Genomic DNA, 144,179 nt, shown 5'->3' with positions numbered 1-144,179 from the left:
CACTATTTTAAGAACACTGTAATGAAGAGGAGATGCCAGAATTAATGGAAAGTAACCTGCTACATGAATAAAAAGGGGGAAAAACAGTGAACTGTCTATTTAACCTCAAATAGGTTTTCCTTTGAAAAAAGCATATTTAGAACAGAGGTAGTGGTTGGGTTATAAAATAGGCATGATTTTGCATCTGGGATTCATGACATCATGTAACTTAGCATGATGAAATGAAAAGGGGGTAGGAGGTAGGAATTTTTCTGTTTGGAGTCATGTTTAGACCAGTGAAGAGGTAGTTCCTCCAATCTAGATATCAAATCTCACCACTCATCCTGTTGTACTGCTGCACCACATCAACATAAACCAAGTGCAGTCCATGGTCTCTGCATAGCAAGATGTACAAGACATATGCACTAGGATATTCACTTTTGATTGCAGAAGAGTTCTGCTGGCAGGAAATGTAGCAGAACCAGTGTCATAGTCCTGCTTAGCAGGACTGCCTCCTCTCTTCCCTCATAATATAAGCAAACTATTTGTTAAAATAAATAAATAACAAAACCAAAACAACTAAACAAACAAACAAAATCTACTCCCTCTCCACCCCCAGCCCCCAAAAAAATAAAGAAAGAAAAAGAGAAAACACTCCCCACAGCTAGAGTCCTTTTTCCTCTTTTCCTTAAGGGCAAGTTACACAGCTTATATTTCGAATGGAACCCCTTCCAACAGAAGCTGAGATTTGTTTTCACTCTGTTAATCAGGCGTGGCAGGAAACTATTACCAGTTGTGCACAATGCATCTAGTTTCTTCCTTTCTCTATTCTAAATGTGCTTGGATTTATTAAGGTACAGAAGACTTTGAGAAATGTGATGTTGTGGGCTTGCCAAAATAAACCACAAGTGATGATGAAGCAATAATGTATTTAACAATGTGTCATGGAAGAGACAAGCTGCAAAATCTATTTCCTATATAATTTTTGTGGTTATCTGTTCAACAGAAAGAGATTGAACTTCATACAAACATGTACCTCTTCTCAGGCTTCTGAAAGCATCACCTCATCCCTGATCAAAGGACCAAGGAAATAAATACTGAAAATAACACCACCATTGTCTTCAAGATGCTGCTTATGTGCACACCCTCATAATGCACTTGTGAGACGGTGAAGTTCAGCGTTTACTTTGCAGGAGTCTAAAGAGACCATGGAGTGTCTGCATGTGTGCCCATGTCAGAAGGTTGGAGGACTTTTTAGCATGTTGTGCTATGACTGAATGACACTGGTACAACCCAGCCATTTGGCTTTTAATGTCACTATTGTTTGCACACTGATGATATGGCCATTTAGACTGAGAGAAATATTTCTGAAGCTGAAAGAGTTGTGCTGGAAAGAAACCACAGCAAAATTAAAATCTACAAGCCCAGAGAGCTAGGAAGAATCTACTAAGAAAAGGAGCTTCCCTTGTCTGCATGGCACTACAGTATTGCCAGCTGGTTTAAGGAGGTGATCCTTCAGCTCTACACAGCACTGGTGAGGCCACACCTGGAGCACCGTGTCCAGTTCTGGGCCCCCGAGCACAAGAGAGATGTGGACTTACTGAAGAAGTCCAGCAGAGGGCCACCAAGGTGACCAAGGGGCTGGAGCACCTCTCCTGTGAGGAAAGGCTGGAGGAGTTGGGCCTGTTCAGCCCAGGGAAGACTAGGCTCAGGGGGCATCTTACTGATGTCCATAAATACCTGAAGGTAGGGTGCAAAGAGAACAGAGCCAGGCTCTTTTCAGAGGTGCCCAGAGCCAGGACGAAGCAATGGGCACAAACTGGAACACAGGAAGGTCCATCTGAACATCAGAAGTGCTGCTTTACTGTGTGAGTGACAGAGCAGACAGAGAGGTTGTGGAGTATCCTTCCTTGGAGATCTTCAAAAGGTGCCTAGACATGGTCCTGGGCAACCTGCTCCGGGTGGCCCTGCTTGAGCAGAAGGATTGAACCAGATGACTTCCAGAGGTCCCTTCCAAACATAACCATTCTGTGGTTCTGTTACACTGAGAGGGACTGTTTAATGCTGCAGTATGTACTGCTGATCAGTTGACACAGCAGCAAACTCAGCCTCTCCTCTCTGCTTGTTGGTTTGATCCTGTACTTGGCATCTTCCCTTTCAAGACTGGTTTTCTAAAAATCTAACATAGATATATGTATCTAATTCTATTAATGTATTTTTAATTCTCTTTTCTAACTGAGCAATGGAGATTGGCTGACTCTTGCCAGTTCTCACTATGTTTTGCATTTTGGGTGAGAGACATGTACATAACAGGATTTAAATAGTAGAATTCTGTTGCACCGAGTGCCCATCTGTAGCTCATTTTCAGCTTGTTCTAAGGCTTCAACTAACGAGTGTGCTGACGACAGAGCAAAAATAAAACAAAATTCAGAATGTTTGTGAAACACTGTTTCTCTTGGCAAGGAAGAAAGCATGGGCTGCCATGGGGCTGTGCCTGGTAAGCAGGAGGAGCCGCCCTCCACCCTCCCTGATGGGCGTCAAGTGGGCAAGCGGGGCAAGTGCCGTGGTGTGTGCCTGGGAAGGCTAAGAGTGACTTGTGGGAGCATGAGCAGTATATGGGAAAACAGCTTCTTGGCTCTGTGATGTTTAGCACACTGCCACCCACATGTCACACGCCCTGTGGGGAAACGCTGCCCATGGGCTCCATTTCCCACCTTGCTGGGCTGATAATTAAAATGTTTTATAATGCATAATTTCAATTAATGTAAAACTGATACAGACAGCACCGCTGAGTTCTTAAATTTAATAGCTACCAGATAAATATATTTACATAGATGCTGTACTGCAGAAACAATGGCAAATATGAAATAAAATAATTCAATTAGTAATAAAAACTCTGAGCTGTTGTGTGAGGACAGCACAACTGTTAATCATGATTATGATTTGAAGTTCATCTATGAGGTGAAGAAGAGTTAAGTAAATTACCAAAAGTCACACAGCATCAGGAGTCCTTAATCTGATTTACTGCTTACTTCTCACTTAGCCACTTCCTTCAAAGCCCGTTTTAAAATTTCCTCTTTTGCTCTCATTCTCAAAAAGCATCCTACCGAAATCACAGGCTGTCCAGGGTGTGCATATGTTGAAAGTATTGCTTTGAGCTTTTTTTTTTTTTTCCTCTTCTCTGCTCCAGCTAGTCTGTCTCTGCTGTTAGTGCTATTTCTACCCACTGTTCTCAAGATCAACAAGCAATGAAGAACAGAAATAGGAACACAGAGAAAAATCCTGCAGTATATCACAGGAAACTTTGGGCTAAGATTGTGTTTCATTATCAAAAAGAGAAGCTGCTCAAGGGTAATGAGGGAAAGGGAGAGATGACAAGAAAGAAAGTTCTTAAAATTAACTTAAATTAAAGATCCCTGGAAATTAAATTGAGCTGCAATTAACTGTTTTGTTTGTTTTTTTTTGTTTGTTTGTTTGTTTGGCTGGTTTGGTTTGGGTTGGGTTGGGTTGGGTTGGGTTGGTTTTTTTTGGCCTTTTCTACAGAAAAAGGTGATAATTTTTTGCATGCTAAAAATCTTTAAAAACAGAGTTGTGGAGGAAATGGATTATGAAACAATCAATGATAGTTTCAAGGATAAGCAATAGTGATTGCACTTTCCAGCATTGGTCCAGTCAAACTGATAAGGATCAAACACATGTCTGATCAGATGCTGGGGGAGCTGGAAATGAATTGGAGCCACTTAGATTCCCTGTAAATATGTGTGCACAGAAGCAGCTCATGCAGTACCAGGCCTGCATCACTGGAACATCTTCACTTAGGAACAGCCATGTATGGAAGCCACTAGGCTGTGCTGGCTGAGGTCAGGCACCTGAGAGATTGCCAACTCCTACTGTTGTCTGAGGCTAAGCAAGGGCACTCATTGGTGGGCAGTTACATCCAAAGGATTGGTATCAGTGCAATAAATCTGTGTTTGGGTCTGTTGTCTACTGCTGTGAAAGATCACAGGTCAGGCAGTTTTCACTAGCATCCACATATTTAAGAAAAATGAATAACAAAACATAAAATTTATCCTCTATTTGGTTTGTTGGAAATCTTGCAAAGATTTTTAAAAGCATATTTCAAAGCTTTTCTTAATGAAGATGCATGATTCTCTTGCCTTTCTTCACAGCCTTAACTGGATGAAATAAGGATGCTGACACTCTGTAGCCTCTGTTCACGTGACTGAGTTACTTGTGTGTGAAAGAGGAAATGTTAAGTGTTTGGAGCAGGGGCAGACTGGTAACCAAACAGGGTTTAAGTCTTATGAGGCTTTATTTCTCTACTCTCTGAACTAACAAAAATGTTTTTGGGGAAGAATTTTCCTGCACTCCTGAACAAGTGTTGCAAGAGAATATTTAAAATATTTCTGTCAGTGCCTTCTAGCACTAAAACTAATTAAGTTGCTTTCATGTCTTGGAGGACTGCACATGCTTGCTTCCAGCAGGATGGCAAAGCGCCGGCACTGCCAGGAGATCTGTGTCAATGTGTGAGGTACCTCTGCAGTAAAAAGTAAATGACAGTCAGCAATTGGTAGCTGGTGCTTATAATAAAGTCCCAAGAAGCTAAGACTGATGTCTTCTGGCAGCAGATTTGTTTTGGTTAAATATCTTTTTTTCTATAGCCAAGGAAAAATACTCATACAAAAATTACTTGATCCACTGCAGAAGAATAGGATTAGTATCAGGAAAATGCGTCTGGTAGCAGGCTTCTCCGATACAAACCTCTGTCCCTGAATAAGATTCATTCTTTCCCACCTGAGCTGATGGGAATTTCGTGGTCTTAGTGTACAGACTGATGCTGTTGTGTTGTATTTACTCTCGTGTTATGTCCTTTTGCCAGGGTTCAAGAGTTCTTCCATAAAACTCCAGGCTATAGATCCTGATATAAGTAGCCTATGTTGCTAGCTGTCCCAAAAGGGATTTTATAAATGGGGTGCTAGAGCCTTCATGAAATGTTTGTCAACCCAGCACTGCTTGCTTATTCCACGTTCACTGGAAGGAGACCTCACTTCAATCTTCAGCCTGTCGTGGCAATTTCTTTCACACATTTTCTCTATCTTTTTTCCGTAGTCATCTTTCAGTGAGTTCTCTCCAACACTGCCAACCAGCTCCTCCAGGCTGTGAAGTCTGGCGCAGAGAGAGACAAAGAGAGACTGAGTCATTTACAAAAACAAGGCACCTCCCATTATTTTAGCACACTGGAGTGGACTACTGCTGGGAGATCTTGAGTGCCAAACAATAAATGAATCCTCTCCGGTTAATCGTCACCCCTGCCAGTGAGATGGAGGTTGGTTGCTCTTGCAATAAAAGACAAAAGTCTTTTCTTCTGCTCTTTGTTGCCTGTAACAAAGCTGGTTGGATGCAGCTGGGATCAGGCCCACAGCTGATCCTCCTCTCCCCCGCCCCTGGTCCATTCCATTCAGCTCAGCTGGTGTCACCCAGACAATAGGAAAGCTGTGTTTGTTGCATCTCAGGATGTTAGGTCTATAGTTTGGACATTCTGGAATATGCATGTATTCTCTCCATTCATTGATGTTCAGGGGCTTGATACCTCTTTGTTTGGTTTGCTTCATTGTAAGGTAAAATGGAAGAAGAGATAGTGCCTCCACTTAGAAATATAGATGCATGGTGACATAAAAGGGATGAGAAAGAAATATTTCAGACACGAGACCTGAAACCACACTTTTGGTGGGGTAATGGGAGCTAGTTATATGAGCTGTGCTTCACAACTGTAAGATTTTGTCAGGCAGGGTCCTTTTTGCAAAGCAAAGTCCTGGTCCATGTTCAGATAACAGATTGACCTCATGCAAGATATCAAGCTAATTTATCAGTTCTTCCTGGCCTCTGGCAGGTAGCTCTCCATGCAAGAGTGAACAGGCAGGTCTGACTCATCTGTAAATGGACAACCTGTCAGAAACTGATGATCAGAAAATAGTGTTCTGTTTTAGAGTGCTGGAACATTGCTTCCCAAAGTGTTTGATGTAGGTGCATTAAAAGAACAGGATAATTTTTTCCACTCTCCATTTCTGTATTTTTGTAGTTCCTTTTCTCCCAGCTTAGGAGCCAGTAGGCATATCCTAGCAGGTCCACTTTCTCCCCACTTGTGTCTCAGCAAGAGATAGCTGTACAAAGTATGCCTGTCTCATTAACCCTGTTCCCTGCTTCCCCACAGTTTGCCCTACTGGTCCTTACAGCAAATCGGTGCATAGCATCCTCATTTCCTTAAAGCACACTGCTACCAATATCTAGCTATCCTTTGTGCAGTTTATCATAAGTGGTGGCTAAACTTAATTTATTACGCATATCAGTCTAAGAAACCATCCATGTTCACAACTGCACTGAACATCTAAGATACAGTGCCAAATGCTGTGGGTTAAATAAAAATATGCCCTTTTCCAGACTATACCCAAGGAGCTAGAGAAAAGTCAGAACAGCAGTGGTCTCCTTCCTCCTCCTCTCTCCTGCTGAATAGCTGTTCTCATGCCTTCAGCACAGAGGGCAGTGAAGGCTGAAAAGCATCTTTAAAGAATCAGAGCCATAGAATGGTTTGTGTTGGAAGGGACATTTAAGTTCATCTAACTCCAATCCCCCCACCATAGACAGGGATGCCACCCACCAGATCAGGTTGCTCAGGGCCTCATCCGACCTGGTCTTGAACATCTCCAGGGATGGGGCATCCACACATTCTCTGGGCAACCTGTTCCAGTGCCTCACCACCCACTGAGTTAAGAATTTCCACCTAACCTCTAATCTAAATCTCCCCTCTTTTAGTTTAAACCATTCTCCCCTGTCCTGTCATTATCTGACAAAGCAAGATGTTGCTCTCCATCTTTTTTATAAGCCCCCTTAAAGAACTGGAGAGCTGAAATAAGGTCACCCGAGAGCCTTCTCTTCTTTAGGCTGAACAGCCCCAGCTCTTTCAGCCTTTCTTCATAGGAGGGCTGCTCCAGTCCTCTGATCATCTTTGTGGCCCTCTGCTGGACCTGTTCTAACAGATGGAATTCCTTCTTGTGCTGGGAACCCCAGACCTGGACGCAGTACTCCAAGTGGGGCCTCAGAAGGGCAGAGTAGCAGGGGACAATTCCCTCCCTTCACCTGCTGGCCACTCCTCTGTTGATGCAGCCCAGGATGCAGTTGGCCTTCTGGGCTGCAAGCGTGCACTCCTGGCTCATGTCAAGCTTTTCATCCACCAGAACCACTGAGTCCTTCGCTGCAGAGCTTCTCTCAATGAGTTCTTCTCCTAGTCTGTAGTCTTGTCCCAGATTGCCTGGGTGCAGCCCCTTGCAGTAAAGGGCTGATTTGAGTTGTGTTTACCTATGCACACACTAGTAAATCTTGAGACAAATGTTTTTTTACTTTCCCAACATAACCAATCTCAAATTCTCTTGCATATAATGTTAAAGGTATGAATGGCTCTTAGTCCATTTATGATTTTGGACTAACGTGTTTCCTGAGTTTTGGATGTCATTGGATTATTGATAGTTACGGTGTTCTATCTGCATATGAACACTTGTAGTCCCTCTGCAAAAGCACCTAGAAGCCTGTGGAAATCGAATATATATTCAGAACTCAACAATTCTTTCCAGAAATATTCTAACATAGCAGCAGAATTTCATCACCTACCTCAGCACCAAATTCTTTTCAGATCTTATCTTTTCCAGTCATAAGCTGGAAAAGATGCATGATACAATATCTTACCAGTGCTGCAGGGGATGTGACTCCATATGTAATTTGTGAGATAGATGTTGGGAGTGTCCCTAACTAAAATTATTTGAGGATAAAACTACTAAGCACAGTGCTGAAATGGTGGATCACCCCCTGGCCTAGTCTAGGATTTCCAGAGAGCTTCTAGGATCTAAGTCGCAAAATGCTACTGAATATCAATTAAAATAGTGTGTCTAACTCATTTCCCTGAAACTCACTGCTCATCCTTCCCATCACATTCCTTTCAGCTTTTGGGTTGTGATTACATTAAAAATCCTATAGACTTTGATGATACCAGACAACATTGCTAGAGCAACCAAAGTATGAAATACTTTGTATTTGAATAACTTTGTATGAATAACTGGGCTGACAGGGCAAACTGAAAAATTCAGTGTCATCCCTGATGTACAGAAGATAGCTAGACTCAGAGAAAAGTGCCTTTGTGCCTAATCAGCTCACACTGCATATTTGTTCAGGTAGAAAACAGAAAAAGGAACATCTTGGACTGTAGGATTTTTTTTTTTTCCTCAACAGTTTTCTGTTATGGTTCTGCTCTGAGGATTCTGTGAGAGGCAAGGGGTGGAGGGAGGCTTTAAAATGTGTTTTGTGTGTGTAGCCTCAGCTTTCCATGAAGCACTGAGCATATAATTTTTTTTTAAGAACTAGTCTCTTACTAGTGTATGGTCTCTCACTGTCTGAATAATGTTATCCCTTCCCTAGACTTGCACTGAAATAAAACATTAGTAATACTGAAAGCTGACTGAAAACCACGCAGTGTTTCACCAGAATCCAAGGAGGAAAAAGTTAGTCCATGGAGGTATTAGAAGAAAGAAAAATATTTCCTGCACAGGAGTAAAAATTTGTGATGGGTGTCACAGTGAGATCTAATAAGTGCTGCATTTACAATTTTTTTGGTATTGTTTTTGGTTTTGTTTTCCAAGTTCAATTGAACATTATGTGTTTTTGCTTGTTTGTTTTGTCATAATAAAGGTGTTCCTGTTATTCCACTCTTTATCTGTGTGTTGTTTCCTCTTTTTTTACCCACCATATGGCAAGTGTTTTTTGTTCTCTCTATCCTGTTTAGCTTCCATGTGAGATCACATACAAAAGAGTAGGATGCAAATTACACAGCAGTAATGTTCTTTATTAGAAATCCATACATACACAGAAAACTTACTGTGATTGATTATGTAACATAGTGCTTTATAATTTTTTGTTGCAACTTAAGACTATTCAAAAGACACTTTTGAAAGGGAGAAAGATTGCAATTATTCTCTATGGCATTGTTTGCTAATGCTTTATTACTAGTGGATTATATACAATTCTTCATAGCAAATTATTAAAGAATAAATTGGTCTTTAATAGGAAATTATTAAACCACTAGAAATAGAATCTTAGTAGGAGATTTTTGAAAATGAGTATTTCAAACAAATATTTGAACTCCATACTTTATATATACTTCTGTACTCTTTTATTTTGCACTCAAAATTCTTGAAGTTTATATTCTATTAAACCTTTGAGTTACTTGCCTATTATCTTAGTGCTATGTGAAGTATCATGGTCTCTGTCAAATGAAATATATCAGCAGAGATCAAAGCACTCGTATGCTGTCTCAAAAACAAATTTTTGTGTCCATGCCGAAATGGCAGAAGAACATGTCTTCACACTTCCTTCCCAGTTTGTTTAAGCTCCCAGTCTTACACAAAATTTCATCCCTGAGTTGCAGTTATTTGTGGGATTGACCCTGTTAAGCTCTAGCTGAAACATATTTCAGAGTAGGGACCACTGATCTTCCTTTCTCAAGTATCCTCTGCTGCCTGTACCATTTCTCCTGCAGCTTTGTGTGTTTGTGAAGGAGCCACCTGATAACTTCATGAGCTCAGGTGCTGTTGACATCAAAGCCACTACTGGGTGGAATAGGACACAGTCCAGCTACCCATTTAATTCTCAGCTTCATAAAGGGCATTGCAGTCCACATAGAGCTTCCTGCTGCTGTGCTAAGTTCAGTAGCAAAACTGAGCCAGATGCCGCCTAAAGGAGCTGGGCTGGACAAATCCAAAGCTGACATTTTTACAAGAGCCATAGCCACTGCTGACAGGCACATCCACAGGTGACCTAGGCAAGCAAACTGATAATAAATCAAAGAGATGGAATAAAAAACTTTCCTATTTGCAAATGCAAGAATTGGGGGAGAATATTCACACAGCAGTTTAGAAACTAGCCTGATGCTTAAAATTCAAGTATTCTTGCTGTCACAGTAGCACAGTACTGGTAATGTGCAGGACTCAGATTCAAAGCTCCCTGATGGCAACAGAGATGTCATGTGGATGTCTGATGTATTCTTGGAAAGTGAGATATCAGCTTATCTATCTCTCTGGATCAGCCTATTCTGTGTGACTGTAGTGGGTTTATGTGGCAAGGTTTTAGTTGCAGGGGACCATAGGCTCTGGTCAGCTGTGGGTGCTAACATAGGGCAGCTTCTATTCCACATTCCACATATTCTGCCCTATTCCACAAATGCAACCTGTCTCTTCTCAGATTTCAATACACTTTGTCCTATTTTAATGATCGAAAGTATGGAGGAAACAAAAAGTTTCAACTGGCATCTACCATGTTGAAAAATTTGTCCATTTGTTAGTACATGTGAAGAGGTTGGGCAGGTAGTGTGTGTTAAATTTAGTCTCTACACTAGTTTCTTTCTGTACCTGTTTAGAATAAATAAATCTAAATTTTCTAGACTAATTACAGCCGAAAATAGACCATGAAGACTGCAGCACAGCAGAAAATAATAATATGTAGGTGGGAACTTGTACAATGAGTATAGACATTTAGAAATGGACATTCCTCACCCTCCCCAATTTTACTCATAGAAACTGAGTGCACATTGAAATTGTGTACTTTTGTGTGTTGAATTTGTGAGCTGTGAAACTGAAACACTGAAATTCTGCTCATGGCTCTGACTGACTCAGGATGCTCAGAGTGTGTATGATGTGCTTGATATGGTTGAACAACAGCTGTTTTCATCAGAACTGTGTTTATGGAGTCATCACAGGCAGATGTATATTGACTGACTAATAATACAATGGATTCTGGAACCGTGACAATCATCCATCCTATGTGGTACATGCACCTACATTTCTGACCTGCGATACAAAACTAATGCAGTAGTGTATGGGTTGTGTGAAAAATGTAGCACTGATGTGGTCTCATCAGGGGTGGAGTTTTGGAAGCCACTCTTTGACAGAGGGACTCCAGCAAGGCTAATACATGTATAAGCCCAGGGCTTCTTTTTAACTAACAACATTGCAATACTAATATGAACAACTTCATCAGATGTTGCTAAGTGTGTTAAGGGACAGATTAGATTACACAGCAAGTCATAACATTCCTTTTGAGGCATGAATCTGATGTCTCCAAGATGAGTTATCTTGGAGACACACTTATTTTTTTCTGATGTTTGAACAAGAGCCAGGCTTACCTGCATTTGCTTTGGTGTGTTAGAACTTTGATACCCTCACCAACAAGACATCAAATTACAAAATAAAATTTAGATATCTGTATCAGCTTACTGATATTATATATATAAAAAAAAAAAAAAAAAAGAAAGGAAAAAAAGGATAGAAATTAGTTCAGATGTTTATATGCATTCTTAGAAGCACAAGTTGGGGGACAAAAGTCTGTTGCAAAATCCAGGTGTAAATGATTAACATTAAAATAAATAAAATAAAATAAAATAAAATAAAATAAAATAAAATATGAAACAAAAAATATATTTTTATATAAAAAATATAAAAAATATAAACAAAACAAGATAGGAGACTATCTTGATAGATAGCAAGACAGGCACTATCTTATTTGGACATAGGATTAGTAGAAATTAAGAGAGTCAATTAAGGCCAGACCTCAGAAGTGCCATGAGGACAGTGCATAGGGAATAGCCTATTAACTACAGGAAAAAATAGTAAGCAAGCTGGAATTTGGAGCAGACTAGGAAAAGAGCAGGGAAAGATTCAGACCCCAGAATCTGTAATCTGTCAGGAGGAAAAATTGATAAGTAGCACATATGGAACAGTAATGAAATGAATTTTTTGAAGCCTACTACCCTTTGGAAGCAGGACTACACTTCAGAATTCCTGTTCCAGAACAGACTGCTAGTCTGGGAGTTGACTTCACCTGCCACCACAGATAATAATGTGAGTCTTTTAAACAAAGAGGCCAGAAGGATCAGTTATTTTACTGCCAGAGTATTACCAGCATTGATTGTGGACTTGGGACCTGTTTGGTTATGGCTGTTGATTCCTTAGAAAAGGACAAGGTCTCTGGTGCACACACACACACACACACACACACACACAGAGCGTATCCAAGCACAAACTCTTTGCTTCCTTTATGAAAGAAGAGTCAAGAGTTACTGTCTGAAATTGCCTGCAAGAAGCATTTACCTGAATTAAGAGTTTTCCAGCATTAATCAGGGTGACAGAGCTGTTAGATCAATAAGCTACTGAACTGCATGCTGTAAGTGGTGAGAAGAGCTGGTCAGTAATACCTTTCTCCCAGGAGACATATCAAAGGAAAGCCAAAAAACCAGTGTGAGAAAGAAAGGGAAATAGCCACTGAGGATGGCCACTAAATAAAATAGCCACTAAAAGATATTTGCTAAAGTTTTTTTTTTTATTTTATTATTATTATTTTTTATTTTTTTCCCATGCTGAAAATAGTAAAAACAAAAGTCATCATATGAAAGTGAGTTAGTTCAGTCTAGCAGTGATTTCTCTAGTACCAGTTTGGCTCTCTAAATTTTGTTCTCTGTGTTGGAAAAAAAAAACTTCCCTGTGAATTCATCTATTGATGCTCCTCCTTTGGGTACTTCAGTGAGTCTTGACTGGAGAGACCATGCTTACCTGAGATGGATCCTGTCTGTTGATACAAATATTCTTTCTTATTCCTGCACCAGAAAATAAAGGACTTGCCCTGAACTCTTCCAAGCTAATTTTCTGGAGAATGAACTCACACAAAAACCAAACCTTACAAGAGCAGCAATGTATCAACGTACCAATGATTTTTGCTCTGCAGGGCTGAAGTGCTGGAGAGGAGGTTGCCCTGTGGAACATAACTCTATATTCCATCAGCACTCTTAGAAATGGACCAAGGGTTTGATGAAGATGTAACTGGAGAGCAAGCTTTTCCTTCTACAGGCCACAGCATTGTACAAGAAAGACCTGCATTTCTAATTGGGAAGAAAAAAAATATTTATACCTCATATATTGGAAAAATTGTTCAAGAATAGTTAATCCTTGAGAAAATCTTGCACTGAAATGCAAACAAGAGCCACGGCTGAGCAGAGTAACCAACTCACCAGAGGCCTACACAGCCATCCAGAGGGACCTCAACAGGCTAGAGTGGTGGGCTGACAAAAAGTTCTCTATGAAATTTAACAAGAAGAAATATAGAGTCCTGTATCTGGAGAAGAGCAACCCCAGGTACCAGAGCACGTTGGGTGAATCCAAATGGAGAGCAGCTTGGCAGAAAATGACCTAGAAGTCCAAGCTGAACACGTGCTCTTGCTACTAAGAAGGCTAATGATATTCTCATCTTCATTGAGCAAATTATCACCAGCAGGTTCAGGGAAATGATCCTTTCGCTCTACACAGCACTGGTGAGGCCACACCTGGAGCACCGTGTCCAGTTCTGGGCCCCCGAGCACAAGAGAGATGTGGACTTACTGAAGAAGTCCAGCAGAGGGCCACCAAGGTGACCAAGGGGCTGGAGCACCTCTCCTGTGAGGAAAGGCTGGAGGAGTTGGGCCTGTTCAGCCCAGGGAAGACTAGGCTCAGGGGGCATCTTACTGATGTCCATAAATACCTGAAGGTAGGGTGCAAAGAGAACAGAGCCAGGCTCTTTTCAGAGGTGCCCAGAGCCAGGACGAAGCAATGGGCACAAACTGGAACACAGGAAGGTCCATCTGAACATCAGAAGTGCTGCTTTACTGTGTGAGTGACAGAGCACTGGAACAGAGAGGTTGTGGAGTATCCTTCCTTGGAGATCTTCAAAAGGTGCCTAGACATGGTCCTGGGCAACCTGCTCTGGGTGGCCCTGCTTGAGCAGAAGGATTGAACCAGATGACTTCCAGAGGTCCCTTCCAAACGTAACCATTCCATGACTCTGTGATCTTCCGTGCCAATGCCAGTCTGTAAGCCACAGCTTCTTGCCATATAGCATGTGACTTTGGCATTTGACAAAAACAGTAGGAAGGTTTTTTCCAGGCAGACATGGCATGTTCTGCTCTTAATGTTTCCTGTTTCCTGAGTATGCTGTCCTTTCCTCCACTACAGGCGTTTTATTATGCATGCTGGATAACTATGGAAATGCTGATTTTGTGATGTCCTACAGGTGGAGCACATGGGGCACTTTTATCAAATACGCCTTACCTGGAAGACTGTTCCACACTCTATACCGATGTGCATAGACTGTGAATGTATTTTATGTCAGGTGGGACAGATCACTTATCTTTTCATTGATCACAGTATGTATCCTAGATTCATAATCAATTGTATTCTGCATCATTCAAAGCCAGGTTCTTCTAAATTTTCTGCTGTCAGACAGGATGTGCTAGTAAACTTTGCACACCTCAGTAACAATGCTAATCAGTTTAACTTGTGTTTTCCTTTGTGTGTTATTTTTCATGCTCTTAGCAATGATAACAAGTCTGGAGGACAAATGATGTGAAGACCTAAGTACAGAGGGGTGGACTATTTGATTTTCATACAAAATTGGGCAGGAAACACCATAAATACCTTTAGATTTTAAAAAATATAAAACATTGATTGTGTCAAAGGCATGCCAGCTACAAAGGATAAAATATGTTCTTTTCTTTTTAAATTGGTCCTTCCATTTCTTTCCCATAGCCACCCTTACAGTCCTTAAATATAAACTTCTTTTCAACAAAAGAATCTTTTTCATTCATTAAACATTTCCCTGCCTCTTCTATCTGATTGGAATAACCAGCTGCACTCTTTGACAGCTTTGCTGAAAATAAATTGTATTCCCTGAAAGGTAGTGCCATTAAATGCCTTTTCTGATGGCAGCACTTCATGTTGTGAACAGAGACTACTTGTCTGAAAGTTACTGCAGAACTTACCTCTTTACAAAATCTTAGGGAGAACATGCTAAAACTTTTTCTCTACTTCTTTCTAAACTTAATATGCAATAGTGTGGTAAATACTTGCATGTAATTCAAGTTTCTTTTATAGCATATTAAGTGGGTTATTCATAGTTCCTATTATTATGGTCTGCTTTAAGGCACTGTCCTGTTCATGTAGGGCTCTGTGACTCTGCTTGTTTTTTGATTCTGAGCTGGCTACAACTCCTGGGAGCAGAAACCGCAGTATGGACGTGGGATGGGCAGTTCCCCATGCTCAGCTCCTATGGGCAACACAGATGTAACTGCCTAAAACTGCCTGGACCTTCACACCTGAGGACAAGGGAAAGCCAGGCTGAGAATTCCACCTGCACATTGTTTCAGGAACTACCACTGCTGTATCAGGATGTCACCAGCAGAGCCAGGATACCCAAATTGATAAGGAAAAGCTGCCTCTCATTATTTAGTTAGAAGCTGTATGTGATCTTCAGACTCCATTCTGCCCCAGATAAGGATCTAGGTCAGACTTTGATATTGCAAAATAAAACTTGGATATATTTATTTAGGAGAAAATAAGGTGTAAGAAATCATCAGGTTGTCAGAGTGAAGCAAGAAAACTGTTTTTTATATGGTTATGAGTAAGGAAGGAGACAGAAAAATCAGGACAGGTTTATGGAAAATATTGTATTTCTGTGAGGATATTTTTGGGAAAAATTGGTCTTATTCAGACCAATGTTCTTGATTTTACCAGAAAAAGTGAAATAATGATTACCTAGAAATGTCTTTTCAGGTAAATGTTTTTTGTTTGTTTGTTTGTTTGTTTTTAAATTTCAAATTATATTAAAATACTCATTTTGGATTGCTTTTTGGAGTACATCAAACACAGAACAGCCAGGTGGTCAAACGAGGTGATTCTCCTGCAATGTCTAATGTTGATACAGCCTTACTTTGAATATTATGTGTAGTTCTGGGCTTCACAATATAAAATAAAATAAAATAAAATAAAATAAAATAAAATAAAATAAAATAAAATAAAATAAAATAAAATAAAATAAAATAAAATAAAATAAAATAAAAATTAATCTACTTGAATGTATCCAGAGAAGGGCAGCAAAGCTGGTAAAATGGCTGGAAGGCATGTCCTGTGAGGAGAGTCCAAGGACACTCAGTTTGTCTCATCTGGAGAAAAAAAGTCTGAGAGGCAACCCCATTGCTCTCTACAACTCCCTGAGGAGGGGAAGTGCAGAGGGAGGTGCCTGTCTCTGCTCCCTGGTAACTGATGCCAGGACATGGGGAAACAGCACAAGGCTGTGCCAGGGGAGGTTCAGACTGGATGTTAGGAAAAAATTCTTTACCCTGAGGGTGGTCAAAGACTGAAACAAGCTTCTTAGAGAGGTGGTTGATGCCTCATTCCTGTCAGTGTTCAAGGCATTTGGACAGTGCCCTCAATAGTATGTTTTAACTTTTGGTTAGCCCTGAAGTGGCCAGGCAGTTGGACTTGGTGGTTTTTGTAGGTCCCATCCAATTGTACAATTGAATTCTAATGTTGCTATTGTACTTTCATTAGTAAAAGCTTTAAACAGTCATTTATGCACTTGCTTCAAAACTAACCATTTTTAGATTTTTTTTCTACCCTTCAGAAAGTTGACTTTTCATTCCTGGTTACTAGATTTTCACTGGAATAAAAAATCCATGTTCTTCTAGTGTTATAATGTAAAGTTTGGCAAAGCAAAATAATGCTGATTTATAAAATATTATACAATTGCTTTGATTAAACTTGTTTATTTTCATCTACTTAGTCTGCAGAGGTTTGTTTTTCTTCCTTTGGTGTAATTATTGCTTTTGGTACTGAAACACAAATATTCCAGACTTGCATATGCCAGCTCAAGCTTTTGGAAACTCGTATCTGACAGATAATCAAAGTAACAGCTTCTCTGGCATTGCTACCAAGAGCAGCACAGTCTTCTTTACCCCCTCAGAATGGTTTCTTTCTGAGTGGGTAGTCTCATTGGTACAAGTAAAATAACAAGGAAAAACAGTTTCCAGTAAAAACAAGGACTGGGGGATCTGGATGGGTTTGTCAAAAGGCATAACAGTTCTAAACTGTTAAATCCTGGACATCTGGAGTTAGGCTTTAATGGCCTAGCTCTTCAGTATGTCCTTTTAATCACCTGAACACTACTGTATCTTTTGAGATTAGAAAAGAAAAAGTACACTGTTCTTTAACAGAAGGTGGAAACTGATGAAACTGATAATGGATTTGGTGTACAAGATTGAATAATAGTTTGAACATGGAAAAATTGAAGCCCAGAAATTTACTGTGATGCCCCTCGGGGGCATGTCTTTGCAGCAGGTCTATGTAGAGGTGAGCCAGGTATCATGAGAATGAATTTGTGTTTTTTGTACCTACAATACTTTGGACTAATTAGAACAGACTCAGCATCACCCTGGTGCAGAACAGAAAGCCATAAAGAAATTCAAAGGAACTAAGCTGTCAGCTTCAGTAAGCTCCTCATCCAAAAGACCTCACTTACAATCATCTATGGAAAAAAGATACTTGCACAGGCAGGCCGTCCTGAAAGCTTCCATATCCATGAAAAATATTTCAGTTGTGAAGAAACTGAGGTGTTTAGAACTTCCTGCCAAAACTTCCTAATAATGCTTGCAGTGTACTTAGGCTGCTGATGAGCCTGGCAGTAGAACTGCTGTGAAGTGGACAGCCAAGTGCCTTGCAAACCCTGGTGATATCCATCCCGTCTCAGTGGAGTCACTGAGCTCACTTCCATCTGTTCTACCCAGCACCCAAACCCAGCAGTGTTTAGCCATGCTTCCAGCAGTACCTGAAAGATTAAAGACTAAAATCTGCCCTTAGTTACGACACTTTCCTCAACCCATCCCAGCACACACATAAGTAATGCCCCCTGGGGCTGCCTGAATCATCACTGCAGTACCAGTATCTGACACTTTGCTTTGCAAAGCATTTGCTGTTTAATGCCTGTCTCTGCTCCAGTTCCCACTTTGTTGAAATGACGAAACCCCGTACAATATCAGCCTGACATGACTCCCTTCTTCTGTAGAGGATTCATTTATTGTATTGACAAAGTTGCCAGGTATGTGGAAGGGGAAGGGCTAGGGCTGTACTCACATGCTCCAAAGGCAGTTGAGAAACCTGAAAACACAGCACAATCTGATGTAAACAAACAAGTTCTGCATATTCTCCTTTCCCGAATATTCAGAAGTCTTAAAAGAATTGGGCGTGTAATTGAAAGTAGCCAAAGGCAGCTTTATCCTGTGCTACCAGCATTTATGCAGCTGATCACCCAAAGTTTCACTTGGCAGGTTGACAGGGGTTATGTATTTTCACATGGGTGAAGATCTTCCACAAAGCATTGCCCGAACAACACACACACACACACACACACACACACACAACCATCCTCTTGTTCCACTGATTTTATTTCAACAGTCTGGAAGAAAAATTTTCATTCTCTCTTTGCCTCAGTCTTATGATCAATCCCCTTGTCCCATATAACAGTTTTCCAGCACCATAGGCCTATTTTATTTTCTGTTGGAAACTCACCTCCATTTTCTTTGAGGGGCAAAAGAAATTGTTATTTATTTATTCATTCTGTGTAAAATCCCTGGTGCTCTTTTCCATGTTCACTGTAAGCACTTTTGAAGACATTGTTCTTGATGTCACAGGATCCCACGATCAGGAAGGTACCTGAAGCAACAGCATTTTGGAGTTTGGAAGACACTTCATCAGAAAATTGGACTCTTGAAGGGGATGCAATGGTTCTGAGAAACAAAGAGCATTTCCCTGTAAATGAAAGCACTCTAAGAGTAAGTGCTCCAGGGAACAGAGCTGGTGTTAATGCCAGAATACCACGTTGGTTTTCTTGCATGCTAAGACCTGCATTTTTTTCTCTTATGGGCCAGAGAAGAAAATAGTTCTATGAAAAGAAAACAGTAGGAAACACATTACTAAACAAACCACTGGAGAAGGTGGAAAGATAAGGCTTTTTCTGTGTTTGTTTTTTGTTGTTGTTGTTTTTTGTTTGTTTGTTTGTTTTTCAGACCTTTTCTGAAAGTTCTGAATTTGAGGGAACAGAGAAACTTGTCATTTGTCCTGTGAAAATTCAACAGCTCTCTTCAAAAACAGTGAATTTTCTAACTTTTCAGAAAAATTGTCCTTTTTAATGTCTTTTTCTAGGCAAAAAGCAACTTTTTTTTTTTTTTTTTTTTAATAAAATGTAACATGATATACAGAAAAGTACACAGTATGGGTAGAAACTTACATAATAATAAAAGTTGCCAATTTTATCCACCGTTATCACAATTTAATGAATGTATATGTTATTTCCATTCTACTCTGCATAACTCAGAAATTAGTGAAAGTAGAAGAGTAAGTCAACATTCTGAGAGTGCTATCATAGCAAAACCATGTGAGGTGCTGAACTAAGACCGAAAGAATAACACTCCTGACTAACTTTATAATGAGCTCTCATTTACCCTCGTCTCTTCTCTCTACCTGCCCCCCCCCCAAAAAAAAAAAAAAAAAAAAGAGAAAGAAAAAAGGAAAAAAAAAAAAAAAAAAGGTGTTTTAAAAGGGTGGTTTTTTTTGTCATCATTCTTGTGAGAAACCAAACAGTCCACCTACAATACATACCATATAATTTACCAAAACCACAAATGAATGCATTTCTGGTTCCTTCTGCAGCAAGCTTTGACTTCGAGTGGCATTCCCAGCATGGAGACAAATTTATTTATTCATTAATTTAATATATTCAATAAACCAACCAGCACACAGACTTATTCTTTACAAGTAATTAGAATGTATTACAAGCAAACAAATGTGCCTAAGATTGAGAGCTTGGGTTATAATCTAATGAAAATATTGTCGCTGAATTAATTTCCTATGTGGTGCCAGAGCCATGGAATAAAAAGTATATTGAAAGTCTTCAGAGACCTACTGTCAACAGCCTGGTACTACCTCTATTTTAAGATGGAGACGATTAGATTTCAAAAGCCTGTTCCTTTTCATGCATGTTCTCTTGTCTTACAGAAATCTTCCATGCTTGAAAGGCCTCTCAAAAGTTTCAGAGATTAAGAAAGTGAAGGAACAGACAATTTCTGCTACAAATGTCATTAAAATGTATTAGTCTCACAGAACCACAGGTCAAATGCAGATTTACCAGGAAGTTGAGACGGTTGATCCTCTCTGTGTAAAGTTGCAGTCTATTATATTCTGCATATTGCAACACTGCAGCAATTGAAGATTATACAGTGTCTGGCTATGCTTGGCTGTAGACGAAGTCTCTTTTTATCAGAACTGCAAAAGCATAATGTACCAGCAGCATAACATGTCACTGCTGCTTCAGTCCTCCTAAAAGTAATCAGATTTTGTACTTGTTTAGCATTTTTCATCTAAGCATTTTGCAAGCTAACCAACTAACTACCAGTTAGGAAAGATTTTTTTTTTTTTTTTTTTTTTTTTAAAGAATTGGATATCTAAATGCATCAACTCAACACAAACAAACAAACAACAAAGTGTGAACTGATACACAGACAAAGGCTATATTTTTCCAGTGTTCTCAGATAAATAATTGCAACGTGAAGGAAGAAGCAATCGTGAAATGCAGCTGTTGAGGTGCATTCCTTTTGCCATTGGAAGTTAGACAGGCAGATAACCTATGACTGGCAGATTAGTTCCAGCTTTCTGTTTCAATACACTGATATAGAGGGTCAAGAGAAGCAAGCAGAAATGTCCCTATTTGTGTATATAGATTTCAGATACAGGCTGTGTCACTGTATGAGATGTTTTTTCTGATGCACCCCTGGAACTGTCAGCCTATTAGTAACTTGTCTTCAAAGATACTCTTGTTTCTATCTGGTGTAGAGATCTTGGGGCATGTCCCTCTTCAGAGAAATGAAAAAAGGAGTTTAGGCTATCCATGTCATTGTGGTAATTTTTTTTTTTTTTTTTGGTCACTTATATTTTGCCTGCTTCGGTAAGCAGCAGACAGGCATTGATGTGTCCTTCAGGAAAGACTGTTGCCACTGGAAGTATAATTACTCAGTTCTAAAGCAAAAGTTTTTCACATAATGGTAAACTGTAAAGAAAGATCAAGGAAATCCACAGGCTTCACTGGGAGCACTTCTGTGCAAGGCTTATTGGTGGCTCCTTATCAATGTTAATCTAACAACACAGGTGTGAGGGATTGCCACAGCTAGTATAAGATCACTGGTCATCTGATTAGTAGTAACTCATTGTGTTTTGCTGGACACCCGTTTACTTGTTACAAGTTGAACAAAGAAACAAATTAAAGAAGCCTGAATAAGTAGTGTTGGTAACATGGGAGGTGTGGTGGAGAGCCTAGGAGAGAACTCCCTGTCTTTGCTGTCTGTAGGTGTGCAGCTAATAACCATTACACAACACCCACAGACAAACTCCCTCTAGCAGGGAGAGGGCATGGTAATTACAGAATGGGTATTTAAAAGGAAAAGGCGTTTCATATCCCATGTTCCTCATTTTAATAATACAGACTGGTGTGTTGTGAAACACCTTCCTTAGAAAAACATTTAATGCAGTGAACCGTGTACACATCTGCAGTTGCAAGCATGATGTCTGAGCCTGTGTAGTACTGCTTGCTTTTATGTGTGTACCTGGGGAAAGCTCCCCACCCCACTGTGTGAGCAGGGCTTGTCCCCAGGACTGGGTTAGGGAAATTCATGCATAGAAGTCTCAGTATCGGACTGGAGGCAGGACAACAAAGAAGAGTGTTCTTCTCCAGACACTCCCACAAATACCTTGCACAGTAGTAGAGAGCAATGTGGTGCAGATTCTGCTTCATTGCAGACCCTGATACCATCACCCTCCTCATGCTCTTCCCAAGTCCCAGAAGGAACCTGCACATAGTCCCCCACTGTGCATCACTGTCACCATTATCCTGGTTACCATCCTCTGCTTTATTACTCTGTCTTTTAGGCACTACCATTACCTAGCTTCTCAACTTTGTTTTGTCCATTCTGTCTCATCACAGTTTTCAAAACAATGTTTTCAACACTGAAATGAAGCAGCAAAAGACCTAGAAGTACTCTTAGAAAGAGCTGTCTCAAGGCTGCCATAGTCCTAATACTCCCAAAATGAAGTTGATTGCTTATTCAGGAAATAATGTTTCAGGTAGAAAACTGTAAGAAAGCCTTCAGCACCTCACACTTCTCTACAATAACTCATGAAACAATGGCTCAACTCTGACAAAACCACTCAAATCATTAGTAAGTCTTTTAAGAAGTTAAATATAACAAACAGCATACAGAACATACAGAAAGGTTTTTTGTTTGTTTGTTTGTTTTTCAAAGAGGAGGGACAGAAAAGCTAGAGAATGAGAAAAATCCGTGTCACTGACCAAAATCATTAGTTGGAGTACTGAAATCAAGCCTTTTGGGCTCTGTCCACAGTTCCATTACGTCAGCCTTAGTGTCATCCTCTAAATGCTTGTTGTAAAAGCATTGCATTTTATGTGCCTGTCATGTGAAGTCCTTTTCCTTTGGACATTATATGACTATGCCAGGGTCTAATCAAACTCTCATTATCTTTCACTGCTAGGAATGGATTTGGTATTCACTATCAGCTAATCAATGACTAGCTGGCAAAAGTGGTGAGCAGGCATGATTCTGAGTGAGCAGGTATCTTGTTAGTCCCCTGCATACTTCTTTGTGGATGTACCATCTCAAAAGCATACAAAAATATCACCCTATTTCCTCTTTTAGGTTAACAAAGAGAGAATATAATGCCCTCGTATTAACTGAAAGTCAAAAGAATGTGAATGAGTGTAAATACAGAGGATAGAGAAGAGGTAGAGAAAAGGGAGGTAAATACTCTATCAAGAGGTAGGAAAAGATGCAATGCTTTGATACACCTTGTGTTTTACGTAGTTCTCCACTTAGTATTATTCTCTTCCTCTCTAGTTCAGGGTGCAGCTCTGGTCAATTACAGTACATGTCTTGCTCATAACATGATCAGATGAAGCTGTGATACTGAAACACTGGGGCTCAGTATAATGCAATGTCAAGCTGGCAAAGGTGTGTCCAAGCCCAGCTACCATCAGTGGGGATTGTCAGACCCAAGTGAGGAGAAGTGGACCAAAGAGAATATAAGAAGGTCTTTTCTTCCACAAGTACAACTAAAGGCGTGCTTTCTCTTCATCCAAGTAATTCATATTTTAGTTCTCAAAAGATGAGAAAAATCAGTTTGGAATGCAAATGTCAGATGTCAATTGGATAAATACTAGAAGCCAAATTCATTAGCATGCTTTTAAAGATAATGTTCTGTTCTCCTGTTATAAATAAACAAAGAAATAATGTTATCACCTCTCTTATTTCAGAATATACATGCTGTTTCTAGTGCTAATAACCATGTTCCAGTGACAGAATATAGCCTCACAGCATCCTAACTGCAAAATACAGTTTGCAGGAAAGAATGGTTTTCTGAGAATATAAAAATGTGTTTCATTCTTAATGAGTAATTTGTTTATATTTGTATACAAATAAATGAGAAACAGGTATACTCTTTATTTAATAGCATTTAATCCATGATCATTTTATACAGTGGGGCCATACTCATAACGTTTCTTTTATGTTATTAAAAATATTGATAAAACACTAAACATTCATTAGTTACACCATTTCTGAGTGCACAGAAGGATGAACAAATGTGTTTTCATTATAAGAGGTAATAATAATTAAGAGTGACAGCACCTTATCCTCAGGATCTGCCTCCCAGCAGCAGTTTGGCTGATAAAAAAACAGAAGTTAAGATAAGGCAGCAATTATTAAGACAAATCTTTTGAAGGGCTGTTTGAACTCCTGTGTCCAGCAGATAATCTGATTTTACAAGGTGCTCCAAGGGGGGTAGACTGCATGGGAAGCAGTACCCAGGTGCAGGCCTTTAGCCCTTTGCACCGGCATTTTTACCTCTAGCCATTTCCCTGGTCTCTTCTTCTTTTGTTTGCTACAGCTGTGGCATATAAATCAGTCTTCATTCTGTCTCACTGACACCAAAGAGAAACACAACACAAACAATGCAGAACAGCAAAGAAAGCTCCAAATGTATTAATTTTTTTTTATTTATTTATTTTTTTTCCGATCCCTTTCACCCATCTTTTTGGGGAGATTCAGAAATGGCTATGGGCAACTCAGTAATTCTTACTTCATAAATATTAGATGCATGCAGAGCATGAATATTTGAGTAGCTAACTCTGACTTAGGTGAAAACAATTGCTAATGGCAATCCATTTTTCCTTAGTGACATTCCACCAATAACAAGCATGAGGGGCACATGATGATGCAATTTGGAGGTGGACAGCAAAAGGGAAAGAAGGTTTTGACTGGGAACAAAGACAATTTATTGATCAGTCCTTAAGGTCAAGTTCTGGAGTGAGAGTTTTAGCAGAGAGAGATCTGTGCTCAGCAGCTTTACAAATATCCTTAGGATCTAAATTAACAAAAACTGAAAAAAAGTTTTGACTACTTATGAACTATTTTTATTATGTTATTGAGCTGCCACCTCTTGATCCACTGTACCCTGCATGACACTGCATGCTTTATGTGCAAACTGCTGTGGGAAAGACGGGACAGTTGTCTTAACATCCTACTCTTGGGGTGTACTACTTCCCCCCTGGTAAAACTGTGGCTTGCTGTGAAAAAGGACAGATTGTTTTCCCTCTGCCCAGTCCCACTTCCCCTGTGCATTCATTTTCTTTCTTAGATTCTTGCACACGTTCTCACTGCTCAGGTCAGATTAAGCAGCTGTTCTGGGGAAGCCACTTTCATTTTGATCCTTCATGGACTGCTTTTCAAGACAGAAAGACAGATAAACGTATCCTTTTCCACAAGGGCTGCAAAGTATGTGCTGAAATGGTATGACTGGCAGTGGCGGTGGGAACAGGGCTGCCCCTTTTGGTGATGACAGGTTAGGTATAAAACCATATCTTTTGATTTTTAATAAAAAATAGAAGTTGTGACTTTATGCGTGAGGCACAAAAAAGAAATTTAATGTCTCTAGAGCAGGGGAATGGCAACTTATAATCAGATGTGACCAAATCAAACCTCAGCTGAAGTTGAAGTTTACGTCCATATTTACATTGTCCCACAGACATCAGCATATATCTATCATTTTATATTGGTCTCAAATTTGTCATTACTAGATGAATACATTATAATCCATTGGTAATACTTATATACACTTGTCTGTTTTAGAATATGGTTCCCCTCACTTGTGTTTTGCTCCAAAAAAATATCTTGTTAGATTTCTCTGACACCACTGCAGCTTCCACACGCTGTATTACCAGGACTTCTGCCCTTTGAGTCAACTCTTGGGCACTTCTGCAGGTGTTGCTGAGCACAGCTGGCTCTCCTAACTCACAACCTGTCCTGAAACAGGTCACAGATGGTGCCTGTGAGCACCTGAACTGGCCTGCCTATCTGCAGCATGTGTGCAGCTCTCACAAGCCTTACCCATCCAAACAAGCAGACAAAACATTTCAGCATTGGTGTAGGACCCGCTTCTCATTCCAGCTAGATCTGCAGTTACACATTCTTTGACAATACCAAGTACTGCTTTAGCAGGAGCCTGTGAAGAGTGTGAATACAATTCTGAGGAGTGCTAATGCAAAATGTACATCTTTGGACAATTGTGTTGAACCTATCCAGGGCTGCTGGTTGTGCTTCTTCCATTCTTCCTGGAGAACCTCCTGGTCCTGACCGCATGGACCCGCTGACTGTACGGGACAACCTGGGATGCTCAGAGACCCACAGATATGTGGTCCTTGGACAGGGCTGTTGCACTAGTGTGGTCCCTATGTGCTGCCTGTACATACCAGAAACAACTGGCAGCTAAGAGGACTTTCTTTCTGAGTCTAAACATTGAGGATATTAGCCCTCTGTTTTCCAATATGAGCACTCCATGGCAGGAACCAACAGAACAGCTCATTTCCTCTGCAAAGGAAGGTCAGGTGAATGCTGTTTGAGTGGGCTTTCTTTCCCCATGTACATCAAGCTTGAAGAGCAGAACCTGCTCAGGAGACAGGCCAAGAATACTGGGCAATAACAAGCTGTCTGCTGAGTTTTCCTCATTCCCCTGCAGCAGCTCTGTGCCTTTCTGCTTGTGCTGCTTCTCCAAGTCAGCAACACTGCTTGTTTTTCACTTAAATGGCATTGGTTAAGATAATTTAAAAAATAACCACATGGCCATTTCTATACCACTAAAATAGAGAAAAGGAGGTTAAAAACCTTGGTCCAGACTATCTAGATGCCTACTTCTAGAGCTGGTTCACTTTCTATACCTGTATTTGTTTTGTTTTCTTCCCTTTAAAGAACATATCTTTCAGAAATTGTCCTTTTCCTATAGTTTCTGTTGAAAATCTAGCAGGTTTTGGTCTTTTTTTTTTTTTTTTAATTTGAAATTTATTTATTTTTACTTCTACCATGATCAAAATTATCTCAAGAAGACTGAGCATATGTTTTCTGTGGGTGAAAAACAGCATTTTGCTGGAAACCGTAATTCTCAGATTAAAATAGTTTAAATGGAAGACTCTGAAGGAAAACTATTAATAATATCTAACTTGTCTTACAACAAAACTGGACAGATAAGACCATACCACATCTCAGTGGGTGAGAATCCCATCTATGTCTGGTGTCAGCAGGAAATGTGTAGGGTCAGGGCACAGGCACAGTGGGTTCCCTGGATAATCCTTCCCTTGATGACCGCCAAGCCCTGGTAAACAGCAGGACAGCTGGAGTTTGCACCCAGGACATTATTAACAGCAGCAAACAGCTCTTACCATCTCCCCCCTCCACCCCCCCCACCGAATTTATCTGACAGTTGGACATCCACTTAGGCTGTAACTCTCCACAGCAGTCAGTGGCAATGACTACTACAGTCTTCCCCTGAAGCAATTCATGTGTCAGAAACACTGATAATCTTCTAGAACTCTGCTATTCAATGAATGAAGCAGACGGCCAGTGTGAGATGCTGTGTTCATGGTGTCAGCTGTTTGCTCTAAGAGGTATTTTCCCACTTTCTTCAACAGCTGTGCCTGTGGCTGGTGGCATCAGGGCAGTGCACCCAAGCTTGTCATGATCCCAGGTATTCCCAGTATGCTTTCTGCTAGGCTTATTGCAGTTGACTGCTCATATTCATATGCTTAAGTGTAAGCCCTGGAGGCAGGCTAGTATGCAGGATGCAGATGTTGTGAGTGGGCAAGAAGTTGCCTCTCTTCCTAGCGCTAGCAGGAACAAGTAGACACCACACACACTTTGGTCCTGACAGAGTTACAGCTGTGTGAGTAGTCTGGTTGCACCATCTTCAATTCCTACAGACTTCACCTGTCTTAAGACAGCCTATGCAAAGAAGGCTGAGAGCCATGATGATATGTATGATGACTATCCCCATCCCTACGGAGGAGCTCTCAAACTATGGAGGCTGAGGAACAGTGTGAAGGAAGACTCTGTCTTTGCCCTTGCTTTATCTCCCCTTGGAACAAAGGAGGGAACTCAATTAATAGTCTGGACTACCATTCCACATTACTGAAAAATAAATATATAACACAATGGCTGGTTATAATGATCCCCTGGTTATCCTGCCTGAGAAAACAGTGGTGCCATCCCCCACTTTGCAGAGAAAACACTTTCAGTCTGCAAAAGCAAAGAAAGAACTGCACACTGAAAGAAAATCCTGCTTTGTTTACAGGTTGTTTATTTACAAATATACTGAAGTGTTATCTTTTTTTCCCTCTTTTTTGTTTTTGTTTACTGTGTTTGTGTATGTGTGCATGTGCACAAAGGAAGAAGCATAATGAGAAATTCATGTATCTTAGCTGCCAGACAATGGTGGCAGGAAAAAAAAATCAGTGAAATGAAATTTAAAAACACTAATAAATAATTTAACAATGACAAGTAATTAAATAATAATAACCAAAAAAAAAAAAAAAAAGACAATGATCTACATACATTATGGTGGTTTGTTACCAATGCAGAGGGAAAGGAGCAGGGAAACTACTGTGAGGAGAGGCAGATGGTTAATTATGAGAGAGCATATTCATATTTTTTTACAAGTTGAACAAACTGTAACAGACAGCTACAAAATACTACATTTTGATAACATAAATACAGAATATATAAATATACAAGTAATACAGCCATACACAGCTAAAAAATAAGGTGTTCACTTAAAAACAGAGTTCCCAATGTTAAATATCTGGCAGTCCCTTCACAGTCACTACTAAACAGAAGAATGGTGTGCAGAACCAAAAGGACCTTGGCTGTATCGTTTAGGAAGGCAAACAGTTTTCAGTTTATTCAGGTGGGCCTCAAATGAGCAAGACTGTGCTTAAATCCCACCAAAGTCTACAGGCTTTACATACCTGCCAAAAGTTAAGCAAGTGTGTAAGTAGTCACCTAGCAAGACAGACCCAAAACCTGAAGCCCTAGCCACATCACCATGGGTGCAGATGTCAGCTGTCCAGTGCCACCAGCATGAGGAGGAATGAAGACATGCTAAAGATGAACCAGCACATGCAGGGAACATCTGCTCTCCGTGAATGCATGGCATGAATGGTTTGGGCATCAGATTGTGTAAAGCACCGCCCTGAGCATTTCAGACTTTGTGTACTGTGGCTCCAGCTTCCATGGCTTTGATGTGCTTTAATATGCTCGCTTTCCTTTTACTTTTATGACCAAAATTGGGGCTTGTGAGAGCCTTTCCCTCCCTCTTTCATTCTGCTGTTCATTTTTAGTGACTTTTTGGGACAGTCAGAATTATTATGACATGTTTTGAAGAAGGTGCTCTTGCAAACCCCAGCTTGCAGCATCCCTAGCACTATCATGGTGAGCTGGGTTCTCTGGGGCACATGGGAAGGTGGCTTGGGAGGTATTTCTGATCCCTAAAGAAACCAGAAGGGAGTCCTGAGCACAGTATGAAGAGGTAAGTGGGCTCACATCATCTCTGGAAGGTTTGCCAGCCTGAAGGCCCTTCCCCATGCAATGATGGCACAGTGAGGTGGCTAAGTTGCTGCTGATAGAGCAGTAGCGACCTCCTTAAAGGACTTGGTAACATTCATCAGGCTTGTGTAGGGTGAGTCTGAAGAATCTACTCAGCAGGCATCGTGAGACTAATGCAAGTCATGTCTTCAGCATGGTTAGCAGCGACTGGGTTAAGTGATCTGGATGTTTTTGATGACAGTGTTTAAAGAAGTCAGTAAGATCAAACTTCCTAGGATGCAGCTTCAATCTTAGTGAGTGCAACCACTATAATTTTACTTACAGCAACATAACTGTCTTTCATGTTGCAACTAAACACATTTACTGCCAGCCCCCTAACTGCTTAGAATATGGGGTTTATCCCATAGTGTTGTGAAAAATAGGGGGGGCTGAAAGGAGCAGTACATGGTAGGAATCGTTCCCTTGACATTCAACCATGCAATGGAAATATGTTGCTGCCCAGCTGAGAGCCAGTTGGTGGGTTCAGTGACCACACTGCTCAGTAACCATTCATGAAGGCAGGAAAAACTGTGTGCTATCATTGCTTTTATGAACAGATCTTGTAATTGCACAATAAAGACCTCTGAGGAAGCTGTTACTTAGCGTATTCATTCTGATCTCACAGTAACCTTTTTTTAAACATTATTGAGCAAACACTGAAACCTAATCAATCATCTTTTACTTAATTGCATCTTGTCACCACTTTAGCTTAACATGTATTCCTTGCTTAGCCAAAACAATGATTGGAACACCATGAAGAGTTCACTTGATGCATTTATATTAGAAAAGGGTTAATTTCCTAGGGAAAATGATCACTGTAAGGTGCATGTAATAAACCGCTGCCATGACCTCTAACCTTCAAGCTCCCATATGTGCAATCATTGTTTGTGGTTTCCGTGGAAGTGCCAGATGCTAAGAATTTTTGGCAAGGGTTTATCAATTTGACTCAGTATAAGATATTACTGTGATATGGACCATTAAACATTTTACTTTCACCTGATTGGTGACATTTCCCTTGACAACAGAAGAGTAAAACAGAAATCAAAAAGGTCAGAGGTTGCTATATAATCTTTTACTGCAGGTCCCAGGTTAAAACCACAATGATCACACTCCAGTAGGATAATTCATTCCACAAAAAAGTGACATTTATTTTGCTTTAATGAACTTTGGCCTTTGCCAGATTTAATGGGTCTGCTGGAAATCACTGACCATGCATTCCTTCCCTTGACCAGCAGCAATCCACAGTGGCAAGGGAAGCATTATGCATGCCAGATGGCTTGACTGTGTAGTGCCTGTGGCACCAGAGGTGGTAGAATATGGGGGAACAAACAGCTAAGGCATCATCATACAACACACCAAGGGAAAAGGAGATGGTATGTACAGGTACATTGCAATGAAAGAAAAAGATAAGGTAGCAAACAACCATCTAAAGAACAGCAAAATATTATGGTTACTTCAGCTATCAAACGGGATATTGGATTCTTTACCTTGGAAATTGATTGTATTTTCAACAACCAGCCCAGAAGCAGAGGTAGAGTTGGGACAAGACAATTATCCAAACTGTAGGACACATTATAGTTATCACTTAAGTCTCTGTATACAATAAATGCCATTTTGGTCCTTCCAGGAATGAGGGACAAAGCAAGATTTTTGTCTAGTCTATAAACCCAGTACATTTGAGATGGTGAACGCACTTTTCCCTGACTCTGAAGGTGCACAGGAGGAGGATGGGCAGGAAAATATCATGAATTAATTGAGATTGGTGGTTATAAATGTTTATAATGAAAAGTGCTTGCCTTCTGCCCTGCAAGCAGTATAGCTCACCTGAGTTCTTTATGTTTGCTAACATGAAGAGAGAAAGGAAATTGTTGTCTTGACACGCAAAGAAAGGGAAGAATGGCTGCAAAAAGAAAATTCTTCCCATTTCAAAACATATGCAGGGGCTCACAACCTTCAACTAAAAAAACACATCCCTACAAGAAAGTGAGAGAATGGTTACTAGCAAAAGTAACAGACCCCCCCTCCCTCCCTGGGCATGGCAGACACATTGGAGAGATGAAATAGGCACCTACAGGAAGGGGAGCATCACCCTGCACAGGGTTGTTGGTTCCTTCACACATTAAGGGCCCTGTATAAGGCAGGTGGTTAGTTGGCCACTGCTCTACAGCAGGAGGGGTTTACCTCCAGGTCTGTGCTTAGCTCTGCTGCAGTGTATGCATGTAGTCTTCTCCCATAGTGCTTACCTCATCACAGTGTGGAGATGCATGGGCTTATCTCAAAGACAGAAATTTGCTTTCTTACTAAACCTCTTACGCTCTCAGTCTGCATCTTCATGTTGGAGAAGAACATGATCTTACCTGTTCCCTTGGACCTACCACCTACCCATGCCATCACTCCCTCCGGGGTGCAGGGTGAGCCCTGCTGCTTGAGCAAAGAGACACATGGCTGCCCAGCAGAACCAAGCTCTGTGGGCAGAGGAGCTCTGGGGCTGGGTGCAGTGGGCACTCCTTCCCTCCCCACATAGGAATTGTGCCCCTTGGCCAGGGTCAGAGTCCCAGGGAGTGTCTGCACTCCTGCAAATGGAATGCTCTGTGCCTTCCCAGGAGGCTGCTGCTCTGAGCTGCTGCCAGTCCTCATCCAAAGGAATCAGATTAACCAACACTTTGGCTTGGTTTTGGATATTATGGTCAATATAGTAAAGGTATTTATTTCAGAAAGGGCCTATCCTGCCAATCTTTCCCCATGAGCTCTATTTTGAACACACCCTATAATTACTGATATTACCCTGGCAAATTTTCCCCATGAAGTTTTCTCCACTAGGAACCATGACTGTACTTGTCTGCCTCTCCACATTATAATTATCACCAGGCAATATTTATAACTATGCTATTATTATTTATAACATTTTATGCCCTATGAAAACCTATATGACATATGCTCAAACTTAGCATCTGAGATGATCAAACTTCATCTGGGACATTTCCTTCAATTTATGCATTTCTTGTTCTTCCATTTGCACCCCTAAAAGGTTAATAGGAGTATTTACTGTAAATACAGTAAATCAGCATGAAACTTGCAGTATTTCTGTTTAGATTTCAGCTCAGTATATCTAAACCTCCCATTGTGACTTCTCTCCTACTTTTTTTTTTCTTCTTCCTAGCTGGTGCACATTTCAGGACTTCTGATGGTTCAGGCTAGAACTGTATAACATAGATTCTTGCTGAAGCAAGATAATTAACTAAAGGAGTGCTTAATTGTTCCAGATGGACAATGGCAAATAGCACATTTATGCCTCATGCAAAACAGAAATAAACAGAACAGAATGAACAACATGTTTGCCAATCATAGCCTAGACTTGGAATTTGGCACTGGAATACTTAAAAACAAAAGTAAATGTTTTATTCTCACACTCCAAAAAAAAAAAAAATAATAATAATAAATAAAACTCTGTCTTGTAAGCACCTTTAGTTTTAATTAATAAAGATCAATACTAATCTAAATGCCTCTGTCCCTAACATGCATCTCCTCTCCAGGGTCATAGACCTTTCTTATTACAAAATCACTGGCTTTCTCCATAAATATAACTGTTAACCAGTTTCCTCAGTATCATATGTATAAGGGCTATAAACTAATCAGCAGATCTAGATTATGTAAAAAAATGTAGAAAGGAAACAAATGTTGAACGTCACATTTACATTAACTTCTCACAGTTCAAATGGCAATTTATCCACAACATAGTATGAATCATGCAGTAAGAAAAGGGAGGAATCTCCAGTTTCTTTGATTTATTTTTCATGTGGTTGACTGATGTCAGTATCAGTGGCTTAAAAAAAAATAATTAAACATCCAAAAGAAAGGGAGAGAGAAAGGAGGAAAAGGTCTAGCTTTCTGCAAAATCCATTTCCTTTATATCGATGAACTCAAAAAAAAAAAAAAAAAAAAAAAAATGCTGGTGAAGAGCAGGGTCTTCTGTTCCTTCCACGCTTCTCTCTTGATCTGGTGCAAGTTGGGAATCAAGGGTATGGGACCAGTGGATGTGTTTTGTTTATATATGTATGTATGTAACTAGGTAGGTATTCATATATATATACATACATACATATATGCACACAGATACAGTCTTCCTAAAAATGCTCTTTGCAGTCCAGAGGCGGCAGGAGTCACTGTGAAGGAAGAGCTGGGCAACATATGGCTGTAGAGTCTGCACTGGAAAAAGTCACTGGCTAAACATACGCCGGCTGTTTGTTTTCTTTTATTTTCATGAGGCGAAATATGAGCTCTGCATAGAGTACAGCCTGTCAATGGGGTTTCCTACTCTAGCCTGCATGGAGTTAACTTCAGAAGAGGCAAGAAAACAGTCGCTCAAGCTAGTTAAAGAGGTATCACTGTCGATATCATGAAAAATTGAGTCGTTTCCTGTAAATGAAATGTATATGTTAAGCGGTATTCTGTGCAGTCAAAGAAGGACATAGTACACATGGATGCTCATATGTTGCACACTGCAGCAAAATGGAATGCTCCTGGTTTTGTTTTGGCATGTTAACATAAGTTGGCTCTAAGCATCTGACCTATAAAGAGAAAGGCTAGCAATCAACTTGCAAAGTTCAACTGTCAGCAATACCACTTAGAAGTGCAGAAAACTGCAGAAAAATACCAGTATCTAGTTTATGCCCCAGTCAACAGTACCAAAGCAAGTCCTGGCTGACAATGTAAGCAAACGGTGTCAGGGGAGAAGGTCCCTGGCGTTCCTTGAGCTGGGATTCAGCACTTGTGGGGGCTCCATGGAGGAAAGGAGGACCAGACGCTGAGAGCCCAACAACAGGAAAAAGCAGCCTGAGGACCATAACCAGTAACGGTCTTCATTTACACACAAGGTAAAAGGCAGGTCGACAAACACGACGGGACCCAGGAGGAGGCCCAACTTCCCTGGCCTCAAATGAGCTACAGTTGTAAACATGCTTTCTTGTCAGAAAATTCCACTCGCTGGGGGCTGGTTTGGAACACAGCACCATTTATTTCCCTTAGCAACTAGAATTTCAGCTTACTTTGTATCTTAAGGTACCAGAAAGAGCTCTAGCTCAAGTAATGTGAGCTTTAGGAAAGTGTTACAATGGTTCTTTTTCCTTATGCCTTCATTTAAAATGGCTTTCTTTTAAATCCTGCATTGGTTTTGAAACACAGAACATGCTTCTAAATGAGTTTTGCTTAGAATTTGCCAAGCACATTGTTAGCAACAAAATCACAAGCCGTCTAATGCTCATTTGCACTTCAAATATCTTCAGCTCCTTACAGTATTTACCAAATTGCCTGGTGTCTACTGTGGACTTGCCTCAGTGGAAAAAAGTAATAACACAGACCCAAGCCAGATTTCTTGTTGGCCTGTGTGCAATTCATGCTCATGAAAGTGATGTGCACGTGTAACTCTGCAAAGAAGTGCTCCTGGTCAATACAAATGAGTCTGATGTAACAGGCCCTTGTGGGCAATAGCAAGGCCAATAATCACAGTCCGAGAAAACCTCTTAAGTTTTGTTTAAATGCCACATTGCAATTGTCCAGGACCAATTATTAGGCATTTAATGCTCATGATGCATTTGGCGTACCTATTCACTTGATGTTGTATGGGCAGGAAATTATCAAACCAAAACATCATCTTGAGTTTGGACAGAGAATGTAAGTATGCAGGAGAAATGTCCTGTGGTGATATACCTCTCAGTAGCTCAAGAATTGCTCTTTAACAAATCCAGGCGTCCAATCTGAGGGATCTGAGAGGGGTGGTCATTTATTCTGGAATAAATAGATTACTTATCCTTAGCAGACAACTTTTCAAAGCATTACTTTCCCAGAGCCTCTAGGAAGGGGAAAAACTTGTGAGAGAGATACAATTTGTCTCTTTTTATTTTTAGATGTCTTGGATAGTGATTTAAAAAAAATGGGGCTGGAGAGGTGCTGATGCTTGTTTTTATCATTTATCAAAACTATACTCTGAAGTAGTTTTGAAGGGTGTCCAGAGCCTGGGATAAGCTCTCTTCTACCCACTTATGTGTACATGAAAACATACACACAAAACTGACTGGTACAAACTCCCTGGTACAAATCCCAGAAAAAAAATATATTATAAAAGCAAGTAACTCTGTTGAACCTTTGGAGTATGAACCTGCATATGAACCCTGCTATTTCTGATGCAGCAGAATGATGCGTGCCTTACCATAAGGATTCATGTGGTCGCCTGGCATTTGTGGAGGGGTAAGACCCTGCTGAAATGGGTCTGTGCCATAACTGCTTTGATCCATTGCTACAATCTGCTGCTGTGGCGGTGCAAGTGGTGTGTAAGATGTCATCATCCCTTCCATTCGATTAGACATTACTTCTGCAGAAGACACAGGAGGGCACAGTCACTGCTTAGCAACAGAGGCTGCAGACAGTAGTATTGGTGGCATTACTGAACATGAGATCAGAAGGAATACAGCTAGGTGCTATTCAGAGGAGCATTCCCAATCTTGTCTGAGAGTACAACCCTCAACAGTAAATTGAAAGACTTGTAATCTCTGACTACATAATTATGGAGCTCCTGGGTGCTTGACCATAACTTCCCAAAGTCTCCTGTGTCTGGCATAGCCCTTATAACATCTAATGCCTGTTGATGCCAGCCTAATACTGCTAATGCAGCAATGGTACAATGATTCCCTAAGCTGGAGTGGATATCATGTTGAGCAATCAGTAAGTGCTTCCTTGACAGCATGCAGAACAGCCCCATGTGCTGCTCACAGACCATGATCCTGAACATCAGGACAGTTTTGATGTTCTGTGTAAAGAAGAGGATATGAGGTTGCAAGGCCTTGAGATGCTGCTCCTTAGCAGCATCCATGAAGCAGCAGGACAAGCCCTAGCACCTCTGTGCAAGTCCTGCCAAATGATCTGGGACACAGCAGGGCATCAGCAATGTTGATGCCCTTGCAGGCAGTCTGCAGATGCCCAGCCATTCATGGTTCCCTTTTTTCATGAGAAAATAAAGCTAACTGTGGGATCTCCCTGGAGTGGGCCTCCTGGAGATTTCCTCCAGTGAAAGCTCCTCTGTACTGCATATTTATTTTAGGAAGGTGGTAACAGCTTCGGTGTAAGCACTTCCAGGGTCTGGCCCCATGAAAGGACTTTGGGATAACCCGTGGCAAGCACTTGGACACAGCTGCTGTGTGTGCTTCCACAGATGATGGCGCACATTACCTACAGAGCTGTGAATGCCATGTATGGCTGTTCCAAGACATTATGCACCCATGTGGGAATGGCACTTTGAGAAATCTTGAAGATTCGTTTCCCCTTGCTTTACCTCCATCTCAAATCCCCTACCTTGCCCTAGTCGCTGGGAGTTTTGTTGCTCCTGCTGCTGCTGATGCCTTCGTGCTAGCTTTTTCATCTGAATAAAAGAGGAAGAACAGAACAATTTCATGGGTCTGAATGAAATATTTTTTTCCTTTCAAAATTCTTTGCAAATATCAAGTCAATAAATACAGAACACTTATATTCATGCATACATCACTGTGGTTTCAGTTTATTTTCTTAGCTTAAACATTTCAGTTTCTACTTCGTATTTTCATGCAAAATTTACTCCCAACCTTGTATTGCTTTGAGGACAAGAACTTAATGTTTGTGTTTGAAAGTGGCCCTTCTCTTATGGATGTAGAAAGCAGAGAATGAAAAACGTATATAGTTTAGTCCCTAGGATCTTTGTGATATGTACAACAACTCAGGGAGGAGAAAGGAATCTCTGTTGCAGGACAATTTGTATTCTACATTTCAAAACATGACAAACAACCTACCTTTGCTCTTTGGTTTTGAAACCAGACCTGGACAACTCGCACACTGAGTCCTGTTTCAGCTGCTAGTGTTTCTCTGACCTAAAGGAAGAAAAGTTTAATGATATAATTTTTTTCAAATTATTATTTTTATTATTATTATTATTATTTTACATCTAGTAAGTTATGTTAAGAGGAAGACGTTTGTATTTACAATAAAAATTTCAGGTACAGAATTAATTTTTAAAAATCCTTCATATTTTTGCAGTTTGTGCAAGTTCTGCCCTTCATACCACTACCAATTTCGTAAGTACTAAACAAATGCTCTGAGCTATGTAAAATTATATTAACTCATTTCATGATTTTTGTCTTACCCATAAATGAGTTCTGTATAAAAATTAGAAATTTAGTATGAACACTTTTCATATTTTTTAAGCAGAACTTGATACTTTAAAATGGCAACGAGGCACATTGCACTGTCCCAAGAGACATACTTTGTACATCTGCAAGAGAAAGTTACTTTTTCCAACAATGACAATTTTGGGGATCCGACTCCATTTTTTCCCAATCAAATTTCGGAGGAAATGTTACCTAGGTGGCTTTTCACCGAGATTTCATTTTCATCAGCTTCATCATACCTTTCCCTAGCTGCTATAACTGAGATTAACACCATGATTAATTTTCATAAAAAAACAGGACTGGAAGGACAAGTAGTGGGACTAGGATTCTGCACCCATCTTGCTGGACAGTGACTCCCTCTGTGGTGGAAAGAAGGGCACAAAGACCCTTGTTTACCCAGGCTCTGGCTGTCCATGACTACTACATGTTTTACAAGAAGCAAACAGCATTGCTCCACAGGAATCGGTCTCAGTTACATTCTGAGTACCCAGAAATAACATTATGCTGATCCCAAGCTACTAACTGCTTAAGGATAAGAAGGAATTTGGGTGAGTACTGCCATATGCTGGCCCAGTTTTCTACATTTACCACAGATACCTGATGCTGGCCCGGGAAGGGGCAGGGGCCTATGTGGACCTGTGGCCTAACCCTGTCACCATCACGGCCTGGTGTCAGAACTTACTGGTGGTCCCTGATGATGCACCTACCTTCCTACAGGGCTTGGAAGACACTTCAAAGGATGCTTTGAATGCTCGTCTCTGTTGTGTAGTAAGTATTGTCCTTGGTCGTTTAGGTCTCCTTGGGTCTTTCCCATCGTCACTTCCTTTTCCTTGGGTTACTTGTCCTTTGGTGGGTTTAACATCTCCATCTTCATCATCACTTTTAACTGGTGAGAAGAAAAAAAAAAAAAAAAAAGAATATAGAACCGTGCTCGTTCCACCAAGATAACAACATGTATGAGAACTACTCTTCAGCTGCAAACTTGTCAGCAGGTTCAACTATTATCCTATGTTTATTTGAAGAATTAAATTTACTTAAATTCTCTTAAATGCGGGTACACTGCCACATCAAATTTCACAAAAGCAGAAGAATGAGCTTAAGTTTAAATTAAGGGCATGGGACTAATCAGGGGGTGGAAACTCAGAATGTGCTTCAGGAACCGGGCACTGATAGACTTGGTGCCCTTCCAGCATCTCCCGGTCTGATCTACGCTCACCTGCTGACACTGTTGCAACCACACCAACTAGCTTTCCAACACTTTCCCTTCACAGAATAGCTGCATCTTCTCCTAGAGCACTAGTTTCAGAGAGGTGCTAGGGAAGCAAAACAGTGTAAACGCAAATATTCCCAAAATATCTTAAGGTCTGTTTCATTAAATATAGCATAGATTCCAGTTATTGTTTTGAATATTTTGAAGCTCTGGAGGTAATATTAAATATATTCTTTGCCCTCTCATTTCTGCATCCCATGGAAAACAACAGTATCCTTTCTCTGGGTATTACAATGTGTCTACATGTACATGCACAAATTTATCTTGCTTGGCAAATACAAATAAATATAGATGTGCTTGTGTAGAATAAATAGATTATTTGTATTTTCTGTAGTTAGATTCTAAATATTCTTATGATCTGGTGATATGATGTGTGTTAGTGTATTGTACTGGGAAATTTCAATCTCAGTGGTAAAGTTTGAAGAGTAAGTATGAATTCTAATATGAAAAACTTTTCAACGTGGTATATTTTATTTTACCAGACTACTGGTTTTTTTTGTGTGTGTTTTTTTTTTTTTTTTTTTTTTTTTTTCTTCCAGAAAACATTATTACACTATTCTAGGGACTTCAGCCTTAAGAAACATGCTGCAATTTTGATATGCTCAAAGATGACGTTTGGGGAATTAACAAATTAGACTTTAATTCATTTTAAGGTCTGATTATTATGTACCTAGCAATCTAATCACCTTTTACTTTAATAAGCATCTTTTTCCTAATGATTAAAGAGAAGTTCAGTCATTTTAATAACCATGACATTATTAACTTTTGAGCATGCCATTTCTAAGGAAAGGTTTGTGAGGATTAATATTGCTCATTGGAGGGTTACTTTTGTGTCCAATGGATAAATATTTGATTGGGGAAGGACACATACTCAGCCAGGGGTATGTGAGATCATTTGCTCTCACACAGGCTTTTGTGAGATCTATGTTTTCAGTGTATTAGACAATGGGAGATGAAACATCCCATTTAATTTGTTAACTTGTTTTTCAGGTCTGGGCTTGGCTAACAGAGAATAATGGTGAAAAAGCATCTCCAGGAGTAAGAAACTAACCCCTTGTGCCAAGGGAAAATGAAGTTGAAACCAAATTTATTTTGTACTGCTTTGGCATCTTACTGCCCATCTAATCATGAAACACAAAATCTAGTAGTAAAGGACTATCTGTGCCAGATGTAGTCCTCAGAGGCAGCTGGCAAACAGCAAACAACAGTCCCAGCATGGCACACTCACACTTGCTGACAAGAACAGCAGAGGAGGAGCAGGATTACCACACTCATCACTGCAGGACTGGGTACAGCCTTGCTCACTGATCTTCTCGAAGGGGTTTGTCTGGATACAGACAGTCTTCAGCAGGTTGCTGAAGCTGGTGATGGTAAAACACACTAAAAGGCAAGTACATTCTCACACACCATACTCACACACCTCAGGCAGATTCACAGAGTACAAACCTTGTGACATGAGATTTAGAAAGGCTCTGATCCTGCACATCCTGCTGAATCAGCAGTGACCTTTGTCTTACAGCATTCATGACACAAAAATATAAATTTGAGCAACGTGGTGAATATGGCTCTCAGATTAGAGACTAAATATAATTACTATTCCTAGTGAATTTGGAATAATGTATTTTCCCAAACTACAGGGAAACATTTGTGTTATTTGTACGCTTAATGGATTGGTAATTGTTGATTTTCTTAGACATTTTCTTGGGAAACAAATGAGCAATTACGATGACTGGCAGCAGTCTGCATACACACTGTCTCTAGTCTTGAACTCAGCCAGAGCACACTGCAATGCAAAGTTTCCAGTCTTCGTGAGTATACACAGCACAGGAAGGAGGAGTCCTGTCTCTCCTGGAAATGCTTGAGCTTCACACCCAGTCCTCACTGTAACAGCAGCCAGATACACTGGATTTTGGACTGGAGAACCCACATCCAGAACGTGAAGTGTTTATCCTGTGCACTACTGTGCTCTCAGCCCCAGATAGACAGCAAGTATCTTTTCTCACCCTTTCAAAACTTCCCCTAGGAAGTGGGTGGAGGACAGGAAGTATTCATTTCTCCCTCGCTGCAGAGAACTTGGGGAAAACACCCATCAGCTGCTGTCAGTTGTGAGGACTCTGCTTCCCTCTTTAGGAAAAGGTGAAAGTTCTTTTTGCACAGTATGGTGCCTCAGTCCCCAGGCCAGGTGGTGCAGGCTTGTTGTAATCATACTGTTCAAACCCTAGGTCCCCATTAAGGGAGAGGTTACTTCACACTGTAGACTAGCAGCAGTGCATTTTAGTGAGGTATTGAACCTGTCATCCCTGGGACCTGGACAGTTTGAACCCCTTTAGTTTGCACTCATCAGGAACAGTGTAGGACCTGTAGGAGACATCCTTGACAATCCGTAACAGGCAAGCTCTGCATGCCTCACTTCTCTACCATGTGTATCACACAAACCACAGAGCAGCTATCCTGTGTCAGTATGTAGACTGCCTCCTAGGTTTACACAAGAATGAAGCTCAAACACAAAATAACATGTACAACACAAATGATCAGAAAGCATGGAAGAGACATACTACCAGAAAGAAGTCTGGGTGGAGATAGGGAGAGTCAAATATTGTACTTGAAATCATTCAGAGATGGTCTCCAAGTTACTGCATTTTTTTTATTTTGTGTGTGTGTGAGTCTTCTTGCCTGCCTTAACAGGAATTGATATGCAGACATCCTCTCCGTGTGCAGCCACAGTGGCTTCGTCTGCACCACTCATGCTATTGCTGGAACAAACCCATTTATCTCTCTCCTCTCTCTCTCTCTTTTTTTTTTTTTCTTCCAGATTCTTTTCAGTATGTGTATGTGGTACTTGTTATTTCCCTTAAAGTTAGTGCCTGTGATTTGAAGAGAGAAATATATTTTGGAATACTCTGAAAAATCATGTTTTCTACTTTTCCCATTTTTGTAGCTTATTGTTGAAAGTATATGTGCAGAAGATTCCCTGAAATCAGAGCAAATTTTAGGTGGAGGAAAGTATGCCTACACTTTAAACAAGGTCTCAGATATTTGAAGTCAGTCTGATTCACATACTACAGTCTCATAGAAAAACACAATCTTGACCAAAAGTAAATAAATAAACAAATAAATTAAATAAACTTTTGTCCTTTACTAAGAGAGCAGCAAATTAAGTTAAGGAGAACAGACTAGGGCTTTACAACTGTGCCTGCTAAGAGATGTCATTTGCATGGGTGGCATCTGCATATAGAGAAAGTAGATGTGTAAATGCATATACTTCTCTGTAAAAATGCTCTACAAACCTTTGTGTTTTTTTCCATCTGGGGCAGAAGTGGGAAAGCTCACCTGAGTCTGAGTCGTCTGGGCTGACAGAGCTCAACAGGTCTTTCTCTTTTTCATAGTCACTTTTGCAGAGCAACTGCCCTTCCTTCAGAACAAATTCATCCCCTTTCCTCAGCTGTCGTTCACAAACGCAGCAGCAGAAGCAGCTTAAGTGGTAAACACACTCCAGGGCTCTCATCACAAATTCTGTTGGGGCAATCTTTTCCATGCAGCCACTGCACTTGGTAGCAAACAGCCTGTAAGAAAGGCAGTAAAGTCAAAGAGAATGTCAGATCATACACTGCATGAATTTAGATACAACAAATTCTTCAACTTAACTACAGATCAGCTTGCCTAATACTTTTGTACACTGGGAAACTTGCATCCTTAGTCTTGGAAACACTGTAAACATGCATTTTATTCAAGTGTCAGTCACTTTGGATTGGAGATTTGTCTCACTGTTTTGTTCCTCTTCAAGATAAGAAACATTAAGGTGCTCTCAGAGTTTGGATAACTTTCTTCAAAACCAAATTTACTTTAATTTACTTTTTGGAAGAAGGCAAACAAAACAAAACAAAAAGCTGATCTCCATTGTTTGTTTGTTTTGTTGTTGTTTTGTTTTGTTTTATATATATATATATATATACACACACAGGAGTTCTGATATCAGCACTTTAACCTATTCTGAATAGATTTCATGACTTGCCCTTTCTGGTATCGTCTGTCTCTGAGGAGGTTAACAGATGAACACAGAAAAAAGCATGGAAGCTTATTGCTAATGCTGAGCAGAAGATGACACACACATGCAATCACACACATGCAATTGATAAAGAGAGGAGTGAAATAACATGGCTTTTCTTTGGATGTTGAGTTATTCCAGACCAACCTGTCTCCAAAGAGAATACTGTGCATTTTAAATGGTGTGAAACATCCTTTGGCAGAGACAGGCAGCGATACAATCTGCTAAATTACCACTATAATCACAGGCTCTGGAATATACGCTATATTCCAGACTAGTTCTTATTAAACCTTTATTAACCCCCTCTTTCATCCATCATTAATTTTCTAAGATAAAGTTTGAATGATTTAGATTAATTTTATTTTGCTTTTCTAATAGCAACTGGGAATCTCCCTAAGTGAGCTTTTCGGAAGAGGGCTGCTTCAAATAAAGATGAATAGCTAAGTTATGTCCCTGTATCACATAGTGGCTTTGGTAATTTGAAATTCAGTGTCTCTTATGGCAATACATCAAAGTGCAAGGTGCATTAATATTTACATTTTTTAAAATAAAATTAACACAACTGCACCAATGCGTTCACAGGAAAAAGGAGATTCTACCTTTTAGGATGAGGTATGCTGCTTTCTTTTTCATCCTCAAAATTATCACTTTTTTTTTTCTTTTTTTTTTAATAAAAGGCAAATATCATCAATTTTAGAAGGCACAGTCTGTGGTAGCTACTGAGTTCTCCAAAGCTTCCATTTTGTCTGCACTGAGAAAATACAGCAAAATGGCAACCACTAGCTTTTCAGAAAAGCGTAGCATCGCAAAATGGGCAAGAGGGAAAAGAAAATGTAAATACATTTGCATACTGCATTCAAAGAAAGGTGGAATGCCCAAGACATTGTGTATTTTTTACATTTGTATCTTTTGATCTGATTAAAGAGATCTACTCTATTAACCTTGCTGGTTTGGTGTATATCTTTGCACAATCACAGCTACAACATGACAGATATGCATTGCACAAGTCATACAAGGAACACTTAGCAACTCCTTTTTGGGTACATAATGAATTAAATCTATTAAAGGAAAATTGATGCCGTGCAGGACCCACAGCCACTGCTGGTATATAGGCCATTTAATTTCCTGCAGTCTATTGGATTTGCCTATATGTTTGGGTTTTTTTGCTCTCACATACAAACTTTAAAAGAGGAAAATATGATTTTATGTTCTAACTAGTAAGCATCACAAAAATATTACAATGTCTTAGCTAGCAAAGTCCTATGCAGGAAGTATTTCTATTTATGCATAATAACATATCTGAAAGGATTAAAATACAATGGGAAAAAAAGAGCAAACAGATTTTAAGCACTTAAAAAAAGTTGTTTCTATTTAACTGCTTAAACCTATTTGACTCAGTTTAATTAAGCTTGTATCTTTTGTTTGAAGACTGTTGTGATGATGGAGCACACTTAAAGAATCTGAAGATTAGCAAATCTGGTGTGAAGGCATCCGGCTCCCCTAACTGGCATCAGTTCATTTATACTAGGGTGACAGTTAACCTGTGTACGCTTCAGTAAAATTCAATGGATAGCTATCAGGAGGGATGGGACAGACCCTACATGTGGTAACAGCTCTGATGGGCTGCAGATGTAACAGCCTGACTGAGAAATCTGCTGCCATTTCTGTTTCTACAGTTTCCAGGTTCCTGACTTCATTTGCATTTCAAATCAGTGCTCTTGGTATGAGAAATCTTAGAAAGAAACTTCAGAAAGTGACCGTGATCCTGCACTGTGATCTGTCTAAAACTCTTTGTGATACTGCTGTGATAATGATGATAAAACTCCAGCACTGTGGTCATGCTATTAATAAAAATAATGCTGAGTGATCAGTGTACTTCATACGGAGGCTTTCCACAGAAAGAGTTAATGTAGGATGTCTGCTCCACCAAGCTCCTTTGTAGGCAGACCACAGAAGCCAGACTCTGACAGATACTGAAAGCATAAGGACTTTTTTCTCTTTGAAAGAATAAACTAGCAGAGATGCTGGTTCCAAGAGATCACGCAGTAAGTCTTTCTGGGCCAAACCATCCGTACTGCAAATCTGCTGGACCAGCAGGCAGCCCTGTGTGGGTGGCAGCCATGGGACTGCGCCCCAACACAAGGTGAGCCCAGGTAGAAAGCAGCTAGCAGACAGAAACCTTCCTGCTTTGCCACCTGAGTGCAGGAGAAAGGGCAGCTTCCCTTGGAAAGGCTGCGGGAGCCAGGGCACAGAAGGCCTGCTACAGCTCTTTTGCAGAGGGGACAGCACGTGAGTAGTTCAGGGCCTCTGAAGCTGGGGTTGGACGAATATTGCAATAAATGTTGTATTGCAATAGTTAAGACAGCAACAGCCTTCAGTTTTCTCCCAAGCAAACTGCAAAATCTGCCACCATCCAATTAAAGTCAAAACATAAACGTAATATGTTTAGAAATAATTTTAAGTAGGAAAGCATACACTGCCCCTTCACCTTTCTTCTAAGTGGAACATAGAAACATTCTTTCTTCTTATCCTTGTGCTATGGTGTCTGTTGTTTACCTCAGTAGTGTCTTCTATGTTATATTGCTTTATGAAGTGCTTTTTTCTCTTTTTTTCCTCAAAGTAAAAGATGGCCAACACAAATAGAATATAGTTCATGTTATTTATTGGCAATTGACTATTGCCAGAAAGGTGGTGCTTCCACAGTAATGTTTCCAAATGCAGTCTTTTAGTTATAAAGAATTACATCGTTGTCAATGTAGTATTAAATCATTCAAATTAACAGTTATATTTGTCTGACAATACTACATGAACTTCATATCTCTAAATTGTCCTTTGTCAACATAATAAAATATCATAATCTGTACTCAGATACTGTCTGCATTATAACATGCAGTCACAGATATTGAACTGTGGTGGATTTAATTCTGTGATTATAAAATTTTCATTAAATTTATCTTATAAAGTGTTTATTGGTATTTTTTCAGCTTCCAGAAAGTAATCCAGGGTTATGCACCTTTTTTTTTTTTTTTTTTTTTTTTTTTGCACAAGGCAGTCTCACAACAGGAAACTAATCTTGACAAATGACCAGTCTTTGATATCTGTGACCTAAAACACTGCTCATTAGACTGTTCATTTTATAAACGAATGGTAATAAACCTGTTGAGAAGTGTAGGATAGCAGGAATACTTTACAGATCACCCTTTGCAGCTTTTAATCAAAGCAGTACATTTGATGGGGAGCATGCAGATATTATGCGCTGAGGCAAAGACTGTCTTACTTAACCATATTTAAAGAAATATTTCTTTTACTTTCTATACTTTTTTTACAAATAATTTGCATAACTCTGGCTTTTTTACCCCCCCCCTCCCCCCCCCCCGGCTGATTATCTCCAGCTCTCTTAAGTTAACGTCAAACCTCAAAATCCTTGGACTTGTTAAAGTATGTGGAGAGTGGAAATCAAATGCCTTTATTAGAAGCCCCAGGAAATCTCTGACTCCTAAGCACAACGAAAACATTCCAAAGAAAATTGTTCAAAGAGGACAAAAGAGAAAAGCAGAACAAGAAAACCTTGTTTTGAATCAATGATTGCAAGAGTTTTATAAATAAATTCTGTTGCCTGGACAATTTTGAAAGACAACTCAATAAGTTTAGGAGTTTTTAAGTGTGTTTGTCTCTATGCCTGAAATACTTAGGGGATTCAGCTGAGCTAAAGCCTGGAACAATGGCCTGTTTGTCCATTCAAGTATTTGAAACAATCACTGTGAAGCAAATTCACAGTACTAGATATCAAAAAATATTCACTATTTTAAACTGGGTGAACTTACCAAATTAATTTTGCATATATTTTAGGGGCAATGAAAACAGTAAGACATGTGGTCCTGTCTTTAAACAGTAGATGAAAATGTTCACTAGCGGAAGAGGCCATAAAGATTTTATTTGGTAGAATATCCCTGTGAAGTCAGGATGAATCAGTAATCCTTAGGAACAACCACAGTTACATGATCCGTTGTGCCTTCCTGCATGGGCACAACCATCTGGTGTTTAGTATGTACTACTGATTTATTATCTCTTGCGTAGCTATCTTGCTGTAAGTTTGACCCTGCTATGCTCCTGAAAATCACTGTTCTGCTGTTTACTCTTATAACATCCGAATATCCCACCCTTTACCTTTCTATTGCTCACACAGGTCCTTCATTTCCTCCTGTTTGTTGGCAAATACATTTTAATTGTTTTATTATAACTAATTTAATCTGCGCTGAGTGATCTCAATGTACAATATGAAATTTGCTGTTCATATTAAGTGTGGTTCAAGAGGTTTGTTATATAGAACAGAGGTATAAAAATAGACTAATTCAGTCAGGTTGTTTATTTACTGGACTTCTGCCATGAAGCAGTAAACAGGAAGTTATTAAGTCAAATTTGATATATGTGAGAGGACAGATGCTGCCATCTAACTGAAATGTTAAATCATTTTCCTTTGCATTATTCTGATATTATGTGTTGCAAGAAACCACAGCAGATACCTGCCTTTTCTTTACTTAATAAATATGCAAAGATGATGGTAACAAGCTTTTGTAAATATTGTAGATATGGTCTTAAACTCTGATGCTTTTCTTTCTGATAATAGCTGGTATATGACATCCCTATCATGCCTATATATACAACTGGGAGTTCACTTGGCACTCAGAAGTAGTCAATAGTAAAAAAGTATGTTAGAAATGAAGTAAAATGTATTATGCTTTTCACAAAACTAAGTTTAATTAAGAGAAGAAATTAAATTACTAATGAATGACATCCATTACTTGTTCTTCAAAAAACATTTTGATACTTCTTTGTTCTTTAGATGACATGGAAAGGGGAAATACTATGCATGTTTTTTTTTCAAGAATAGGACTTGAACATTTCTGTAGCATCTTACAACTCACGGGTGCACATAAAAAAAAAAGAAAAACTTGCTTGGCTACACTAAATTCTGAACATTAAAATCATCTCGAGTGCACCAAAGTAGAACAGAAATATTATAATTTTATGCTTTGGGAAAAAAAATAAAAATAAAAATAAAAATTCATTTTAAACATGATTAAAATCATAGCAGAAAAAATAATTACATAGTTTATTAAAGTCAACTTCATAGATGAATCTTCAGTAAAAGAAAACTAATTCCACTTCACTGAGTATTAATAAAATGAATAAAATGTACAAAAATGGAAAATTTAAACGTCTCTAGAAAAAATGTAATATATAGAGAGAACCTAAAACACACACACAAATAAAACCCCCTTTTTCTAGAGGGAAGACTGAAGAAAATATTTATTAAGCCTCTATCAACAGGTGCTGTATTAAGAATACCACCTACTGATGAACACTTGCATTTAAAGCTATGCTTCACAATGTGCAAGTGATTTCTTTGATTAAAGTGTGGCACCAAGGTACCTTTTTTCCCATGAACATTTGACCTGCATTTTTACATGAAGTGTTGTACTGCCACCCAAAAGTAACCTAGCAGATAAAATAATGATGGAGACAATGCAGTCCCATGCTATGCATGCACGTGCTTTGAGGCTGGCAGGAGCTCGAGCCCATGTTTTTACCAGAGAGCTACAGTCCTGTGGTGCTCTGCACACTGAACACTGGTCCCTCGCACGTTCATCAGCTGGCAGCTTCATCAGCTGGTCTGACCCACACAATGACTTGCATAAGACACGCAACTAAAATACTACCCTCTGCTTGAGATTTCTTTCCTACTGGAATAAAAGGAAGTGGTCCCATTTGTGTGAACAGGAACAGAATTTGGTCCTTTTTCAGGACCTGCCAAGGCTTTTGGCCCTGGGATGACAGCATTGCAAGAACCTCTGTGCCCTGCAGCACTGTGGGCTGGACCAGCAACACCACCAGCCTCTGCTCTTGCAGAAGGCACAGCTGCTGAAGACTCTCCCACCCAGGTGAGTTTCCTTTCCCTGCAGCTGCCCCTTGCATGGCCACTGCTTGCTGCCTGCACGCAAGGTGCTGAGCCTAGGCCTGGCCCCCTTTGCAGCTGCAGCCCTTGGCAGAGGGGGTGTGCACTCCATGGCCCCTCGGGCTCTTCCTGCTGATGGAGATCTTCCTGATCTCCAGGATTGAACTCACAGTTCCAAGATGAATTAAAAAGATGCAACTAATGGATTCAGTAAAACATGTAAGAATGCCTATAATTCAACATCACCATGCAAAGGCAACTTGCTGAAGTAGGGACAGAATGAATGGAAAAGTTGCATCTTCCTTAACTATAAAGTAAAACATAAAATGTAAAGTGCAGAGGAGTTTCTTGCTTCAAGCAGAATGTGACAGAATGGATTCTTCTCTTTGCTTAATTTTCATCCCCTAATTGACCACTTTGTTCAATGCCTTCTATCACTGCCATGCAGCTCTATTTTATAGCATTTTTCCTTACAACACTTTGATGGAAAAATTTATGAAGAATCGAATTATTGCTGTTAGAAGGGAATTAAAACAATTTTTCATTTACAAAGTCACTGATATTGCTCTACTGTGCTCCACCTTTGGGAATCCAATTGCTCTTCCCAGCTTCTCCCATTCCTCTTTATAGCATGGCAATTGCACTGTACAGATTATGGCTGCAATTTTCTCCTAATCTGTTCTGGAGAATATAAACTGTTATAAAAGTTAAGGGCTCCAACTGAATTGGTAAAGTCAGGGCTGCAATTAGAAGCCTAATACATTAACAAATATGATGATTTTGTTAGAATTATACTTTTATGCAGCACAAACATTTGGGAAATAATGTTATTTTGTCTTTGAGTTAAAAACAGGGTAACCAGGCTTCTGTTGTGCTTTTGTTTAACATTAATTATATCAAAGTGCTACAAAAGCGTAATAGGTGCTGGGGTGTTTTTATTTATGCTGGATCTCTGCTGAGCAAGTTCATTATTGACAACCAGCATTTTTTACTTTTTTTCTTTCTTTGGATTCACATTCAGTTATTTACACATATTAAACTAAATCCATCTTTATTCCCTACCTCTACAACTTCTTTGATTTTCAAGTGCATGAAATGGCTCAACTGTGTACAGTGGAGGCCTTATTTCATAAAACAGATCTGTGAGGACTTTCTTCAGTGCATTGAATATTCACTAGTCTGGTGAGAAGTCTTATCTTTCTTCTTCTCTAAGTGGCATACTGAATTTACAGTTTCCGTTGAATTTACATTGCCAACAACAAAGTGAAATTCTTCTAATATAATTTTATATGAAAATTGACCCTGAAGGGCCTATAAGCAGGGAAACTGTACTGTTGGTGATTCACTGTTTTGGCCTTCACTTTTAAAGAAAAAAAATAGTAATGTCAAAGCAATTCAAATGTAGTTTCTAAGTTATTTCTTGGCTGGCAAGAACTTAGGGATAGAATTTACATAGGGCCTTTCCTCTCAACGAAGAGCATTAATAGGAAGAAACATCATTTGCCAGTAAAAAACAAAACAAAACAAAGTAACTTCCGGTGCCTGCTGCACTGATGCTGTACAAGAGCTTGTGCCCAAACCCATCAGCACAGCCAATTTAGAAACTGATTTGCAAGGGAAAGATACCTTAGTCCTGTGGTGTTAATGTCTTTACAGTGGGGGGTCTATTGCCAGCTTCTCCAAACTCATCAACACTATCTATTATTAATACCCAGAAAGGCTTTATAGTATCTTTATTGCACAAGGCAATGAGAGCTCTGTGGTGTAATCTGTTATCTATATTGCAAAAACATGTGAAATAAAACAAAACATAGACACTTCATAAACAAAATGTTTCATCTGTTACATCTCTCAGCCTCTCTTATATATAAAGCAGTAGGGTGCAGGAAAGGCATTCAGAGAGATTTGCTGTTAGATGTTGGACTGGCTTCTTTTTAAATTTTATTTGCAATGTGACAAACCTTAGTCTGAATGAAAATTTCTGTTTCCTTTACTGAGATGAAAAAGTTCAGATGTCTGCATAATTAGGCTGTCTTTTATTTGTAGTGCAAAGGGGTTTAGGACCAAAATGCAGCATCTGAAAATCCTAAGGATAAGCTCTTCATGTCATATCCATGAGCTGGCAAATGCAATTTAAGGATGTAACTGTGGTGGGATGATGGCAGAGGCTGAAGCCCCTGCAGCAGCAGGACCAGGTATTTATATCAGGGGCATTGCCATGGCAGAAACTGAAGAATTTGTCTCCGGTAAACAGCAGCAAAAAGAAGTGCCCACTGGCATTCCCCTGAAAGCAATTATTCCTTTGGGAATCGTTGAAGAACAGAATTTGAGTGGAGAGCTGGCTCTCTTCTGCTATTATCTAAACATCTATATTTTATATGGAAAGACCAGAATTATCCTACGCTTAGTCTGTAGGGATAGACAGTATTAGAAATGTCATTTAACAGCAGATAAGTAAACACAGTTAAAAATCCAAAAATATTTTGTTTTGGATAAATAGATTGTAGTAAAAAGATGGATATAGAAAGGGAATAAAGGGAATAGTTTTTTTTAATACTTGATGCATATATGTTTGCAACACAGTAAGAATAATAATAAATTAATAATAATAATTTTTAAAAAATTAACACACTGGCCTGTGTCTTATTTCCCAAATGCCCTTTTATTTTCTTTGCCTCTTGAAAATAAATTGTTCTTTTGTAGTGTTTCTCTTTTCAGTCAGACTGTCAGCTATTATTTTTCTATTTCCTCTTTTTGTCACTTTGCATTATTTTTGGTGCTGTAATTCCCATTTGTTCCCACTCCTATTTTCCTGTCTCCCATTGTTCTACTTTTTAATCCCCAGTTTTACTCTTCTTCGGCTCTTTTTTGGCCCATTCTCAGTAGGGTCTGAGAAAATACCCAGGCGTGACTCCCTGCTATAGCAACCACACCTCCCCAGGAAAGCCACAACAATCTCTTCTGGACGAGGAAAGTCTTTCACAAGCTGGCAGCAAAAGTAAATCCTTCTTCAAGGAACAAGAAGGATTAGCAGAGAGCAGTGGGCTGCAGACTTAACCCTACCCCTCATTTCTTTAGAGCACCAGTCACTCAGAACCCTGCTGTGATGTACAATTAAACAGAACTAAAAAAAATCCTGAATGACACAAGAGCCGGATTGTGTAAAGGTTTAATTCCACTTTAATACCTTTCCAAGTTCAGAACTCAAAGATAGCAATTTAACCCAAGAATCCCCATCTGAACATGAAAAGTTGCTGTTTGTCTTACAAAAGTCCCCACTATATTCTGCTGTAAATCATGTTCTATTAGCTTGACCTTTAATGGATGAAAACTTTTTTTTTTTTTCCCAGCAATCTTTACTGTCCTTCCCCTACAAAATTCAATCATCTGATAATACAAATCAGCAAAACTAAGTGCCCACTGGCATTTTCCAGGAGGTCAAAAAAACTGTTGAGAAAGGAGAAGGGACACTGGTATGAAAAACAATAACAAACACATAGAAACCCTAAGGTGACTAAGGGTGTGTCCAGAAATGCCTAGGAAGGATAACTTATTCTTGTAATATGGAGTCACTCTTATTAACATCATGTCAGTTACACATTACTAATACTATGATACAAAATACAAAATACATAGCTCTTTCAGTACAGGCTTTTTTGAAGGCTCCAAATAGCTGATTCTTTTTTTTTTTTTTTTTTTTGTATGTAAATGAACATACTTGTCTAATTATTCTAGTATGAATGATTACTCTACTTGCTCTCTAAACTGAATTCTTGATTAACAGTGAGCTACTTAAAACTACAAGCTTCTGTAAGGCCAAATATGGTCAATAGCCCTAAAGACTAAATCCTAAAGACTTAGCTAACAGCATCTGTATTTGTATTTGGTATACTAGACTGTCCAAACACATACATGAAGATCACAATCAACATGTAAGGCCCTGTAGCATGCCCAGATCCTTCTTTTGCCTGGAACTTTAACATAGGTTTTAAGTTACTCCAGCAGTTAAACATCTCACACAGGACCATTCTACATGTGTGAAAATGAAATCCCATAAGATACTAACAACATTATTAGGCATGCAAAGACGATTATGCTCTTAATCTCACAAGACTGAAAGGTTTGTCTAAACATTTTATTAACTTTTTTTTTTTTTTTTAATTAAATGAAAACTTCTAAGTAGGACAAAGCTGGACAATACTGCTTATTTTTTGGTTTTGTGTACGTGTGTATAGTACACACATGCATATATACATCCAAAGAGATAAAAAATAGAGATGCCTGTTACGGAGGAGGTGTACAAAATCACCACCTCATTATATCAATATGACATTCCTTCCTTTTAGTAAGAACATTTGTATTGATTGAAATTGTTCTATAAAAGCACTGAAATGTCCCATGGTATTTCTGAAAGTTGCATAAATGTTCCCCCTAAATTAGGTGTCCTGTTGAATAATTGGCTGAAAAAATCCTGCTCTGGCTGTACTGTCCTTTCTTCAAAGTTTATGAATTATTATTTATTTTCTTAAACCTAATATTTGCTGTAATAGAAAGAAATTTGCTTACCCGTAATTCTGAAGTTAAGATCATCTGCTAAAGATAAATATAGGATGAGAAGCTGTATCAGTTTTTGCTTCAAGAACTAGAAAAAACAAAAAAAAAAAAACAAAAAAAAAAAAAACACGACTTTGGTACCAACTGTACTAGGACTGGATCTTCATTCACAAGGAAGAAGACTTTAAAAATGTCTCACTTCACTGAGGGGTCTGTAATAATCTATTTTCTACTGTTCCTTCAAAGAATTAACTTTAAAAGCGTCGTTAGCATTTTCTCAACTTGCTACTGGAAGAAAAATGATTACTCTTTTGGATCTCACATCAACACAAGTCACAAAACAGCTTGCATTGGAAATTTTGCAAATTCCACAGAAAACAATCCAGTACATGGCTATGTCCTGCTACCTGCTATGTTGGACAAGTCAGGTGGCCACACATAAGGGGCACAGCTAATTTACACATTTCTCTTGTTCTCATTTCACTGACAATAGGCATTAAAATATTTAAGATTGCTTCTAGCATTGCACCAACCAGGCAGGAATTGTAGAAGCTTTGGTGTACAAGTTAATGAAATATGGTTGGGTGAACATAAGCTCTTCATTTAGAAAATAACAGTTACTGCTGCAGTTTCTTTGTACCTACTTTATGAAAGTCATAAACTCTCCAAAGAAAAGCATGATCTATTTTACTCTGATGGTCTTTAACTCTCTCTCACTACCTGCTGGCACAGTTAGAAAGTATGAACTGCCTTTGAACAGATCAGGACCAAGTTAAAGTGTGACAACATCTTAAGCTTTCTCCACATGTTGCCAATGATTTCCAACTAAAGATGTTACCCTCATCACTTCTGCCACAATGATAAGAATCTATAGCCCACTCACTTGACGAGATAAAAGCAGTTTAGCTGTAAGTATAAAGTGACTTGTGAAGCTGTGTCTGGCTGTCCCTACCTATCTGATTTTTCCTTCTACAAAGAACAAAATCCTTATCATTAGAGACTTAAGCTGCTTTTTATTTTGAGACAAAAAGAATACTGTTTATTGGCATCCAACTCAAACCAGCTGTAAACAGTTGCTTTGATGAAGCAGCAGCTACAACTTCAATATGCCTGAAGGCACATACCCACTGAGTGTCAATCATTAAAGGAAGAATGTAAGGTGTATACAGGGTCAAAAGAAGGCCAAGGGACATTTAAGACCTCAGGGATCCTGGATAGCCTGTTTGCTGTTTAAAATCGAAAGAACATTTTAAACTATTCTGCTGTAGGACCTTTATTTCAAGAGATGCTTCTATGGCTAGGCTTAACACTAAGCTTACTCCCAGAAGCAGTAGACTTGTACTGTTAGGCTTTTCTCCCTAATGTGACTGTGGAAGTAACATGATGAACTTTGATTTGACAGAGCCTAAAAGGCTAGACAATGCTTTACCTTGTTACATACCAAGGATCCACACAAAAGACTTTTACAGCATAAGTTCTGCTGGTTTCTGTAGATATTTGAGCCACAGATGTGCAGAGTGCTTTAAATAATTTTAATTTTTATATTAACACTTCTCATAACTTATCTCTTTTATCAAAAATCAGTTTAATGACTGTAATAATTGTTTAACTTAAAGATACTCCACCAGTCATTTTGCTGTGAGAAGTATAAGGCTTTTATAGAATTAAAGTTAAAATGGGAGCATTTTGTCATACTGCTCACTCTTGAAGTGTTACCTCTTTTCTGTTTCCTGTCCAGTTACTACTGTGATCAGTCTTAAATTAGATCTCAGGCAAATAAATGCACTAATGGGGTGGGTTTCTTAAATATCCCTGCTTGTTCATGTTACATTTTAAGGTCTTTATTTGGACAATAGTATCTACTAAATGCTTTCAAAACACAGGAAATATGCAAATCCTGACCCCAAAAATGTAAACTTTAAAGAAAGAAGTGTTAGTGTTTGACAACTGAAATTGAAATGGCAGTTGTTGTACCCTTAAATTCTCAGATGAAGTCAAACACAAGCAAAAACAAAACAAAACAAAACAAACAAACAAACAAACAAACAAAAACAGAAAACACAACTTCTTACAGTGTGAAATTCCTTACTGAGAATCTATCTCCATTCTTTTCCTAGTATGGATTATATCACCCTTACTTCACCAAGTAAGGTTTCCCTTGCAGGTAGGAAAGAGACTTGTCTGAAAATGGGTAAGTGGAAGAGGGCATGCTCCATCAGAAATTTCCCTTGGGATGTCCTTCATGAAGAACCCTCACAGCAGCACCAGCTGAGAGATCATTTCCTATTTTTAACCACCAGCTTGAAAGAAGATGAAGTTGACTATAGAGATCTTATGCACTGTTGGGGCTAAATGCTGATGAAGCAAAAAGGACATGCTACGAGCTAGGATATGACAGTTCTACAGGATGCAGAGCAGGTAACAATTTGTAAGCTCTTAGCACAGATTTGCTGTTCACCAACACAGCTACTACTCTGACTGCAAAGAAAAATTGCTTGTACATGGAAAGCAAAGCCATTGGTGACAGGAGTAGCACCCAGTAGCAGCTATTCAAGAAAAGCATATGATCCTTGTGTTTACTGGGAAAAGAGCTTTTCAGACACAGATCAAAAGAGAATATATAGCTCCAAACCTCCTCAGGTTTCCCTCAAGAATCTGAAGTTTGTGTGTTGAGAGCCAGGTGCTGTGAGCAGCTCCAGGGCTGTTCTGTTGTCAGGTGGCTGTTTTCTACCCAGAGGTGAGATTTTCAGTGCAGTCCTAATTCTGATTGGTTATAATGTTTACAAGAGATGTGAAAAGCTTTCACATAAGAACATCAATAGAGATCAGGCACCCACTACATTAGGCCAAAATACAGCAAAGGATTATTTCTGTGCCAAATGCCTATACTTATAACAAGGACAAAATATTTTCATCTTCTTTGACAGCTGATTTTTGAAAAACAGAAAAGGAACTTGATGCAAGTTCTTAAAGTAAGTTAAAAGACTTACATTTATTGCAGTGGTTTGTATTAGTCTCTATAGCCTGGAACGCCATAAGTGCTTAGAAGTCCAAATCCTGATGGCTTCAGCACCTCCATAGCTTTGAAAACCTGGACTTAGGAAACTTTCCTTATTTCTCTCTGGTGTTGGTGACAGAGTTAAGGACTACAGTCTTTTCAGTCCCAGCACAAAAACATTAATGCATACTCAATCTCTGCTTCTCTTATGCAGTCCTTTTTCATAGTGTGGTGGTCTTGCATGGAGAAATCTGAATTCTTGTTACTAACTTTCATGGGTACCTCAGCAATGGTGGTCCATGCTGACAATCACCATCTGACTGCACTATTTACATCTACAAGTAGCACAAACATCAAAACATTCTCCTCTGCTTGTATTTTAAAGCAAGCTTTTACTCTGAAGGGAGAATCATTTAATGATATTCTTCAATTCAGAGTTTTAAAAGTTATTGCACAAATAGCTTTGTGTTTGCAAAATAAAAAAAGGTAATTGATAGTGTGGTGAAGAGGTATTGTGCTGCACCTGGATGCTGGCATGGCCTCTGTTGCCCTCTGCCATAGAGCGAGGCATGCAGGTGGAGGCTCCTGCAGGACCTTGACTCTTAGAGGCAGGGGGGTTACCGACTCCAGGCGCTGTCCCAGCCTCACCACCCTGCAGTCTGCCACCCCCTAGCAAGGACACCAATACATAACTGTTGCACAAACACCAGACTTCCTGGCCCCATGTATTAATACAGACTAAAACTAGCAGCAATTACTGCATTGCTGTTCTGAAGCAGGCAATAATGCAGGGATGGGAATGCACTCACTGGTCCTTGGGCGTGGCAGGAGTTGGGCAGCATGCATGCCCCAGGGACAGTCAGTGCCCACAGGGCCCACAGACCCACCACTGTCTTCAGGGGAGCCCAGAGTGAGCCTTGCACACCTCTTGTCCCTGGCTAAGAGACAGCTGGGTGAAACTCCACCAGCTAGCTGAACAGTAGACTGTGTGTGGAATTAATTACCAAGGCCCAGACTAAGGTCACCTTCATGGAAACCCCCCTCTGGCACCCCAAAAGGGTCTCTTAATGACATTTAAGTAGAAAGGGAAAGTTCTCTGTCATCCCCTGCTCAGCCCAGTGCTGAAGCTATCTGTGAGCCATTGTCATGTTTCAGGTTCAACCTCCTCAGCAAGGCAACATGTATGCGAAGCACATCCCATTCCAGCAGTCAATAAGGGCCTAAGTAACATGCAAGTGAGGCTGAGGAAGGGCTTATGACAGCATCAGTGGCAGTGGCAAAACTGGGGAAGTGATCTGCAGAGTAATTGACAGCCCTAGGCGTTGGTCTCCTGCAGGACTCCAAACCTGGTTGCACTCAGGACAAATCCAGCACAGCCAGTGCAGGCCTACTGCTCAGTGCTGCACTCTTGACACTGAAGCAGCATACAGCCGGGACAGACAGAGCTTAAGGTGGTTGGTGCCTCACTACTACAATCCTGCAACACTCTCCAAGTCCCCTGATGTGGCTCCATTTGTAATCCTGCTTGTTTTGTGTGGCTGCCTGCAGACTCCTACTGCTTGTGCAACTCCTCCCTGCAGGAATCGCATAATGTTTCCAGCCAGCACAGTTGTAAGAGACCCAGCCCATGGCATATGCCTGCACACATAACGGTTGCACAGCCAGGATTCAGCTCCTGTAGCTGAGAAAGACAGAGGCCCCAGGCCAGTCCTAAACTCTGCTGCCTGTCTCCTGTGGGTAGAAGGAAAACAGAGTGCCCATTCTGTGTGGCACATTGAAGAGGAAAGACTTTCTGAAGACCAGATGCATGGATGCAGATGCTACCTTGTGATGGGAACAAAGACACTGTGGGTAAACATGGCCACCTGTGTCTGGAGGCTTCATGCTGCAGCCAGTCACAGATCCATCCAGATGTTAAACACCAGCTGCTCTGGGCTGGCATCACCTCTGGCCACCTTTCCTCCAGAATGCAGTTCAAAACTGCTGCCTGACAACAAATCCTCTCCTAGGCTTGCTCTTGCCAATCTTGCAGCCTCTCCCTGCCTCTGGTCATATCCATAGCTGTGACACCCTGCTCCCACTGTCCCCGTCATATGGCTAGGCCAGAGCCAAGCTCTCCTGTGGCTGCTCTCCCCAACCCTTTCACAGTCTTCATCCACAGAAACATTTCCAGCCTAACTGTGCTGGTGCTCATCTGGCTTTCAGCTTCTGAGTGTTCATTTGATACATCTGCTCCTCCTAGGTACCCTTTTCACCATTGTAATTGCATGTATTATTTTGCGTTTACATGACAGCAAAAGACTGTAGAAAGTTTGTAGCACTGTTAGACTATACAACATATGAAAAATACTTAAATACATAGTATAAAAAAATACATCTTTGCAATTTACTGTGAAGAAATTTTCCTGCATAAAGACTCATAAAGTCTTTTTTTTTCTTTCTTTTTAAAGAGACAGTAGTTCATCGTTATTGTCATGTTGATATCTTTATAAACTTACTCTAGTGATCTATAGGAAAAGCAAACCAGACAGCTCTGTATTTATGGGCATATTTAAAAAGCCTCTTATATTTAACAACTGCATTTAGCTGCGTTAACTGCAAGTTGCAGTAATAAAGGCTCTGCACACATCGATGCTAAATTAAAAAAAGTTCTGCTGTTTAATAATACATAAATGCTGTTTTTTTCATTACTCTTTAATATCATTTCCATTTAGTTTATAAATAATTGTAGCTAGCTAATGAAACGAAATAAAACCTGCCTGCAACCCATTCCCTAGAGCAAACTAAACTCCTCTTTTTAAAGCTTCTTAATCACCGCCCAGTTCTTACAAAATTAGCATAGTAATGGGCTTTAAATTGAGCCTCTTTGTTTTTTAATTAAGCTCCCAGCAGGTAAAAATAAAACAGATTATTGAAGAATATGCCAACACTAATAGCCTGAAACTCTTTTGACAATTAAAAAGATCCCATGTTAACCCTTTTGAGGAATCCTACATGCTAATTAGTTACTCTTAAGCCCAAATCCATCAATATTCCATCTAGAAACCTTTAGAGTTGAAACGGTGGAGCTGATCTGTGTCAGTACCTGTTACCATTTTCAGTAGAAATGTGAGACACGTGTTCCTTATAGCACCAGGACTGCTATGCAGGATGGCAATTACATATTCACGAGTGATCACCTTGTACATGCTAATACTGCAGTTCCTGTGCTGGAAATACATGGGGAAGCATGTCTGAACTGAGGAAAACCATCAGATGATGCATGCTTTGATGTCACTGCTGGCTGGGTTTGCACCGGCAGAAGAGTGCCGGGCAGATTGCCGATTGCAGGCAAGAAAATCACAGCACAGAGACCACTGGCACTGCTTTCTGCCACGGCGCTTGCTGGCAGGTCCTCCGGTGTCCCCAGCCTGGCACCTGCAATGCCTCCAACCCAAGGCCCTCTCCTCTGGGCCTCTGTTTTAAGCTCCTGGCTCTTTTGCAGCTCACTGTGATCCACAGACAAAGAGCCCCTCTCTCACAGACTTTTAACACCAGAGCTCACTGTTTGGTGATGCCTCCTTGGAGCCTCTGCCGCATTTTGTACAAAAAAAATTAACTGAATGCCAGAGTTAGCAGCCCAAGTCAGCATTTCAGCTTCTGAAGCTATTTAAAGTGTCTGCCTAGCAGCCTGAATGCGACGAGTATCCCAAACATGCCTGAAAGACAACTATTCTTTTTTGCTTAGCAACATCAAACTGCCCCAGAGGCAAAGGTAAATCTTAAACAGAACAAGGGGGTTAAGAAAGAGTAATGCTGAAGACATGCCATGGACAGCAGCGATTCTCTGGGAAAATTTACTAGATATTGCTGGCAGCCTAGAAATGGGAACAACACTGAGTTTCATTGGTTAGTTTTCTGTCAAATATTTGGAAACCAGTTTCTGCGTTCTATACTTTATTTTCAGTGTCTGATTCAAGCATCAGAGTGCGAAGTGCTGGCTGCAGTCTGCTTGCATCTAGCCAGGACTATTAATCCCTCACTTTCAGGAGTGCTGTGTCCATCCAGAAAAATGAAATCAACAACATGAAAAGTCCATTCATTTCCAAGAACGCTGATCACTCTGCATCCTTCAGAGACTAGCAATAAATGGTACCAAATGCTCTTGTGTACTCAGTAAAAGCCTGCCAGGTTTTAGGCAGCTGCAGTAACTACTGTCAGTTGCTGCTTTATATTTCACCTTATACTGTGAGGGTCACAGTGATGGAATTAGGGGCCAACAGAGAATGTGATCAGATTTAAGGGCAGACTCTAGCCATGAATATATGCTGCCTTCTTTCACTGAAGCATTTGGGAGCTTGTGACATGTGTCCTAACATTTCATTTTCAAAGATAAATGATACTTCTCACATCTCTTAACTGATAGCAGATAATTTGGAGAAAGAAGGACATGCTTTACTTACAATGGAACATAAATTCATTAGGCGAAGACCATCATTTACCCTCTGCGCAGGGAAGAGCATTACAAACTTCTCTGGAAGTCTCTGGACTGTGTCCTGACACAAATAAATATCATCAGCAGAATCATTCAGAACAACACAAATCCATCACAACTGAGTTAACTTCCCTTGAACTACCTAGCAGTGGATCACATAATTTATGTAAGAACTATAGAGGCTGGTCTGCAAGATGGTCAAGATGACTGATATGAGTTTCTTAGATGGGATCCTCAGTCCTACAAACCCTTTTCTTACCACCTCTGCTAGGCCTGATGCAGAGACAGCTTATGTGTATGGAAATGGTAATTCCTCCTGGGACTGTTCCAATTATGGGGACCTGTCCAGGAATGCATTTTCTTTAAAGCAGAAAGCTGCAATGTTGATAATAAGCTTGCAACATTTTCACCATATCTGGCCGAGAAGAGCTGGAAATGCAGCATTCATACAAACTTCGTTATCTTTGTGCTTGAGGTTTGTCAGTTATTGGTGGGGCTCTAGGGGGAGAGGGAAACGACAGCAGCAACTGAATGAGGTGTTCCTCATATTGCTGCAGAAATGACTTTTGAGAATGCAGAGCCCAGTGCAAGCACTTCAACTCCAACCATTTCATACTGAAAACTTCCCATGAAACTGAGAATAATAATTCCCTCTGCCTATGAGATTTATAGTAGAGATGTCAAGCTGGAAGGCATGCATGCATACATTTTGCATTTGTGCCATATTGCATGAAACAAGCTATTCTATGCAACTGTGTTAGCATTACCATCTTAAAGGTATGCATTCATCCCAATGCATCTCAAGAACAGAAATACTAGAGGAGCTCAGCACAATGATGTATTTAAAAATACTTCTCCTATTTTTGACAGTTTTTACCAGGCCCAAAGACATTCCTCACTACATAAACAATCCCTCTCCCACTGCAGAATCAATAAATAGAGAAAAAAAATGCTTTTCCACATCCAATCTTGGTTGGTTTTCAGCTGTGGCTGCAGATGGAACTACAATGAACCTACAAACTCATGCTCTGTGTGTACAGTCTGTTATCTCCACCAGTGTTTGACCTTTTGCAAATGTGATCCAAGGTGACCTTTCCCTATTATTGCAGCAGTAAATGCAGTTTTTCAAGGAATTCTCACTGGAGCGTGTTTCACATTAGTAGTTGGTATGCATCAGAAAATTCAACTTCTGTGCAGTATAGGGTTTATTAACACAGCTATCTCAATAGAGATGTACAATTTCATATGAACCTTAAAGGAAACTAGCATTATAATCACCAAGCCACTATCAAGCAGCACCTTTCAATGGACAATACAGCTGTCCAAACACTGCCTGTTGTACCTGGGTGGCATATAGGTACTTGTTTACTCTCTTCCAGCAGAATACACAGAGGTAATTCTCCTGGATTTCATCACTGTCCCTTGTTTTAGGCTTTGTATTCAACCTCTCAGGAAATCAGAGAAACCTATTATTTCCTAACAAAAATATCTGTCATCTGATCGCTGCTGGCAGCTTCCACTTTTTCCTCAATCAAGTGCTTTTGTTTAATGTCTCCTTGCCAGTATGAAACACGGTACTGCCAAAGTGCAATAGGCTTTCTTTTGGATAAAGAATATCCAACCATTGCTTGATGAAAACTCACACCACCCTTTGCCTCACAATGAAGCTGAACTTAGTGGTTCATCAACAGAAAAAAAATAAAAGGCTACACATGGATTTTTTGTTTGAAAAGTAGACTCTCAACAGATGAAAATATTAGTCCTGAAGGAATAACACTGCTAACCCAGGCAAGGTGTCACCTAATACACTGGAAGCTCTGAAGTTACTAAACCCAAATAATAATAATAACATGAAAAGAAAAATGTTTGAATCCTAATACCTCAACTCTTGAAAGACCATTTAGGAAAAACATATCTGAAAGGAATCATGATCATAAATCAGTGCCACAGACTTTGCTTTTTAACCACACTCTTCTTCCTGAACCTATGTGTTTCACAGAAAATAAAATGAAAATAAAATAAAAACTAAATAAAATTAAAATAAATGTACAGCCTTGTCCATGCATTCCACATATTCAGAAATAGGCGCAGGATTAATTTCTTCACAACACTTAATTTTAATCCCTTCCAGACACCAGCTATGAATCCTTGTTGTACACCAGAAATCCTATCAGAGATTTGCTTCATTCCTGCTCCACCAACCACACAGTCACTGTAGGCTGCCAATGACAAAAACTGCTTCAACCACCAGTTGGGGACAATCCCATTTCCCAGAGAGCTAGAGGGGGTTTGATGACAAGTTTCCCAGTATGTACCTGATGATGCATACAGGTAGCAGGTGAGACAGCTCCTACACGTTCAGCAACTCCAGCTCATATTTTCTCACCAAGAAATAAATGAAACTTGACAGCAGCACAGAAACAGCTTGGGCATGGTTGGCTTTGAGCTGTCTACATTTGTTCCTGTTGATCTTCTCCAGTGAGATCTGAGTACAGCCTCATCTGGATGGTGGCACCTATTGTGCCTCTTAACTGTTGGGGATCCAGTTTATCTGCTGTTCTGGCCCGTCCACCATCCATGCTCAATACAGGAGGGAAATAAAACTCAGAGAAAGACCTATAAATTTCTGGTGGGAGTGATCACAGCATTCTCTGTATAAATGCCTCATCCGCATAGACAGAAAAAGCAGTGAAGATCAGATATGGACCTCAAGCTAGGTTGAGACAGTTATCACATTGTGAGGGGTTGAGGTAGGGCTATGCAAGAAAACAGTTATTGGTGACTTGGAGATTATCTCATGAGGACAAGTGAGACTGATGATTTAAACATCCCAGAGAGTTTATTTTTTTGAAGACAGGGCAGCTGCTGATAGCACAGCTTACCACTTTGAACCCACAAACATGTTGGGGGAACCTGCTTCCAGCTTCCATTCATATATGCATTGTGTATTTCATTGTACACTTTTGTAGACTGCAAAGGTCTGTAAAGTTTGAGGTATTTTTGTGTGTACGTGTACCTAAACCGTGATGAACTCCTTTCCAAGTCCTGTGATGGTAAGAGCACATAACCTTCACCACGGGGAGCTCCCACTTCCACTGTCCTCAGGGCTGTGCAGAACTTCAGGCCATTCTGCAGCTGTGCCCAGGGTTCACTAAGGCAGGCTGGTCTGCAAGTCCACTATTAGTGAGCATGGATCATCCCAGCCCTGCACCTTTGCCAGTAATTGCTCACAGAAGACATTTATTTACTTTTTTAAGGATCATCTGCTACAATTCAGACAGGCACAAGGATTCTGGTCTGACTTTTAAAATTTCTACCATTTCACACTATTCAGAAGAAATCTCTACCTCCTTATGCAGCATCATACCTTCCCATCCCACTGTTGTGTCCCCTCTTGTCTTCCTTTCCGGGTGTGATCCACCCTGTAAAGCACTGTGATGCTAATGCAGTATTTTTCTCCAGCTCACAAGACACCTTCTTCCACAGCCTTTGCCTGGTTGGGAAAGGCAAAGTTCTTTGTGATAGAAATTTTCTGCTTTTCTTTGTTGTGCAGTGCCCAGCACAAACTAGGATCACTTTTGTAATGAACATGACTAATAGTACTGATCTAACCAAGCAATCAGTATGGTAAAACCAAGGCTGAGGAAACAGATTTCCTACATTTCTCTTTTAAAGAATCACTTAGAGTTAGTCAACAGGGTGGACCAGCAGCTGTGCAAGTGCCTGCTCCACTGGTTTCCTGGTACAGAGATACCAGCTTCATTTCTGGTGCTCATCTGGTAGCTGTGCCCTGCTGACAGTCATACAGAGAACAGTGCTACAAGTCCTAATTTTTTCTTGTTTATTATATAATTTGTCTTTGTTCATCAATCATCAAATGGCAGAAACAGAACTGGATAAATATACATGGAATTGAACACCCAGTCCAGAACCTCCAGTTAGCCTTGTTGTTCCTTTTATTCCCACACACACTTGACATTTTACAGAGTGTATCAGTCAAAACTATCACCTAATTGTAGTAATGATCTCTTGATTAAGAGCAAACTCTTGGCAAAGCTTCAAGCCCTAATCATTTCAACTAAATCCAACCAAAAGAAAACAAGTACCTTTAAATCTGTCATTCCTTATAGCATGACCATTATTGGCACCCCATGAAGAAAACATGTCACATCTCTAAGTCCATCCTCCAGCTGACTGAGATCAGCCCTTGGAACTCCAGTGACATTGTGATTCCCGTTAAAAAGACCAAACTCTTGACAGTTTTGTGCATGAGGCAAGCTATCACTTGGCAACAACTCAGGATAGAGTTTTAACTCAGCAAACGATTTTGTATATATGAAATAGATAAATAAAAAGTAGCAAAACATCTCCTGTTCTCAAGACATTTTCTTCAATGTTTCTCTCACTATTTTTGAAGTAATATTTTCCAATTCAATTTTTGCCTGTCTTACATTATATAAAAGAAATATAAGCTATTCATTAATATTTAATTAGATTTGATATTATGCAAATTGGAGAAGTTTGGACTTAACTATAAATTAGCTCTCAACCCCTGGAGGACTGACTGCTCACACGATTTCCCACCTCTTAAACATTGACCCTCAGCATTCTTCTGCTCTTGAGGAGCTGAATGCAATTCCTGACTTGACTGTACAGATAGAGTGAACAAGACAGGTTAGGGCTTTAAAAGCCAGCCTGGAAAGCAAACCTCCTTTAGCTGTTGAAAGTGCAATTATTTTTTTTTAAACCTTTCACTGTAGGTGGTATACAGAAAAAAAAAATGAATGAACACTATTTATATGATTTTCACACTCTTAACCATAATTTTGATTGGGCTAATTGCACTGTAGTGGTTTACTTTAAAAATTCTGCCCACTCATCTCACAAAATAATAGAAAAATCTGTAATTAAAATCAGGTTCAAATGCTGATCTCAAAGTCTTCTTACTTGCAGTTCTTCCTATGCAATTCACGAATGTGTATTAGAGCATCCAAGTATAAGTAGAGCCCTGGCAGTAACCTTGTAAATACATCTCTTGATCCAAAAGTGAAAGAATCAAAAAGGCATTCTTATGGAACTCTTAAAATGATTATTACTTTCAGCACTCAGCCTATTTGCAACTATCAAATACTCCAGGCTGGATGAATCTTTAAGCTCTTCTTTTTATTACCCATCAGAAATTAGAAGTATGATATGCAACATTTAAACCATATTTCCCAATGTTCCAGGTTGTTTAATGGAGCTGAAGAGCTTGCCATCTTGTAGAAAACAATTTTATGTCATGTTTTCTGACAAAATTCACAGTCTCTACTAAGCAAACTGAAAAATAAACTATGAACTTACACTTCCTAATGTGCATTCTTCCTTTAACACATTTTCTGAAGCTTATGGCAGACTTTCTGTACAGCACTGTACAGAATAGCAAGATGTGTTGGCTACAGGTATGTAACTTAAAACTGTTTGTAAGAAACATCCTAAACTTGTCCCTTTCTGTAAATGTGACATCTTTACAGCATATGCTTAGTAAATGAAAGCCCTGGGAAAAGAAGGAAAAGTCAGGATACCTCCCATATAACTGATTGTAAATTCTTGGGCACCAGGTTTATATTCTTAATAACCTACTAGTTAGATTTAGCATGTCTGTTCCATCTAAGTCAATTTAAATGAGGTGTACCAGATACAGTACATAAAGTGTTTCATACTTGTGGAGATATGTTTAACTATTGTTTCTTTAAGAAAAATCTAATAGCTAGCTCCATTTAATCACTGTCAGATGTTCTACATGTTGCAAGTGGTAACTTCCTTGACACAAACTGCTTTTAATCAGGAATCTCTAACATATCTTGCATACATTTCAGACTGATGTTTGTAACATATTAAAAAGTTTTATATATATATATATTTTTTATTATTATTATTTTTTTTTTGGTCCTGTTGCCCTGGTTTATTTTTTGCTTTACTGAGTACTGTAGGAAAAGCTCTGCAATGTAACTTTTTCTTTCTCTGGAAAATGCCATGAATTCCATGGGGTTTCATTAAAAAAAAAAAAAAAAATCAACCCCCACTCTCTGGTAAAAGCTCTCACCACTCTTGGAGTCTGGGTTAATAAAACCAATTTTCTCAAACTGGTGCAAAACCTAACCATGGGTAGGATGCAGTGTTACTATTCTTTCTGATCTAAATACTTGTTTGTAAACACATCTCAGTTGAGAATGTGCATATGAAGTACTGGTAATAAGACCTTTCAAACTGTGTTCTTTAACTTCTCTGACTCTAAAAAGGCAATCAAAGCTGCCCCCCAACGCATGATTAAATAAACGCAGGGGATAATCTTGCCTCCAAAAAGCTGGAGAAAAGGTGGTGTCGAGACTGGTTTGAAGTGGCCTCCTTAATAGAAAAGGACGGTCCCTTTCTGTGTACATCGTGATTTGCTTTGGGATTTCTGTTGTGCCCTGTAAGCCTACAGGATATTACAGCAGCTTTTGTGTCGCTGGTGACCCAGCTGTTCATTATTGAAAAATTCCACTGCTTGATGCTGAGGGCAGGAAGGCTGACCCCTCATCTTACGGACGTTACTATCTTTCAAAAGATACAGGATTAAAGGGCTGGGCAAAATCTGGAGGAAAGCTATGTCTGGTTTTCTGTGTTTTCGTTGTCTTTTGCTATATTGGCCCAGAGAGGGATGTTTGTACAGGATTTAATTAGTTGGAATCAGGCTGAGATTATTGTTGAGACTATTTACTCAGCAAATCTCCAGTCTGAGCCGAAGCTTGAACTGAGTCTGAATAAGAAAATCTAGGAGTGCTCCGTCTTCTTGCTCATATTCTGTAATGAGCAGTGAGACATGGATGTGAAGAGGCTGATCATGTGAGATGCTGAATGCCCTCCGTTCCCACTGGGATCAATACAACGTGGGGGGAAATATCATTATATCATGACTGAGCCTTAATGAGTTATAAATAGCAAGTGAGAAGATCACAAAAGCCCCTAAGGTTTAAGAACTCTTACTGTATTCTCTTGGGTAGCAGCTAGAGCAACTAGAGCATGATACAGCATGAGAGTCAATAAAAAGCATGTTATCACTACTGCAGATATGGGTGTTAAGTCATTCTGTATCGACCAACCCTTTATAATAAAAAAGATTAGAAATCTATATATAGTTAGTTTAAAAAAAATAAGTATGTTTAAAAAAGCATCAAGATTTTGGACCTATCAGCTTCAGTGGTAAAAGATAGACTGCATGTTCTAGATATGTGTGAGGTCACTGGAAGTAGAAGCTAGAGGTGCAATCAACATAGGAGAAAGCAGGAAATATGATCCTGCAGTGGGACACAAGCATCTCATAGTACACAGTGCATTCACAGTTGGGCTTCCCCTTGTTTAGGAATGGAGGAGATACTGGCAGGACATTTCCTGCAGCTCCGTGTCTTAGGCTCCTCAATAGCTCAAGACTCTGAGCTCTCTGCATTTCAAGGGAAGACAGCCACTATTGGAAAACTCTGTAAAGGTCAGTAAACTGCTGTTCATACTTTGCAGAATAATAAAGGTGCTTCAGTTACCGCGTGCAAATGCAAAGATACCAATGTACTTTCATGGTCTCTGAAGGGCACAGGAGCTGTCCCTCCATTGATCCTTCTCACAGTGCTCCTTCTGTGCAAGTACTCAGGTAGAAAGCTACTTCAATACACTCAGTTAACAGACTACATTTCCTTGTAGGAGGACTCCTACCAAAATTACAAATAACTGCTTGCAGAAGCACATGGTCATTGCCCATTGCATTAGAGAAGACACTAAGATTCCTAAAGAGGAGAAAAATATATAGCATCAGCTCTTCTTCACCAGGCACAGTCCTCACCAAAAAAAATACTCCTTTTGATTTATTAGGCTTGAAATCCTGATGATGACCCAGAGCTAGCTGCCAGGGTCTCATATCTTGAACACTGAACGAGCCCAGCAGTATTACTGCAATGACATCCCATCAACAGATGAGAGTGCACGGAAACCAAAAGATTTCTGCCATACAGCAGGATTTTCAAGGTGAGGTGACTGTTGCTTTGGTTGCAGAGGTTACTATGGCATTAAACTGGTCCTGCCTATGGGGGAACCGGGAGTTTCCCAAGCACAGTGGCCTGCAGATGTTAGCAATCCTGAAGCTGCTCACCACAGAAGGGGAAAAAGCCCTTCCTGGATGCATGAGGCCCGCATTGCCTGGCTGCAATTTTCAGTCCAAATAATATCATTTTAAAGTTACATTCACCAGACTGAAGAGTAACAGTTACAGAGAAAGCAAACACAAGCTCCAGCAGATTCTCACCAGTCAGACAGCAGTGAACGCCTGCTTCCAAAGACAAAGGCACACTCTGACCCAAGTCTCACAGCAAAAAGCACCAGGTATACTGAACATTCTCTCAACTACTGGAAAACTAAAATAAAGCAAAAAAGTAGAGGAAAATCAGTGCAGCTCTCAGATTAGTTTGTTGTTGTGTTGTTTTTTTTGTTTGTTTGTTTTGTTTTGTTTTTCCAACTTTGGTTGCACTCCTGTCATTGACTCAAAAGGCTTTTTGTGAGCAATCAATCATGTTGTCAGCATTTTTCCTTTAAAGACACACAACCTAAAGTAAAAGAATAAAGGCAGATTGAGATTTACATTGCGGGTCTTGTTTTCCTTTTTCCTTTGTTTTGTAAGTTACAGATGTTGGTGTACTAATAGGCTCTGCAAGCTGTGGGCGTATGACTTCCAAAGCAGAGGTTTGAGCTGCCATGAAAGGTGACAGGATGGACCTTGCCAGGGCCAGGTGTACAGATCCTGCAGCTGAGCAGGGCAGAAAGGCATCCCATCTACTCTGTAGCTGCAGTGGGAACTTCCCTAGACCTTTGCCAACAGTTCTCAATGTGTCTGACAGATCACAGAGCCTAAATAAATTAATCCAATGTTTATATTACAGGCTTACATTATCTGCTTGCTGAAACCATAGCCTCCTTGTGCACTCAGACCCTTCTTCATAAAGACTGGAAGAGAATTTGAATAGAACAGAGCTTGAATATCACTGAGATGCTGAAATGAACAGAAAAACCTCTGTCAAATATTTTGATACTGATCCTGATCCTGTATGAAATGTCAAGCATGAATTCATCCCTGAGATACACTATAAGCTTTCATAAATGAAGATTTTTATGATTTTTTTTTATAAAGAAACTCAGAATATAGAGGAGGAGCTGCATGGTTTAACTCACAGACAGAAACCCCCACGTGCTGTGTGCACAGCACAGAGCACTGCAGATTGCCCAGTCCAGGTTGGCAATCAGAGGGAGTTAGTCTGCTGGCTCCTGCAGACTGCAGTTCAGGCTTTCTGAGAGAAATTGTTTAACAGAGCGATTTCCTGTGCTATTCAGCAAGTACAGAGCACGTAATATGTCTCATACGTGGGAAAACCATTATTGTCCCCCCAGAGAAAAAATATATTTTCTGAAGTATTAGTTAAGAAGTTTACCACGGAGGTTTTTCTTTTTTTCTTCAAACAGCAGGAAAAAAAAAAAATTAAAAAGGTAAAGCTCTGTGAGGAAACGCTCATTCAAAATAACCATGCCACAGAGGTTTACCCATGTCCAAGATGCAGTGAAACTCAAACTCTTCTGTTTCAGGACTCTGGGACACAAAGGAGCATTGCAGTAACAAAGCATGGATTGTGAGCTGCTGCCAGACTGCTCACACAGGTACTCGCAGATGCAGTACTACAGGGAAGAGAATTAAAAGTGGTTTGGGGTTGGAGTACATGTGGGATGCAGGGTTAGTGTACTTGGTAGACACAGGTAGATCATCAGCTCACAGCACTATCCCTAGGGCAAACCACTCGAATCCTTTACAATTGATGCAAGCAAGATACCACTGAGCATCCCTGAAGCATTAGCTACGACTCCTGGGACAGGCCAACAGGTGACAGTCTCCCCCTGCATCAGGCCTTCACAGCCTCTGAGAGGCCATCCCTGCCAGGCATCAGCCCCCAGCACAGGGACCCTCACCCAGCCTTAGGTGCCCTGCCCCAGCAGGTGTCACTGCGCAGGCTCAAGCATTGTGCCATGGGTGGGGAGAAGGAAGGGCAGCACCATCAGCCTCACCTAGTACAACTGGCACCTGGCTGCGAGGGATCCCTGCAGCCACACCAGCAGCCACTTTTGGCACAGCACGCGTCCGGTGCCTCCGTGCTGTGTGCACAGTGCCTCAGCTGCTCTCTCCCCATCACATCTCATGCAGGAACACACGGGCTGCACATTCAGCACTGTAGCTACCTGGTTATTCATCAGAAAAGCACTGCAGCAAACATGCATTCGGTCAGCTTTCCAGCCACACTTATTCCTTTGTCGAGCTGACATATATAGGAATAAGGCATAAAATGACAGATGAAGGAGCAAAGGCTGCAAGCATTGCGCTATGCCTCTGTGAGCCTGGTGGTGCTGCAGTTGGGCAGCCACACACGGCAACGTGCTTGTGGTCACAAGGAGCTAATGAAAGCCCTTCCCCCTCTATTTTTCCCCTTCTCTTTCTCCTTTTCACAAAGAGTGAATGGGTGGTTAAAAAGCCCTTTTTTGATAGCACCATCCAAGCTGTGTTGTACCTTGAGAGAATCAACATCCAAGCCGTTGACAGTGTGATTTCCCTATCGGCTCATCCTGCCATGGAGAGCAAGCAGGGCCAACATTTTTGGCGATTTATAAAGAAAACTGTTTTCACAGACAAAACTTGAAAGACACAAACTCTAGATTACTACTAAGATTAGCATGCAAAAATGTATTTGAATTTCTGATCAGCAGGAGGCTTCAAAGGGACCAAGTGCAGATTAGCAGGTGTTATGTGAAAAAAAGAGAGCTTTTGTGCTACAAAGTTGCGCTAGCAAAACAAATATGTCTTTCACTTTGAAGAGCTGGGGAGGAATTTGTGGCCATTGCCATGGAAACTCAACAGGCCTTATGCTGTAAAGCCAGATTTTGGAGACAGAACTGCTGTTATGTCTGTATGCTGTTGAATACAACGTGTCTTTATCAGAAGACTGGTGGGGAAAGTTAAATGACAATGGGACACAATTCCAACACCTTTGTTTATTTCAGCTGAATTTCCATTCTCTGAAAAAAGCGCACAGCTGGCACTTGCTTTCAAAAATAGACCCCCAGAAATTAAACGAATTTGAAGGAAAATTTTAGAGTTTGAGAGGACTTTGGCCGTTACTAGCATCTAGCTAAATTTTCTGGATTAACATAGTCTCAATCCAAAATTGTGTATGACGAGTCATCATTATGTTTTTAAATTATTTTTCCACTTTTTTCAATCATCTAATCTCTGCAGCATGACTGAATAGTGCTCGTATAAATCACCAGGTCCTGATTAGTTAGTAATGATATTTAACCAAACCAAAGCAGCAATTTGGAGAGCACAATAGAAATGTTTAAAATACCCTCAGATAGCATGCTCAAGTACTTACAAATTCACTCTCACCCTCCAAACCTGTGCTTTGCTTTGGTGCTCACAGTAAACATGGGTCACTGCCATAGCCTGTCAGGTGTGTTCCCCATGCATGCATGCTCAAGTACCTCATGCAGCCAAAATGTTCACAGATGGAACAGGAGACAAACACTCCTTCCAGGGCAAATAGGAACAGAATGGAAGCACAGTGGACCAACAGTAAAAGGTGGTGAGAAAGACCCCTCCTGAGGGACAACACCCACAGGACAAGAAGCTCACAAGCTCAGAACTTTTCATGGGAGCTTCATTTGCATAAGTACATCTGCCTTTGGCTGCCTAGTATATCTGGCATGGGTTACAGATACAGTTTTATAAACACAACATATCCACAAGTATCCACTTGGCCCACCACTAACTCATCCCCATCAGCACACTTAGAACACACAATTAACTAACTGATGCCAAGATAGTATGCTTAAAGGTCATAGTAAGTCACCTCTTTCCTTATAAAGTTTAGCTTTTTGTTACCACACGGTCTGACAAAACCCATTATGGGATTTAATACCAGGAAGTCTGCTTGCAAACTGCTGGTGTTTGGGGTGAGACAAATTCTGAAGGCCACAGACCTGCACAGCCATCATCCTCAATGTGAAGAACCATCACAGGACAAGAATCATGTCTCGAGAAGGTCTCCTGTTCACTCTTACTAAGGCCTGACCATAGAAACATAGAATGGCCTGGGCTGGAAGGGACCTTAAAGATCATCTTGTTTCAGCCCCCTTCCACAGACATGGATGCCTCCCACTAGATCAGGTTCCTCAGGCCCTCATCTAGCCTGGTCTTGAACACCTCCCAGGGATGGGGCATCCACAACCTCTTTGGGAAACCTGTTCCAGTGCCTCACCAGCCTCTGAGTGAAGAATTTTCTCCTAACCTCTAATCAAAATCTCCCCTCTTTCAGTTTAAAATCATTCCCCTTCTTGTTCTGTAATTATCTGATTGAGCAAAGAGTCACTCTCCACCTTTTTTTAGAAGTCCCCTTTAAGTACTGAAGAACCGCAATGAGGTCACCCTGGAGCCTTCTCTTCTTTAGGCTGAATAGCCCCAGCCTCTGACAGGATGATGCTTTCCAAGAGCAAGTGACTGAGCAGAGCAGGCAGGCTGCAGGGTACAGGGGTACCTCTTGAGCAGAAGCTGGGGACAGCCCATGTAGTGGGACAGATAAATAGGCAGTGGCATGATCCCTGGCATCAGGAAAGCAGCTAGGAGAAAGGTGATATTTCTCCTTCCAGTGTACAGGGGCACTTTTTGCCATGGCACTGTGCTGGGGTCTGTGGTGGACAACAGCAATGAGCCCCTGGCACTGGAGCAGTTGCCTCCTTCCTTCAGAGAGCACATAGCTAAGCCCATTCAACTACTATATAGGACACTTTCTGCATGTTGGAAAGTGAGAGCGCAGGAAGGTAATGACTGTTGATGTTCCATTGGTTTGAACTCCTATATGGAAAGGGCACAAGAAACTTGACTTCTCATACTGCTGTGCACTTACAGCTGGTAAGAGTGCTCAGTCCTCCCACAAGTGAAATTTTGTGTACCTCAAATTGGGCACAAAGTAAAAAGAAAACAGTTCTCACAGAATTGAAAAGGCAGGCTTAAGAAAACCCTCCAGGGCCAAGGGGTCAGCAGAGAACCACAGCCAGTGCTCTTGTCTGCTGTACTTTTGTTTTAAGAGTTAGATTAGACTGCCTCCAGGCATCTCTCTCAAGTGAAGTCAAGATTTTGTGCTATCCTCCTAGAGGAAGATTTTAGTTCACAGGTTTCCTGGGGACTTTCTGTTTTGAGGATTTTGATGGTGGTGATGTGAGGATAACAACTGTTTGTTTTGCTCTTCTACTTCTAAGTAGCCTTCCTAGAAAACCCTGGACAGAAGGGATCTGGGCATTATTTCAGACACACGGCAGAGTTCCAACCACTCTTGTAAAACTGAAGTAGACTGGTTTCCTATCTTTCAGGTAGGAAGTGTCAGAAGAAACACTTTGTAGACACAGTTTTGTTGTTGGTTTTCTTCCTATTGAAAAGCCAAATTATTAAATATATATATATATATATATATTGGTGCTAGAGTGAGCGAACCCTATATAGCAACCTTAAAATGCCCTATGGAATCAAATTAAGAACGTGTTCTGTAGAGGATAGAAGCAGCAACACTGTCCACACATAAGATATCAACTACCAATGAAAAGGAAAAAAGTAAAACAATAGTTACTGTGAGTTTCTGAAATCCAGTATACTTGCTAGAACATGTATTCCCTCCCTTAGATCTCATTTTTAACTTCCACCACTACTTGCATAAGAATACTGACTTCCTTTCCAGCTTGATTTACCCACTTCATTCATATTTGCAAGTATGCATTTTGCCCCCAAGAAATCTGGCAAAAAACGAAAGTGCTGTCCTTTTCTACTTGTTGGATACTTATGAAAAGACTTACAGTATTAAAAGCTAAGAAACTGGTTCCACAAAATTCCACTGAGATAAAACATACAATTTGTTGTAGATACTGACTGAATTTCAGTATCGTTTGCATTCAGTTTACAGGGACCAAAGACTTTTGTTTTTTAATCACTGACAAACCATGTGCCTGTATACACAACGTAAAAGGCAAATAACACTTGCAAGCAAAAGAGAAGCATGCTTTAAAATAATAATCCTTGAAGCATATTTAATATAGGCCAAATACTTCTAAATTAAGCAGTTACAACCAGATATTTTTTGAAAGTTAGCAAGGGAATATTTAGATCTTTCTACACACCATTTTTCTGAATTTCTGAAAAGCTACTCCTTCAAGTGTAAACACATATGAAACATAAACACATTGCTTATCTAAGTGAAATAAAAAACATAGCCCTTTCTTTTATAGCCTATTTACAGTTCTGATATAGAAATGTTTAAGCTCACAATTAATTCCAAGATAGATACCACATAATAAAGATAATTGATTTGAAACCAATTAATATAATTTCAATGCATTGGTTGAAAATGCCAAATATTATTCTGAACAAGTGAAGTAGGAAATTTTACAATATAGATCTAGAAGTTGGGGGAATAACTTACAGTCAAATACTACGACTTTATGCTGTCATTTATGTAAAACAGCATAAGACAAGGCAGCTGAATTTGTAATTCACAAAACCCTGATGAGTGTGGTCAACCTCCTGAAAGCAATAATTTATTATCAGAAATGTCACGCCTACACAATAGCCTTATTGTTGATTCATTAGGTAATTTCCCTTGAAGACCAGCTGTTTCTAGTGTGGTAGGATGAATAATGAGGAAGATATTCAATGTTCAGGGTACAAATGACAGACATAAGGAGATTCTAACACCACCAGCGTCCCACTGCCTACGGCACTAGTTCTGTGCTAGAGGGTAAAGGTCCTACACCTCCCACTTGCATAGAAAACCTCCCAGGTGTCAAATTTGCTCAGAGGGCAGGTTGCTGTGCAATACCTTCAATAGAATCAGGAGACCCATGTGATATGGCCAAGCAGGCCTTGGGCTCATTGTCACCTTCTATTTCCATTGACGTGCCCTGAGGGTAGATACTTTCTCCTCCCAACAGACTCAATTTATTCCCAGGTGCTCCAGTGAATGTCTTGCCACCAGTATAGCTTGAAAAAGACAGCCCCAATGGCTGTGCTCCAGGCAAGCTTTTATCCTATTTTCCAGAAGTGCCTCTTTTTTAACCTTAAGCCAAATACTATCTTGACGATAATTATTAAAATACAATTTACTACAGCTAGTAGTGCTATAGTTTTTTTTGTTTTGTTTTGAATTTTAGACAAATACATTATTGCTCCCTCAAATGATCCCTGTGAGGACTACATCTCCATCATGTAAGTAACACTGCTATTAAACTGAGTTAAATTCACCAATAAGCAAACAAGCACTGTGTGCTGTATGGTTGATGTTCATTATGCTCAGTAGATTAATGCTAACAGTTTGTCAAGTCTTTTCATACTGCAGCAACTTAAACTGCATTAACCAGAAGGATAAAAAAAAAAAAAAAAGAAGAAGAAAAGAAAGGAAAAAAGGAAAACTCATCTAAAGTTTGCCATTAGATCAACCACCTTAAGTGAAACTGGAATGCAAAAATCAGGTGGAACTATTCCTTTTCCTTTCAGAAAGTATTTATCTGGAAACACAAATGTATACCAAGCAGAGTGTTACAGGCAGAAGCACTAACACAGCACTGCATTGAGAAACATCTGATTAGAATTGCTTTTGTTTCTAAAGGCTGCAGCAGGATGGAAGTCTGGATGACAACAGTAAACTCTATAGTAGATTCAGTCTACATAACTACTGCGCTGATACTCATGGGCTAACAGAAGGCACAAAATTTTCATTTAAATTTGGAAAAAATTGGAAAATAAACCCTCTCTACTTTGCATAATGATGGCTTACACTTTGAGATGACAGAAGAATAACTCAGGTTTTAATGACCTGTCATTTGGAATTCTCCCCTTTCCTGCCACATTTCCCCTTAAGTTCCAATTATATTAACACTTTTAAATAGACTTGTCTTTATGAAACCTAAGAACCCCAGACAGTAAACATTCCTTACCTATTTTTCTGTAGCAAGGTACACCTACACAGTGCTCTGCTAATGGTACATAAAATACATAACTGCTTTTCAGTGAAAATCTGGTATAAGAAATAATTTAGTAAATATCTACTGTTGAAATCTTGCTAGAGTATTGTGACTGAGATCAAAAATATCAAGTTACTGCCTTTGCCTATCTATGTGGTAAAAATCAGGTTTAATAAAAATCTGGAATTACAGGTGATCAGATCAGCTGACTGTGGCATTTTTGTGCATTTCAGCATTGCACCATAGTTGAATAACGCAGCATCCTTAGACCTCAGCATTGGTGTTCTCCTACCCCACAACACTACAGTAATTCTATTGCTTTTAAAACCATACCCTTTTATGCTTCAGTTTATAGCTAAACAGAATATTTTTTATTCTCAGAGGAAAAGATGTGTGAAGACTCTTTTTGCCCTTGACAAGAAGGAACAATAGTCCTTAATGTAAGCTCCTTACCTGACCCCACGGAATAACAGCCCATGACACTGCGTGTGGACTATGGGCCTCACTGGGCAAACCTGACAAAACCTTCTGCTACATTTCAAGTCCCTAAATTTTAAGAGTGGTTTCCAAGTGTCATTAAAAAAATTTGAATAATTCATGTCTGATCCTGTTTTCTATAGAGAAATCTGAGGCCTGATCCTGTTCTCTATAGCAGGATTTTAAATTTGAAGTAATTCTTTGTCTAAATGAAAGTATAGCAGAGAGGGTTGTTCTGAATTTATATTGCTAAAACCTCGTCCCTATATTTCCTTCAGTTAGCCTCTTTAAATGTGAATTTAAATCTTGGTTTACTGAAGTCACAGAAAAAAACACAGCTGTGCAAGAGATGGTGGCACTGCAGATTCCACTGTGGTCCCTGGGCTTGCACCTTCTACCACCTCTGCTCCAGGAGGTACATAGTGGTTGCTCTCAAAAGCTGCTCTCACATTAAAATCCTGCTGAAGGTGGGACTTAACCTGTGCTTCATTCCATCAAAGAAAGCCCAACACGGACATTTGTGATTACCAAAAATGCAACGTTAGGAATCTGTTTGCACTTTTGAGAAGTCTCCCACAGCTGCAGCACCTCTTCCATGTTGTTATAATACTCACTGAATTACACAGGCATACTGCATTAAGATCAGTATACTTTTAAAAAAAAAAAAAAAGTTGATTTTTTCCTTTGGTCATTTATCAAAGCAACCCTATTTATTGACTGTTGTGAGACTTCACTGTGTTTCCAGAGGAGGGGACCTCTTATATTCTGGCCTATCAGATCTTCAAGCCCAAGTGTAGAAATATGTTCAGTACAATTTCTCCATAAAGGAAATTTATAAATTGTGCCCTACTACAGAAAAATTTTGCCTGCAGAAGTATTTTTTTGCAATTAACACAATCTTGACCGTGGTTCACTTTCAGAATCTGATTATTGTTCTACATTTATCTTAAGCAAAGTGGCTGACAAATAACTGCAAAATAATGTGATAAAAACCATTTATAATGCCAGCTTATTCCAGGTCTTTCTCCCTAACTAGTTATGACAAGGTAATAATGCTGGTTATGCATTTGTCTGACTTTAAATTGGTTACTTACAGCCATGATGGATGAGGGGAAAGATCGCCTTATTCTGAGACGAAGCTCTTGATTTCTGATCTCATTTTTGCAGATAATGAATTATATCTAATTAGTAGATTCCAAATCTAATCAAGAGGTTGAGATGTTGACCCAGATAAAGCAAAAGAGGGCGAGGAGGCTTCCTTTTATGTTTTGTTTATCTTAAATAAAGAATGCTCCATAAACACAGTCTTCATGAGAGTGCTGACTACACTGACTAAAGATGGAATCAATTTGAAAATTCACTGTTTCAGTTAACAGTTTAATGAAACTCATCTCCACAGATGTATTTTTTCCCTTGGGAATGTAATCTCCTTTTTCACCATTAATGGTATCTATTTTATTATTTTTAGGAAAAGGATGGGAAAATGTTCTCATCATTGTAAGCAAATCAGACCCTGAGTAAAATAAATTACTCTTGATGAAATTAAAAAATGCCAGGCTAAGAAAACTTTCTATCAGAATTATTGAGAAATAAACAATTCTTAAAAACACCTTCAGGAGCTAAAGTTGAAAAAATAGCACAAGGGATGCATAAATACATTAAAAATATTTCTCAGTTTGACATGGTAGTAGCTTCTAAATTAAAAAATATATATTTTTTGTTTAAAAGCAAAATTTCTGATCATATTTCGTTCTTGTATATAAGCACCATTTTCCCCACTGGGGCCACAAATAAATAAATAAATGAACACATGAGCATAAAATCTAGCCTGAAAAATCAGTTGTTATTTGGCTTTTAACACTAGACCCAAACCCATTGTTCTGCGTGTAAAAAGATTCAAACATAACTTTTCAATTTTAAAACATGTTACAATGAATCATCATCTTGTAATCTGCACAGACCTGCGTCTCCCAGTGATGAGACTGCAGGAGGCCTGACAACCACTGTACAAAACCCACATCTGAAATGCCAGTGCACCAGCTTGTAGAATGACATTTCTAAGCTTCTCTTCTCTTACTTCCTCTTTATCATTATTTTTAAAATCTACATGAAGATCTTTTATGGAAAAGTACTGTTGATTATTAAAATAAAGTGTCTGTTTAAAAGACAAAAATATCTTCTGAATTAATAACAAGGGTCTGTGCCACACAGTTTATGTTCATTAAAAATAAAATATATTACACAATTTCTCAAGATACTGTATTTTTTATTTTTTTTTAAGTCCTAAAGGGATCTAAAATTTTATTAAATATTCCTAAAATATTGATTCATTCTGCCTAGCTAAAATTTACATAACTCCTAAGTCTAGACTAAGCTATTTTGCTAAAAGAGGACATAGCATCCTAATCCTTTATCTGTGGATCTATAACTACAGAAAGCTCTGGTTGGATCTAACTACAGAGCACCAGACCCTACAAAGAAGACTTCTACCCTGACTACCCAGCCCTCACAGCCCAGGTACACAGGCGAGGGTGTATTTGGATAACAAATTCTGCAAGGGGGAAAGCTAATGCAGCCAGGGTGGAAGCTATTTTTCCAAAAATAAAATGGCATCAGGAAAGCCTGAATGAATGTTGAACCAAGCCTGCTGCTTTAAAGTGTACCATCACCTGCAGGCTGCTTGCTCTGGAGGGAAGATGCTGCCACATGAGCCAAGCCACCTGTGCTGCAGCCCCAGTACATCTGCTGCATTTGTTCCACCCTGCTTGGAGGGTGTGCTTGCACAAACTGTTCCAGCTGGTTATCAAGTGGGTGATGCTGCGTACCTGTGAGCAGCTTAGGATAATTTACCTGGATCAACAGCTTCTGCTGTACATCCCAGAGAAGGATAAGGATTTCTCACTTCTCCATGAGACTTTTCCTGTGTGGCTGAAGTGATCCCCAGAGAAGTATTCTGAGTGCAACAGCCACAGTTCCCAAAGTCTGAGGTAAGGTAGGAGAGATAAAAGGGCTAACACAAACTACAGCTCAAACACAATGGGGCTCATGCTGCACCTGAAGTGAATGCTCTGAGGTAATAAGCCATCAGCTTCAAAGCTTGCAGGGATCAGAGGATGTGAGAAAAAGCTGCAACAGTAATTTCCCATTCATTCCCATTCCCATGAGAGGCCTCAGAGCATACTGGGTTGATCTAAACTCCTGCTTCTGTGTGGTAGCACTGTGGGTATGGAGAAGCTCTCAGGGCAGACTCCCTGCAAAACCCATGCAGACTGCACAGAGTCTGAAAACTGCTGACTGATCTTTGCTTTTCCAGGAGCAAGTATAATTTTGTGTGGTCTATTAAAAGTGAAATAATTATCTGTCTTCTGCTATTTTTACCTGCCAGAGTCACTACATGACTCTTATTTCTTGTTTTGATCGAAATTTGATTTATTTTAAGTGCTTGGCAAACAGAATTCAAATCACTGCCCTTCCCACAGATGTTCTGTCAAACCAGAAATCAGCTTCGTGCAGTCAGACTCAGTGAAACAAGACACTTAAAAAAAACCTAGTGACTGCACAGGGAGTGCTGGACAGAATAAACTGGAGACATCCAGTGGCATGCTTAACATTACTTTTAACAGTCAAATCAGTGGCTGCACAGACCAGGACAGCATGTTTCAGCCCTATCCAATTTTCCCCATAGGTGTGCTCTGAGGACTTCCCAAATTATCTTCCAAAGTGAGGATGTTCATACTAACAGACTGGGCAATTCACTCAGAAACATCCTGTCCTATGTCTTTGGTTCTTCTTTTGTCAGCTCAGACTTCCCCATCATTTCAGTGTTAAGTCCCTGATGCTCCCAAAAGTGAACTTCAGAAGGAATATGATTTGATTTGCTTCTCTTTGAAGTATGTTTGTGGTTTTGTTTGTTTGTTTGTTTGTTTGTTCCTTTGTTTTAAGAACGTGGCTATTGAGAAGAACTTGGAAAAAAAGGTACAGTTGTGACTAGAAGACTACAGGAGAGGAAAAATATCAGAATTAATTGCTTTTTATGGTATTTCATTTAATTTCATGACTGGAAGGAGGGAAAAAGAGGCTACCTCTTAATTAGTATGCTACTGAAAGAAGTACTTTATTTTTAGATTGTTGGGCACCCTGAAAACTCTTGGTACTTGGCTTAGATTTGCTAAGTGTAAGAAGGGAGACAAGAACATGCTGTTTTAAAATCCTCTAACTACTATTAGAGTCAGGATACTGAAGGAGACAGACTTTTCAGCTGGTCTTGAACAACCATGCCCATACTTGCACCTGAAGTAGAGAACTCAAGTCAAAAGACCTGAATTTTATTTTGAGCTCCAGTACCTCTCTTTAGAGATGTCTGGTTCCAAATTGCACTTAATGCCCTATTGTCTTTTCCTGCATAACAAGGATTAGGATTTCTTCATTAGCTGTGGAGATAGCTTGTCAAGCACTGCTTAGTTTATAAGCACATATAAACTGCTGTAGTTTATAAGCACATATTCTACAGCCATAGCAGCTAAGGTGTCATTTGCTATAATACATTAATAAATGCCTTAACAGAATGTTGCAGCTCCATGGATAAGGCAATAACAGCTCTCCTGTTATGAATGTTAATTTTTATATGATTTATAACTGAGCTGCAAAAACTGTCATTGGCTTAAATCCTTCTATATAACCTCTTAGCATGGGAGCTTTTTCAAGCATCTGAGAAATACAGCAAGATAGTCATAATAAGCTTTGTTAGGTTATAATAGACATTTTGAAAAGAAAAAAAATCAACCAGCTCTAGTGAAGTCTCTAGCAGATAAAGGTCTCTTCAGTTCCATCCTTTCCCTTCCACTGTTACTTTGACAATTACTAGATAAAATTAATATTACCCTTAAAAAAAAGGACTCAGACATCTCCTAAGCTCTAACACCAAGGTTATTTTGTTTCTAGAGAAGTTCTTTACATGCAAGTCTACTTCCTTCTCCTGTCATAACGTGTTAAATCCTACTTAATGCTCCTTTACAAGAACAGAAGTTTTACTCTCAGAGCTTCTTCAAATTTTGTCATCTTGTGCTCTAAGCAGCTGACTATCCCAATGCCCAAAGACATGCTGCACAGATAGTGATTTATACACTCTGATAAAAGTTTCCTTATCCTTAGAACCAACTCCAGGCTACTAACTACAGGAGTATTTGAGCAACTGAGGTGAAGGCTGCTCAAAGGAGATGCACCACTGCTTCCTGAAGCATAGTTACTGCACCGCAGGCTATGCAAAACCCATGTGGTTACTTCATTATCAGAAAAGGCATGGCACCTTCCCTGGACCACCTGACAAACACCACTCTTGATTGTAAATCCAGATTTTTTTTTTTTTCCAAAGAAACAGGCTCATCTTTGAGCAGGTCCCTTTACTTAAAGTTGAAATCTTTCTACCTCTATTTGCCACCATTCTGTGATTACCTTGTAAAACCACATGGGTAAGAAAGGAGAGTCTTTAGGCAGACATACAGAAGACTCTGAACTCCTTTGATATTAGGTGGATAAGTGAATGTGTGTAAGTTGTATGGAGTACTGTCATTATGAAGGGCTTTGCAAGGAATTAAAATGAAGAAATATCAGGAAAATAGAATTCCAATTACACTGCTGGGAACACTTTTATATTATTATTATATATTTTAAATAATAATAAAAATAAAATATTATTTTAAAAATTCATCAAGCTATTAATTAATTTATTTATTTTGAAACACATAAAGTTTCTGGAAACCAACAAAGGGCTGTTCATGTCCTACCACGTTAGGTTTGCACAGTTCACCTTTCTACAGCACAAAAAAATTGGAATGCAATACCAGTTTAGGAAGAGTAGCATTTGCTTGCCAGGCAGACTAGTAAAATGATGGATTCATAGGACTATGTCTTTCATCTAAAGAGGTTAAGTGACCAGTTCCAACTATGCCTGTTTCTCAGGCAATACCAGTTTTAAGGAACTCATTTTTAAAGCCAGACAACTCTGTTTTGTGTGTTTATCTATTTATATATGCACTTCCAATGATCACCACAATATTTACCCTCTGTTATTAAACTCCATGTGTCAGGCACTAATGGCCTGTAATTATCTTTGAAACTGGATTTGATGTTGTAAAGCTACATAGTGTAGACAAGCGTCTTAATGATGAATGTCAGTGCCAGGGCTGCTGGTAGAATTTCATCATGAGAAACACTGTTCTGCTTCTGCAGTTTACTTAGAAAACACACCTGCCATGCAGGGCATATGAAAACAACAAGTGTTGCTTTAAAACTAAACCAAACCCCAAATACTCTGACCCCATATGTTAATCAATTTCAAAATGTCATGGTAGAATACCATAGAAAAGAAAAACTATGGTTAACAATGCTTATAATCTGCAGCTCGTGCTCAACTGCTCTGGCCTACAAGGACATATTACATTTTCTTACTCAACAAAATTTACAACATAGTTCCACGAAATTAGCATAAAATCAAATGTTTGTGAGTTGTATTTCCTTTGTTCTTCTCGAGTTTGGCCAAAACAGCATGTTCTATGTCATTCCTTTTGTGAACAAATGGCTGAGAGCTATCGTTGCCAATTCCCCATTATTTCCCTTTGCCCTCACTCATTCTGTCTTCATAGAGAACAGAAACCCCCCTAGCAGCAGGAGCACACTGTCATTAATTCAGTTACCCAGGGAATTTCACACCTTTGCCAGGCCCTTTACGGTTCTCATTTCAGTGCAACCTAATCTCAAATGGATGCAGAAAGCTGTGAAGAAGGGCAGTTCAAGCTGAAGGCAGCAATTAAATGATAATTAGGGCTTTACTTCATCTTGTGATTGATAGAGGCTTACTGGGCCCAAACTGCATCTTGTCATATACTAATAGGTTAGAAAGGATACTCTACTCAAGTCTGAAGGATTTTGTCTTATCTCAAGAGAGATAATCTACTCAACAAGTAATCTCCTGCCTGTGGTAAAGCAATGCTGTATTTTACGAGACTAGTATTCTTTATGGTTCAGCTCTGAATGTGCCCTAGGACTTCTATAGGAACTGTGAACTCCGGGACTTTTTTTTTTTTTCATGTTTTCAGGCTTTCAGGTGTGTCTCCCAGTCCATCTGAGAAACATGAATCTGCTAATTTGTCCCATGGACACACAGTTCCTTCCAGCACAGATGCACAAAAGCCGCTGCCTTGGAGTCTCAAAAAAAAAAAAAAAAAAAAAAAAAAAAAAAAAAAAAAAAATCTGTTTTAAATCTTTAATATTCCTCAGAAAATTAACTGTATTTGGAAGATCAAATCCAGCCAAATACAGTCTAGGCAGAAGTAATGCAGCTGGGGAGAAGGAGCTAGTGCACATGATCCAGGGCTGCACAATTGGCCTGTGCAGTTTCTAAGCCTGTGTATTCAACTGTGTCATTTGGGCCTTTGTAGGTCCAATTACTTATCATAAACAATTCAGTTTATCTTTATCAGAATCATTATCTAAATTGGCTACATGACACATACTGTTTTCCTAACTGCACTCGTGGGAAAATCTGCTATAAAATCTGTGATTTTGTACTTTGTAATTATCCCTCTATGGGCTATAAACATTACGCTTGTGTTTAAAATAGGTATAGCTAGCATTTTCCAATGCTCATAATGGAACATTTATCCTACCTCAGAAAATAAAATGCAGCAAAATATTTTGTGCAATCAACCCAAAGAGTTTTTGCAGAAGCCATATTGTCAGATTCCAACATCAAAGGAGATTCTTGTGATGTGCTCAATTTTTATTGTAAAGTTTTGATCACTTGCTTAATATTTCTTTTCCTCTGGGTAAGGTGAACGCGACCTAAGTTAGTGTCAAGTGAAACATGGACTTAGCTGGCATTATAGTTTAGAAATGATGAGGTGTCAATAATAACAGCTAACAGAATCATACTCCCTGTGTCATTAATTTTCTCTTTTCAGTATCCTCCACATTTCCTGTTGTAAAAATGCTGGCCAATTCTTCCCTGTTGCTGACTTTTGTTTTCCTTACTGTTTTGAGAAATTCCTCCTTCCTCAGGATTTCTAAATCTATTTCACACTGTGCCAAGCTAGCAGCTCTCCCCATGATTAAAACAAAACACTTTAGTTCTAAAGAGCAAAGACCTAACCTCCCATCTTGCACAACATGAGGTGTCCCTGGCCTCCCTTTTTAGCTGATTCTACTTGCTTGACGTACTTTCAGAAGTTCGGTAACTAGCAGTGGAGGGGTCATGTTTGCCCTCAAGTTGCTGCTTTTCATGCTTGACATGTTTTTCTACTGTCCGGTCCCTTAGCTGCAGCAGGGTCATGAGGATGTAGAAAAAGGGTGGGGGTTACAGAAAGGGTATTGTATTACACAAACCCCAAAAGGTTTCGGTTACAGAATGTATATTGTCCATGCCTATTGGGCTTGTGGAGAAGTATCAAGTTCACCACATTCTCATTTGGGGACTTTGATCCTTTCTGTTAAAAAGAAGCTGCTTAGAATTACGCTGCAGAGCAAAGAAATGAATCAGTTGTACTCACTCACCCAGCACTAAGGAATGCCAATATTTCTGTTAGCCAGCCCAATCCTAGGGAGATTTACCCAGCTGCAGCGAGGCTAGAAGGGGCTTAAGTCTATCAACACAACCACAGGCTTCCCCCCTCCTTTCAGAAAGGTCCAAGTACCTTTTATGTTGCCTGACTTTCAACGATGTGGAGCTCCGTTACATTACCTTGAGAAATGCATGAAATGTCATGCTGGTTTCAAGTACTGTTATGCTCCTTTCAAACCTCTGCCTACAGCTAAAGCAGCAATGGCAACTGGTACATATATCTTTAAGATCACCTCTCCCTCATCTCTATTTGTGTAAGTTATCCATGATCACTGAGGTATTCCTGCTTGTTAAGGTTATCAGACAGATAAAAACACCTTTGGAATCACCATTATAGTTGTTTCTGCTGCACTAATTTTCCTGTCCTCCTGAGAAGGGCTAGGCTGTTTCAGTGAACTTCTAGTCTCCCAAAAAGAAGAGAATTCTTTAATCATCTTCTCCTATAGGAATAACTATACTTCCCGCCTGGAACGTATCTATGCATATACTGAATATTCTTTTACAACAATAAAATGACTATTAATAAAATAAATATTTTTATTGCCTGATGGGCTAAATGATGTGCATACTATGACATACGTTCTCATTGATAACTTAGGTAGTCTTTCTACATGCATTTTTTGTCTGCAATTTATCAAAAATTGGAGAGATTCAAAGACATCAATTTAAGGTTCAACGTCTAAGCTTTTATCTTCAGGACAGCACCCAGCCATGATCTAGACAAGGCCCTCTGAAGCTGCCATAATACAAATATTATTAGGAAAGATAGCAACTGGCTTTTCTTTTGCTACGTAAGGTGCATTTCATTGCTTAATGTCTGGGAACATGGCTCCCAGTCAGTGTAAGACTGTAAGTACACTTGTAATTCAAAGGGCAGGTGTGTGTTTGTTTGTTTTTTCCCCCAAACCAACATAAAACTACATCATCTAGCATAAGATGACGTATATTACTCCTTCAGCTACAGTTTCTAATTTTACTGCTGTAGCTCAGGTGAATCACTTTGGACTAACTAAATGGCAAAGTAACACCTGCAAAGAGAACACATCAATGTCAGCATCCACTGACAACCCTTCTCTCGATCCCCCCGAGCACTCCTCCTTCGGTAAGAGCAGCCACTGCAGGAGAGCAGGCAAGGGGAATGAAAGGCACACCAAATATCTCACAGACTTTTTTTCCTCTGCGTTCTCCCAAAGTAGTATGAGCTTTGCTGGAGAGGTACAATCCTCTGATACAGCACTTTGTTGAGTTACTGTAAGAGATGCTTCTTAGCATTATTTTCTGCTGCAAAAGCACATAATAGCAGGGAGGGTTCAGGGAAACTGTCACAACAGAAATCCAAACAGCTTCTCTGCTGTGCAACTATTCTGGGGGAAGTGTTGCTCCTTATGAGCAGGGTCAAAAGGGACCCAGGAAAGCATAACGAAGCATTAGCTGATTTTTAAAGGGGCTCTATTTTCTTGCATTAGCAATTTTCTACAGCATGAAGCAGTATCATGGTACTACGTTGTCTGAAACAATGTACAGAATATCTTCAGCCCAGACTTGAGGAAGGATGCAAGTCTTTAAGTATCATAAGAGAACAGTAATAGAATACCAGTAACCCATTCTGCTGCAACAAAACAAATCCTCCTTCCCAGGACTGCAGCCCATGGTGCCTGAGAAAGTGTCTACATCTTTTTAATCTCTAACTGTGTCTGTCTAACCTGCATTTTCTCCTTCCTTTGTTCTTTCCTCCCACCCTCAATTCCTTCCCTTTTTCTTTCATTCTTTCCTCTTTTCCTCCTTTCCTGTCTTCTTCAAACAATCTTCCCTCCTATTGATTTTCTCAGTTTGTTGTTTTTTTTTTTAGAGATAATAATGATCAGCACACTAATCCCAAGACAGCTTAGATACATTTGGGGTCAAGAACAGTCTCTTTATACAATAAACATAGTATATGTATTTCAATCACTATTTTCAGTTTAATTTAGGTCTCTCTTTTTTCCTTACAGTTGCACAATGGAAACAGTAAGGTTCTGGCATGCACACAGTGAGAGGGGCTGTACAACAGGTGTCTTACAATTCTGTTGTGGTTTTACCCCAGCAGGCAGCTAAGTACCTCACACCCACTTGCTCATTCTCCCCAGGTGGGATGGGGGAGAGAATCAGAGAGGTAAAAGTGCAAGAACTCATGGCTTGACAGAAAGACAGTTTATCAGGTAAAGCAAAAGCTACGTGTTCAAGCAAAGCAAGAAATTCACTCAGTACTTCCAATCAGCAGGCAGACGCTCAGCCACTTCCAGGAAAGCAGGGCTCATCACACGTAAAGATTTCTTGGGAAGACAAATGCCATCACTCCCCGTGTCCCCCCTTTCCCCTATAGCCCAGCTTTCATTGCTGAGTATGACACTATATGGTATGGAATATCTCTTTGGACAGCTGGGGACACTGGTCCTAGCTGTGTCCCCTCCCAGCTTCCAGTGCACTCCCAGACTCCTCACTGGCAAGCTGAAAAGTCCTTAATTCAGGGTAAGCACTGCTCTGCAGCAATGACAAACATTGGTGTGTTGTCACTATTTTCATCAAAAACACAATAATGTATGAGCCTCTATGAATAAATTTAACTCTATCCCAGCCAGATACTATGAACGACAGTTACACCAAATTTCAAAATAAACAAATAATAACAAATATCACACACACCCCAAAAAAATATTAGGATACAGAGAAAAGGAAAGCATTGCAAAAGGGCTATGTAATGTATCATCTGTATGCCACCAGCAGTACTCTTGTCTTTTAAGAAACAAGCTGTGCCACATAAGTCACTGCATTTAAGAAAAAGCAATGCTGAAGTAACAAGGGACATAGTACAATATGCATAACACATCTGGACTCCTCTAAATGATACATCCATAAAGGGTCAGATCAATACAGAGGAACTCCACTGTGCCGGCCCATGCCTCTTCTTAAAGGACAGAGAGAGAAGATGGAAGTTTCTGCAGCAAGAAGGGAGAAGAGGAATATTGCATGGCTAATTGGGGGTGTTCATTCTTTAAGATCTTTTCTTCTGGAATCACATGACATTTCTAATAACAGCAACAATTATCATTTTTGTGGCCGCTTAAGTTAAGATCTTTGTTGAACACTGTGGAATTCATCCTTCTCAATCTCTCCATTTTATTTACTAACATAATCCTAAAATGATAGTCATCTCACACTGGGAGAGTAAAAGAGCAAAAAGCTGTCGAAGTAGCTTGGAAAAAAAAAAAAAAAAGGAGTTGTCTATTACAGGGCATTCAGTCCCACTTAAAATTTCATTGTTATTAGAAATTATGACCATGTATTTTCCATACGAATATTTGTCCTTAACTGTTAAATGTAATTTATCTCCAAAAACTACATGTCATTTGATCTACACATAAAATAAAGCCCAACCAAAATGTCCAGCATCCTCTGTGTACACTGCTGATGGATCTGTCTTGTGCCCTCTTGGTACCTGAACTCTGATTGCAGATAAGGAGAAACCCACTTCTTAACTGCAGGATACGTTCCTTTGGACATATAGCAAGGAAGAAGAGGACCTCTTTGTGAGCAGGAAGAGCAAATGTGGCTGCTGTGTGGAAGGTCACTTCAGAAACCCTCACAAACATGTGGACACCACCAGGGTCCCAGTCTCCAGGACCCCTCTGCCTGAAGGCTGTGCTGAGACAGTCCGTACTGCAAAAGTTTTGTTTGGACACAATTTTGTGGATGAAGTGTACTCTTAAGCTACCTCTGCCACAGATAAGGAGACATGCAAACAGGAATATCTGGACATCTGGATCCATTCCCATTTCTCCCACAGGTTCCTCACTGGCTTTGGGCCAACCATTCAGCACCTCTTTACAGAGCTGTGCCTCCTTGCTCCCAGTGCAGATGGTGCTGTGCTGCTCACGTGCAACATTTGTGGCAGAAGGTCATATCTTGACTCCTACAGCACCGGACACAGACCAAGGTGGGACTAGGAGGAGACTGAAGCAGGACTTTTGTGATTCATGCCTCCTTCTTTCTGGAAATGCCCTATATTTTCTGCAAACGTACACACACACACACACACACACACACACACACACAAAAAAAAAAAAAAAAAAAAAAAAAAAAAGTACCCATTTGAGGAATGAGATTGTGTATCCCAGAGAACCACAGAGTAACATCAGTGCTCCAGGGCAGTGCAAGAAGGGGAGGTACTGTGTCAGTATTAATAGGTGGCTTACTTGTGCAAGAAGCCAAGCATGGCTTCCAGCACTGTGCCAAGAGCACAGAGCTGAGTGCTGCTTCTGGGAGCTGTGCCTCTACAGTTATGGTGAGTTTCATTGTGCCTCAATAGAGCTGAACCCCATATTGTGCCTCAACTGTGCCCCAGCTGCTTTCTGGGATAAAACCTGGACATAAGCCATCCTTCTCTGCACCCTGTTCTCCTTTGGAAAGGAGCCCAGACACAGGGGAAGATGGAGAATGGTTGCTCTGGGTGGGGCACCATCAACGCCAGCCATACAGTGAAGGTGAAGCAGTATTCTGCACCCAGGAACATGCTCCTGGCCATGCAGAGTGCTCCCCCTAAGCAGTATCCCTAAGGTGTGTATGAAAGAAAGTAACCAAGGCTGGAAGCCAGCCTGGTACCATCAAGTTATCGAGCACATGTTTGGTCAGGACTGAGCTGTATGATCATTTCTACTTCATTCTGTTTTTTGCTGAAACATGGAGTTAATTCTCTAGGTGCACTTTCCCAGGCCCCAGTATCCATCCTGCAAACTTCTGTTATAATGCTGAGAAAGCCAAGGTGCTTACACAGCTGATTGTCTTTTCACAGCAAGCTGGTGTGCATTCAATTACATTTACTAATATCCTCTGTAATCCAAACTATGTGGGTGAAAACAATCAGGAAGGTTCAGATTAAAGAGTAACAGAGTTTGATATAGTTTCTGGTCTGTCCTGTTCTAAATACTCAAAACTGCATTTCACTTAACATTCATATTGTAGCTGCTTCTCTCAGGTTCTCCCTAAGAGGTAGAATTTTTTTTGCACCTTAAGATAAGAGCACCTCCATCTCTTATCATCTTGTAGAAAACAACTTGACTGTAAATTGAATTAACCAAAACCAAACTTCCACTGCAAAGAACTAGAAGACTGTCTTTATTGCTAATTTACATAAATTCTTACCAAAGGGACATTTTTAGTAGGCAGTCTACCCTTCTCGGAAAGATAAAGTTTGAATAAAAACACATTAAAAGGAATATAAAAGTACATATATGAATGAGGAGCTGTTCACTGGAAGCAGTCACAGATAAAAATCCCTGGAAATGTCATCATACACTGTTTGTAGATACAGCTGTACCCATATCTCTAAATTACAAATGATAATGAGGTGTAAAGATTTTATCAGATACCTAGCCTGCTTGAAAGGCCTTTGTGTGTTGACTGGTGTAGTCTCATATTAGGTGGTAGGAATTTTGTTTTCTTTTCTAAGTGGAACATCAGATTACACAGGTCTTATTTCACTGCTGATTGCAGTCGTCCACTTAACATCTTGACAGATATTCAAGAATGGAGCAAGGCTGGTGGCGCTGCCGAGTGCGGCACACATTCATCTATCATCTGCTAACAGATCACTTGGAGAGCTAGGCCTTATGTCATTAGCTTGTCTCTCTCCAGAACTTGGTGGCGTTTTTTTTTACTTCCTGCTAACTAGGTTTCTCATCAATTGTGTGACAGAACACTAGCTTTAGTTCTTGCAAACAAAAACATCAACTTAAGAGACCTTGTGCCTGGCTTTCTCATAGGCCAGAGCTTGAATAAGATAGTAGGATTGATTTTATTAATATATATTTGCTAGAGTATACACAGTTGTGTGATGTTTTGGCCTGTTTCCAGTGAGTATTGTTGCTTGTATAGTCTGAATATTTCAGAGTACTCAGCAGACACTGTTCATTTGTTCACAGCAATGTAACCATGACTGCCTGTTACACGGTCTCCTCCTGCCACTCCTCTCCAGCCTTTCACATGGAATCATAGAGTCAGAGTGTTTAAGATTGAAAAAGACCTCCAAGATCATCCAGTCCAGCCATCACCCTACTACCAAGGTCATCCACTAAGCCATGTCCCTCAGCACCATGTCCAACCTCTCCTTAAATACTCCCAGGGACGGTGACTCCACCGCCTCCCTGGGCAACCCATCCCAATGCCTGACTGCTCTTTCTGAGAAGAAATGTCCCCTAAATTCCAACCTAAACCTCCCCTGGTGCAACTTCAGGCCATTCCCTCTAGTCCTATCACTTGTTACCTGTGAGAAGAGGCTGACCCCCAGCTCCCCACACCTTCCTTTCAAGTAGTTGTAGAGAGCAATGAGAGCTCCCCTGAGCCTCTTCTTCCCCAGACTAAACAATCCCACTTCCCTCAGCCGCTCCTCACAGGACTTGTGTTCCAGGCCCTTCGCCAGCTTCACAGCCCTTCTCTGGACACACTCCAGGGCCTCCATGTCCTTTTTGTACTGAGAGGCCCAGCACTGAGCGCAGTACTCAAGGTGCAGCCTCACCAAGGACATAGGCTCCCAGTTAGGGAGGATCAAGCCTGTGGGCTTGCTTTCTAAGGGCCAGTCTGGTGGATCTCACAGTGAGAAGGCTTACTTTGGGGTCTGACCCTGTCAAACCAACCATGGACACCTGCTCAGACTGGAATAACCAAGCAGAACCCAAAGGCACCACCACACGCTGCTGCAAGGGGTCTGCATGGGTTTGAGCCTTGGGCAGGACAGCATGCTCAGCAGCCCCACTCCCTGAAATACCACTGCTGCTGTCCAGGCTCCAGCTCTGCTGGTGGTTGCAGTGCCAGAAGAGTAACCACTACCTGTGACAGATATTTTGGAGCCAATCCAATTTGATCCCTGACTGTTCTTCCTGAAAGGTGCACTTCCAGAAGGGTCTAGCAGATATTTACTCAACTCCCGGTACCCTCCATGCAACCCCTGTGAACAGTGGCCAACCAAACACCCAAATTTGCTGTGACCCAAGCATTGACCATCACTATGGGACAAAATGAGGGCCCCAAGAGATATTTTTACCCTATGCAAGGAAACATGGTAGTTAAGAGTTTCTCCTCTACATGATCACTATTGCTTTTGCCATCTAACAAAATCAGAGAAAATACTTTTTTTTTTTTTTTTTTAGGGAAAATTCCTTCTCGGGAATATGTTAATACTAGAAAGAACCATGAGGTGAGTTACAAATATAATCAACTTTTGTTGCTGTTGCCAAATACAGCACAAGCAGCAATGGCTATGCTACCATGCTCTAAAGATACACTGAGAATCAGTGGGGCTGTGTGAAATTCATCCAGAAATCAAAAAGGTCCGTCAGTCCAGTGCAACCACTGAAGTTTTTATGAAACACAAAGCTGATTGTTCTATGCCCATTCATTAGTGCTTTTGGCACCTCATTCAGTCTCCTTTCTGACTTCTTATTTTTGTCAGCTTTTCTACTTGGTTACATTAAAAGAGGAACTCTCATGAACCTCTTTAATGTTCTTAAACTCATAAACCACAAAGCGTGCTCTATTTCTGGCAGCCTGTAAGATTTATTACACTGACTGGCCTTGTGTTCACACCTCTGTTGAAAGACAGAAACAAACTCTTCAGCATTCAAAAAAAATTGTTGCTTGTCAAGATGTCACTGCATAGTTTGACTTTTACTGGACATGTGGGGAGAGTAAAGTTTCTCAACACTGTTGTCTGTAAAATAGCCCTTAACAAGAAGCAATGTATACAGAAACTTGAAGCTGTGTATGTGAAATGGTTATTGTCCTGACTGCTTGCCTTCATACACATGTACTACTCTGGAAAAATACATTTGCTTCTATTTGAGAAACTCTCAGTAAATTCGTTAAGAGCCAGGGATGAAACCATATAAAACAGATTTCTTTTCTTTATTTCAATAACATAACAAAGGGCATATTCTTAATGTAAATATATCACACTTGTACAACACTATTCTAAATAAATCTGGGGCTAATGTAGTTTATGAGATACACCGAGGAGGTTAAATTGTTACTGACTAGGTGGTTAATTAAAGGATTTATTTTGCAATTGCAGAGGACCTATAACTCATGAGTTACTGCACAATAAAAGTGTTGTAGATGTGTAAAATAACACTACGATTAACTTCCCCAAGCCACCTAGCCCTGTGCAGTTCTGCGTGGCTCTTCTTTGTGCCAACAGCCCAAATCCAAAATTCAAGAACTATCAAACTTTGCATTTTTTTGTTTGTTTGTCTTGTTTTTGTTTTGTTTTGGCAGGGGTGACACAGTGTTCAGAGAAATGTATGCATCTGATGAAATGGTTGGCTCAGGGCTTCAGCCAGCTACATCAGAAGAGAAAATACACAAACAATTAATTATGAAACAAAAGCAGTCTAAAACAAAAAAGAGAAATGGTCTGATAAGACTTTTCAATAGATGATTCTCACTATGTTTCTCTACCAAAGGACTCCTCAGGACCTCTAAGCTCTGCAGTGAAGCCTCCATCAGAAGATATTACATCTGTATTTTGTTTGCCAAGGTCTAACATTTGTTTGATCATTTTCTCAAAGTAATCTTAATGTTCAATGAAAAGTGACAAAGAGGAAGTGTGGGAAAAAATAGAACATGGATTTCCTTTTAGTTAAAACTGAGTGTTTTGGTCCATATTAAAAAAATGATTTTCCTATATATTTAGCTCTCTAAAATCCATGCCATCCAGCTACCAGCATTAATGATGTTAGGGTGAATTATAAAGAGAAATCAAATTTTCCATAGCATTTGAACGCCATTAAAATGCCAAACAATAAACTACCAGACTGCAAATTAGATCAGTGGAAATATCAAACACATTGCGGTATAAAATCCATAATTGCATTTAGCGCTTTGGCTCCCAGGGGACAGGCTGCTAAAGATCATCACCGTGCCACATATGAGAAGCTATTGACAGAACGATAAAAATCGACAGGCTAACCAAATAAACACTGCAGGCTTCATTAAATATTCAGCAAGTGAAATTTGACTATCATGCGCCTTTTTTCCCACTAGATGTGTCCTGCTGCAGCGCTCAGAATTTTTACTGTGACAGCAATATGCGATGCTGTGCCCTGCAGGCCTGTGCAGAACTGAACAGCAACATATGAGCACAGGCAGGATGCGGTCAGTGCCGTCAGGTACCAGCACCATCAATAAACACGCTGCAGCTCAGACAGGGTTATTATTCTTCTGAATACATTATTAGCCTTGGCCCCAGGAATATCTGGCTCTGAAGACCTTAATTAGAGAAAGTGTAATATCTTACAAAAGTTTAACACTCTTCGTATGAGGATAGGAACATCTTGTCCCTAACAAGATGCTCTTTTAAGGAGCTCAGTACTAAATAACCTCCTCTCTCTCTCCCTCCTGCTGGGTGAGGTGATGCAGTGACTGCATGATCCTATGCACCTTGAGAAAGTACAGGGCCATTCTGTGTCAGGCTAGCCAATGCTCAAATGAGCATGTGTATTAAAAGAACTGCAGAATATGCTGATCAAGCCAACCACTTTAAATCATGGCCCATCAGGACCAGAGACTGCCTACTGGATCAGGCTGCAAGGTGCTCATCTCTGCATGGCTCTGACCTAGGGGAGATGTAGTTTGCTTTATGTAGCTCTGGCTTTTACACTGCATAAACAGATACAAAGGGAATGAGTATCACTGACAAAAGGTAGGATGGTGATAACTGTGAATTTTATTAACAACTTATTTGTTACTACTGTCTTCAATTACCTGCTGTAAGGAAGAAAGCATTTGTGGGTTAGGCAACCAATCTCTCTGGATGTGGTGAGAAAAATGGAGATACATGAGAGCATGGTACAGGTGGAGCAATGGAGTGTAGCTTTGGAAGAAAAAAAATAAATAAGAAAAAGTATGTCCTGAGGAGTTCTGGCTCCTGCAAACAGGACAATACCTAATGAACCTGAACTGGCAAAAAGGGCATGAGACAGATTTGGAGCTAAGCTTGGGTGGTCAAAACTATTTATTTAAAATATACTTTTTTTTTTTTTTTTTAAAGATTATAATAAACATTTCAAATCCTGGAAATGGTTCCTGATATCCTCTCAAAATGCATTTTAGCCTGCTTGCACAATCATGTATGTGGACTGGCACATACTGCTACAACAGGAAAAAAAAATCAACAACAAAAAGACTGCATGTTTCCTGTCTCTGTTCCTACAGGCCTTGAGTCTGAAATTAGAGCAAATAAAATGTATAATGCATGCTCTGGAAGCACCCAATAGGGTTATAAGCAGCCATTCCCTCTTCATGGAGAAAAAGTTTATGTAAATGACTGATGACAGTGTTATTGTGTGAGGAATATCAATGGAGTAATTACAGTTACATAGCTTGCTGCTGCACTGCTGCTCTAAGCCTGTGTTAATTTTTCACACCACTCCCTTGGGAAAGATCTCAGTGTGCTCCTAAGAGCAGAGCTAATAATCGGAGCTCTGAGCCACTGCCGCTGAAACTAGCCCCAAGGTCTTTCTGAGCAGACTGCTAAACACTGACTGTCTCCCCAGAGAGAAGAGAACAGAGATAAAATGATTAAAAACTGCCAAATTGGACTGGCAATCACTTGGCTATACTGTCAGCCCAAGACAAGACAAATCTCAGTTATTTTTTCCTTTGTGAGCTGGAAAACTAGGATAGCACAAAGCAACGTGGCTGCAAACAGAGCAGACTACCCGCATTTCAGGTCTTCACAAGTACTATGTCAACATCTGCAGACACAAATGATGTGTCAGTGATTGTGTTTAACACCAACACAAATCAAGAATCTGAGAAAACCAATTTCTATTTAGGCCTACCGGGACCCATATTATTATGAGTCAATTCCACTTGTTTGATCCCAGGAATAATTTTAGGACTGAGCAGATCACAGACTCAATAACTACATCTTACTCTATACAAGCAGTTCCCTGAGGTTAGATAACTGCTGATACTGTTTGTCCTAAAATTTTAGACAATTTATGTACTCTGGTCAGTTCTATATAGTGAAAGACAGTGCAAGGATTAAGTGACAGGATACATCTTGAACTTTGTCCAATATAAGGCACTGAGAATATGCTTTTAAAAAGTCAGCTGAGGTAGGTGTCTCTGCACCTCAGCTATGCAAACACCTTGAGAGTATCCCAAGCCACATCTTATGATCAGTAAAACAAGGCACCACTTCCTACTGGGTTGGAAGAAATAATCCAAATCAAAACAGAAGTGTGTCACAATTAGCATACCAGCTAGAAAACAATAACCAACAGCAAAGCAATTGTGCAGTATTGCGTAAACCACTTCAGAAAAACGGTATATCAGCATTTTTTAATGGTATGAAGTACAACAGGCCAAGATGGCCATGGGCAATCCCACTGACCTGATGCGTAGCTTTAGTCTACAACCCCTGCATTTGTTGCAACTCCAGTGCACGTCTTGTCAAAATCAGTGTTGATGTAACTTCACACAGAATCACACAGAATTTCTAGGTTGGAAGAGACCTCAAGATCATTGAGTCCAACCTCTGACCTAACGTTAACAGTCCCCACTAAACCATATCCCTAAGCTCTACATCTAAACGTCTTTTAAAGACTTCCAGGGATGGTGACTCCACCACTTCCCTGGGCAGCCTGTTCCAGTGTCTAACAACCCTTTCGGTAAAGAAGTTCTTCCTAACATCTAACCTAAAACTCCCCTGGTGCAACTTAGGCCCATTCCCCCTCGTCCTGTCACCATTCAGTGGGAGAACAGACCAACCCCCACCTCGCTACAGCCTCCTTTAAGGTATCTGTAGAGAGCAATAAGGTCACCCCTGAGCCTCCTCTTCTCCAGGCTGAACAAGCCCAGCTCCCTCAGCCGCTCCTCGTAGGACTTGTTCTCCAGGCCCCTCACCAGCTTCGTCGCCCTTCTCTGGACCCGCTCAAGCACCTCGATGTCCTTCTTGTAGTGAGGGGCCCAAAACTGAACACAGTACTCGAGGTGCAGCCTCACCAGAGCCGAGTACAGGGGGACAATCACCTCCCTAGCCCTGCTGGTCACACTTCATCTATGGAAATGGACAATGTGGCTAGTGAAGACCACAGATCTCTTCTACCTTCCAATGACAGTGCTTTTCGCTTGAATAAATTACATGAAATCATAGGTGCAGGAATCAGTGTTCATGTAACCACCTATCCAGGCCCTTTATGAGAGTTTAATTGTAAAGAGGTTCATGCATAAAAATAGAAGGAAAAAAGTTATCTCAGTCTGAAACTAAGGCTCACTGACCCCATTCTATCTGCCCATAGAAAATGATATAATACAGGGGCTTCCCTTCTCCTCACCACAATTTCTTCCAAACATTTGTAAGTAAAAATACTTCTAGCTCATTTTCATTTGAAGGGAGAGGAAGAAATCTGGCAACACTGAACACGGGCAGCCACCTGAGATAAAGCTGTACTACAGGAGGCAACTTGCTTTGATAAATCCTCCAGCTTCCACTTGTTACCAAAACATCTACTGCCATGTCTACTTCTCATTTATCTCATTTACTGGACAACGACCAGAAGCCTCTGACAGAGTTTCATGGTGATTAAGGTGATAATCTCAGCTCTGACTCTCTCTCTTTGTAGGATTGTAACAGTTTTCCCTGCACAGGACTGCATGGGCACTGATGTCTGCCAGGGGACTGCAACCTCCTGCCACATACAGAAGTGTCCATATCATATGGAATAACGATCATACCCTTTATGGGATACTCTGCCACTCCTGAAAATGCTGCATGGGAACTGTGCACAAAACCAACTGCCTTGTATAATCAATGGGTGAGAGAGCAGATTTGGTCCTTCTGATCCTAACAGAGATCTGGATTTTGGAAGCAGGATACTTCTGAAAAACTACACCTGAGAGTGAAGGATGGAGGGAAGCAAGCAGTCACAACAGAAATTATTTTACTGTTGTTTTTGTTTTTCCATCTTAGAACAGTCCTATGTTAATGTTTTTGCTCTTAGCTCTGCATCACATACAGGAAGGGTAGAAGGCAGATTAGCGACAAATCACAGGATCTGCAAAGGGAAGGTCTGCAGCAAGTCCTGTCCCTCTTTGTCCTCTAAAGGGAGGCAGGAAGAAGGCCTGCAAAAGCTGTGCCCTGGGGTCTGCCCTGAGGTAAGGGGCATGCAGGGACATTTGCAGGGCCTCATGTTGAAACACCTACTCATGGGTGAGCAGCATGCTTTGCTCAACTCCAAGTGAAGTCTTCCACAGGAAAGCTGTGTGCTGGGGCTGGACCACAGATTACTGAACTAAAACCCACATATAAAGCAGAGTATACTGCAATTATTAAATAAATTTTAATTTATTTCACTGATACCCCATTTTTATCTAACTCTTTTTGATCTGTCTCACTGCCTTGTCTGACACATCCTTCAGGTCTACTGCAATTCAGTCTGCTGAAAAGCACCATCCACCTCCTTAAACCCTATGGCTTTTACTTTTCACCAGTCACACGCAAGTTACTCTATAAAGAGAGTTTAAATAGGCATATACTTGAAACCTGGGACAGTTTAAATTCCTAGAGCCCTCCCCATTTTGTGTTAGTAGAATGTTTAAGCTGCTACAGCTTGGGTTCAGCAAGTCCGAGCTGTGTGAACACAACACAGCCTTGCCAGACAGCCCTAATCTCATGTCGTCAGCAGAGCACAAAAGTCATCTTCCAGCTGACAAACCTTTTGCAGTGAAAGCAATGTGGGTTCTGCTTGCTGTATATTTTCTCATTTCCAATCTGAAAAAAAAAATCCACCAGTATCTTCATTTGCACACAAAATATACCTTTTTCCACACACTAAATATATAGCCTCCACACACACAAGGCACACACCACACACTTAAAGAACATTCTTATGAGCAGAAAGTCATATTGTAAACAGAAAAACAACTTTCTACTTCAGCTGTTACAGTTCCAGATGCTTTCCCTGTTTTGCAACACTCCAGACATATATGATTAAAAAGAACATACCAGGTATTACAACTATTAAACTGTTAGATACAATTTACAATGGCAATAACCCACTTGTCGTTGGTCTTTGCTAAAGCTAACCAGAAGTTTGTCAGATATTTAACAGCCTATGGAGCAAACTGAGTTTGTGACTTGCTTTACAGAAGTTTGTTCAGCTATTTCTTACAATCATTTGCTTTATTATTATTATTATTTTAATTGGTTTGTTCAAATTAAAAAAAACAAAAAGTGGGACTAATTATTATATGGCTTTTTATTTTCAGTCCCCATATGTGAACTGTTCAATTCCATTCAGAGATGTTCAGACCCAATTCTGATCAGCATTTCAGGAGGGCTGGGGACCAACAAACTGTGAGACAGGCTGCCGAACAACAGCAGCACAGTGCCAGCTGTGCCAAGCACCCATGCAAGGGGACCCAGGGGACCCAGCTCTGGACATGACCCACGAGCCTTCAGTACAGGCTCTAGGCATGGGCAGCCCACAGCAGGATCTGCATGGCACCTCCTCCATGCCACTGTGCCCAGCCCCAGACACGTAGCAGCCAGCCTGGCCCTTTAGGGTGCGGATGCTGGGGACCTGACCCCATGCACCAGCAGAACGCAGCCTGGCCAGACATCCTGTGCTGCAAATATGTCTGGGAGAAGGTCAGCCCCAGCAGCCCTCCTGGGGGCTTGGAGAGTGTCCCACTGGGGAGGTCAGAAGCAGAGGGATGTTTGGTGGACCGCACCCCAGAGCAAAGGCTGAAGTCTCCAAACTGGCCTGATGCATCTCCCTGGCCCTCAAACAGTACCAGCAGATGCAACTTGCCAGCTTTGGCACAAACTTAGGTGGACAAGTGTAGGACCAGCCAAGAGACAGGACGGGAATGAGCACCTAGTAATGTTCTTGTTTCACAGGAAGTATTATTAACTTCCGCAGAGATGTTTATTTCTGAAATAAGAAAACTGTGGGTGCTCGTTCATTAAGAGTAATGAGATTTGAAGGATTTTTCCTCAAGGATTACAGGATATAGGCTGACCTACATTTCAGGAACAACATGTTGTCTTGGTGAATGTTTATCTTTCCCATAAAATCTGAACAATTTAAACATGTGAGAGCATGCACAGGTAGCCGTAAAGTTGCTGTTATTTGTGTCCCCAGAGGAGCACGTATTGCAAAAGCATACCAGTCAGCCAGCTCCATCTCAGAGCACCCACCAACAATATGTAACATTGGACAAAATCAGTAATGGGTGAGGACAAGACAATGCCCAAACATTTTCTCACTACGAGTCCCCACACTCAGCTTGTTGCTTTATGGTTCACACAGAATTTAGCTCCAAACTTCCTGGCATTTTTAGGTTAACAAATAATCCTTGGGCTAGTAATTCCACCAGATGATAAGAAGACCAGCTTACAAAATGCCTTAACTTTTGTGAATTTATTTCTGGAGAACTGATAATTTAGAGCCTGACACCACGTTCAAGTCTTGCCTGAGCAGGAATCCCAGGGCAAGGGCTTGCGTGGTGTAATCATTTCCTGCTGTGAGGGCATGGTATCTGGATCAAGGCTTGCAGCCGACAGGAACACTTCTGCCTGACATGAGGCTGCATCAGTTGCTTCTCCGTGCCATCAGCACAATTCTTCAACCATTCCTCATCATCCAACTTTCTCTTTCTGTGGCACAAGTGTTGTTAGTGTATGAACTTTTTTTTTTCCTTCTTCACTTTTCAGAGGGATGGACTGGGAGGTGCAGATTTTATTTTGCTAATGAAATAAGAACACAACAGACCTCTGAAGCATGCAAGCCAGAGTCTGGGGGCAGTGCTAAAAACGTCTCCCACAGGAAAAACAGATACAAGGCTGGCTTTGAAAGTGGGCGTCTTCTACACTAACCACCGCATTGTCAGAAAACCACAGCTGTCCACCACATGAGCAAACTCAAATGTAATTGCGTTGGGCTGTGCTGACAGTACAGTGCCCACAATGCAGCGCGCCCAGGGTGCTCCCTGCAACAAGGAACAGCTCCTCAGGCCTTTCACTGCTCTGTGCTTACAGCCTCCCCAAGGTGAGCAGAACAGCACTTTGCAAGGACAAATATAGGGCGCAGACTGGGCATCAAAGATGAGCTGTTCCAGAATGAGTTTTCCTCTTTGCTTCCCTAAACTGATCACTGTGCTCAGGAAGGATCTCCCTGGGTATTTCTAACACAGGAGCTTATTCTTCCCCCGCTTCTTATTGACTCTCCTGTATGTAACACTAACTGGAGCATATCTTGAAGTACACATAAATATTTGCTTGCAGTGTAAAGATTCAGCCCTGTGATTCCTGATGGATGTCCTGTCTTTCATGATGCTGCTCTGTCTAGCCTCTCTCTAGATCAGCTGTCTGCCCTGTCATGCTTTTACTTTACAAGCAGAATAGCTTGGGTCTTCCAAGGAAAAAAATGGGGGGGGGGGAGAGGAAGGGGGAGGGAGAACGGGTCATTATTAAAATGAGTTTAGTAAATAATAATCATAGGAATAGTTAATAAGCCCAGCCTTTCTGTGTTAAGTAGGAAATTAGATCCACTGCCCCATTACTATTTTGAGTGAGAAAGCAATGATGCCTTTAATTATGCATAGTCTGCTTTATTTGAACTGTGTTGGCTGTTGTGAGGAAAATAATCAATGTAAACGCCTCCTGAGGTCGCTCCTGAGGCAGACATGAAATGAACTAAGTGAGCAGAGCAGTGTGTATAATCATATCAAGCAAATCCCCAGGTACTAGCCCTAGAATCACACATACATATGATTTATACACTCTGAACAACTCAACACTGACACCCCAAGCCATTTTAACACCAGAGCTTGCATGTTGCTTTGAATTTGATCTACACATGACAAATCAAATTTTTGAAGTTGGTATGAATTCTTTGCATATTAAAATGAATAAAGCCTACACTAAATTCAGTGAAGATCTTGCTTGATTTTAGATCACAGTATAACTTTTTTTTTTTTTTTTTAAATAGCTTGTATTCCAGGGCTTCTAAGCAGAACTCTCAGAATAATTTCTTCTGGCTGAAGATAATCTCCAGTAGAAGTTTAACATGAAAAAAGTTTAGACCCAAACCCTATTTCATTGAGAGATACAAGAATCATACTGGAGGTATTATCTTCTAACTTCTGTGTTGTTATACTATATATCAAATTCAGATCAAAGTTTGTTATTTGTTTACAAAGCTACCCAGCTTTATTTTATTTTTCTTTTGAGTTGAAGCAAACATTTTAAGTATCTATTTTTAGGCTGAATTGGCACATGGATGTTAAAACTATGAAGGAGAGAATATATCACCTGAAACAGGGCTTTCTCAGTCAGATTATTTTACCTAATCATATTTCAGTAACTCAGATATTGTGGCAGTATCACAGCTCACCTTTATATGTAATATTTTACTGCTGTAAGAAGATTTCATTGCAAAGCTTACTTGAAAGGAATAATAGAAAAAAAAAAAAAAAAGGAATTGTGATTCAAAGAATCTATTCAGCTGATACAGCTTTTGTAGGAAAAACTGCAGGGTGCAAAATTCACTCCTGGAAGAACTTCAGGGAAGTTTCCTCCAGTTTGTTGCGAAGGATTTTACTCCCGAATTCCTCAGAAACGGACACATCCTTTCCAGGAGCTTCGTGCAGCGTAAGGAGCTGCTGGATGTTCTCCGCGCCCAAGCCGGCCAAGCCGACCCTTCCGGCCGAGGAAGCAGCGGGGCCGCCGCAGCGCGGAGCCGCTCCCGGCCCGGCCCGGCCCGGCCCGGCCCCACCGCACCGCCCCGCACCGCCCCGCACCGCCCCGCACGCCGCGGCCCCGCCGGGAGGGCTGCGCGCAGCGCCCCTGGCCGAGCGCCCGGCCCCGCAGCAGCGGGCGGGAGGGGCCGGCGCGGGGTCTCGAGCCATGTGGTCTGCGGGCCACAACAGCCGCAACTGCCGAGGGAAGACGGTGACCGCTCAGGGAAGGACGGATCCCGACTGATTCACATCCAGGTGAACCTAATTGCTTCAGTTTGAACCCTGTAAATCATAGTTGCCAGTGACATAATCCTGCCACTCCCTTGCAAGCGGCCCAAGTCCGTGATGAATTTGGCAACAAGACTTGGGTATCACAAATCCCAGTTCAACACATCCATCATTTAATGGAGATGGCACATAAGTCCTACACAAAACCTTATTTTATGGCTGCCCGCTGCAAAAACTCTTTTTGGTTAACCCTGATGAGCTTGTTTTCTCCCAACCCATCTGCTGCTGCGCTGAGAACATGATGTTGCACCTGTGACATCACCTTCATTGCCATGGAGACAGAATGTCCTCAGCTATACCAGGGCCTTCTTAAAATGCAAATTTCCATAAATCTGAAAGTGTACACAAATACTGCTCTGAACACACAGCACTGGGAACAGAGCAGGGTCTCATGGCTGTAAGTTTTCAGTTTTCCTTCTGAACAGCAAACACCCATTTTGGGGAAAGTCAGGGCAGTTCCACCTGCTATGCGATTCTGGGTTAAGGCATACATGTGAGGTCTGTACCATATCACCTGTGAATGGCACAAGGCACTTGCTACTCACAGAAGGTTATTTGCTGCTTACACTGCCTATGTCAGAGGAGTCTGACTGACCACGAAGTGTGAAAAGCAAGAAGTTTTTTCCCTGTTAATTATTCTCTTTCTATGAGAACTGCACTCAGAAGTGCTGCTGTTGTTTGTTTGAAGTGCTACCACATTTGTTTTGTTTGTTTTCCCCCAGAATAAAGTTCATAAGTTGCCCCATGCTAGGTCTTCTGCTCTGAAATGGTGAGTGGAAAAAGTTCTTGCTCACAGATGAGCTACTATTGTGTTTGCTGAGCAGAGTTTTCTGAAATCTTATCACTGTTAGTGAAGGTATCATAGTTATGAAGAGGTTCCTTAGTACACATCTTGGATGTTTGTGCATGGACATCTGCTCTCCACTCCAAATGTAAAATTTCTGCAGGTCCCTCATCCATGTGTTAAAGGGAGTTTGATCTTCCACAGAGACATGCACTAGCGTGAACTTCACCCCAAGGAGTTAAATCAGCTTTTGCTATGGAAACTCACATGATAAAAATAGATCCTCCTGCTCTAAAGGATTTGTACTGTGCATGATTTAATGGGGCTTATTGAACTATCCCATGCAGTTTGTTTTGTTGCTCAGAAAACATTCATCAAAAATTTCTTTCTTTCACCAAGATTCACTTGAAGAGGTTCTGCTGTACTGGCCACAGTAAAGGAAAATACTAACATTCTCAAACAAAAAAGGCAAGCTTGTGCTTCTTAGCATTTTGGCTAAAAATAAAGAAGTTTTACTTAGTGAGAACATTTGGCGATCTATAATCATACATAATCCTTCAACCAATACCTAAACATGTTACCGTAAATCTAACAATAAGTAAGTCTAAATAGAGTTATCCAGGATCATGAAGAAAAGGTATTCCATGCAACTTCAGACTTTTCTACTTTTTTGACTTCAGACAAGCAAACCAGCTAGCTCCAAAATATGGAAAGAAATCCAGAAATCCAGAATGTGGGCTATTGCTTTTTTTTTTTCCCCCTGGATTTGACCATTCAGTGTTCAATTGTTCAACTGTAATGTGGTAATGTTGATTCTAGAAAAATATATTCAGCACCATGATTTCTGAGAATTAGTAAGACACAAAATTTGGTATTGGGGAGTTTATTTCAAGATTATTTGAATGCAGAGATAGTGCTGATTAAATAAACAAACAATCAAATCAGTGAGAGCTGTTCTGGTCACCTGAAAATAAATTGAAAGTGCAAAGGCACATTCAGTCACCACAGGCTTGGCAGGTCTGGGAAAAAAAAGGAACTGGCATCAGTTCTGAGCAAGGCTCAAGGCAACAACCACAGAATCTATCACCTTACTACTTGCCTATGTAGCACTAAGAATTGATTGTATTATCTTTTTGTATGAGGTATAGTATTTTTAACCCTAATGTCTCACTTTACCTCTTTATAAAATGTACAACACCCAAAACTATTTTCTCAACAGTTAATGAAGTGTAAGCACCAGTGAAATGATGCATCTCCTTACTGCAATGCTTTAGCATGTCTGCCAGAAGTACTGTAACAATGGGCTTTGTCAGAGTGAGCAACCACAAAATATGGAGATGCTCCAGGAGCTTTGAATAGGCTCCTATGCCACACACACAGCTGGCATGACCTGAAATTCCTGTCTCCTCTCCTGAAATAATATGGACAGAGGAGAACAAGGTTTCCTGACTGAGTACTCCCAGACACCAGTCTATCTACAGGACAGTGTGTCACAGGCAGTGGCAGCCCTCCACCTGTTTTTCTAAGCTACACCTCCCCCCCCCACAAAAAAAAAAAAAAAAAAAAAAAGGCATTCCCATGAGCTTATCTTCAGGCAGAACTTGGGGGATCATACAGTCATACACACATGTGCACACAAACATCTGCACACACTCACATTTTCCAGCCCCTTAAAGAAAATAAATTGCATGAACGTCATGCATATTTTATGCTGATACCCTGGGGGATTTTCAGACCAAAAATGCCTTAACCAGAAAGCTTTGTATTTTCCTTGCTCTCAAAAACTCAGAAGAATTCATATACAAACGATGACAAATACTTCATTCAAAAAGACAGTTACTCCCAGAGCAGAGGGAATAGGGCCAGCTCAAGTAGTTAGAATGGCTGCATGCAGCTAGCCCCTTTGCTTCAAGACCACAGGAATTGTTTATCACTGAGACTCTCCCAGGCTAATTGAAACCAGCCCTGACTTTTGAACCTGCCAGCACTAAAGAAACTTTAAGTGTTTTCTCCTACTGAGATTTGGCCTATGGGGACTGCTCATTGCTCACCCCACAGTCATTTTCAGTTCATTTTATTCCCACCTTGAATGAAACCTTAGTCTAAAAGATGCTTAAGCAGTTCTCTAGTAAACACTTCATTTATAGGACAAAAGAATAATCTGAGATTATATTGCATCCTTCTAAGGATGTTGATACTAAATAAGTTTGAATACATACAGTAAGAACTCATATTATAAAACAGTTTCAACAGCATCATTATGGTTTACATTTAACAATTGCATTTTAGTGACATTTGCAGTGTACAGCCTGCTCTGACTTTGGATTTTCACGAGCTCTCAGAATCATAAATTTGTGCAGGGAATTGGAAACAGAATACAGCTCAGCTTCAAGCTAGTTTAACACTTGCACAAACTAGCCTGAATATATTGCTGTCTAAAGGCAGACTTCCCTACACTTGAATGTGGAGGGTTGTGTTTTGTTTTTTGTTTTTTTTTTTCTTCCTCTCCTAGTACATATATTCATTTGGGTGCTGCAACAACAGGACACCAATGTATAACATTTGCCTAAAAAAACATGTTGGGAAACATCACAACCATGACAGACTACTGCTAACATGCAATCTAGAGCTTTATCATTGATGGAGAAACCAATAGAGGTCACATCACCAGGTCTTGGCAGGCTGACATCCCAAGCTCTCTTCTAGCCCTCCTAATCCCCCCAGGACACTGCTCAGCGCATCACAGATTAAGTCAGGACAAGCAGGCAGGCAGCAGCACATTTATCTTCTCTGCAAACATCAGCTTCAAGAAAGATTCCACAGATAAGACAAGTTCATTCAAATTCATTCATCTGAGAATAGAAGCCTGAGCCAAAACTAACAAGCATTTTATGCTTATTTACAGACCACCAGAGACTAAAGGATTCACTGAGAAGTTCACAGGTACCTTTTCTGCAATGGTAGTGAGATGCCACAGACTTGTTCTCCTGGGAGGTTTCATTTAACACCATCCCTGAAGTTCAGCTCCTTCCCAGGGCTTACGTCCTTCTCTGGTTCTGCACACATCCTCAGTTGCACTCTGGAACTGACCTTCAGCCATGGAGCAGTAAGGAGGACGCTCTATGCCTATTTCTGTCTGGACAATCCTTTCTACAGCAGTAGCCAGACGACTACTAGCCTGCAGGCCCTAATAAATGCTTGTGGCTTACTTACAAAAATAACTTCTTTGCACTCTCAAAGTGGAGCACATTCATCTGCTTAGAAGCTCTTGGCACCCTGAAGAGCAGCTCTACTTTTGTGCCACTCTAGCCCTGAAGCCCAGTACATCAGTGAGGCAATGCTCACCAGAGGGCCTGCCTCCATTTTACTACTTCTGAGGAGCTCTGCACCATGTGAAGCTACTAATGAGGAGCTTCAGCACTCACCTATGCTTCTTGGGAGAAAATGAATAGAGGCTCAGGGATGAGTAATACATGTAAGATGATTGGGACCTTTGTTGCAGGGATATTTCTAAGAGGTAGTGATGATACACTTCATCTCCACTGCTTATGATCCCCACAAAGATCAACTCCTTCTGTGACATCTTTATGTACATACAGACATTATTTGCTTCTGTATGTAGAATAAAATTGATGGCTTGAAAAAAGAAGTTTTAAATTTTGTATGTGTTGTCTCCAGAGGAACTCAGTGCTTGGATACCTGTCAGTAGACAGGTTGTGTCACATGAGTAAGATAGTGGTGAAGTTGATGAACAAGAGAGAGGGAAGAAGAAAAAACTTTCTCAGTGAACCTGTATCACAATCTCCTGCAGAAGAAAGGACTGACCCAATCCTCGCTTTCTTGCTATCCATCTTTTCTCAACATTGCCTTTTCTGAGTGCGTAACCACTTGTCCAAGAACCTCATCAAAAGAGGACAAAGAATTGCTATGCCTCTCCTTGTGAGAAGGACATGGGAGAACAAACAGCATGTGACAGATGTCAGTCATACTGCTTACATGTTCCTAGATGATGTTTGGGTCTGGAGACTCCAAATGTCTCAACATCTAACCATGAAAATCAGGAGGCTGAGAGAACTCTGTGTCTTAGAGCCTTGCATGGCCTGAACCTCAGCCGCTCCAGCAGCAGGTGCAGGAGCTCCTATGCTGCAAGAAGGAGCTGTAGAGGAGCTGTGCTGAGAGAGAACACTGCCCAGGGATGCAGTGGGACTCTGCTGAAAAGGGGTGCGCCTGCTTGACTGCATAGGTGCACAGATATGGTTGAACGGATGCAAGTCCTGTATGCACAGCTGGGATCCATCTTACTGCTCTTACAGACACCAGCACGCGTTCCAACAAGGCTGATGGCTGTCCCCTGGTGACCTCACCAGGACCTCTCCTAACAACCTGCTGGCTCTGCTGGCATGCATTGGCAGAAGTAACAGCTTCCAGGAGCTCTGCAGGCCACAGCACCAATATCTTCCATGCATGCCAATACTTACAAACCATGGGCACTCCCTCTTGACAGGATGCACGAATGCTTGGGGGCTTTGGATTACCTCCTGCAGCTAGAACAGCCATGTCAGCACGGCACTTTGCCCAGGCTGAGAAAAGTGGGGGCGTAAGAGTCAAGTTCACCTGGAAGTGGGACAGGGGGTGAAACAGCTTAGGAACTGCTGACAGAGGCTAGCTGACACTCAGCCTGTCCTGAGGAAGCCTCAGGAATGCCTTCGTGCTCAGTACTGTGCAGGAATCAGCCTGTCAGGTTCACACATGCACACCAGTTGTTTCCCCTGGGACTAAAGCACCACCAGCAGCACCCTATCACCCCAGGCATGGCAGCAGTCCCAGTGAAAGCACTGGTGCAAGTGGGGAGGCACCTCCAGCTTGCACAAGGCCAGCCTGTCTAATTGTCTTCTCATAGCCTCATGTTCTCAGCCCTCATGAAGGAAAGAGCTTAACACCATGTTACTACTCATTCTCCAGTGTGCATCTGTGCCCAAGCATGTGGATGTGTGTATGTGCCATATCATAATCTGCAGCAAATCAAAGCATCCTCTACAAGATGATGTTGCCTTCGTACCAATAGCTGACAGTTATACCACAGTCCTAGCAAGAGAAAGGTGAAGACTGGATGCTCATGCTATTTGTGTGTGCTATTTTTGCAGACAGATGAGGTGCCCAGAATAAAATACACAGAGCAACTTTTCTGGTGGATTGTGAAGATGTCCTTGCAGCTGCTGGAGCTGCATGGGACATCACTGCTTCCTCTGTGGGACACACATTAACCCATGCTATTCTACATCAATGCAAAAGCTAATTAGGACACAACTATGCAGTACTATGGGAGGCCTTCATTTGTAAGCTGTAAAAATGAGACTGTGGGCTGCAAGTTCCTGGGTTAAGGAAATGGGAGACAGGAGTTAAACTCTCTCCTCTCCTTGAGGGGATTCAAATACATACCTTCAGTAACCCTGTAGAATTCCCTCACCTGCAGCTAGAAGGTGTCTGGAGACAGGTCCCACCTCCACCCTCCTGCAGATCTGCTCCACCATGCAGAGCAGGAGACACCAGGTGAGAGTCCAAGTGTGGCCAGTGCCACACAGTGGGGCACTCACCTGGCAGAGGCCAGCAGGCTGCCATCCCTGCCAGCGCTGCCACACCAGCATGTCTGAGGCCAGGTGCTGATGGTGAGGAGCAAGGTGCAGGGCTGAGCCAAGCACCCACCATGCCTGGTTGCCTCGGGAAAGGAGAAGTACAACCAGCTCCTTCTCTGGCAGTGCTTTAGGAGAAAGTTTTGGCTGCCTCTGCATTCTGTGCAAAACCTGATCTTGTCAGTGTGCTCAGTGAGCTCTCAGCATGCCTACCACATTGCCCCCACAGGGGCAGAGGTGGAGGATCATCCCCTTCCTGGGTCCCCCTGGTCTTGGGTGCAAGAAGGAGTCTCTGGGGAGGTTGGGCAGCCTGAGCACTCCCACGTGCTGCCCCAGGTAGGCATGCAGCCACACACCTTGCACAGGTACCACACTGCCACAGAACACACTGCCTCCAAGACTGCTTCACACACCTGAATTTGCCTTGACTCGGTCCCAAGCTACGTGCCTCCAACAGGGGCCCAGCTGTACCTGGTGTGGTGGATTTGTCCCTTTCACACACTGCAAACAGAGTAGCAAGCCCCATCATCCTCTCCCACCTTGTCCATAAAAAAATGTTTTCCTGGTGTCTGCAGAAGAGGTCCAGGGATTGCAGTCTGCTCCAGTACGTTGCAGCACAGCTTGTGCTGCCCTTGGCAGAGCTAACAGTGAAACCATCCCCTGTCCTCACAGTCCTCTGCTAGAGCAACAAATAATGCCCACAGACTTAGCTCAGTTTCTCTACATTATTGCATTATTTATATCAGCAATAGATACACCCTGACTATTGTCTGTGTACATTCTTCAGGAGAATGAGATGGAAAAAAGGATTTGACTTCCAGCTTTAAAATAAATGTTTAGATGTTGAAATTGTACATGCTGAAGTCCCTGACGATGCAGTCCCTGGCCCTGGAGGCTGGCACATCATGAGGCACCCAAGGCTGGGCAAGGTCAGGGCGGTGGCAGTCCTCTGCCCTGCCTCACCACCCCCTGCTCTGAGACACCCCTCACTGCTGGTGGGGCGCACTGGGCTGGGGCACCCGCTCTGACCCTCAGTCATTGACTCTTCTGAAGGTCTTCCAGTGACTCAGGTAAATCCCCTTCTGTCAAAATAGAAAGACAAAGCCAGTTGCTATTCATTTAAAACAACAACACCTTTTAATTACAGCTATTAAAAATGACTCTGTATTTGTACTCAATAACAGCATCTTTATCAGGGTCTTGAGAGCTCACACTCATCTGACAGCCTTTTTCTGGAAGGTCTGCGCTAGATAAAGTTGCATAAACTTTACACAGGCTTTGCACTGCTTCAGTGAAAGTACTGCAGATTTACACTGCCGTGAAACAAAAATTTCACTGTAAAAATGTGAAATTATGAATCTAGCCTCTACAAAGTCCTAGCATAACACAAACCTAAATCAAAGATAAGGCAAAACTATTTTCTTTTGAAAATTCTTATAATTTTAAGCACAAATTAATTCCAGTCCATATGACTCTAGTTGGCAGCCAGCTTAGTACTGCTCCCTACTGTCAGTACTAAAACAATCAGAAATTTACAGCCCTTCCTCCATTCAAAATTGTCACAAAGCAAATCACTAAAAAGAAATAACCTATCATCTGTTGATTTACACACTTTTCTCTTTTCATTACGGGTAATCAGAGTATACACATATCTTTGTAACCTCTCTTCCGTATGAGAATTACTCTGTAACTTTTTCTTGCACACTCTCTGTATTCTAACCACAAGAATTGTACTCTTAAGTCACAGCGTACTGCATTCATGCATTGCTTTGGATAACTCCCATTCCCTACCATAGCATAGCAGCATTACTAAATGCACATTGTGAGATTCACTTTGAAGAATAAATAAGAATACTGTAATTTGTTCTGTTTTTCACAAACACATAAAAGTAAAGCTTAATCACCAGAATGTTTCAGAAAAGATATGCAAAAGCATATTGAAAACAACAGCTTAAAATAAGAAGCCAAGGGAAATGTTTCTCACTCTTTTCTACCCAGAACACAGTGAGTGCTACCACAATGCCTCTCCTGGCAGGGGGACAAATAATAGGACTGCCTCAGGTCATTTGCTTCCTTAGGCTGCAAGTCTTTTCAGCATCCAGAAGCACTGTAGCACAATGGCCAAAGAAGTATGCTCACATCAGCCTGCTGAAAGTCTTAATACAGGAAGATGTACGCAAATCTGAAGATTCAGTTATTTTCCACTTCTTGGTATGGCAACTGCGATATTCTCCGGTACCTACAGTAACTTCTGCATGTCAGCTAATAATAATGATACATCTTTTAGGCATGAAATCTAGGATCAAGATTTTTTTTTTCTTTTCTCCACAAGAAGTTGTGGTGTTTCAGCAGTGTCCCAGATCCCACTCACCCATCCGGTCATCTTGGCAGGAGTGCTACTGTATCTGAAACACAAGATGGCACCGATTCTGAGCAGTGACTGACCCCTGCTTTTTTAATGGGGTATGAGTTCATAAGAGATTCTGCAGATCCACCTAAACCCCTTTCCTCTCTGCATTTCCTCATGATGCAATCCATTGAAGTTTCAGGATGGCCTTTATTACAGCATGTGCTGAGACTTCAAATGTAAAGCAACATTTTGAAAAGGCAGCATCTGTCTCTGCAGGCAGGAAAACCCTTTTGTTACCATATTGAACTGTTACACACACATAGCAAGAGATTCAGTTCAAGCAGTAAACTCTTGATCTTCCCTAGAAAGTCACTACTTTCACTTATCAGCCTGACATCTCACAGTGGGGCCACCTGACCAGACTATGAGGCTGGCTCCAGGGCTTGCAGCCTGGAACCAGACCTCTAAAGGAGCACGGGCGGACGGAGGTGGCCAGCTCCCTGGGACCCTCCGGCACAGTTCAAAGTGACATGTTTCAAACAGTCCTTTCCTCCGTACCCCATTGCCTTCAAAGCACAAACAGCTTTATAGCCTGGAGCATGTGAAGTATTCATTCAGGGATGCACTGCAGTTGCTCTTAGCTGAGGAAAGAGTGCAGCTCTGCAGAGACGCTAGCATCCTGCACGTTTCCAGGATTTTTTCTGAAGGAGTTTACAGATGACACCCTCTAATCCATTCTTTGATTTTTACCATCCCATTACTGCCAGATCCTTGCAGTTCTTTGTCAGAACTCACACAGAAAGAATTTTAAACAGATATACAGTAACCCCCCCCCCAAATAATAATAATAATAATTAAAGAAAGAAAGAAAGAAAGAAAGAAAGAAAGAAAGAAAGAAAGAAAGAAAGAAAGAAAGAAAGAAAGAAAAGATCCCCAGCAATTGGATTCTGAAGTTCAAGACAAAAACTTCTCTGAAGTAGAAAATGAGTTAACACATAATTAGGGGTTTTCCCAAAGAGACGGAATAATTTATGGAAAGTTACTGACATGTTCCTGACATGTTTAGTCCAGTTACGCCTTTGTACAATATTAGACTGTGACATCACAGCATTAAAAGACAATGTTTTCAAAAGAAAAATCAGTTATTGTGAAGCCAACAGCATAGAAGCTCCAGAAACTGCTAAACTTAGAGCATTTTCCTAAATCATTATTTTATAAAAGGAAAAGGAAAACATTCCTGGCTGTGTGCAATGTGTGCTGAAGTCACAGGATCCCACTTGTAACAACTTTCCTTCCCCTTGTCACAGCTTAAATTAACTGCACTCACAAGGAGGCAAATGAACAGAAACAGAGTGCTCTGCCTAAGTCATTTAGCAATTTGTTACCAAAACTGTTCGCTGAGCAAAGACCTACCTCACAAATGGTCAAAAAGAGTAATTCTAGCTCTGAAAGAGCAAGTTTTCTGTATTGATAAATGGATTAATGGCATACATACTTTGCAGAGAGCTGTAAGAAAACAACTATCCTTAAACAAAGAGAGGGTGCTTCTTTCTATGTGAAGATACAGACACTGTTTATCTAATGGTTGGAAAGTTTACAAGAAAACAGCAAACTTCGTGCTGTGGTTGTTGAACTGAAGTAGTACTTTACTAGAACCAGGTTTTTTCGGTAATTTTGCGGTTGTAACAACTATTTTCTTTACATACTGCTATAGAAAAGGGACTCTTTTTAACTTAATTGAAGACACTATCAAGAGTAAATATACTGGGGCTTTTAATAAAAACAGTATGAGGAGAACATTCAAAGCTAAATAATCAGAAGCAATTTGTGTTCATGAGCAGAATGATGTGTCATTTTTTTTCCTTTGCAACGCTCTGTACTGGATCAGTTTTGAGACTGTGGCAAACTTTAAACCTATCTTAAAATAATGAACAGCAGTGAGGGTTGAAGATAGTTTGAAAAATACTCTCGAAAGAGAAAACATATGCCACAGAGTGTGGTGCAAAAGTCATATTTCATGCATGACTTTAGAGAATGTTAATAAGGATTAGAACCATACTTCAGCAGAATAACAATCAGTCAAAGAAGTGTAATTAATTTTTCTTTAGATCTCTGCTAGACAAAAATACAGGAGAGATAGCATTGTTGCCTATAGATTTCACTCCAGCTAAGAAATATAGCCCTTAAATACATGCTGTAATTGTACACTATAACTGGAGTGTAGTACATGACTCATTTGCTTTATAGTTGTTGGTTTTATAATAATATGAATCCAAAAATATTTTAAACTTCATTTTTTTTGCTTTGTCCAATAAATATGATTAAGATAATACATCCAAAAACATATGTAAGCTGTGTATGTGGGACATATGGAAAGCAGATGTGTTCTTAATTTACATATGACCCAAAAAAAGTAAAAAAAAAAAAAAAATCAGCTGATTACCAGAGATGGTACTTTGTGAAGCTGTTTTGGCCTCAGAAGCATTGTTGCTAGCTCAGCACCATTTTAAAGTAGGCATTTTGCTTCTCTTGTGTCTGAAACCCCAAATTCGATGCTGTATAAAGACTATCCCTGGGACAGCAACCGTTTGGCTTCACAAGGAACAGCCCAGAAATGGAAAACCAAGATAATTTGTTTCTAAGTACAATTGTTATTGAAAACTTTTCTTTAATATTTTATGGGTATGTTCCAGCATATGTTCAAAACTTGAGTTGTGCCCTTGCTAATGCTCTTTCAACCATAGTGATAACAAAGGCCATGTTCAGTTTGTATTATAAGCCCAACAGGGAGTGCCAAAATCAAATGGCAAAGCTGTATCAGTCTCATTGGTGAGAAATCATGCTGAGGTGGTGGTCACTTTTTTTCTGAAATCAGAACAGGAAAGTGTTTTCTTAATTATAACCCCTCATCCTAGAAGTTCTCTAGGGACCATGTTTTGGTTTTCTTCTCCCCCTCCTCCCCTTTTTTTTTTTAGCTATACCTGAGAAGAAAACAGTAACACTGTAAAAAAAAAAAAAAAAAAAAAAAAAAAAAAGGTAATGAAAAGCTTAACTGATGGGGCTCCTATGGTAGAATTACAACCAAGAAGTTACCATATTGATTAGTGTCACCAGAAGAGGTTAAAGCTGGGCAGCTGTGGCACACCAGAAATATAGAATTCCTAAACATTAAAAAAAAAAAAAAATCTAGCCTTTTTCTGAGAAGGAGTGGTTCAAGTTGCAGGGTAGCCTGTTAGAGGGACAAGATAGCTTTTGCAAAGCATACGGCTAATTGAACACAACACTTGTAAATAAAGACACATTTTTTTCAGGCAGGCATTTGTCACAGTTAGGAAACTAACTCTTTTGCCAGGCTCCATCTTGGCAGCATCTGCGGGAAGCACTCCAGCCAGAGTCCCTCTTGCAGCGGTGCCAAGAAGTAAATCTACTGCTGCTGCCGCTGCTCTGGGGCGCAGGCAGTGCTCTGCAGCAGTGCCCTGAGCAGCGGTGACAGGCTGGGGCTGGAGCACACGCTTGGGCTCTGCACTGGGGTCAGCAGCAGCAGGGGGTAGCTCTGCCCGGCTCTGTCACAGCTCCTTCTTCACCTCCTGCTGCAGCATGCAATGGACATGGGGATCCTTCCTCTTCCTAGGAAGATGCAGGGAGGACCTTGTACAACCTCTGCACCCCCTCAAACCAAAAGACTATACATATTTTTTAAGCAAACAGTATTTTTAACATCTTTCTCCTCTCTCCTCCCTGCCAACATGTAATTCAGGGATTTACTGGTGAAGAAGAGACTCCATGAACCCAGTAAAGCAAGCCCATACCCAGTGCTACCAGCAGGCAGCATGGACATGACTTCTCCCGTGGCTCTGGGGAACCCACAGACATCAGCACGCACCTAAACACAGCAGTGCTGCTGTCTGCTGTTACTGGAGTGGTAAGCCTTCAATCAGGGACTGCTTCCCCAGCTTGGACACCGCAGGCCACGCCATTCTTCTCTTGCTCATGTAAATATTATGTATATAATGTTGCTACACTGTTTTCACAGCACAGCCCAGACATAAAATCTGAACTAATCTCCAGCCCTGTGGTGCTGAGGTACTTTCTCACTGGCTGTTAACACAGGCTGGGCCCACATATCAGGACCAAGGCTCAGGTTTCTCTCCAGTTCTCCCATGTGCAGAAACACAAAGGACATCGGCACACAGACACTCAGCAGACCTACTGCTGGATTAGGATCCTGAACAATTTCTCCTCCTCCTTCCCTCTGCCAGTATTTTTCTTTCCTTGTCCCAGAATCTGTCCTCCTTCCAGGAAATCTCTGTTTATATCAGACAAGGCAATGGGACATGCAGTTATTGTTGGACTCTTGTCCAAAAACCATTCCTCCACTGGCTCTACTCCTATTGCAGACAATCCTCCTTCATGGGCCACTGTCAGGGCTTGCAGCACACATGGCTCAGCTCTGCAGCTGCCACTGGGACAGGAGGCAGCAGGACCGGGTGCATTCGGCCACCACCAACACCCATGGCACACACCTTGTAATGGACTCCTGAGGGAGAAATTAAAATCCCACCCTACTTTCCAGAGCTATCCAATACAATAAACCCAGAGATTCTTCTATGATAAGTCCTAAAAATGTAATACTTCAAGGTGTGGCATCAAGGAAAATAAAAAAGGACTGTAGAAAAGAACCAAGCATGTAGGCTTTTGGGGGCCTTTTCTTGTCATCATCGGTGACCTCCTGATCTGAAACATCTGCATTGTCTTATGCCGGTCATCAAGACCCACTGTCCCTCTGAACTCCAAGTGTTTCCCTTCTCTGCTGTTCGATGCCTCCCTGGGTCACAGGCCCTCACACACAAATCATTTCAGCCTTTGGAGGGGGCTGAGAGAAAGGCAGGGAGGCTCTGAAATTCAATCCCCCAAAGGTTTTTCTTTTTTTTTTTTTTTTGGCCCAAACAAAAGTTATTTTTCTTTCAATGAGAGTGCTTTAGCATCAAGTGCTGCTAATGCAGCAGCACCTCCCCACACTCGTGTGGGTGGATTGCTGCCTCCCCTGCTTACTGACCCGCTTGCTCAAGAGATGGGCAAGACATGTCAAGCAGATCTGATGGGCTGTTTTATAAAGCTGCAGGACATGCTGCGGACTGTAAGGTCTGCTTATCTCTGGTGGATGCAGAAAATGTTGCATTGTCTGCTTCTTTATAAAACATACCTGTTAGTTTTTACTACATGCAATCCTACCAGGAACCGTGAGTGACTGAGCTACTGCCTTGTATGCACAAATTGGTGCAGTGAAGAGCCTCAACATTTCATGCCATATCCATGAGATAAATAGCATTTCAGATGGTTTTCTGAAGTGATTGTTTCTGAAGTATTCACAGCCTCTTACTGCATTCTTTTGGTTTGCATTTAACATTTCTCTTATGTTAAGATACTCCTGTTCTTGCATTTAAGTGAGGGTTTCTTTGAAAAATCAGTTGTCTACTGATTTTAAGACTGTCTACAATTTTACTAAGACTTGTTCCCCAAGCACACTGACATCACACTCTCTGCCACAATTCAGCTATTAGTTAACTGACCTTAAAAGTTTACAGGCATTTTATAGACAGTCCTTCACCAGCCTTACTGATTATATAATGGATATATATATACATATTTTTCTTTTTCAGATCACTTCATCCAGTCCTTTCCTCACTATAGAGACTGCCACCAAAGTGATACAGATTTTGAGATTTGAGTAGAGTTATGCATTCAAAGAAAACATGCTCTGCTGAAGGGAATCATAGAATCATAGAATACCTTGAGTTGGAAAGGACCTCAAAGATCATCTAACTCCAACCTCCCTGTCATACACAGGGACACCACCCGCTAGATCAGGTTGGCCAAGGTCCCATCCAGCCTGGCCTTGAACACCTCCAGGGATGAGGCATCCACAGATTCTCTGGGCAACCTGTTCCAGTGCCTCACCACCCTCCGAGTAAAGAATTTCCTCCTAATGTCTAATCTAAATCTACCCTCTTTTAGCTTAAGACCATTCCCCCTTGTCCTATCATTATCTACGTGAGTAAAGAGTCCTTCTCCACCCTTTTTATACGACCCCCTTAAGTACTGAAAAGCTGCAGTGAGGTCACCCTGGAGCCTTCTCTTCTTCAGGCTGAAGATAGATCCCCAGCTCTCTCAGCCTTTCTTCACAGAAAAGGTGTTCCAGACCTCTGATCAAAGGGAAGCATCACTACTTTCCAGATTCCTTTGCTTGCTGTTTTTTTTTTTTTTTTTTTTTTTTTAAACAATGCAGTGTACATTCTCATTTGCTTGCACTGTAAGACAAAAGCCACTGATGTTTAAGGTGGAACAAACAAATCTAAAGGAAACAGTGCTGAACTACTCTGTGCACCTCAGACAGGAATTTTCCCATCCTGATGGCTGGTACTACCCAGGTCCTCAGAAGACATGGGAAATGGTGTGTCCCAGGGAGGAGGGCTCCCTGGACAGGCCCCAGCCTGCAGGAACCCTGGGCAAGTCGCTTTGTAAAGGACTTTGATATCTGCTGAAGCTAAGTGCCATGGGAGATGCAGCTATTTCCTGCATATCAGATGTGTGCTCAGACAGGGGAGCACAAGGTCGCCAGGAGACTGGGTGGGGGAAGGGGAATTCCTGAAAGATAATTTCTTAAAACACTTAATTAGCACTGACTTTTAACATCTAAACTTACTAAAAAATGTTCATAAAGATGAAAAATACAGAGGAGCTGGACACACCTTCTAAAACTAAGACTGGTGAGTAGTGCTGAGTAAACTAGCTTGAAGCAAATTAATTGAAGTATCTCTACCAGTAGTGCCAGGCTGAATGAAAGGAAAAAAAAAAAAAATAAATAAAATAAAATAAAATAAAATAAAATAAAATAAAATAAAATAAAATAAAATAAAATAAAATAAAATAAAATAAAATAAAATAAAATAAAATAAAATAAAATAAAATAAAATATCTATACACCAGAATACAGCATTCTTTTAAAATTTCCCAGATTTCTGTTTCAAAAATTGCAGCAACCAGTATAAATTTCACAAATTCACTAAAGGGGCAACTCTTCAAATACCTGTGGTTTCCCACATTTTCCAAGAAAAACAAAAAGATTTCTTGTTTCTCATGTTAAATCTGAGAGGCTAAACTTTGAGAGACATGCTTGCCCACCTGCTGCACATGTATTAGTTCTAGCTGAAGAGAAGTCAATAAAAATGCAGAAAGAAGAATTTGCAGAGCTGGTTAAAGTAATAAGATTTGTTTCAGAGCATCTGATCTTTAGACTAACAGACTTCCAAACAGTTGGACAAGTAAATAAAGCACCACAGGGAACCCCTACTCGAAATAGGTTACTGCAGGGATATGCACAAAGGAATTCCTACAACTGAGAAAGAGCTGGAGCTATGAAACTTATAATACCATCTATTGGGATGAATTGTTGACTTCTACAACACTTAGGAACAAATCATATAGGTATCCTTGAGGTATACCTTGAGGACTACATAGAAGTCTGTTCTGAGCTTTGGACAAATATTAAACCTATTAACAATTGCCACTAAACAATAACAATATTTTGCACCTCATGTTGACCCTACACTCATGAAAAGATCATTTGTTTTTAGTTCTACTTACTCCATTCTCTCAACAGAAAATTTGTAGAAGCTGAGTGATTCATCTCCCTACATAGTCTTAAATGCATGAAGGGAAAGGAAATACCTTCCTAAAGGTCTTTCCTTATTTTGAGAAATGCTAATAAAATTAAAATGCAAAAAGTTAGCCTAAGAATCTTCCTATCATCCCGCTGGGATTTTCTGCACCACATATCCAGCTTCCCCTGGATGCAAGTAGGACAGAAAATGCAAGTCATTCATAGCAGTGCAAGGCATGATACATCAAAAACATGTAATACACAACTTAGAGCAATCAGGAGTGGGAATGTGTAATACAGTAGGCAGGAGCTCTCTGCTCTAACAGAGCAAAGTGCAGTCAGAGAACTAAGCAGGAGATGTCCAATGTTCATCCAGCTATGAGGGGGTGGAGGTGACACTGTTGTAAGGTGCCATCTGATCAGGACTTCTTTTCTGTGCTTGACATGAATAAGGGGATTAGGATGGCAAGTTTCCGTGAGCTCACTCTATCGGACAAAAGGTCCTGAGGTTTAGTGTCACACTGCCTGATAAAAGTACAGGAGGCTGTCAATCAAGGGCTTCTAGGTACTTGTGTCGGTGACATAATCTTATTAGAAGATAAACCAGTGAAATCCTTTTCCTGATGAAAAGTTACATTTAATTGCCCCTTTGCTTTTCTTCTTTTCCTCTTGTTCATTTGTCCATTTGACTTTGTTAATGTTAGCTATTACAAGAATATAACAGGTCAAAGATGCAAGCCATCACGCTACAGCTATGTTCATAATAAATGAATGACTAAGCATCCTGAAGGATGGCAGTGTCTTCAGAACACCATCAATTGTTAGCTTTTAAACAAAAGGTCAAAAGTTACTGAATTAATTAGCAGGAATACTCATGCACAAGGATAAAGGTAAATGTTATGTCAGCTGCTTTTAAGCAAAAGTAAGCTGGCAAAAAGACTGCAAAATTGCAAAGCCCAGTCTCTGTATAACAAAGGAGGACTTTTAATATCCTCTTAAAGTGGCAAATCCATGTTAGCCTTAGAGATGTGGCTGTTTTGCTCTCAGCCAATTTCAGATTTCTTTTTGGTTTCACAGACAGGCAGCCGATGCTGACAGCATGAGTCACTGTGCACTGCCTTGGAAGGACCTGGAGAGACATCACTGGTGCCCATAGGGATAAGCCAGGGAGCACAGCCGTCTGGCTAGAAACAGGGCAGGTCCAGCCCATGACACACAGGCCAGAGTGACCAGAGGAGCCCTGGCAGCATGGAAGTTCTCCCATGCCTGAGAGGAAGCACATGAGGTTTGAACAGTGCTGCCTTCTGAGGACAGAGGAGAGCGACAGGATGCTTGACCCATAGCACTAGTGCAGAGGCTGTGGCACAGCTGTCCTTGGGCATGCTGTAGCTGGACATCCACGCAGCCACATGGCTGCACTGTGAGCAGCCCACATGCATCCTGACCATGCCAAGCACAGCCCCCAGGCAACCACAGGACTCGTGTCCTCATGCGTGGTCCCCCAGCATTCCCAAGGCAGCCCAGATATCACTCTGTGTCACTGGAGGCCGTCACGCACACCACTGGGAGATGAGCGAGGCAGGCCACATGGCCAGGCTGGTCAGCAGTGGGGCACAAACCGCTGCATGCAGCGCCTGCTATGGCAGCTCACATGCTCATAGGCTGAGGCACACCCTATGCACCTCTCCTCTCCGCTCCTCAGACAGGACAAGCTATGCTGGCTGCCGTTACTGCTGGGCTGCAAACACCCCCAGGCCACAGAGCCGCCACAGCCCCATGCACACCATGGGGCCCCAAGGGAGCAGCCCCCACCAGCAGCAGCAGGGCTGTTTGCTCTGGCTCGAACTCACCAGCAGTGCCAGAAGCAGCAGGATGGCAGGAAGCTGTGAAAAGTTTTAAACTTATTTTCTAAATATTTTCAAATTGGGAAAGAAAGATTGGACTTGATCTTGTTTTAACAGGACTGATCCAACAGAGGCTAAATTTAAGGTCAAGAAGTCTGTCCTGCAAAAATCAAACTGGACACAAAGACAAGACAAGCCTTTCCCAGCAACAGAAGAGGAGAGTTGTTCAGGTTACAGTGGCTTAGATTGCCCCCGAAAATACCTCTGGGAAGTAAATTGGCATTTGCCATGCAGTTTAGTTATCTTAAGACCCTAGTTCTTCAACTAGTTGTGTGTGTAACTTTACCTTGTAAACAGCTGAAGAAACTGGGTAAAATTAACCACCTTATTATTGCAGGATGACAAGCCAAGCTAGAAGCTGTGCTTCTCAAAAAATATATTTTTTAAAATCACTGTATACTTGTTGCAATTAATGCATTGCAAACATACTCTCTGTTAACTACTGGTGCCATTTAGCAGCACAGAGTCCCACTAAAGTAAGTTTTACATAAAGTACCTGAGCGTGCATACTATCCAAATAATTTAGCTTCACAAATGCAAAATGTTTAAAGAAAAAAATAAATTCCATTCATTTTATACATACTGTTCCTTATTTTATCCAAGTGCCTGTCTGACTGACAACAAACTAGCACTTTAAGCTGAAATGCTTTGAGAAATTAAATGTGTAACTCTCTTCCATAGGTCAGTTATTCTTAAAGAAAATAAGGCCTATGTATTTCTTCAAGAAAACCCCATTTGCATTTAAGAACGAGCAAAAAATCTGACAAGTGTCTTAATACTTTGTTTTGTTGTTTGTTTTTTGTTGTTTTTGTTTGTTTGTTTGTTTTTGTTTTGTTTTTGTTTTTAGTAAAAATTTACATAAAAATCATAAGAGAGAAGGATCAGAGTGGTAGATAGTAGAACAAAAACATGATTGGTTAAATCAGTGGTAGTTGGTAATTTAATGAAAAGACAATTGTTAGATTACTGGGCTGCAGATCACATACCACTGACATTCCACAAACGCTTTGCCAGGGGAAGTCTAACTCCAGCTTTTGGGAAGACAATATCAAACCAGTGTAAGATATTATAAATTAACTACCTGACTTACTATTTTTTCCTCAATATAACAGTTTCTACATTAAGCATATTTACAAAATCCTTTTTTAAGTTTTCAAATATTTAGTTGCATCTATTTAATACCTATCAGTTCTGTGTTAAACTGTAGAGACTCCAAATAACTAAATTGAGAAAACCTGTCAGAAATATTTGCATACAGGTTATTTGCTATGTACCCAAATTTCTATTACATTTCCTTCTGAAATTAACACAAGATGTGGAACTAGACCAAACCCAAGCTCAGATCTACAAGGTAGTTGTATCAGTCATCTCCATTTGAAATGCTGCACTTTGTAGGCTAACCAATGAAACAGAATTATCACAAAGAAACGTTTAAAAGATTTCAAAACAGCCAGGAGAAAAGAACAATGAGTGAGCTAAATGCAGAAATTTATTTTTACTGACCAAACTTAAGCAAATCCACAAAACCATTAGGAAGTGCTGTCAATTATGGCTTGAAATCTAAGAAAGTTGCCATTCAAAGCACAGTAGGCCCTTATAAACAGTTAATCCACGCAGCTGCAGTAGTTAAAGCAAACACACTACCCTTCACTGCACCATCAATTACACCTTCCCAGAAAAAATTACACAAACTATGTAAGATTTTTCAGAGAGAAGATGGATTCTTTTGGAGACTTGAGGTCAAGACTGGGCTGTTTAAAGTATATTATTAACAAATAAACATTTATTGCAAAAAAAACCCTATAGGCCTTTGGGGAGGAAAATTGTGTTATTTTTGGCATCAAATGACACAAGCCATTTATGACATGAATGGCTATCACCAACAGACTGATGAAATGGCAAATGTCTCCCACTTAACTTCCCCTGGCTTCCTGAATAAACTTTTTCAAACACTTTTTCCCTTCTGAAATGGCAATAAACTCCATGTAATTTTGGTTTTCTCTCTGTTCTCGTTATTTCAAGATCCGTAGCTGGAAAGGGTTGAAGGTACTTCCAGATGGGAGCTGAAGACTCCCCAAAGACTGGTAAGGTGATGAAAATCACATTGTTAGGATCTGGGGGCTATGCACTGACCTTGTTTGTATGTATTCTTGCCTGAGTGACAACTTGTCACTGGCTTTCAAATGGCTGGGAGAAAAAGCTGAGGTTTAATTGTGGCATCCAACAAACTGACTGTTACAGCTCTTGTCATTGAATGTATCCGCTACACACTCAGACAACCCCCGCCAAAATATGAGCTGAATTTTTAAGTTAAAAAAAAAAAAAGCCACAAACAGGCTTCAGTTATACTAGACAACCAGTATTCATGGAACATGTATGAAAGGAAGACAGCTTGCTTGCCTTGGGCTTGTTCTACATCCTTTCTGTAACACGAGCATCAGCTTATTGATCTCAGCCACTGTGCAGTCCCATTGCCTGCCCCAGCTGAGGAGCGTGGCCCCTATGGGCCGTGGACCACCCTGCTCTGACTGCAGCCAATAGGCAGGTGGCAGGGCACCAAGTGCAGCCCATCACTCAGCCCTCCCATCTCCTTGAGCAGGAGTGGCGGCTGGATGGGAAGGAAGCTGTGCTGGGCAAGGCTCCTCTCCCTTTAATTGCCCTGGAATCGCTGGGGATTCTCCCACATAAAATTAATGCAGGCGCCATCAAGGCTAATTTATTCCACACCCACAAAGCCATGCTGGGGAACTGGCCCAGGCACGGGCAGGGAGGCTGAGGCAGCGTGGCTCTGAGGGCCAAGCTAACAGGAGCTGCTTACCCTGCCAGCACTGGCTGCTCCGCTCAGACGGGATGTGCCCCCCAGCTCGGAGACCCCCGCAAGCAGCTGGACATGCGTCACCTCCCCCAGAGCTGGGCACGTGGCAAGCTGCAGCTGTGAGACAAACCCCACGTCCTCCATGCAGAGCCCTCCCACCGTGGTTCCCACCAGGCAGTGACAACCAGGAGTAACCACGGTGCAGCAGCTGCAGCACCATACTTGCGTCCCTCCACGAACAATGTGGCTGCTGGCAGCAACACCTTCTGCTCCTATGGGCTGGCTCGCTTGTGTGTTACAGCTCCAACCACAAAGCCAGGCAGGTTGAAACCCATGATGCCAAGCAGCGATAGCATTGCTGCAACATCTCACATTCCATTTATTCCCTCAAATATTTTCACTGCATTTGTAATTTTGTAATGCTTCATATATTGCTCTTAATAAGAACCTGTATTTTGTACTACAAGTACCCCTATCGTTGTGTCCCAGCTGTACGAAACCACAGCATCGCTTGTCTTTGTACAAGTACAAACCAGAGTGCACACAGGTCATTGTCATATCTGGTGCAGGGATCAGTGCCAATGCAAACGCCAACATAAACTGCACGCGGATACCACACCGGTACTGTCGCCCCTTCGCGATTTTTGTAAGGTGAAATGTGTGCACAGCAACGTCGCAGCTCGGGAAAATCGGGGGAACAGACGCAACGAAGTACGCAGTTGTTCTCGGCAGCGCGTGTAAACGGGAGCGAGCCAGCATCCAGGCGCTGCGAAGCCTCCGCTCTGGGTCCTCGGGCGAGCGGCATCGCCGCCGGGCGCGGCGGCAGCGGGAGCGCGGGACCGCTCCCTTCGCGGCCGGGGGAGCACCGCGCCCCGGCGGGGGCGGCGGCGCCTCCGGCCCGGCGCCGGCCCCGGCCCCGGCCCCGGCCCCGGCCCTCCACCCCGCACCCCGCGGCCGGGCCCCGCAGCGCGCTCGGGCCCCGCGGAGCCCGCGCTCCGCAGCCGCCGCAGCCGGGGCGCGGCGCCCGGCGCTCCCCGCGCCCGCCCCGCCGGGGCCGCCGCTCGGCTCGGGGCCGCCTCCGAGCCGCGGGACGAGGCCCGGCGCCCGCCGAGGATGGGGGCGCGCGGAGAGGCGAGCCCGAGCCCCGCGGCCCTCCCGCGGCCGCCGACGGCGGGACAGCCGCCCGCAGCACCGGCGGCCCTCGGCAGGGCGCGACGGCGGCCGGGGCGGCCCGCTGCCTCCTCGCGTGCTGCCGGGCGCAGCCGCCGGGCAGCACGTCCCCGGTGCCCGCTGCGCAGCGCGGCGGGGCCCGCACCCCCCGGCGCAGGGCTGGCGGCAGCAGAGGTCCTGCAGCCCCTGCCCCGCTCCCTCCCCAGCTGCGAACGCAAGTTCTACTTGCGGCCCGCCTGGGGGCTTGCTCCGTACGGCGTTGGTTCGCTGACCTTCGCCGAGTCTTCCTTGACCACCTTCTGTTAGTACTTGGTGCTTAAAGCACCAAAACCTAAAAGCGAGAAAAAGCCATTTAAAAACACGGAAAGGCATGTATTCCCCCGGGTCTGAGTCTCTGTGATTGTTTGCATGTAACAAAAAACATATTGACGTGCCATAAAGTTACTATCAGTAGAATCACTTCGGAATTTTTTCTTCTACAGTTGCAAGAGAGCTACGCGTGGGATGCAAAACTCATTCACTGGGACTTGGGACAGACTGGCTCTGCACAGGGGCAGGTTTTGCTGTTTCTTTCTCTATATCTTCTTCCTTTATGATTCTGGAGTCTAATCATTAATAATCAGAAGCTGACTGAAGCACTAGAATTATTACATTTCCATTTCCCCAGTGCACATAAGCACAGAGAAGACAAGCAGCTTGTGAAGGACAACAGAGCCACCAGAGTTGTGAAGAATAGGAGCTTGTCATTGTCAAGCCATTTAGTGAAGGAAAAGGATGGATTTCTAAAGCCTTACTGCTGGTATGAGCATTCATGTAGGGCCCCATCACACTTTCTTCATCAGCTCTAGCACGAGGGGAAGCTGACCCATGGGGTCATGCTCCATGTGCAAAACCTTCACCGTCGCCAGATGAAGCCCATGCCAAGATCCAACTGTGAGGACAACTCACAACGTCAAACAAGGTTCTTGGGGCAGCTTTGGCCTATGAAGAGCCCCATTCCTAAAAACTGCAGTGAACAGCTCCATCAAGCTCTCTCTAGATACTTGCTGTCAGGTAGACTGGACTTACATGATACTGCAAGCCACTGCCTGCCAGGGAAGTTAGCTCCTTAAGAAGCTGTTACTTAAGGAGCCCTGTGAGGGAGGATTTGCCAGCCCAGGCCCTTGTGGGGGCCAATGACCTGACAGCATCAGCAGCCTCATGCAGGGAGCACTTCATGTGCCAGTGACAGCTGCATCAGGAATGCACTGCTGACCTCAGCGAGAGCCACAGCCTGCTACATGCTCCAGCAGCATGAGGACTGTTCTCCAAAAGTGCAACAGATAGGTACTGAATCAAGCCTGCCTGTACAAACCTTCATAGAGACGAAATTCAGTTGGCAAGCCATGATTATTAATATCCAGGTCAGAGGGGAGGAAGGATCATTTTTATTTCACGGAGAGTCAGAAACACAAACATCCCAATGACCATGCAGACACCTCTGAACAGACAGCATGTGTGACCGCATCCCAAATGCACAGTGTGCACTAACTTGTGTGCCCACACGGCTCCCGCTCCCCTGCCGCAGCCTGGAGAAGCCAAGCTGGGGGCTTTTGATCTACATGCAGTTCATGAGCAGCTCAAGCACAGCTCCAGCACCCTGAATACATCATTTGACTGACAGGGAGGATGGACTAGGTAGCCTACATCCCCAGCTGCTGGAAGAAATAAATCAGGTGAAAACAAGGCTGTGAGCCCAGCCAGCTCCAGGCTGTGCTACAGCAGCGGGACCATGGGTATCTGGAGGCATCACTCACTCCTCCCAGCTCAATGTCCTCCTACAGCTCCCTGCAGCATCTGCAATCATCCCTTCTGTGGCTCCTGACCACGTTAAAAGCTCACTACAAGGTTCACAGAGACAGGAAGGTTGTCCTGCTCCTGGCCAAGATCTACCACAGTTCTGAGAGCACAGCATTGCTAAAATATATAAATGAAGAGCTGTTGCAGTAGAGGTTGCTTAACACTGATCATTAACTACAAAGAAATGTCTGCAGAAAATCCTGAATATTTATGGGTAGTGCTGGAGCTACCAGACTACCACATAAAGCTGTACCCTACTGCACCAAAGCTTCTACCAACTGGAGGCAGCTTGCCTATTCTGTGGTCATTTCAGTGTTTTGTTTTGCATTTTTTTGTGTGTTTTGCGAGTCACTTAGTTTCCTGGTTTCCTACCGTGCTTTATTCTGATTTACTAATAAGCCTGTTCTGTACAATACAGAATTAAATACTTGTCTCATTTCACATGCATTATCAAAAGAAACCTCAGCAAACACCCTCCCTCCCATGAAACTGGATTAAAGTTGTGACATAAGACAGAAAATAAGGAATCAGAGAAGCTGTTTCCAGGGGGAAGTTAAAGGAGTAGGCTCTATCAGGTGATAGAAAAATGCTAGCTGTAGGCAAGCTGATTATGTCAAAGGATAGGATCACACAGGTTGAAAACAACTGTTCTGTGGAATGGATGTTAATGACAATTGTAACCTTTCTCACTAATGGGTTTTGGCACGTATCACGCGGCAGCCTAAGGGTCTGGTCCTGCAGAGCTCCTGGTGACCCAAGCTCTGGTTGTGGAAGTCAGCGATGCCCAGAGCTCTGCCGAGCCTGACCTCTGAAGAACAAACACTATTCGCAGTCACATGTGTCACATGCACATTCTGTAAGAAACATGTTTTCTAATATACAAGGAATGCATTAGTGCTTAATTTTTGAAGAGAAACTACTGCAAGAAGTAGCAATGTTTGAGTCAGTCTGATGGAACGATGAGTAATCACTGGTTCTAATAAATGCTTTAGGAGATTATTAATTTTTTTTTTTTTCTGCAAATTCAAATTTGCTTGCTTCCTATGATGATGATGATGATGATAATAATAATAATAATAATAATAATAATAATAATAGTAGTAGTAGTAGTAGTAGTAGTAGTAAGAACTGTGAAAAATAGCATTGGTGTAGACGATTATGTAAAAGCCTCTATTCTTTTTTTTTAGTTCTGTTTTTTTTTGTGTTTGTAATCGGTGAATGCTGATTCAGGTTACACTAAGGAACAAACACATGAAAACAAACTTCCTAAACAGCTACCAGGAGGATTTGGTCCTCAGCATGTGCACATAAATTCTATTAGCTCTTACTGGGAGAGTGCATGTGCATGCTTGTACATTATAAATAATATACTGATTGCAGTAAAATCAAGAGCCAAATTCTATCCTTTGATGAGCAAGGATGGCTCTCATTGAAGTCAATAGGAATTGCATGTTCACAAGTTCATGTCAACATTTGCAAAGGAAAATTTTTTTGCATATTAAATTAAATATGTAGTATGTTTTGGAAACAAAGCAAATGACCTCCATGACAAGTGTCTTCTGTAAATGTGTTGGCTTGTTACAGAAACACCGGAGTATAAACCCTTATAAAGTTCCTAAGAAATATATTATTCCTTGTCTGTGGTGATATTAAAGGGCATTTAATCAAACTGTGCTGTATCAGTTCTGCTGTATCTATAATGAAGATCACTGTAAATTTTCAAAACCAACAAAATAACAAACTGGAATTAATCATATTAACAATTCCTTTACTGTAATACAATCTCGCAAATGTCTCCTTGTTCAGTTGCCCACGGCAAATAGTTTTTGAAAGGAGAGTAAAATTTCCTCTGTTCAGTCTGAGCATCGCGATAAGAAACATGCAGGTAGGTTTTAGCTGGGCTGGTAGATTTCCATCTCAGTCTTGAAAAGTTGTAACAGATCCTGAGTTCCTCTGGTAATACTGATCTGAACACTTTATCTTCTAAAGACAGTGTATACTTAATGTTGCATACAAGATACCTTAAAGGGTTAGCTCCTATATAATCTCTATTAAAACGGCATAATTTGCCACACATGGTGCTTTCTACTTATAAGGTGCATTCAATATCCAATAAAGGGCAATGGCAACACATAGTCTATGTATGTGTTGTTTGTATAAAAGGAGACAATATTTGTTATTGGTAATTTGTTTGGTAAGAATCAGAGCCTATTTTGCAGTTTTGACAACTGACTGCTCACTTCCAGGGAACAGAAATCCCCATCTGCTCCTCACATCACTTCAGCACAATAATTTGCCTTACTTTTTATAAAACTCGCTGATGCCAGTGGCTGGATCTGATCTCTGTGACTGCTTTAGTCAGAGCAATTGGACAAGTTTGTCAACATATGTTCAAAGCAATTGCAGGCATACCAAAAGGTAAAACAAAAGCAAGACAAAATTTCATCTGAGGAGCATCAGTCTAGCCAAAGCAAGTTCAGGAACTTAAAGAAAATGCAAGTATAGTAATAATAATAATAAAAATAAAAATAAAAATTAAAAAAATCTGCCTCAATTTTATCATTTTATTTTGAATTTAAAGAAGCATCTAGAAATGGCGAATACTTTTGCTGAACATGGCAAGCAAGGCTCAGATATTTGGATCTATTTTGGCATGCATGTTATAAACTCCAAAGAACATTATATTTAAAACCAAAGGTCAGCTTGTTCTACCTGATTTTTTTTTTTTTTTCATTTTTTTTCTTTCATGCTCTATATTCTTGAATTCAGAAGTCTAACTTTACTTTCAGGATTTATTTTACATTAGATATGAATTTGTTCATGTGATTTTTTTTTTAACTTAGTTACTAGTGGAAGTAGTGTCTCTATCCCTAAACATTACCAGTGCTGTTAAAGTTCTCTGCAAAATAATCTTACCTCCCTGTTACATGTTTACAGTGTCTTAATTCAGAAAACACTTCTGTTTTCTAAAATAAATAAATAAATCTAACATTTTTATTAAGCTAAAATCTGTTTTAAGTAACAGCGTTAGATACAGCATACCACAATTACGTAGGTCTACAAGGTGTATATTGAATACTCTTTCCCTGCTCACTTGATATATTTATCCAATTCAGTTAAAGAAAGGAAATTTGTGTTCTTAATTGCACTCATGTAAATCCATGGTAACTCCTCTAATTTCAGAATTTGGCTGCCAGTGGCTCAGCTGTCAAGGTTCACATGGCACTGTTACATACATCTAAACTTATTCTTTGTTTCAGAACTAATGTGGAGTTTTGATATTTTGTAATGAACAAGACACTGTCATTTCATCATGAGTCAATCTTTGCCTCCTGAGTAATGCAATCATCCCCAAATCATGCCAAAAAAAAATCTTTCCACCACACTAAACCATCCAAGAGTAATACATGGCTTGTTTACCTTTACTGGAGATTACTGTACAATTCACTTCACAATTTTATTTATTTACTTGCTTGCTTTCTTACCTTACTTGAGCAATAACGTGACTTATCATACAAGAAAAAATAATGCAGACAAAAAGAAGGCTTTAGCCCTGCTTTTGTTTGTTTGTTTGTTTTTGTTGTTTGTTTGTCTGGTTGTTTTTTTTTCCTGCAAGTATGTCTTTTGACCTGAAACACCCTTTTTAAAAAATACTGTAACATTCTTTTCCATTTTGCTGGGGTTTAAAATTCAGTATTTTTGTGAATCTGAACATTATGCAATTTGTGAAATCTTGAAATATTACTATAACATTTACACACCACATTCTTCCAAAACTGACACAAGAACCAACAGCCCAAAAAGTATTGTGTAAACCAAACATAAAATGTAGTCGTCGGCTCTTCAGCCTAACAATGATAAGAAAAATGAAGTATTTTACTAATCCTCTCTTCCCCCTCAAGTTACCCCACTGAGCATAAGTATTTTACTAATCCTGTCTTCCCCCCAAAATTACCCCACTGAGCATGTCAGCAGAAGTCTATGAGCTTCTTTGTGTATGGGTACTGGGGTGGGAGGTGTGTGTGTGTATGTCTCTGCGCCTAACTGCGTGTACACACTCATTTCACAATGCAGGACAGCAAGCATGTTTGTTTTTAAGTATGTATTTCATTATACCCACTGAAGGCCCCATCCTCTTTTCTTGTGCACTCTAATCTCCCACTGACTTGTACTGTGAGTATGTAGGGAACTCAGGCTCATGACTAATAATTTACTTTATCTGCTGCATTCTTCATTCCAGTAGAAGGAGATATTAAACAAAATGAAATCAATTCTTGTTTCAAGAACAGTAGGGAAGAAAAACAGATTTAGTATATATTTGAGTTTTGTGGATTTTGTCTGGAATGAAAAATAAAACTAACAGATACATTATGAAAAAATACTCTTTTTTTTTTTTTTCCCTGAAAATTTCTTCCCAACTATCTGACTAATTTAAGCAGACTCTAACTGTTATTAAATATGCCCCAACTTTTAAAGATCACAAGAGCAGTAAGTGCTTTAAGACATATCATGCTTTATAGGCTGCTCCACAACAGAGGCAAGGAAGATATACATTTAGAAGTGAAATACACTAATAACGTAATTGATCTAAGAAAATACATTATAATCCAGACATTTCATCATGATATATTACTAATAGTTGAAAAGGTGTAATGTATGCCTTTGAACTAGCTTATAATGTTAGGCCAACAAATAATAGATGTGATTTCTTAGCAGAATACAAAATACTCCTGTTTATTATATATTTTAGTGAAGAAATTTTCACAGTGTGTATCACGTTTATTATTTCTTCTAAGGATGGAAGTTAGATATTATAAATTATCCTCTTATTAATCTAATTGCATATTGCCTATGTTGCAAAAAGTTCTTCCCTATCATTTTCTACCATGGATAAGTACAATTTATGTATAACTGTTGTAATTATTTTGTCCAGTAAGTTTACCATGATTGTTGAAGGAAACCAAAATATATCCCCAAATTCTTAAAACATATTCCACTCCATATCTCTGCTACTATTTATTCAAACTTCTAACCAAACTCCGTTCTCTTTGCTGGCTCTGTTGGTCCAGTGCCATTTCAAAACTTGTGCAGTTATCTCCTCTGCAACCTCTTCTACGTGCTGCAAGGAGATGAATTCCTGCTGACACAGGGGGTCTTGAGGGGGTTCTGCCCAATCTCTGGCTATTCTGCTGATGTTATCTGCAGAAATAAGTTATATTTCTGTAACACTCCTGCTTTTGGAATTGTTTTGAGGTGCTAGTAAAGTCTGATCTTACAAAGACATTTTAATTGGGCTGATACGTCTGATAATGCAGGAACATTTGGTTTTTCAGAAAAAAAAAAATGCCAGAGTATTTCAGACACTTTTAAAAGCATTTTTAGTGGATGACATAACTTTATTCATTACTCTATGTCCTGGGTATGTGCTCGTGCTACTCCTCATCGCTAAGTTTCAATCAGTTTTATGCTATTTCCTAATGACACATTCACAAGGACTAGAGACAGTCTAATACAAGAGGCAAATGGAGTGGATTGGGACACCACTGCTCTGCAAAATTTTACCGAATTCAGATGACAAACAATTGTACTGATGAACATAACAATAAATCTGGTGTTCCTCGGTTTAAAAAATATGTAAAACTGAAAACAAATAAAATCTTCCTGTTAGTAAACAGTATTACCCATTCTGCGTGTAGCAGAATCTGAGAGCTCAAGTCACCTCTTGTACCACGAATTCTGCCTACATTCCACAGCCTGCTCTCATGACAGAAATGCTCACTCTCTCTCTCTGGAAGAAAAATAACATTCATGAAAATTAGAGACATTTACTAATAGGAAGCTTTTATATTTTGAATATAAAATGCAAAAGAACTGGGAAACATAAGTCTCAGTATTACACTCGTGATAGAATTTCCAGAATCTAGAGAGATTAACATTTACACACAGCAAAGAAGTTCCACAGCATTTTGTTTCCTTTCTGTTAGGTACATGCTGCTCCATGATGATTTTACATAAAAAGTAGAGTCACAGGCAAGAAAGGACCGAAAGATGAAGAACAGTATCAATATGTACCAGAAATACATGGAAAGTACTTTTATTAATAGCATCCAACAATGACGCTAAAACAATGCCTGACACATCTTGAAGAATCTAACAAAAATCTAAATATTTCTCTTTCTTACCCTGGACAAAACTTAAAATGCATAGATGAAAAATTATGAAATATGAATTGTGATTGTTACCCTATTCCTTGAATAAATGACCCCCTCCACAGCCTTTATTTTCAATGGTAGAAAAATACGGAACTTTCTAGAAATTGTATTTATTACTTACATACGTAAAAATGTAATCTGAAGTAATTATTATTCATGTAATTTATATTTTTAAATATCATCAATAACTAGAGCAAATCATTATGTAACACTCAGTAGTGAGACAAAAAAAAGCAGAAAAGCATAATCACACACACGCACACACACCAAAAAAAAAATAAATACAGAAATGAAAATGAAAAATATATGTAATATTTCTAATTACTAATGCCTTGTAGCATGAAGCAGTGTTATGAGAGATACAATAAATAAATTAATTTAAGCAAATAACCTGAAAATAATTACTGCCAAACACCTATTTTTGAGAAACATTCACTCTGAAGGCTTCAGTTTATCAGAAAGAAAACTTCTTTTTTAGAAAAAAAAGTGCAAGTGTGAGGTTCCAAATGTGCAACAATACTGCAATTTGGCAAAGCTCTCATTAAAATCAAAGGGATTCTGTTTGACGCAGGCTTGCAAAAAGTCAGCTTTCCTGGTGCCATTGTACTGCTCTGTATTTTTCCTTAAAAGCCTTGCAATCAAATGTACAGTGACCCTCAAAATATTACATCTCAGCAAAATAAATACTTCATGTAAAATCAAAAGACCAGTATGTACTCATGAAAAAAAAAAAAAAAGTTGAATTGCATTCTGTAAGAGGAGTGTAAAATTCATGCATAGCGTAGAGACTGGTCCCACGATAAACCAGATATTTTTGTAATAAATTACATTTATCAGGCACCTCTGACTACTTCAAACCATGCTTGGGCCACTAATCCACCTCCCCCAGGATTTATTCTAACATTCCAAGCATAGGGGTAGCTTCAAATAGCCAGCATTTTTATTAGGGAAAAAAAAATGTTTTTACCCTCCCCCCCTAATGTGAAATGCCCTCATCCAAGGATGGGCAGTAATCGTTCCTGACCCAGTGAAAGGTTTAAGGTCTGATATCTGACCCATCAGAAGCTTGCTTTCATTAGAAAGACGAGACATCAGTTTTCCAAAGATATACACACAGCACTTGATTATAGTCCTGGGAGTTCTGGAGAAATCTGACCTTTAAATTACATTACTACATACAGAAAAATCTATTTAAAGCTAATTTCAGTAACTAAGATATTTAAGTAATCTTTATTCTCCCTCTTATTTTATTTTCTAGAGATCTGTAAATAGGATTCAGGATAACAGAAAGCACCTGATTTTACTGATATTGTCTTCTTCTGTACTGGTACTGTTTCACCTCTGCACTCCAAAGCACATTTGCCTAGCACATAGGTGTTACACATCATGGTACGCTACAGACTTGGATGACGGTTGTACTAGCATGCTGGAGATGACTTGCACGATTTGCTCCCCGCTTCACTCCTCCCTCCACACTCTTACCGATAAAACTGATCATCTGCATCGTACAGCCCGTGAAAATAGTTTTCATGTCTTTATAGATATTTCTATACTTTAGCTATCATAAAAGAATGTTTCTCTAAGCCTAAAACATTACAGACAGGGAAAGCATGCAAACAGTTTCAGCATAGTTTCACGTTTGCTCTTTTGGGCTAATAAAATTTCAGAGAAAACAAATTTTGATTTACCATGTCTCCCCTCCCCTTTCCATGAGCAACTTCTGCTGTCAGTCCTTAGGGGCACACACAGCAGGCTATCATGTAATGTCACACTAGGTGCTGGGATTCAACAAAGGCTAACATGTTGATATCTTTTTATTGCTCGTCAGCCTGGTTACCCCATTTCCCCCTATACAATGGGACACTTTTGATAATATGGAAATTTCTGAACCAGTTACATTTCTATTTTCAGTCAGTAACTTTTTTTTTTTTTTTTTTACAAAGCAGTACTCTATTATCTTGCTTTTTAACTCACAAAATAATCTCCTTTATTTTACATAAACTAAAGATAGGACCAAAGTGGTACATTTGTTTATAATAAACATAAATAATTACATTGCCAAATAATGCTTTTCTAGGTAGCCTAAACGCTATTTTAAATTCTTTCTTAATTAACAAAAATATCAAAGGTAATACTACCTACACTGGCAAAACTTTTTCATCGACCTACCACTCTAGCTAGTCGGCTGTATTTCATTTTGTGTAGAAGTAAAAGACAAAGTATGTGAAGGTTCTTCCCAAATACAAGCAAGAGAAAATACAAATATCATTAAAATCTCAGTCCCCACAAGGGCAGGACTGCAGCAAACTAGCTGAGGCAAACTCGGGTCTACTTTCATGTGAAGTACCCAGGACTGTGGAAGATTCTTTAATAGCTTGCTGGTAAGGGCTGCAGTATGAAATAACACGTTTTGTTGTAATTCCTAAACAGGGGGACATTTATCTAGGCCATTTATACAAGAGTTATAACCTTAACAATATTTATACTCAGCATGTCATGTTAGCATTTACTACCAGTTTCCATGGAGATGGATTTTCATGCTGTAGCTATGAAATGCACATTGTTGCCACTAAGCCACTTCAGGCCTTTCTGGAAGCCTGCTGAATGCCTGACAAAAGTTGATGCAAACCAATAGTTGTTGTTCTTTGTTTGTTGCCAGACTTCTAGCAGAGCCATATTATGTCCTAGTGATTGAAGTGCCCATGTTCGCCCCCCTCCCGGCACAAAAAGGATCCTCAATTTCGGTGACAAGCATGAAGTGGGCTTCTGCAGGAGAGGACAAACGCCACGCAGGGCCGGAGCTCTGTCTCCGCACAAGGACACGGCGCGGCGGGGGGCCGCTTTCCCGACAAAGCCTGACATTTGGGGGATAAAGTGTAAATAAAATAAAGCGCGGCGAGCGCCCGGCCGCGGGAGGAAAGAGTCAGCGCCGCGCTCGCTCTGCCGTGGAGGCTCGGCCGGCGCCAGACCCTGCGGCCAGGACCCGCGGGCACGGCCGCCCGCGTGCCCTCCGCGCCCAGACAGCGGCTCGGCAGCCGGCGACGGGCGCCCCGCGCCCGGTCCCGCCCCGACGGGTGCGCCCCGACGGCCCCGACGAGCCCCGCGCGGGGACCCCGGCGCTCACCGCCCGCTCGGGGCGCCGCGCCGCCGGGCTCCCTGCGCGGCGCCGGGCGCGGCCGGCACTAACCGCGGGCCGGCCGCCGGGGCTGGCCCCGCGCAGCTCCGGGGCGCCGGCGAGACGGGGCTCGACCCCGGGCGGGCGGACGGGCCCTGCGGTGCCTCCGCAGCCCAGGTGGCGACAGCTCCGGCGGGCCGGGCCGGGCCGCCCCGCGCCGAGCCGAGCCGCCGCCGCCCCCCTCCGACGGCACCGCAGGACCCCGGACCGCAACGGGTCCAAGCGCTGCGAAGCCCGCGGCGGGCAGCTCCCCCTTCGGAAGGACATTTTGGCTCAACGCTCGTTGAGCGCCGCTCGCTGCAACGTTAATTTCCAGGCGGCCGCTCCGCCTCGGCGCCAGGGTCCCCGCTAGCCGGGGCCGCCACCCACAGCAGCCCCGGGCCCGCGGCACGGGCGCTGCCCCCCGTCCCTGAGGGGCTCTGGGCGTTCGCACGGTCGCGGTGGGAAGCTGCCAAAGGCGGCCCGCTCAGAAACACGCTCCGAGTCTCGCAGCGTGCCTCCGAGGCGGGCCGGGCCGCGCTGCCAGGGCTTCGCTCGCCGCCGGCGGGCACCGCGGGGCAGAGCCGGGCCCTGCCAAGCCGGGCCGGGCCGAGCTGAGCCGGGCCAGGCCGGCGGGACGCACGGAGTGTTCTTACTGTTGGTAGTCCTGTTTGCAGTAGAGCTTTCGGTCCCGGAAGTAGCAGCTGGTGGTGAGGGCTTGCTGACACACCGCGCACTGCAAACACTCTTCGTGCCAGGAGGACTCGTTCACCCTCATCAGAAACCGATCCGAGATGGGCCTCTGGCAGCCTTCGCACACGGCCTGGTGCTGGCAGTCTGACCCTGGGAACGGCAAAGAGCGGCGTGAAGCGGCGGGACGGGCCCGCGCCTCCCCGGCCCCGCGCCGCTCTCCCACCCGGCCCCGGCCCCGGCCCCGGCCCCGGCCCCGACCCCGGCCCCGCCGCGGCGCCCGGAGTCGGGCAGCGGCGGGCAGCGCAGCTCGGCCGGCCTCGGACGTCGGCAGGGGCGAGCGAGGCCGTCTCCAGGTCTGCGCCCCACAAGTGTCAGTTAGAGAGTTCCGCGCCCGCCTGCAGCCCGGGGCGAGGCTGCTCAGCCCGCAGCCAGCCGGGCTCGGGCTCCGTCAGAGCGCAGCCCCGGGCACCGAGCGGAGCCGGGGGAGCAGCAGGGTTTGCTTTTTGGCATAGCCGAGAAACGAGCAGCAACTCACCCAGTAACACTCCTAACGTGGCCGGACCCGAGCGCAGAGGGTGATCTTCCATTTTAATACCGTCCAGCATCTTTGAGCAGTCCGACTGGCCCCGCGTAAAGCACCTTTCCAAGGACTCGGGACCTGTTGCAATATCCATGGGGCAGGCGGCGGCGCTGCCCGGCGCTCCGGGGCGGCTGGGGGAGACGGGCTGCCGGGCGGCGGGGCCGGCTCAGCCCCGCGTCTGGCCGAGCTCTGGGACACTCTGTTGCTGGGATGAGGGAGTCGCTTTTATTTTTATCTGGGAGACATGAGGAGCGTTTCCTGCCTGAACTTCCAGAGACGGGGGGCAGAGGAAGGAGCCGGCGCCGCTGCCCATGGGGGCAGCCCGTGCTACACAGGCGCGCACATGCTCCGCACACGGCGCAGGGCAGCCCGCGTTGTCACCTGCTCGCCGGGAGCGCCGGAGCCCCACGCCCTCCGCGGAGGGCCCTCCCGGGGCCGGGGCCGGGGCCGGGCGGAGCGGCGCGGCGGGGCCGGGCGGGGCGGCGGGGCTTCCCCGGCGCTCCGCAGCCCATGTGCCATGCGGCGTCCCGAGGAGCCGCGCCGTTTAGAGAAGGGGCCGCGGCGGAGGAACACACCCCCCGGCGCCTCACCCCTCCTCAAACTTGCTGACATTTGAACTCCATTGGTGCGCGCCGTATCGCTGCGCCGCGGTGATCCGTCTCCTCGACGTCAAATAGTGCCCTGGCCCCGGCGGGCCCCCGCAGCCCCCGAAGCGCGGCGGCGCCCGAGGCGCGGGGCGGGCGGGCTCCGCGCACCCCCGGGGCGGCTCGGGGCGGCCGCGGGGCGCGCAGGCAGCGCGCGGGGCCGGGGCGCGCCGCCGGGGGCCCGGGCCTGGGGCTGGGGCCGGGGCCGGGGCTGGGACCGGGACTGGGGCGAGCGGCCGGGAGAAGAGAGCGCGGCCGCCGAGAAGCGGCCCCGAGCGGCGCCCCGAGCCCCCGCCGGGCTCCGCTCCGGCCAGGCGGCGGCCGACAGCCGGCAGCTCGGCCCGACGGCAGCTCCTGGCTCCTGCCCCGGGGTACGTAGCTGCGCCCCCGGCCCCGCGGCGCGGGCGGCTCGCCGGCCAGGGGCTCGGGCAGGTGGCGGCGGGGCCCGGGCGGCCGCGGGCAGCCCCCGGGCGAGAGCCGCCGGGTGGCGGGGCCGCCCCTTTGTCCCCGCCGGCACCTGGCGAGGACGGGGCAGGGGCGCGGGGCCGCGCCCTTAACACCCGTCGCTGACGGCCGGCTCCGCTACAGCGTGGGGCTGGGGCCCTGCGCCCCGGCTGCCCGCGGAGTGGCCCGGTGGCCGGCGCGGCGCGGGGCCGGGCAGCCGCCGCAGGGCTACCGGGCGGCGCCCCGGGGGGCTCGGCGTGCGGGCGCGGAGGGCCCAGCCCGGCTCGGCCCGAGGGAGCGCCCGGTGACTCCGCTCCTTTCCGCAGGGCCGTCGCCCGGACCGAGGGCGGCGGGACCGTCCCGCGGCGGTGCCCGGGAACGCTCAGCGCGCACGGGAGCGCTGTGCCCGCACGTACTGTGTAAATACCGTTTAACGCGACTGGTTGCAGAGAGCTTTGGATGTGCTGTACTGTTTCGTTCTCTTAAATGCAAAAGTATTTGAACGCGTATATGCTCTGTTTATATATATAATTGCATATTTGCACGCAATTTGCATGTGCAAATAATAATAAATTTAAAAAAAAAAAAGCATATTTTAATTTACTGCGCTCTTCTATTCTTTTTTGTTCAGAAAGAAACATATGAGAAAATCGATACCCACCGATCTCTGTATGCTAGAGAGAGAATTCCTGAAATACCGTGTTTGGGGCTTTCCTTTCGTTTTTGCTTTTCTGCTGATACCGTTAAAATTTTAAATCTAAAGAAATAATAGTCTGGAAAGGATTCAGTTCTAGGTTTCTTAATGTGACCCGTGATATGCTGTGACCCTGCTGAAGGAAGAGAGTTTATTTTGTAATGCTCCCAAAATATTGATATTTAATAAGCAGGACAAGTGTTAACTTGAATTACTTAATACTATTTTTTTTTCTGGGTCTTAAGGCAAAGCCTTCTTTCTCTTCGTACAGAAAAATCTCTGAATGAAATTCATGATTATGTTTTAGTCAAATATTTTGTAAAGGGTTATAAGTAGTAGAGCTTATTTGATTTTTGTTCGGGACAATACAAATCTGAAAACCTTTGTAGCTAATACCGAAAAAATAATATATGATTATTTAATTCTGAGATCAAGATAAAAGCTGCTTAGATTTCAGAGTTCAATCAGCGGAGAAAAAAAGCTTCTCGTTTACATTAATTTTTTATGTTTCCCTCCTATTTTCGTGTAAGTATTCAGTTTTCTCCATCACACAACGGCTATATTAAACTGTGTTCGACAATTGCGAGGAAAATGGGAGTCCCTCTGTCCTCTCCGCAATAGTTTTTGTAACTTCAAATTTAAAAAAAAAAAAAAAAAATGCAATCTTCTGCGGCGGGACCGTTGAGAGAGGAACGGGAACCCTCCCAAACTCGCACCCACAGCAATAATTCAATCTTTGTTCGTGGGCTTTTACTCACAAATATCACACCAAAGATTTGTTACTTCTTGCCATGTGTGTGTACGAACACTGCACCGGATAATTGTTATCCCTGCCTGTTACCCCGAGAACAATTCGATGAGGTGTTATATTCGGTTTATAAAGTGCTTTTAACGAAAAACAAAATACAATTAAAACACCCACGCGCAAAACCATCACAGAAATAAAACATAACCAATGCTGACACAACCCCTCCTCCCCGTGGCTTGGTTCTAATTCCATATTTATTTGCAAGACAAATCTTTTTGTTTTGAGGTGTTTTGTTTTAATTTTGAGAGTTGAGCAACCAGTCACCCTTCTGTGTTTCCTAAACAAGGCACGGAAGAATAGGGCATAGGAGTAAATAACGCTGGTTTGAATCCACCTAAGGAACCTTCGTGGCTGCTGTAGTTATGCGCGTGGGTTCGCACAGCTCCTGCGGCCGAGGATGAAGCGGTGACCGCCCGCGTGGGAGCGGCGCTCCCGTCTGCTTCCCTCGTCGTCGGCACTGCTTAGGCGCGTGCACGCGTGTGCCCGAGCGCCGGGGAGCCCTGGGGGGGGGCTCGGCCGTGGGTGCGCGGCGATACCCTCTCCCCGCGAGTGTGCAGATGTGTGCGTGAGACCCGCCGTGCTCCGCGCTGCGTGTGCGTGCTCGGGACGGCGAGGGGCCCCGGTCTGAACGAAAGAGAGGAAGGAGAGGAAACAGAGGAAGGAGAAGAAGGAGAGGACTTCTCAGTTTTCTCTGCGTGAGCGTGTAGCCCCTGGTCGGGTGTGTGTGTGTCTCCGCATCCTGGCTGCGTGCATGCGGGTGCAGCCCCGTCTGTGCCCGTACTTTTTTCTGCATTCCCGGGGGGTGCGTGCGGGCCGCCCCGCCAGGCCCAGCGCGACGTTCCCCGAGGTGCGTGCGTGCGGTCCGTCGGGGCGCGGGACGCGCAGCGGCCGCTGCCCCTGGAGCCGCGTCCACAACCCGCGGGGTTGCGGAGGGAGCTCCGCAGGGTGCGGACTTTGCCGAGCCGCTGCGGAGCGTGCCGCTTGGCCGCGCGGGGCGTGCAGCTCCTCGGGCGCAGCCTGAACTCCGGCTGCGGGAGGGCTCCCCGCTCCGCTGGAGGCGGCGACCGCCCTGCGACCGCGGCCCGGCTCGGCCCGGCCCGGCCCGGCCCGGCTCGGCTCGGCTGCTCAGGGCGGCCTCGGGCGCAGCCTGCCCCCTGCCGGCGCGCGGCGGCACGGCCGGGGCGAGCCGCGGGCGGTGCGGGGCCGGGCCGAGAGCGGGCCGGGGTCAGCCGGGGCGAGGCGAGCCCGGGAAGCCCGGGACGGGCGAGCGCAGGGCCCGGGGGCGGCCCCGCGGGGAGGCGGTGGCCGCGCTGCTCACCCCCGGCCGGTGCGGAGCAGCCTCCCGTTTGACCGGGCGCGTGGGCCCGGGCGCAGCGGCCACCGGCCCCGTCTGCTGCGATGCGGACGCGGGCCGTGGGGGGAGTGGGGTGCCGCGGGGCTGCACTAGGTGCCGTCGGCTCCGTCTCACTTTGTCCTGTTTCTCTATCCACAGCTGTACTCCGCGACTCGCTGCCCCGCGGAACCACGGCCTTTACCGCTCGCAGGCGGCCGACTCCGAACCGTCGGTGCCCGGAGACCGTCCCGCGGCGCGGGCGGGCGGTGCTGAGGGGACCCGGCCCTGCTCGTGGAGCACCGGCCCGGCCGCACGGCGGGCAGGCACAGCTCGGGGCGGGCGCAGCCGGGGCGCAGCGGTGCAGGAGAACCGCGGAGCCCTTCCCCGAGCAGCGGCCGCTCCCCAGAAGGGCTCTGCAGCCCGCGGCTCAGCCCGACGGAGCGCCCGGGGCGCCACCCCGCCGTTCGGTGCTCCTACCCCGACGGCCTTAGCCCCCGGGCCGGCTCCGCAGGCCGCCGACGGGTCTGGGTCGTCTCGAGGGGACACTTGCAGCGTCCAGCGTCGCCGGAACGGGAGCCGCAGCGGAGCGGCTCCTCAGCCCGGGAAGAGTGCATGTCGGGTGCGCTCGGCGATGAGTGATGCAGCCCCCTCTCCCTCTCTCGAAAGAATAAATGTAAGCGAGCTGCAAAGTGTAGTTACTAATAACAATAACAATAAATTACCGTGCTGTTGCTCGATAGCACAAACAAACGATCGCCGTGAACCACGCGGTGCCTTCCCGCGCCTCGCAGCCGCCCCTCCCCGGGGACCGGCCCGTCCCCAGCGGGCGGCTGGCGGGGACGGCCCGCCAAGGCCGATGGGGCTCGGCCCGCAGCGGGTGGGGGCTTCGCTCTGGCCTCGGGGAGGGACCCTTCTCTCCCGGCAGCCTCGTGGAACAGGTGACCGGTCAGCGACGAGGCCGGAGCAGTGCTAGGGAGCAGGGCCGGTGCCCCGGTGGCCCGGGGTGTAGCCGGCGGGTGGGTGGGTAGGTGGGTGGGTGGCCTGGAGCTGGCACGGGCCCGCTCCCCGGGCCTGCAGTGATCGGTGCCGGCGCAGCCTTTCAAAGGGCCCGACCCCTCCGAGGGAGCCCCGGGAACCCCCGCGCCGTCTCGGCGAGAGCGGACCGGCAGGCCGCGGTCGAAGGCTGCTCTCTGTGGAAGGCGGCGAGCACCGAGCCGGTATTTTAATTAAGCAGGGTCTCTTTGATATATGCAGCCTGATGCTATCTCTGTGCGCTGTTCCCTTCACGGCAGCTTTTGGGTAGGAAAATTGCTGAGAAAGCTGGATCACATGGACTGTCTGAGCTGCTCAGAGCAGCGCCAGAAAGCCCCGGGGAAGTCAGCGGGTGCGTGTGTGAATGTGCGCGGCGCGCTGGGAGTTCCAGCTCTGCTGTGGTGCGGTGCGCGCTGTGTACATTTTCGGGGGGCCTGGAGGAACTATAGTCAATTTACCATGATTAAAGGCACAAGCAAGGAGGCGCCACACATTTGCATGTGCCTTCATCTTTTTTAAGTGGATTTTTGAGGGCAGTGCGGCAGACAGAGTTGGACTCCGCGTCCCCTCTCTGCCGGCGGAGCGCCTCGCCGTGCTGCCTGGTGGCGCGGCGGTCTCGGACCCTCCGCCCGCCCCTCGGGGCGAGGGCGCCGCGGACGGGCCTGGGCGCCGGGGCCCGTCAGGGCTGTACCGTCCCGGAGCGTTGCCGCTTCGCTGCCCGGTCTCTCACTCCGTCGCAGACACGGCCCCGCGGGAGGCGCCGAGCCAGGCCCCGCGCGCCTA

General features: G+C 42.1%; 1 protein-coding gene across 2 annotated transcripts; it reads right to left on the bottom strand.

Annotated features, from left to right (window-relative positions):
* Positions 1–23,427: 23,427 nt before the first annotated feature.
* On the bottom strand, positions 23,428–138,946 carry LMX1B (LIM homeobox transcription factor 1 beta). Of its 2 annotated transcripts, none has more exons than XM_068656960.1 (8): positions 138,397–138,946; positions 137,825–138,011; positions 41,690–41,922; positions 37,797–37,975; positions 36,715–36,792; positions 36,245–36,311; positions 35,106–35,267; positions 23,428–33,316 (listed from the first exon to the last, which is right to left on the bottom strand). In XM_068656960.1, exons 1-8 carry the CDS (start codon positions 138,533–138,535, stop codon positions 33,159–33,161), a joined length of 1,203 nt encoding a protein of 400 aa, XP_068513061.1. In that variant the 5' UTR covers positions 138,536–138,946; the 3' UTR covers positions 23,428–33,158. The 2 variants fall into 2 exon arrangements, with proteins under 2 accessions (XP_068513061.1, XP_068513062.1); XM_068656961.1 differs by lacking the exon at positions 23,428–33,316 and adding an exon at positions 33,340–34,684.
* Between the last annotated feature and the right edge of the window lie 5,233 nt (positions 138,947–144,179).

Source organism: Anas acuta, chromosome 20 (genome assembly GCF_963932015.1).
Source record: "Anas acuta chromosome 20, bAnaAcu1.1, whole genome shotgun sequence".
Lineage (NCBI taxonomy): Eukaryota > Metazoa > Chordata > Aves > Anseriformes > Anatidae > Anas > Anas acuta.
The sequence above is the reverse complement of the archived record's forward strand: the minus strand, read 5'-3'. Positions and strand labels throughout refer to the sequence as shown.

What these genes read in the sequence shown, in the direction of transcription:
- LMX1B (XM_068656960.1), bottom strand. Translation starts at nt 138,535, where the DNA reads ATGGATATTGCAACAGGTCCCGAGTCCTTGGAAAGGTGCTTTACGCGG. An exon ending in TGCAAACAGGACTACCAACA is followed by an intron (nt 41,923 to 137,824) that starts GTAAGAACACTC and finishes CCTTTCTTACAG; the next exon opens with GCTGTTTGCTACCAAGTGCA. An exon ending in CTTCCAAGCCCTGTAGGAAG is followed by an intron (nt 36,793 to 37,796) that starts GTAGGTGCATCA and finishes TTCTTCCTTTAG; the next exon opens with GTCAGAGAAACACTAGCAGC.